Here is a 116,813-nt window from a genome sequence, read left to right as displayed (position 1 = left end):
AATGTTTGATATATCTATCGATATCGGATAAAACTGATTTTGTACATAGATATACTAATTTGCGAGCCCTACAAGATGAACGGTTAAAAATTTAACCAAAAAAAAAAGAAGTCTGGTGAGGCCCGCAACCGGCACCTCTGGCAGAGAGAACTTAACCTCGGTTGTGGTATGTGGGGTTTGGAAAATATCGTTACAATACCAAGAAATTTTGTTTGTATAATAAACATTTGACGCCTTAAACATCAATAAATTGCCCCAAGAACCTAATAAAAATTACTCCCTCCTAAGGAGTGACAATTTCATTATTTTTGACTTCTCAAAAAATTGACTATATGTTTTTAAACTTATGATACTTTTTAAAATATATATAATATGGAATTATTTGATAGAATCTGCAATTATTTCTCTGAGACAAAGTTTTCAGTATAAAAGTTACGAGAAACGCCAAAATGCCATCTACTGAAAATATTACGAATCCTAAACATTACGAATTCTATTGCTAAAAATTACGATTTTTTAGGAAAAAAGTTACGAGATGCACAAAGATGTTATGAATCATAGTGAACATGTTACGAATTAATCCTATTGCTGAAAAGTTACAAGTTTTAAAGCAAAAGTTACGAAACACATCAAGGTATTATGAATATGAATGAACGCCGATTAAAAAAATATGAATGAACCATACATTAAGTCCATTATTTTTAAACTTGAAAATTATAAATAAGTAGGAGTACTTGTTTTTTAAGAAACCTACAGAACATGCACGATGGCATGGAGCGAGTGTTGATTGATGGATGGAGATATGGCTCCACTTCTCTTTACTTCACCACTAGCGTTGTGTCTCGTTCGATACACGGGGCAACAAAAATACATTGGGATGAAATTTATTCATTCTCTCATACATAGAGCCTAATACAAAGTTATTCGTTAAAAGAATTTATTGTGTGTGTGCAAGTATAAATAAAATAATACAATGATCACTTAAAAACAGAAAATAAGAAGAAAAAAAATCATAAAACGTAAATAAATTAGTCATCCATAAAAGTTAAGGAGCAGACCATTCAAACCGAAAATGGTCACTGAAAATGGTCACCGACGGGAGAGACAAAATTCTGGTATTAGGAAGCTTCCAATGCAGCCGTTTATTCTTGTATTAGGAAGCTTCCAATGTATTAATTTGTTTACCTTACTTCAGCCCACCCCATGCGCGCGCTCTCTCTCTCTCTCTCCACCCACCCACTCACCCACCCATGTCCTCTCTCTCTCCACGTTCTCTCTCAGTGATCGCATAATCCCCAGTTTTCTCTCTCAATTTTTAGAAATAAGAATAAATCAAAAATTTTGGAATTTAGGATTAAAGGTGAAGAGGCTTTTGGCTTCAACTACATTTCTATAGTATATTGATAGATTTCCTCTTCCACCCACTTGTGTAGATATTTATCTACTACCATTGTATTTCAACTAGGACTGTAAATTTATTGAACCATTCGTGAACTGTTCGAGGCTTGGCTCAGTAAGAGTTCGTTCGAGTTCGATTCGTCTATTAAATGAACCAAACCTAAACCTCAATGTTAGGCTCGTTTGATATATAAGTTGACCCTAAACCTTATAGTATTCTGCTCGGTTAGACTCGCGAACCTGTAGTTAAATATAATTAATAATTATTGAGAAGTCTATATGCAAATATAAAAAATTTCAAGGTTATATATATTTTAATACTTATTTTCTCCTAAATTCTGTATGACTAATGAGAGAGTTTGGATGTGATTGAGTTTAATGAGTCGAGCCGAACTAAACCCAAGCCTTGACGAACTCAATTCGAGCCTAGATTTGGCTTGGCTCGACTCGGTTCGTTTGAGTTTAACGAGCCGAACCTGAGCTTTGAAAAATGTTAATGAACCAAACTCTAGCCAAGTTGTTCAGGTTCGAATCGAACCCAAGCCGAACTCAAGCCAGACTAGTACCTTAACGACTCCAAGCTGAACTTAACAGGGTTCGGCTCGATTCGTCTTGTTTACAGCCCTAGTTTCAACCACCAGGAGTAAAGGCTTAGTCTGGCATGGAGGATGAACAAGAGTTCCATTTTAGCCCATAAGTGCAATGTAAACACAGAGAGAGGGGGTAGTGAGTCGGGAGAGAACTCCACTCGTAAAGCTTTAGTCTGTTTCTAGTGAGATTGCTCTGATTCCTCCGTGGATGTACGATCTTGGAGAACCACGTAAAACTCATTGTTTATGTGTGTATGGTTTTGATCCTTGGGACACAACAACGAGCAAGGGTGCAAGTATAAGCACAAATGTGAAAGTGTCTTTAAAAATAAACCACAAAAAAATTTAATGCATTTTATTATCTCGTTTCTACTAACAAAAACCACAAAATAACCTAACACATTTTACTAACTGATTTTCACTAAAAAAAAAAAATTAAAAACTTAACATATTTTACTAACTGGTTTCCACTAACAAATTTTTTTTACCAACTCAATAACTTTTTCACTCACATAACCATCAAAAACTTTTTCACTATCGGAAATAACTTGATATTTCTCAATAACTTATTCACTATTGAAAACACCTAACAACTTTTTAAACACAAATAAAAATTTACAAAATTTTCACTATCGAAAAATATTGAAATTTGCGAGAATGAGACCCTCTCTTTCTCTCTCACATTAGTCACAACTTGGCAGGCAAGGTTTTTGATGTATACCAATTCGGTGGCGACAACAAAGTCTCAATACGTGGCCGTTTTGATAACTTCCAGTCTGTAGTCAATAAGGCGGCTCGTTCCAAACTTCCATTTGCTTTCATTTCGGGGGAATTTTTGGATGCTCTAGGGGCATGTCCCAATAGCTTCTTGCAGTCACGCATTTGGGGGATTTCATGAATTGCATTAGGGCATGTTCACTATAGCTATAGATACAGATTTTGCATTCTAGCTTTAGATTCTGTTATAGAATCTAAATTTTAGATCTTGGTAGAATCAGATAAATATGTTTACCGTAACTGTCAAAATATTATGGTCCTAGAGTACTGTCACGTGATACTGCAGGCCACTTTATAACTACACGTTTCTGTGGGATTCATACATTGAGTGGTAGACCCCACTAGAATGTTTCTAGGAGAAGATCGCCATTTTTTTTTCTTCTCTTTATAGTTTTCCCTAACCAAACTCCACTATCTAGGTTTTAATTTATTCAATCCGTTTACAAAAAAAAAAAAAAAAAAAAGAGAGGTCGACCAGCTCTATCCCAAAAGCTGTTAGTTTGCTGCTGGGTGAGGAGTTGAATTGAGAAGCCTTTCAACCTTCTGGGCCTCAATTCTGCCTGGAATTTAAGGTTTCTGGGTTCTGAGGACTTTTAAGACATTTTCTTTTATGTGTTACTTCCCCTGACCCCAAAAAAAAAAAAAAAAGTCCAAGAACAAAAGTCGTGCTGATCCATTAGTATTACTCCATATTTTGGGAGAATTTCCGTGCAATTAAGACTTTTCCATAATTTCATGAGCTGAGAATGTGGACCAAGAATATTATTCACGAGGTTTCCAACTCTCTCTCTCTCTCTCTCTCTCTCTCTCTCTCTCTCTCTCTCTCTTCCTTATTGCGTGAATCGTGATTCAAATCATATGTACTCTGTTCCACATCTTTCGTATGCTACAAACATAAAAAGCGTCTTTAAAAAATAGTGTGAACAATGCGAGAATAAAGATTGAGATCGAAGCTATTTGAGCGATGATATTTAAGAGCACCTACTGAAGTATTGTGTGTGAAACTGTGACCCAAGTGTGGATTCCCTGGTTGAATAGAATTTTAAAAGTTTGAGTCTCGGTCTATATATCTCTATTGGTAAGTGACCTGGACTCTTCCAAGAAAGTGCCTCAACACTTGGCTAACCATGTTTTTTGATTTTAAAAACGATTGGTCACGACATTAATTAAATGTGTGAATAGGTCATATGTGGTCGTGTTGATCAGGTATGCACTACGAGGGTGTAGTGCTCAGTTTGAGCCGCCCATTCTGCATTCAAAACACTTGCCTTACCTTTGGGATACACTTTGAAATCCATTTTTTGATTGGCAAAAGTAACTTTATTAAAGGAAAGGGGGGAAAGGAAATTCCATCCAAAGGTTGAAAATACATCAAAGAAGCAAAGCCCATAACACCTGAAGGCCTAAAAGTCCAAATGATACAATGAAGCTCAGGAATACCTAATGGCTTACATAGCCCATATTTTACAATTAAGCACAAAAAAGAGAACCTAACCAACCAAAGTGGGCTAGGCCCAACCCAAGAAACACAAAACAAACCTTAGTTTAGTTTCAAGCAACTTTGCCGTCCGCCTCAACACCACCGAACAGACAGCGACAACCCAACCTCTGCGGACCAGGTTTCTCCGATCACCACCATTAGCCATCCCAACCGGAGAAACAAAACGGCAAACAACCAGCCCAATCACTGCCACAGGAGCTCACCTAAGCCGTTAGGCAACAACTGATGCACTCAACAGCGACCACCGGTGGCAGCCACGTCAACCAAATCTTTTCAGCCTCTTTCCTTTAAAACATTGACCTGATATTTATAAGCATCGATACCCTTATGGCCATATCTTTTCAGCCTCTTTCCTTTTCTTTTTTCTTTTTGTTTATTGACCTGATCTTCATGGGCCACTTAGGTTTTCCATTAGAGAATGTGATATGCCCCATAGCAAGTCCAAAAACCAGTTCACATCCATAACCAGGGATAAAAACTTCCCACAAGAGTCCACCTGAACAACTCCACAGTTTTGGAGGGCTAAGAGTTTTACATCAGTCTTGGCCGTTTTTGATTTGAGGCTAAGCTAACAAATTCTGATGTTGATGCAAAATGAAATGAAGATGGCTCAAGGTGTAGGTATGCTATTGTCTGAAATTCCACTACTCAACTTCACAGATTTGAAGGGCTAAGAGTGTTACACCAGTTTTGGCTTCCTCTGCTCTGAGGCTAAGCTGTCAACTATTGCTGTGGGGGTCTTTAATGGAGAAAGCTGCTTTGTGTTGGGTATCTCAATTACTCAGTGCTTAGTAGTTTCAGGTGTGTAGCATCCCTCTTTTCAACTCCTAATTCTAGGGAGGGCTAAGAGGTCTAATGGATATTTAGCTAACATTGATAGGTTGGATATGGATATGCAGATCTGCTTATTCTATACTCCAACTGATGCTAAATTTGTTGCTATTGGACTTGATCAGAGTGAAAAAGCGAACCTAGCTGATATCTTGCTGGAATTCTTTTTGTGGTGAAGACTGAGTTTTGGTTTGACTGTTTGAATTGTGTTGAGACTCATTCAAATTCTGAATGTGCTTATTTCTACTCCATCTGATGCTGATATTGGACTTGTTCAAAGTGATGAAGTGAATCCTTGTTGATCTTTGCAGAAGCTACTTCTGTGGTGGAGTCTAAGTTTGTGGTTGGGATGTTGAATCGTGTTGAGCATAATTCAATTTTCATTGAATGTATTTTCTTTCTTCTTTTTTCTTTTCTATAGGCCTATACGATGCCTCAATCTCTGTGATTCATATTTGGTCTCTCCTCGATATACCCCTTGTTGAGTTCCTAATAAAATTTTGTTAACTATATATCCAAAAAAAATAAAGAAGAGTCCACCTGAACAACACATGTGACTACTCTTATTATTTTTTTTAAAAATTACTCAATGTACCCCTTGTTGAGTTCTTAATAAAATTTTGTTGTTTTCAGATTTTTTTTTCTTTTAGATGTGGGAATTCGAAAAGCACATGAGCCCTTTTTCCTAACAAATATAGAAATTTATACACCAAACATGTGATCTGTGTCACGATAGTGGATCTGGGTTTCGGTTATTTTGTAAGAAGTCGGGACACATGCGATGCGTGTAGAAGTCTTGATTTTGCATATCTTTTTCAAATTCAATCAAACAAATAATATATGGGAAGAAACATACCTCAATTTGTAAAGATGAATTCCGTATATTTACTCATTAGCCAAGCACGCCTAAGGGAAAGTACATATAGATTGAGTAAAATTTAGTACCATCACACCGTTCCAAAGGATTGTCCCAACAAAATCATCAAACTGTTAAAAATGCAAATTCACTCCCTATCAGAAAAATATAATTCATACATACAGTTAAAAAAAAAAGGCCCAAAATGCATAGAATCTAATGTGTCTTATTTGTTCCATTTATAATCGAGAAGGTTAAAAAAACGAGACCTCAAAATAGTGCCCCAAACAGCCCAATCAAGCTAGGTATAAAAATCAATTCCAATTTGAGAGAGAGAGAGAGAGAGAGAGAGAGAGAGAGAGAGAGAGAGAGAGAGAGAGAGAGAGAGAGAGAGAGAGAGAGAGAGGCTTCGTTTGTTTCAATATAAAATGTTTTACAATGTAAAATATTTTTTCACAAAATAAGGGAAAATTTATTTTATATCCCTTCGAATCTTTGACTTTGACTAAAAATTCATTTTGGTCCTTTACCTTTTAATTTTGGCATAAAAATACTTCAACTTTCCAATTTTTTTCAATGTCATCATTTAGAAGGAATCCATTTTCTTTGAATCCTACTATAGGGACCAACGGCAGCACCGGGCCGTCTCCGGCCAAAGGACGGCCAATCCGAGCTGTCCAAAAATACTATAAAAAAAAAATTGAGCGGGCTAGCGTGGGAATCAACAGCATTCAATGTGTCTAGGGTGCTTGATCCAAACACCCTATTTTTCGTATATTTATGTATATATCCCTAAAGGATGACATTGAAAAAAATTGAAAAGTCAAAGAATTTTTAAACCGAAATTGAAAGGTGAAGGATCAAAATGATTTTTTGGTCAAAGTCGAAGGGATATAAAAGAAATTTTCTCAAAAAAAAATTTCAAACTTTTATTTTTCGGTGTTTGGTAGGCACTTGAAAATATTTTCAGAAATCAACAAAATAGTGTAGAGGGGGGGGGGGGGGGCGCTTAAACAGTGGAGAGATCTGAGAATATTGAAATTGAACGTGGGTCATGACTGACGATCGAGAAAACTGAGTAGTGAGAATTGCAGTAGAAGGTATCGGATTCATTTTGGAAAATAACTTACGGAAGATTCAAGAGTAAGTCATTTTCATCCAATTGATGAAAAATGTTTTACATGTAAAATGTTTTCCTAATTTTTTACACAACCAAACACTGAAAAATAGGTAAAATATTTTATTGAAAAACATTTTACACCTAAACAAACACAAACGGAGCCTAAAAATCATTTCTGTAAAATGGTTTTTCGTCCACATATAATGCAAAGTTAACAATGTAGGAATCATTTGAAAATATGGGAAACTTTCTCCCCAAGGAATTCGTTCCATCAATTGATTCTTCTTAAGTTTCTTCATCAGTTGTTTGAGGTAATATTTTCCCCTGCAAAAGCTTGCTCATTCAACTGCCCAGCAAAAGGCTGTTTTGAGATTAACAGAGCCCTCAAAAAAAATTTGATCTGAAAAAAGAAAAAGAAAAAGAATTTAGCTTTCCAAATCCATGCAACGCACTGTCAAAGTTGGTTTTCGATCAATCAATGGCCATCGGAACGGTGAGGAATTTGAACCATTTAAACATCTTTGCAGGTGGCCAGCTCATGTGTTCTTCAAACTTTGATGAACTATATGTAGCAGCTCGAGCACTGAACTTTTTTTGGGCATGGTGTTTATTATGCAACCTGCAAGAGTCAATTCACCCACTAGGAAATTGAAGCAACACGAGTTCTATTTCTGAAAATATACACAGGGGAATAGGAGTAATTATATTTATTCAAAATATTTCACAAAAGCGGATCCAAAAAAAAAAAATTATTTCACAAAAATGTCCCAGCAAAAGCAAAATATTATTGGAAAATATGAACTATTACGGGGGCTATTCTAGTCATGAGAAAAAAGGAGGTGAATAAACATTTATCGTGCTACTGTTTGGGTTAAGGATAACTAGATGACTACTAATTGGGACTCGAACAATTAGGTAGTGTGTATCGTAAGCAATATGCCACTAACAATGTTCCAACAATCTGGTCAGTATAAGCTTCGAATTCATCTTTCTGGAAAATTCAAGCCATGCCAAAGTCCGCTATCTTGGGCTTCATCTCGTTGTCTAACAAAGTGTTGCTTGCTTTTAAATCCCTATGCATTATTGTCAATCTTGAGTACTCATGGAGGTACAAGAGCCCTTGAGTGACCCCTTCAATGATTTGAACTCTTTTTCCCCAATCTAAAAGTGATCCCCTCATTGGATCTATGCAAAAGAGATTTGGATAGTTAAAACTCAGGTGACGCCTCATGTTAAAACCGCACTCAATTATGGTTCATGATTATTCTGGAGGCATTAAAGATTACTAACCATAGATAAAATGATCCAGGCTTTTGTTTGGCATGTATTCATAGATCAACATTTGTTCTTTTTCTTCGGTGCAAAATTCCAGAACTCTTACAAGATTTACATGCTGCAATTTAGCAGTAAGCATGACCTCATTCTTGAACTCTTCAAATCCTTGTGTAGAAGTCGTTGAGATTCTCTTTACTGCTATTTCTTGTCCATTACGTAATATACCTTGCAGGCAAAACGGGCACTGCTTATTTAGTTTTGTTTTCTCGATTTATTCGAAGATGAATAATTTTACCTTGTAAGTAGATCCGTATCCTCCCTCTCCGAGCTTATTTTCAAATGAAAAATCATTGGTACCTTCTACAAGGTCAGTGAGACTAAATACTAGCAAATTAGGAGCATTTGCATTTTCAGGAGAAGCCATAGTAGTTCTGAATAAAGATTGCGATTCTTTTTCATCATCCATCCGTCCTGTAACCAATAAAAAGAACATGTGGTAAATCGAAGAAAGACGTTAAAAGGGCGAAGGGAAATGGTTTAGAAACAAAATTTTCACAATTGGAAGGAACTTACCTTTGTTTCTGTGTGCTCTCTTACGCAGATACCACGTCGCAGAAACTAGTACAGGGGTAACTTTGGCTGCAGTGTGAAGCAAGATTACTAGCAACAGGAGTCTCTTGTTTCTTGGATCATTCTCATCTTCTTGAGCTATGAAATTGTACATTAGAGAGAAATGTGAGGAGACAATATAGCAGTAGACAAGAGAAACAGAACACTCCTTTCCTTTCCAATGTGGAAAAAAAAAAATTCATATATTGCCCAAATTAGTTTCAACAATACTTTAGAAGGCATTAGGGAATAGTTCTATTTTATTTTTTTTCGTTCTCTATTTTGATAACTCTGGGTGTCCGATAGTGGCAGATTGTAGAGACCCGCAAATTTCTTTTATATAATTTTAAAGTTTATAAAGGGATAAATGATGGTTTAAAGTGGAAATTATGGTTGGGAGTTAATGTGCAAGGATTTGGGAGATCTGGGTGTTAGTGTAATATGAGGTGTGTAACGCAAACATGCAGATAGATTGAAGTAAATAATGCAATACAAAAAATTGGTGCACAATAACCACCCACAAACCATACCAAGGAATCAAGGTCCAGGAGAATGCAAAAAATACAATAAAAAATTGGCCTAGGGTCCACTATAGCATGTTTCTAACCCACTAGGTCCACTGGTCAAGTTTCTAACCCACTAGGTCCACTAATATGTATTTGATAAGGTATAAGGTCCACTACATTTAAAAAGGAAAATAGTGCCTGACAAAATTACCCTTTTTATTCAAATCCCATACTTTTAGCCCATTATCCCCCATTATCCGTTCTAAGTTTGAAATCCCAACAGTTACGTTGGAATAGAGCGACAGAAGATTCTCCTTTTCTGATACACTGTATATAAAGTTATTGTACATATATAATGTCATATATTTCTTCATCAGTTCACATTTAACGTGAGATACTTACATTTTACGTTATATACTCATTCATCAACTCGCATTTAACGTTATATAACACGTTTACATCTGAATGTACATATATTAACATAAAATGGTATATGTTCTATATTTTTTTTGGAGTTTCGCTGCACATAAACTCCCATATAACATTATATTTTTACTTTATTGAATTGGTCCGCGCAGTGGCCTCAATGACTTGCTTCGAGTAACAATATATGTTCTTTTTTTGTTGGGAGGTACACAAATCAGCAGCTTTCATATAATATTATATGTTCTATTTTTTTGGAGTTTATAGCATAGAAACTCACATATAACGTTATATGTTTTACTTTATTGAATTGATCCGCGTAGCGGCTTCATTGACTAACTTCTGATAACCGTATATAAATAATCTTATATATGTTTACAATGCAAAAACAAACAAAGAACTTTATATGTGTATTACTTTACCATATAAATAAATACACAAAAAAAAACGTAATAAGTGTGACAAAAAATAAACATATAGCCTTATAACGTTATACATGAGATTCTGTCCTTTCTAACTATAAAAAAAATGGGAAAAAGAAGAAGAGGAGATCTTGTAACTTCTTCCCTTTATCGCCGTCGCCTTCTTCACGGTCGATTTCACAGGTAACTTAATACTCTTCACCCCTTAAACAACTGCACAAATAATAAGTCAGTAAGGCCGCTGCGCGGACCAATTCAATAAAGTAGAACATATAATGATCAGAGTTTGATATAATCATATCTACTCGCAATCAAAACCCTAACTTAACCTAGCCAAACCATTCATATAATCATATATACAAGGAGAATCATACCTAGTGTATCAATTGCGACATAGGATCACACACAGTTTACATTCACATACTACAACAAAATTGGAATATAACCAAGATTTATATAACCATATATACAAGCAATCAAATCCTTAACTTATTTCAACCCTACCCTAACGAATCAAAGATTGATATAAGCATATATACTCACAATCAACACCCTATCTTAACTTAACCAATACCTAACTGATCAGAGTATGATATAACCATGTCTACTCGCAATCAAAACCCTAACTTAATTTATTCAAACCATTTATATAACCATATATACGATGAGAAACATAAACTGCTCAGAGCAGGGTCTCGGAGTTTGATATAACCATATCTACTCGCAATCAAAACCCTAAATTAACATATATGTTTATAACAGAGTCCAGTTCATTATAGATAATGTTATATGAGCAGGTTTGTTAAGCCGCTGCGCGGACCTGAATATATAACCATATAATCATATTAAAGCAGTCCACATGTAACCATATGATGACATGATATAGGGTACAAAATTGGATATATAACCATATGTGTCTCATATACAAAGAACATATCATATTTTTTATAATATGGTTATATGTATAAATAAAACTAACATATATTTATACGTGAAAATTAATAAACTACTAAATTTACGTTATTGAATTGGTCCGTGCAGCGGCTTATAGACCTGAATATATAATCATATATAAACTTATAAAACAAGCACATATAATGTTATATATTATTAACTGTTCAATTGTGCTTTACTAATGAGTTCCTATATATACCTTGAACTGGACTCAGTTACCAACATTGATATAACCATATATAACCCTATATATTTGTTGAACATAACATCATATATAATGTCTCATGAGATAGTAGATCGCATATAACGTTATATAAATCAGAAACTATTTATACATATATGCAAAAGCGACAGAACATCATATATAATGTCTCACGAGACAGTATATCGTATATAACGTTATATAAATCAGAAACTATATATACATATATGCAAAAGCAACAGAACATCATATAAAATGTCTTACGAGAAAGTAGATCATATATAATGTTATATAAATCAGAAACTATATATACATATATGCAAAAGCGACGAAGGGCGACGATCGTTGACGAAGGACGACGGCAAGGAGGAGTGCGATGTCAGCGACGAAGGGCGACGATCGACGACGGATATTTGCAACGATCGTACCTTGGGCTAGGTCGACGATCGACGACGAAGGAAGTCTGGGACGTGGGTTGATCTCTGTTTTTCGTCCGTTGATCTCGTTGTTGGAGTGACGACGGCAATCGAGTGCTTGACGACGGTGACGGAGACGACGCCGGTATTTGAGTGCTTGAGGACGGCGACGACGATCGAGTGGTTGAAGACGAACCGATTGGCTAGGGTTGGGAACTGGGCCTTTCTTCTGAAAAGAGATGAAACAGATGAAAATGGAGGTGGGGATGGGGGTGGGTTTTTATAAGTTTTTGAATGGGGCGAAATTTCAGGAATCGGGAGAAATTTTAGGAAATTTCAAATTGATGTTTTTGAAATGGTTGAAAAAATGGGCAAAAAGTTTAAAAAACAGGGGTATATTAGACCTAACAGGGTTATTATATCTTTACTAATAGGTTAGTGGACTTAGGAGGTTTTAGAATTTAGATGTGGACTTAGTGGATTTGAAAATTGCTATAGTGGACTTATGAAAAATTCTCTCAAAATACAAATACCTAAAATTTGTCTACACACTTTATTTGTCAACCAATATGCCTCTTGGTACCATCTTTACCCATTTTTTCTATGCTTTTACAAGTGAAAAAACTACATACGAATCAAAAGGGAAAAAAAAATATAAAGACTACGGATTTTTCATATCCTTTTTTACAAATTCATATAGGAAGAGTGAAGCACATACAATTTGAGATAATTAGATTTCTTTCGTTTCCCCACAGCAAAAATATGAACTTATTTATCTTTGTCCGAGGGGCAAAGAAGTGAACACTCAATTAATCTTATCTGTGGAATGTCAAACTACTATAATGAACTAACTGATCTACAGTTTTATTTAAAATACGGTCCGACTGGATTTTTGAAGAGGAAAAAAACCCTTGCAAGTTTCACAGGAAATATATCGAAGCAAAAAAAAAAAAATCCTAAAATGTTAAAAACAAGAAAAACCCTAAATTGTTTAGTTAGATTCGAACCTGAACAACCCCAAATTCGAGAGAGAGATAGAGAGTGAGCTAGATTCTGGTTTGAAACAAAAAAAAATCAAAAAAGCCTAATCTATGGAGATAATCTGAGAGATCGACAGAGAAAGAGAAAGAGCGAAAGATAGAGAGTGAGAGAGATACCTCGGAGTGTTCGTCGTCGTCGTCGTGCATCGGGTGGAGCGGGAGCTCTGGTTCTTCGTTGGTTCGTTCGTCGCCTCCTCTCTCTCTCTCTCTCTCTCTCTCTCTCTCTCTCTCTCTCTTTACGCGTACAAATGAAAAAGGAACAGGAGCGCGTGGGAGTAGTTTTGGGCTGGATTATTTCCCAGCCATTGGATTAAATCCAACGGCTTATAAATTGGGCGTGAACTGGAGCTGTGGTCTGGGAGTTCAGATCGGAACTGGACTGTATATATATATGTATGTGTGTGTGTGTGTGTGTGTGTGTGTGTGGGGTAGGGGATTTATTTTCCCCTCTCCATCTCTCGGTCTCTCACTCACTCTCTCTCTCTCTCTCAACTCTCTCTCTCGGCTCTCTCTATCTCTCCCACCCCCTCACCCAAAAACTCACCTCCAAACTCAAAATCCACAACAATCAACCTTAATTAACTCCATCCTCTACTTGCATATTGGGGCTCGTATCGCGTTGGATGGAGCTTGGTTCGGTGTATTTAGCTCGGTTTGGATTCTGAAAGCTAAGGTTTGCTCAATCTCTTCAATTTCGGCTTGGATATTCGATGTAGGAAATTCTACCCCTCTTTATATGTTATTTGAGTGTTTCTTTGCCTTTCTCGAGCCTGTGTTGGTTGTTGTTGGGGTTGGATTGAAATCTGAAAATTTCTGTAGAAATCGCCTGAAAAACACCCTTCCTACTTGTAGGACAAGTTTTCATAACCAGCTCAAACGTACTGCAGTACCTAAAGGTATTCATTCACCTAGCGATAGGAACTTTCTTCTACCGGTAGGCCAAGTGCAAAATCGTTTTTTGCAAAATGTTGGCCTATCTGTTTCCAGTTTCTATCGGTAGGAACTTTCACCTACCGGTAGATAAAGTGTAGATTTTCTCTCTTCTACCGGTAGGACTCATTCACCTACCGGTAGGCACAGTGTCTATGAGCTACTTTTCCTACGTCTTCTAAATCATCATTTTGGAGCTTTTCATCGACTCTAGTGGGTTTGTTTTTGCATCCTTTTAAGTGTTTGGAGGATATTACTTGTTTCGTACTTAGGATGATATCCGACGGATTTGTATGGGCTCGTTGAGTAAAGAAATGAGGAATATAAGTTATTGCATGTTGGAACACGAATGATACACATGAACATGTCTAGTAATCCGATGAGTAGTATTGCAATTCGTCTTTTCTCGACTCGTAGAATCGTTTTGATTCCTTTAGCATACGATTTACGAACTCCAAGTATAGAAACAAGAAGACCGAGCATCGCAGAGTCTAGTTGAGGGTTGACATGTGGTATGTAAAGGTACATGGGTGTACTTAGAGGTACAGTAAGAATGTGTGTATTGCTTATATGTTATGCAGTAGATTGTTGGTTTCAATTGTAGTATCGTGTGATTAAATAAATGGCTTTGGACTCGATTGAATGGTTTGATGTTTGTGAAATGGGAACGTGCAATAAATGCGGATAATAAATAGACACAAAGAGAACTTTCAGGGCTTTTAAATGAGTAAATGTCTGGCAGGAGCTAAATTCTCATATCATATGCTTTCAGGGTCCTTAAATGAGTAAATGCCTGGCAGGAACTAAATGCTAATATCATATACTTTTAAGGCTCTTAAATGGGTAAATGCCTAGTAGGAGCTAAATGCTCATATCGTATGTTTTCAGGGCTCGTTATCGAGTAAGGGTCTGGCAAGAGTTTCGGCTCAGACTCTTAACAACATGTAATTGGTTTATGAAGTAAAAGAAATGATTTTGGTTTTGATTAAAGGATTATGATGGAAATCCTCCGATATTCTTGAGCAAATCAACGGTTTCTGATTTTTGGGCACAAATTAATGGACTCTGGTATTCAGCCCGAATCAACGGAGCTGGGCCTACAATGGTCTTGAGTTTTCTCTAAATTGTCTGATATCAAAAAGAAAAGCTTCATGATAAAGGGTTCGATGACGAACGAAGGAGAAATGAGAAAGAATGTGATACGGCATGAGAAGGTGGATTGGCGATAGTCAGATACTTGATCATGATAGTTATGCTTATCTCTGTTGTCATTGGGTTTCTATCGTTTGTTCTTTTGTATTGTTCATTTCCATATATAGTTTGCGTAGACTTTTCTACTGGACTAGTGTAGCTCGAACCTTACATCATTTTCAGGTGCTTACCCAGAATAGTAGCTTGCATGCTTGGAGTGTTTGGAGTGTGGATACACCTTTTTGAAAGTAAACCAAAGGAGTTACTTATTTTATCCTAGTAAATTTCTTTTGAAAGATATATTTGTAAATCGAGTTATAATTCTTTAATTATGAGATATTTTTAAACTTTTAACTCTCTAGAGACTTGACACTTCTGTTAATTTGGAGCCGTAGAGCAACGATGTAATATTTTAAAATCTAATGGACTTGGAAGCATAATTATGGGAATAAAAGTACGGTAATCTTGGTTTCGTACGGAATATTGTGGGGGTTTTATTTACGAAAATCTTTTATATTTATGTTGAAAATTAAGGGCGCGACACAGATACACACCCGGAGATGAACACCCATCTCTAGGGTGTGGTTATGAATAAGAAGTAGCATAATAGTACTTCGTCAATTTAGCATCAAATTGCAAACAAAATTTAGCTCTGTGTCACATTAAACTTTAAGTGTTTAATTTGTTAGCAGTGACATGCTTCTACTGTTTTGTTTTGCTTTGCTTTCTGCAATTTCTTTATCGTAATGCAAGGTGTCCTGGGCCAACTTGCGCACAACTCGGACTAATTCTTACGTACAACCCCTCCCACGGTCGTTTCATACACTTACACATGAGGTGAGGTAATCCCAACAGCTGCTAGCAATGGGGAATGGAGATGCTGTATGAGTTTGGCATTGTAATTCTTGTTGGCTAGGGGTGGTGGCTAGCTCCTCGTGGGTGCTCCCTAGGCTTATTTACGGATTCTACTGTCACTAATAAACATTCATATGGCAAGTTAATCACAGAGATGGTTGATGCCATATCTGTTAGTAAATTTTTCCTTCATTGCAGCATGATAAACCAAACAAAACAAAAATTGAGCCTTAAGTCCCAATCAACGGACTCAGATCCGGTACATTTTCCCCGGACCATCCAGAGCCGAAATGGATGCGTGCGATTCACCTTTGAAAAAACTGATTCACAGAGCTTCGTGTATAAGTTTTTCTCAATATTTAGACTTCCGGTCTTCATAGTCAATAACGACTCCTTCAAAACTTCCATTTGCTTTCATTTGAAGTCAAAGTCCTCTAAAAACTACCCAAATTCAGATTTGAGATTTTCAGAATTTCATTTTTTTAGCTTTTCAGAATTTGTAAAATCTAAAAATCTGTTATCTAGAATTTTTGATAAACGCTCAAGGTTGATTCTAACAATTTAAAATCTCAAAATCTACAAAAATAATTTCTCACATACATGCACTAGTTGACGTAGGTGTGGTTTGGAAAATTTAGGGAGAATACCAAGAATTTTTGTTAGTCTTTTACTCATTTGACCCGTTAATTTTTCATAAATTGCCCCCAAGAACCTAATTAAATGTTACCTCCCCGTCCCATGCCGAATGACAGTTTCATCATTTTAGACCTCTCAAAAGTCAAAATACTGTAAATTAGTAAATATTATAAATTTTCGAGAGATATGAATGCCAAAATCATTGAGAAAGCATGCTAAAGGGGTAAGCTGGTCCGGACACTGAAAGCAAAGTAAAGAGTTTAATCATTCATACCCATACGAACACAGGTATAATGGGTCGGAACCTGCTTTGATCTCTGAAGAACTTGTTAATGAAGGAAGAAAGAGGACGCCACGATGTAAATGATGGTGAACAACATTTTAAGATGGCTAGAGCCTGGAGTTCCTGTTCATGAACCTTTGAACTATATGTAGCTGCCATCCTGAGGACTTAAACATGCGCGCCATTCATCTCTGTAAAAACCTTCTTAAAACAGATTTAGACTTGGTCATAATTTCGTGAAATCTATTCAATTCTCTTGAGTAGTCTATTACTCATTTAAACAGATTTAGACTTGGTCATAATTTCGTGGGCCGAGAAAGATGGATGGAGATCATAAGGCTCCACTCCTCTTGACTTCAGCGTTTCCTCTCCCACCTACTTGTGTTTCAACCACCAGGCAGGAGTAATAAAGGCTTGGGCAGATATTCCTCAATGCAATATTATATAAGAAGTCAATGTCCTCTAAAATATTTATCAGATTGACTTATTTATGGAGGGTCGTGATTCCCTTATCCACAGAGTTGCGCGATCTTGGTCGTCCGTTTCGGTTTTGAATGGTTTGGATTAAAATAAAACTCTTCCCTAGAAAAGTTTTATTTAAATTCACAGTCCAAAGCCGAAACGGCCTCTTCCTTGGAAAAGTTTCATTTAAATCTGGGCAATTCAAAGCCGAAACGGATGCATGCGATTCACCTCTGTAAAAAACATTTCACGGAGCTCCGTGAAAAAGTTTTTCTCAATATCGATGTCTATTCAATTAGTCTATTACTCATTTAAACAGATTTAGACTGGTTCATAATTTCGTGGGCCGAGAAAGATGGATGGAGATCATATGGCTCCGCTCCTCTCGACTTCAGCGTTTCCTCTCCCACCTACTTGTGCGGATATTCTTCAACTAGCAATTGTGTTTCAACCACCCTTGCAGGAGTAATAAAGGCTTCAACAATCTACTCACATAATTATTCAAATACAACATCTTATATAACCTTCACACATACATGTGGGGCCACACATAATAGTGTGTATGGAGCCCACATGTATGTGAGTAGTTGTGTTTGATGTTGTGTGAGTAACATCTTTGTAAAGGGTTGGGCTAGCATGGAACGTGAACAAGAGTTCCGTTTTAGCTTCTATAAGCGGTGTATTCTAGAATCTAGTTGTAGGGCTAAGCAATGTAAACAGGGAGAGTGATGTTGGGAGGCATGTTAAAAAAGAACGCCGCGCAAAAAAGACAATCATAAAATAAGTTTGACTGAGAGATACTTTATCTACGGACAAACGATAACTTCTCAAATTTTCATTAATTAAATAATAAACAACTTCTTAGCCCTAAGGCTTACATCCTTATTTGTAATGATAATCTTAAAATACTAAAAAAGAAATAAAATAAAAGAAAGCTAAAAATCTAAGTCTTGGAGAATAAAAAAAAGAAAAAAGAATCAACCGAGATGAGAAAACCTAATATTCTAGGCAATTTACACTAAACGGAACGAATTTGCAAAAATTACGAACATACAAAATAAGAAATTCATATATTTGTAGAATAACTAAAATATCGGCCTGCACGAGGGTAGTGAGTTGGGAGAGAACTCCGCTTGTTAAATTTTGGTCTGTTTCCAGTGAGATTGCTTTGATTTCTCTGTGGATGTATCCGATTTTGGAGAACCACGTAAAACTTTGGATTTTTGTGTGTTTGGTTTTGATCCTTGGGGCACACCCCCTATACGTGCCCGTGTTGACAACTTCCGGTCTTCGTAGTCAATAACGACTCTTTCAAAACTTCCATTTGCTTTCATTTGAAATCAAAGTCCTCTAAAAGCTACCCATATTTAGATTTGGGAATTTCAGAATTTCATTATTTTTAGCTTTTAAGAATTTGTAAAATCTAAAAATCTGTTATCTAAAATTTTTGATAAATGCTCAAAGTTGATTCTAACAATTTAAAATCTCAAAATTTGCAAAAATAATTTCTCGCATACATGCACTAGTCGTGGTAGGTGCATGTGGTTTGGAAAATTTAGGTAGAATATCAAGAATTTTTGTTAGTCTGTTACTCATTTGACCCGTTAATTTTTCATAAATTGCCCCCATGAATCTAATTAAATGTTACCTCCCCGTCCCATGCCGAATGACAGTGTCATCATTTTAGAACTCTCAAAAAGTTAACTACTCCCTTCATTCCTTTTTAAGTGTCCTGCTTCGTAATTTCAACTTATTAAAAAGACATCATCATTACACCTTTCACATCAATTTTTACCTCTACTTTCTCTCCTTACCCTCTATGAAAACATTATCATTACATTTTTACTCACTAACTTTTCAAAATGAAATCTACTTTTAGGGGCAAAATGGAAAATTCACTAATTTTTATAAACTAACTTTACAAAATAGACAATTATTAAGGGACATCCCAAAATGGAATACTAGACTCTAAAAAAAGGATGGAGGGAGTACGACTTTGTTAACTTACAGGGAAACCTTTTACATATGATATTGTTCTTAATTTGATAGAACACAATTACTTCTCTCAAATGAACTTTTCAAAATTATAAAATACTGTAAATTAGTAAATATTATACATTTTCGAGAGATATGAATGCCAAAATCATCGAGAAAGCAACTAAAGGGGTAAGCTGGTTCGGACACTAAAAACAAAGTAAAGAAGTTAATCATTCATACCCGTACGAACACAGGTATTATGGGTCGGCTTCTAGAGATTGCGAAATTAGAATACACTTCTTTCGGAGAAAAAACACCCACTCTACTATCTAGGTTTTAGTTTATTCTCAATCTAGCTGTTTCCCAAAAAAAAAAAATGGTCAACCAGCTCGGTCCAAAAGCTATAAGGTCAAAAAAGCATGTTAAAATTTATTATCTTTGCCTTTTCTTTTGAAAACTAAATTGCCCGTCTACTATTTTGTTTAACCAATTGGCCAATAAAAATGAAAAAGGACGACTTGACTCTTAAAATGCTGATAGAATGACATACTCGTCATGAACCCCAGTTATGATGAGTTTGGTTCAAATTCCTAATTGCTTGCCCGGTTTTGAATGAATACAACCATTGTGATTACTATACCTGGTCAAAGAATAATGACAAAAATTTCCATACCTGGTCAAAGAATAATGACAAAAATTTCCAGAGTAACAACATTGCAGATAGCTAGCTCGAGCACTGAATTTTTCTCTTATTTTCTGAAGGCATGGCCGGTGTTTATTAAAAGGAGCAATGCTTATGCCAGAGCAAAAAAAAAAAATGCTTATGCCAGAGCAAAATCTTATTCACCCACTAGGAAATTGAAGCAACACGAGTTCTATTTCGGACAAAATACACAGGGGAATAGGAGTAACCATATACGGAGTATATTTATACAAATTTCACAAAAATGTCCCACCAAAAGTAAAATCTTAACGGAAAAAATGAACTGTTACTGGGGCTATTCTAGTCATGAGAAAAAGGAGGAGAATAAACATTCATCGTGCTACTATTTCGGAAAAGGATACATCACCAACTGACCAAATTTCTTGAACTTGAACTTGAACTTCATCTTCATCTTCATCTCTTCTCGTAGAAAAAGCAGGTCTTTTGGGGGTGTTCATGACGGCAGTTTCATTTTTTAGCGTCGACGAGAGCTCCAACATGGAGGGTCTATCAGCTGGATTTTCTTGGACACATAGCAAAGCTATTTGCATGCATCTCACTAATTTACAGGATGAATTTGTATCATCGAGCGATGGATCCATGAACTCCATGCCCTTCCCACACTTCCACAAATCATATGCCTGAAGTATTTTGATGCAGTGCATCTTTAGTGTTCACCGAAAGGAAATCAATTAACAATATTTATGTCACAATTTTCATAATTACTTACATAGTCTAGGAGGTTTAAGTCCTCATGAACGCCATGAGAACAATTATTCCGCTTTCCGCTAATGATTTGTAAAAGAAGAACTCCAAAGCTATAAACGTCTGATTTAGTGGAGTATATGCCACGTTTTACATATTCAGGAGGTACATAACCACTGCAATATAGCATAAGTGAACAAAAAGAGATAATTAGATGTGTACTATTTGAGACTAGAATACATTAGGTAGTGTGTATTGTAAGAACTATGCCACTTACTATGTTCCAACAATCCGGTCAGTGTTACCTTCGAATTCATCTTTCTGAAAAATTCTAGCCATACCAAAGTCTGCGATCTTGGGCTTCATCTCGTTGTCTAATAAAATGTTGCTCGCTTTCAAATCCCTATGAATTATTGTCAATCTTGAGTACTCTTGGAGGTACAAGAGCCCCTGAGTAACCCCTTCAATGATTTGAACTCGTTTTCCCCAATCTAAAAGTGATCCCCTCATTGGATCTACATGAAAAAGATTTGGATAGTTAAAACTTAGGTGACACCTCATGTTAAAACCACACTCAATTATGATCCACGATTATGTTAGAGGCATTAAGGATTGCTAACCATAGACAAAATGATCCAGGCTTTTGTTCGGCATGTATTCGTAGATCAACATTTGTTCTTCTTTTTCAGTGCAAAATCCTAGAACTCTTACAAGATTTACATGCTGCAGTTTAGCAGTAAGCATGACCTCATTCTTGAACTCTTCAAATCCTTGTGTAGAAGTCCTTGAGAGTCTTTTTACTGCTATTTCTTGTCCATTACGTAATATACCCTGCAGGCAAAATAGACACCGCTTATTTAGTTTTGTTTTCTCGATTTATTTGAAGAAGAATAATTTTACCTTGTAAACAGGTCCGTATCCACCCTCTCCGAGCTTATTTTCAAATGAAAAATTATTGGTAGCTTCTACAAGGTCAGTGAGACTAAATACTAGCAAATTAGGAGCATTTGCATTTCCAGGAGATGCCACAGTAGTTCTAAATAAAGATTGCGATTCTTTTTCACCGTCCATCCATCCTGTAACCAATAAAAAGAACATGTGGAAAATCGAAGAAAGATGCTTAAAGGGTGAAATGATTTAGGAACAAAATTTTCACAACTAGAAGGAACTTACCTTTGTTTCTGTGTGCTCTCTTACGCAGACACCACGTCGCAAAAACTAGTACAAGGGTAACTGTGGCCGCAGTTGGAAGCAAGATTACTAGCAATAGGTGTCCCTTATTTCTTGGATCATTCTCATCTTCTTGTGCTATGAAATTGTACATTAGAGAGAAATGTGAGGAGACAATATAGCAGTAGACAAGAGAAACAGAACACTCCTATCCCTTCCAATGTGGGAAAAAAAAAATCATATATTGCCCAAATTAGTTTCAACAATACTTGAAAGGCGTTAGGGAATACTTCTAGTTTTTTTCTTTTTTTTCGTTCTGTGTTTTGATAACTCAGGGTGTTCGACAATGGTAGATGCACACCCGGAGATGAACACCTATCTCTAGGGTGTAGTTATGAATAAGAAGTAGAATAATAGTACTTTGTCAATTCATCATCAAATTGCGAACAAAATTCAGCTCTGCGTCGCGTTAGACTTTAAGTGTTTAATTTGTTAGCAGTGACCTGCTTCTACTGTTTTGTTTTGCTTTGCTTTCTACCATTTCTTTATTGTAATGCAGGGTGTCCCGGATCAGCTTGCGCACAACTCGAACTAATTCCTATGTACAACCTCTCCCACAGTTATTTCACACACTTATGCATGAGGTGAGGTGATCCCTACAGCTGCTAGCAAGGTGGAATGGAGATGTTGTATGAGTTTGGCATTGTAATTCTTGTTGGCTAGGGTTGGTGGCTAGCTCCTCGTGGGTGCTTCCTAGGCTTATTTACCAAATCAACCGTCACTAATAAACATTCATATGGCAAGTTAATCACAGAGATGGTTGATGCAATATCTGTAAGTAACACTACAAGAAAAATTCAATTGGGTGACGAATGAAAATCGTCACAAATTGCATGTTTTTCGTCACAAATAATATAGGTGACGAAAAAAAATTTGTCGACTAAAGGTTGTCGAGGATTCCTATCTGGTGACGAAATCTATTTTTCGTCACACATAGTGCCTTTTGATGACGAAATATTTCGTCACCAAAAAGTGAATAATTAGTGACGAAATTTTTTTCCTCACTTATTGTGCTTTTTGATGACGAAAAAATTCGTCACCGATGGATTACATTGGTGACGAAATTTTTTGTCACTAATATAAGAAATCGGTAACGAAATTTTTCGTTGCGAAAGATGTTTTCATATGAGAAAAGAAATCCATCTTTCTTGCTCCTGCTGGGTTTCAAACCCGAGTCCCTTGAGTTTTTCGCGCAAGCTCCAACCAACTGCACTACACACACTTTTCAGTAAATATTTGAAATATCTAATATATAACACATATGTTTAACATGAAAATATATTTCGAATGTAATTTTGGACCTTTAAACATTAAAATTAGCAATTTTGATAAACATGAAAGTTGTAGGCAATTGAGTTATTGTTCAAGCCCAATTTGAATTATCTCAATCGGAGATTTTAGTAAAGAGTTATATCCAAATTATATTTAGTGACAAAGCGCAATTCATAAATTTCGTCACGAAAGGTACCCATTTGACAACGAAATATATTTTTTGTCGCTGAAAGCGTTAAAATGGTGACGAAATTATTTTTCGTCACCAAAGTTAAGCATTTGGTGACGAAAAAAATATTTCGTTACTAAATTGCTCACGTTTGGCGACGAAATATATTTTTTGTCACCAAATGATTATCTTTGGCAACGAAAAAATAATTTTGTCACATTTTTTAAGCTTTCGGCGACAAAAAATGTATTTTATCGCCAAATGGGTACCTTTAGTGACGAAAATTTTTTTTTCGTCGCTAAACAGGCATAATTGGTGACGAAATTATTTCGTCACGAAAGCTATCAAAATAGTGACGAATTTATTTTTTCGTCGCCAAATATACTAATTTAGTGACAAAATTAAATTTCGTCGCCACTTTTTCGTCACTAATTTTCATTTTTCTTGTAGTGTAAATTCTTCCTTTAGTGCAATACGATAAACCAAACAAAACAATAAGCGAGCTTTAAGTTTCAATCAATTGGGTTCGGCTACGTGATATTGATTTAAAGTTTTACCTGCCGCCTTAGAAAGCACCCAATTGTCATCATTGGCGACCTGCCACACTTTGTAACCCAAAAGCCGTTTCTCCCTCGCGTACCGAACCTTAGTTCTGATAGCCTCCACATCATCATAACCGATCCAAACTGAATCATTAATGCAGTAATTTGTGACATAAGTGGAGTTATACACTACTTTTTCTCCATCACATCGCATAGTTGACTTGATGAACTTGTAGGACATCGAACCATCAAGCGTAACGGCAGGACCTGTTGCAGGCGATCCGATCTCATTGGCCGAGGGGTCCAGAAGTGTCCACGCGTACCCTTGGTATGCTAAACCCAAAACCATCTTTTCAGCAGGTAATCCTTTGCTTATCCATTCCTTAATTTTATAATCCGTACTTACATTGCTTGATGGGTCATACAAAGCAGAATGAGCGCCTGTGAAGTTTTCCATGGTGGGTAAGTGATAGAAGAATGATACGATGAGTACCCAATCGAAGTTCCTTCGAATTGACTCCATCGGATAGCTTGTGCTGTTTTTTGAAGGCCAATAATAACCGGCCAGTGTCAAAATGAGTGGTGATCGGGTGGAATTCTTCGATTCCCTATTTATCGCAGTTCTCCATTCGTCAAAGAGAATTCCCATAGCTTCCATCTTGGTGGTACTTGTGTCCGGTTGGACGCAACAAAGATCCAGGCCGCGAAACCCATAAAGCCTGGCTCTCTGTATTGATGATTCAATGAAAGAAGTTCTGTGAGAGGGTTGGGTAGCCATTGAATAGAAGGTTGAGAAATTTGGATGTCCTGTCCAGATGGACAGAAGTGTTACAATTGATGGGTTTTTCTGCCGAACGATGTCTGTGAAGGTGAGCATATATGGTTCATCAGTGGGTGTGATCAAGAGCTCATAAGTTGAATTGTTGATATACGCAAAACCAAATGTCAAGTGAGTGAACAGAGTTGAGTCTATATCGGAAACCGGGAATTGGCTAACGGAATACCAGTAACTTGCTTTGATCCAGGTCTGGGCCTCTGAAGAACTTGTTAATGAAGGAAGAAAGAGGAGGAAAGAAATGATGGTTAACAACATTTTTTAAGATGGCTAGAGCCGGGAGCTCCCGTTCATTAACTTTGGAACTTTATGTAGCTGCCATCCCGAGGACTTAAAAGGACATTCACTTTGTTTGTTTCAACTTTCATCTCATCTTATTTTTTCTCTACATGTTTTTCAATACTTTTCTCTATATCTCTCTCCACTCATTACATCAAAAATAACTTTCAAAATGTTGAACCAAATACGGTGATTTTCTTTTACATCCGACTTTCATGCTATAGAAGTCAAAGTCCTATAAAATATATATCTATATCTACGGTCCAGATCAGGTCAGGGCGTCCAGATTTTTGCTAAAATTCAGACCACGACTTAGCTATTGGATCATATTTTCAATGGTCCAGATCTGCGAAAGGTTTAAATCATTTATGACCGGTCATAAACTTTACGATGGCGATGGAGAGAGACTGTTGGCTGATGGATGGAGATATGCATGGCTCCAGTTCTCCTCTTGACTTTGTGTTTGTGTGTGTTTGGTTTTGATCCTTGGGGCACACCCCATAAGTCTCAATACGTGCCTGTGTTGACAACTTCCGGTCTTCGTAGTCAATAACGACTCCTTCAAAACTTCCATTTGCTTTCATGTGTAGTCAAAGTCCTCAAAAATTAAGCCACCCAAAATCAGATTTGAGGTTTTTAAAATTTCATTTTTTTTAGCATTTCAGAATTTGTAAAATCTAAAAATCTATTATCTAGAATTTTTGATAAATGCTCAAAGTTGATTCTAACAATTTAAAATCTCAAAATCTACAAAAACAATTTCTCACATACATGCACTAGTCATGGTAGGTGTGGTTTGGAAAATTTGACCCGTTAATTTTTCATAAATTGCCCCGAAGAACCTAATTAAATGTTACCTCCCCGTCCCATGCCGAATGCAGTTTCATTATTTTAGACCTCTCAAAAAGTTAACTATGATTTTGTTAACTTACATGAAAACCTTTTATATATGATATTGATCTTATTTGATAGAACGCAATTACTTCTCTCAAACGAACTTTTCAAAATTATATGGTACATTAAAGGGTGCGATCAAGAGCTCATAAGTTGAAGTGTTGATATATGCAAAAGCAAATGTCAAGTGAGTGAACAGAGTCGAGTCTATATCGCGAGTCTATATCGGGAACCGGGAATTGGCCACCGAAATACCAGTAACCTGCTTTGATCCTGGTCTGGGCCTCTGAAGAACTTGTTAATGAAGGAAGAAAGAGCTGGAAGGAAATGATGGTTAACAACAATTTTTAAAGATGGCTAGAGCCTGGAGCTCCCGTTCATTAACCTTGGAACTTTATGTAACTGCCATCTTGAGGACTCAAAAGACATTTTCTTTTACATGCGACTTTCATGTTATAGAAGTCAAAGTCCTATAAAGTGTGTGTGTGTGTATATATATATATATATATCAATATTTACGGTCCGAATCAAGTCAGGGCGTCCAGATTTTTGCTAAAATTCAGACTAGCCATGACTCAGTTATTGGATCGTGTTTTCAATAATCCAGATCTGTGGAAGGTTTAAACCATTTATGACTGGTCATAAACTTTTCACAAATTCGGACTATTGAAAACACAATCTAACAACTAAGAGCAAAAGTCTGGACCTAACACTAGATCAGGACGTCCTGACTTGATCCTCAGTGTGTGTGTGTGTGTGTGTGTGTGTGTGTATATATATATAGTCATTTTCAAATAAGGTGGTCCTTATTTTAGTTAAAATAAGGACCTCTCCATTTCTCCCATTTTCCATTTGAATTTTGATGATTCAAGCTGCTCAATGTGTTCAAAACGTGATTTTAAGGATATCCGCCAAGAATCGGCAAAAAAAAAAAAGACCGGAAAGGTTTTCATCCGAGCAGTTTTAATTTGAACCGTTTGATAAAAAATAAACAAAAACTGCTCGGATGAAGCCCTTCCCGATCTTTTTTTTTGCTGATTTTTCGCGTGTACCCTTAAAATCACGCTCTGAACACATTGAGCGGCTCGGATTATCGAAATTCGATCGGGAAAGGGAGGTCCTTATTTTATTAAGTTAAGGTGGTCCTTAGGAGAAGGGGACTATATATATATATATATATATATATATATATATGTATATATATATGGGGCGGTTCCGGGGACACTTAAAAAAACCATTAAAAAAACACTTCACAATTTTCGATCGAATTTTGATGATCCGAGCCGCTCAATGTGATCAGAACTTGATTTTAAGAGTGTCCGCGAGAAATCAGCAAAAAAAAAAGACCGGAAAGGGCTTCATCCGAACAGTTTTTTATTGAACTTTATTAAACGGTCCAATAAAAAACTGTTCAAATCAAGTCCTTCCCGGTTAGTTTTTTTGCCAGTTTCTCGCGGGCACCTTTAAAATCACGTTCTGAACACATTGAGCGGCTCGGATCATCAAAGTTTGATCGGAAACTATGAGATTAAGATTTGGAGTGTTTTTTTAAGTGTCTCTGGAACCGCCACGATATACACATATATATATATATATATATGTATGTATATATATATTCAGTTCTCTTGACTTAGTCTATTACTGATTTAACAGATTTAGACATTTTTTCAATAATTTTGTGGCCTGAGAATTGCCTAGGATATGTCTATATCTATATATATATGCACGATGGTGATGGAGCGAGACTGTTGGCTGATGGATGGAGATATGCATGGCTCCAGTACTCCTCTTTACTTCAGCAATATTTCCTCTCCCACCTACTTGTGTAGACATTTATTGTGTGGGCCCAAAATCAGAATCCATCCGACTCTTTGATTTTGGAACTGTTGATTGGGCGCGAACCTTTAAGGCGTTGAAAAGTCAATAAGTATGAGGATACGAAGTACTACAAAATACATGGCACAAGATAAGTTAATAGAAGACATGTCATTAAAAGAAAAGTGGCATATTTGTAAATACTTTGAGAGATATGAATGACGAAATCATCGAGAAAGCAACTAAATAGATAAGCTGGTCCGGGCACTAACAGCAAAGTTAAAAAGTTTTAATCATTCATACCCGTATCTAGGGAAAAGATTTTTGGGACAAATGTATACGGGACAGGACACGCACTCATCCACTGGCGGGGGTCCAAATTGATCGCCCACTTGCGGGGAACCCAATTATGGTGAGTTTGATTCAAATTCCTAATTGCTTGCCCGGTTTTGGATGCATACAATCATTCTGATTACTACACTTGGTCAAAGAATAATGTCAAAATTTTCCAAAGTAACAACATTGCTGATGGCTAGCTCATGTGTCGTTCTTGAAACTTTGATGAACTATATGTAGCAGCTCGAGCACTGAATTTCTCTTTTATTTTCTTTGGGCATGGTGTTTATTATGCAACCTGCTTGTGACGAAGTGCAACTTTGAAAGGAGCAATGCTTATTCCAGAGCCGATTCACCCACTAGGAAACTGAAGCAAGACAAGTTGTATTTCTGGCAATATACACAGAGGGATAGGAATAGTCATATTTTCAAAATTTCAGAAAGATATGACAGCAAAAGCAAAAGTTGTATTTCTGGCAATATACACAGAGGGATAGGAATAGTCATATTTTCAAAATTTCAGAAAGATATGACAGCAAAAGCAAAATCCTAGCAAAAAAATTAACTGTTTCGGGGCTTACTGTAGTCATGACAAAAAAAAGGAGAATTAACCTTCATCGGGCTACCATTTGGGTAATGGATACATCACCAACTGACCAAATTTCTTGTCGAGATGTAGACTGTTGAACTTCATCTTCATCTTGATCTTCTTGTAGAAAAGCAAGTCTTTTGGGAGTGTTCAGGGCGGCAGTTTCATTTTTTAGCATCGACGAGAGTTCCAACATAAAGAGTCTATCAGCTGGATTCTCTTGGACACATAGCAAAGCTATTTGCATGCATCTCACTAATTTACAGGATGAATTTGTATCGTCGAGCGATGGATTCATAAACTTCATGCCTTTCCCACACTTCCACAAATCATATGAAAAAAGTCGTGCTGATCCACTAGTACTATTACTCCATATTTTGGGAGAATTTCCGTGCAATCCTATATGATGCAGGGAAGCGATTAAGAAGGATGATGATCGATACGACAAGGACAATCACAAACACAATATTTAGAGAACACTACAAGAAAAATGAAAATTGGTGACGAAAAAGTGGCGACGAAATTTAATTTTGTCACTAAATGAGTATATTTGGCGACGAAAAAATAAATTCGTCACCGTTTTGACAACTTCCGTGACGAAATAATTTTGTCACCAATTATACCTGTTTAGCAACGAAAAAAATATTTTCGTCACCAAAAGTACCAATTTGGAGACGAAATACATTTTTCGTCACCAAAAGCTTAAAAAAAGGTGACGAAATTATTTTTTGTCGCCAAAGATAATCATTTGGTGACAAAAAAAAATATTTCGTCGCTAAATGAAACCAATTTAGTAACGAAATATTTTTTTTATCACCAAATGCTTAACTTTGGTGACGAAAAATAATTTCGTCACCATTTTAACGCTTTCAGCGACGAAAAATATATTTCGTCATCAAATGGGTACCTTTCGTGACGAAATTTATGAATTGCGCTTTGTCACTAAATGTATTTCGAACATAACTCTTTACTAAAAACTCCAATTGAGATAATTCAAATTGGGTTTGAACAATAACTCAATTGCCTACAACTTTCATGTTTATCAAAATTACTAATTTTAATGTTTAAAGGTTCAAAATTACATTTGAAATATATTTTTATGTTAAACATATATGTTAAACATATATGTTATATATTAGATATTTCAAATATTTACTGAAAAGTGTGTGTGGTGCAGTTGGTTAGAATTTGTGCAAAAAACTCAAGAGACTCTGGTTCGAAACCCAGCAAGAGTAAGAAAGAAGGATTTTTTTCCCATATGAAAATGTCTTTTGCAACGAAAACTCGGGTTCGAAACCCAGCAAGAGTAAGAAAGAAGGATTTTTTTCCCATATGAAAATGTCTTTTGCAACGAAAATTTTCGTCACCGATGAGACTCATCAGTGACGAATTTTTTCGTTGCCAAAAGGAATAAATTATGACAAAAAATTTCGTCGTCAAAAAACAAAATAAGTGAGGAAAAAACTTTCATCACAAATTATTCACTTTTTGATGACGAAATATTTTGTCATCAAAAGATACTATAGGTGACGAAAAATAGATTTCGTCACCAGGTAGGAGTCCTCGACAACCTTTAGTCGACAAATTTTTTTTCGTCACCTATATTATTTGTGACAAAAAACAAGCAATTTGTGACGATATTCATTCGTCACCCAATGCAATTTTTCTTGTAGTGGAAACTCTCTCTCTGACTCTTTTATTTATCAAATTAATCCAACGTTTCGCCAAAAGGCATAAAACCGAATATAAAGGTAGCAAACCTAACCCTAGGAAAACATACGGAACAATACCGAAATTATTAATGACCAACAAAATAGAAGGAAAAACAAGACTTCAGAAAAAAGAATGGGTTGAAACGAAGATGCCTATGGAAAGTTATAGAAGCGTAAAGAAAAGCCCAAAATGGAACGAAGGCCCACTGAGAGGCCTAAATGGCCTCGGAAGGCTAAAATCCTCACGGCACAGGGCCAGAGGCGCTGTGTTCTAACCGTTGGGCCGTTTCGGATTGAACCCAGGTGGGCCCGTTGCCTAAAGCCACGGTCAGTTATTTACGAAAATGTCGCTTAGTAGAAATCATGTTTAAGATGATATTCCTCCTCCTTGGCTACTGCATCATCCCCGCCGTCTAAAAAGAAATTCGCCCTCGAATTGGGATCCTCATCGGACGAGCTGTCACCCTTAAACGGTATCAAGTGCTTCACGTTAAACACGTCAGCAGTACGAATATGACTCGGAAGCTTCAAACGGTAGGCATTGGGGTTGATCTTCTCAGTGATTTCAACGGGACCAATTTTGCGAGCGGCAAGCTTGTTATATTCATGCGCAGAATATCGGTCCTTTGTGAGGACGGCATACACGAAATCGCCAACGTCAAACTCGACAAACCTTCGCCCTTTGTCAGCCGCGTGCTTATACCTGGCAGTAGAGTCACGCAAGTGCTGTGCAGTTTCCTTGTGAATGCTTTGCAACTGCTGAACAAAATCTTCAGCTTTACCATGAATCCTCTTCAAGTCCGGGACTGGAGCTAAATCAATGGGTGAACGAGGGTTGAATCCATAGACTACCTGGAAAGGGGAAAAACCAGTGCTACGGTTAACAGTGTGGTTGAATGCAAACTCGGCTTGGCTCAACTTCTGGTCCCAACGCCTGAGATATTCACCCACCAAACTACGAAAAAGGTTGCCCAGAGATTGATTCACCACCTCAGTTTGCCCATCGGTCTGAGGGTGATATGCCGTGCTGAAGTCAAGCTTAGTGTTGGCCAACCTCCACAAGCAGTGCCAGAAGTGACTCAAGAATCGGGTATCCCGGTCAGAAACAATAGAATTCGGTAGCCCATGCAAGCGATACACTCCAGAAAAATAAAGCTCAGCAACCTAGACTGCGTCCGTAGTCTTTTTACAGGGAATAAAGTGGGACATTTTGGAAAAACGGTCTACCACCACATAGATAGAATCGTTACCCCGTTGAGTACGAGGTAAGCCCAGCACAAAATCCATACTCACATCAGCCCATGGCTGCGATGGAATAGGCAATGGCATGTATAATCCAGCGTTGGTTGCTGTTCCTTTAGACACCTGACAAACATGGCAACCCTCCACAAATCGATAAACATCCCTTCGTAACGTAGGCCAAAAATAAGCCTCCGACACCAAAGCAAAAGTTTTATCCCGACCTACATGGCCCTCGTTGCACAATTCCGTAATAATTTTTAACCGAAGGCTAAAATCCGGAACGCATAACCGATTGCCCTTGAAAAGGTAACCATCTTGCAAATGAAAATCTGACTCGGCGCCACTTGCAACAACTGTTAACACCTCAGAAAAATAAGAATCTTCAGCTAATAATTCACGGAACGCATCAAAACCCATTACCTTGGCACGCATCATTGTGAGGAAGGTGGAGCGGCGACTGAGGGCGTCGGCCACACGATTGAACACAACAGACTTGTGTTTAATAACAAAAGAGAACTGCTGAATGTAACCTGCCCACTTTGCATGCCGATCAGACAATTTATCTTGTGACTGAAGATGCTTCAGCGCTTCGTGGTCAGAATACAGGATAAAGTCACTATGAATAAGATAGTGGTACCAATGTTTAAGTGCTTGCACCAGGGCATATTATTCCACGTCATAAGTACTGTACTTCATCTTTGCCCCATTCAACTTCTCACTAAAAAATGCCACTGGCTTCGACTGTTGACTGAGAACAGCTCCAATTCCTACCTTGGACGCATCACAATGCAACTCGAAGGGCTGAGAGAAATCTGGTAAAATCAAGACAGGTGTGGTTGTTAATTTCCGTTTGACCAACTGAAATGCCTCGGTTGCAACATCTGTCCACATAAATCGGACACCCTTCATACAATCTGTAATTGGCGCCATAATAGTGCTGAAATGAGGAATAAAATGTCGATAGAAAGCGGCCAACCCATGGAAACTACGGACGTCAAAGAGGGTCTTGGGTTGAGGCCAGCTTCGGATAGCCTCAATTTTTGATTCATCTACTGAAATCCCATCTTTGGATACGACATACCCCAAAAATAATACTGAATCTGTCAAAAACACACACTTCTTGACCGCCCCGAATAACTTCTCTCTCCGGAGGACAGTGAGAACGTCCCGTAAATGCTGCAGATGTAACTCAGGCGAGGCACTGTATATCAAGATATCATCGAAATATACCACAACAAACTTACCGATAAAAGGACGCAACGCTTGATTCATCATTCGCATAAAGGTGCTCGGTGCATTTGATAACCCAAACGGCATGACCAGCCACCCATACAGGCCCTCTCGTGTTTTGAAGGCTGTTTTCCATTCGTCACCAGGCCGAATACGAAGCTGGTGATAACCACTTTTCAAGTCCAATTTTGTAAAAACCTTGGCTCCCACCAATTGGTCCAACAAATCATCAAAACGCGGAATTGGAAAGCGATACTTTACTGTTATTTTGTTGATTGCCCTGCTATCAACACACATTCGCCACGTACCATCCTTCTTGGGAACTAATAGTGCTGGGACTGCACATGGACTAAGGCTTTCTTTAATAAAGCCTTTGGATAGCAGCTCTTCCACTTGCCTCCGCAACTCTTCATGTTCCTTCGGGCTCATCCGATAGTGGGGCCGGTTTGGCAAGCTTGAACTCGGGACTAAGTCAATCTGATGTTGGATATCTCGCAGGGGTGGAAGCCCTTCCGGCAACTCCATTGGAAACACATCCCGAAATTCTGACAGTAGGGGCTGGACAATAGCGGGAATGTTCTGATCAAGTACTACCGGCGAGCTTGCTTTACTCACAAGTACAAATATCACTTTTGTTGCCAAAATCTCCTCCTCAAGCTGCACCCTTGTCAGCAGATTTGTAATCTCCCCAACTGGTGATTTGGTGACAATCTCCTTTGAAGGCAGCAACACCATCTTTGTACCCCCAGACATGAGAGAATATATATTAGCGCCCCCATCATGCATAACCCTGCGATCAAATTGCCAAGGCCTCCCCAACAAGAGATGGCAAACATCCATTGCCGCCATATCGCACCAAACCTGATCCTTATATGTAGAACCCACAGAAAATGAAACTAGACATCTTTTAGAAACTTTGACTTCATTACCTCTTTTTCACCACGCCAGCTTATAAGGGTTAGGATGGGGCTCTGTCTTCAACCCAAGTTTCTGAACTGCTTCCTCTAACACCACATTTTCACAACTCCCCGAATCAATCACGAATCGGCACACCTTTTCTCCAATTGTACAGGTAGACTTGAATACATTGCTTCGCAGCCACAAATTCCCATCAGCTTCACGAGGGGCATAGCATGCCCGCCGAACCACTAGTAGCGGACCTACGTCCCCCATAATTTCTTCCACGTTCTCATCGAATAATTCAGCATCAAACACTGGATCATGCTCATACATACTAGCTGGATTTTCTCTACCCTCTTCATATTCCAGCAATAAGGCCTTGCCTTCGCGGTCACCTTTGTGACATTCAACAGCACGGTGGCCCAACTCGCCACACTTAAAACATCTGAACCCGGAGCCACCTGTAGCACGATTGGCTGGGGGTGCAACCTGTGGTGGAAGAGCAGCTGGCTTGACGGGGGTACGGGTTATGTTCCTACCAGCAGCACTCCAAGTCGCCACAGGCCTATGGCTAGCCTGTTTTTCCAACTGTATTGCCCGTTGATGGGCGTCCGATACAGAATACAAATCTAGCATATTCAAAGCATATTGGAAAGACTGACGCAAACCCCCAACATACCTTGATATTAATTGTTCATCTGTCTCGGCTATATCGTTTCGAGCCACCAACTGATAGAACTCCGTGGTGTAGTCATCCACAGAGCGAGTATTTTGTCGGAGATTCTGAAGGCGTTGATACATCGTACGACTGTAGTTGTGTGGGAGGAAAGCCACCCGCAACTTCTTTTTCATCTTTTCCCATGAGGTAATCTTCTCTTTTCCCTACCTCGATCGGGTCAGTTTTAATTGCTGCCACCAAGCCGCAGCCCTACCCCGAAATCTTGTGGCAACCAATTGAACCTGCCTGTTCTCTGGAACCTCTTTGAAATCCATGGTTTCCTCAATAGCTGCAACCCAATCCAAGAAATCCTCCGGCGTTAAACCCCCATGGAACTCAGGAAGTTCAACTTTCAGACCGGCTTCCCAGCGGCGAGAATCATGACGTTCAGCCACAACCTCCCGGCCCCTTGGGCGGTAGTGGCCAGTTCGACCACCATCGGCAAAAGGGTTAACTTCAAACTCATCATCTGAAATCCTGTCCTCCTCCTGAGGCTGGTGGTTCACATGACGATGGTGAGGGGGATTACCAACGGCCATGGCAGCGATCTGTTCAGTCAGCACCCCCAGTGCCTCCTCCACTCGCTGTTCAAGGCGTTGAAATCTCTCCTCTATTCGTGCTTCTCGCGCAACTTCATCACGTTCATAAACGTCATCTACATGAGCCATATGACCGCCACGCAATCCTCGACCTCCAGCACGTCTTCCGGCCATAGTCAGGATTGAACGTTGGCTCTGATACCAACTGATGCAGGGAAGCAATTAAGAAGGATGATGATCGATACGACAAGGACAATCACAAACACAATATTTAGAGAAACTCTCTCTCTGACTCTTTTCTTTATCAAATTAATCCAACGTTTCGCCAAAAGGCATAAAACCGAATATAAAGGTAGCAAACCTAACCCTAGGAAAACATACAGAACAATACCGAAATTATTAATGACCCACAAAATAGAAGGAAAAACAAGACTTCAGAAAAAAAAATGGGCTGAAATGAAGATGCCTATGGAAAGTTATAGAAGCGTAAAGAAAAGCCCAAAACGGAACGAAGGCCCACTGAGAGGCCTAAATGGCCTCGGAAGGCTAAAATCCTCACGGCACAGGGCCAAAGGCGCTGTGTTCTGACCGTTGGGCCGTTTCGGATTGAACCCAGGTGGGCCCGTTGCCTAAAGCCACGGTCAGTTATTTACGAAAATGCCACTTAGTAGAAATCATGTTTAAGATGATATTCCTCCTCCTTGGCTACTGCATCACTATAGTACAGAGTCGTAAACCAAAAACTTTTGCTCTTTTCAACATCTTTCATACGTGATCACTGATCAGTCGTCCAAAAGCAAAAAAAAAAAAAGTTCAGTCGTCCATGGCACTTTCTACAATTGTGGACCTAAGAGACATGCACAATGGCGATGGCGCGAGGGGGGTGCGAGAATAAAGATTGAGATCGAAGCTATTGAGCGGTGATATTTAAGAGCACCTACTGAAGTATTGTGTGAAACTGTGACCTAAGTGTGGAAGTTAAGCTATTCAAGAGCACCTGAATAGTTTGTGCTTTGTACTATTGAGATTCATTTGAGCTGAGATGGAAGCTATTGAGCGATGATACTGAAGTGCTCTTGACGATTGGGAATAATCTCAATCTCAGACCTTAACTTCCAGGCCGAACCCTTGGAAATCTTGAATTCTCTTGTCAGAACATCAATTGCGCTATGGTTGGGTTTTTGCATCTTGATGATAATGGACTAATGGAGTTCCGCATAATGCAAAGTTGACAGGGTAGGAATTAGGGGTGGCAAATTGAACCCAGACCCATTAACAAACCCAGACCCATCAACTAGAAAATAGACCCAACCCAACCCATTTATTAGTTGGGTAAGAATGGGTTCAAACCCAACTAACCCATTATTAATTGGGTCATAATTGGGCATTAATTGGGTCAACTTAAATGACCCAATGGGCAATGAAAGTAACCCACCAAATTCCATCTCTTAATTGGTCCCAAATTCCATCTCTCTCTCTCCCTCCCCCTTCCCCTCCCTCCCCCCCGCTCTCTCTCTCTCCCCCCTGCCCCCCCCTCCCCTCTCTCTCTCTTTCCCCCCGCCCCTCTCTCTCTCTCTCTCTCTCTCTCTCTCTCTCTCTCTCCCCCCCCCCACCCCCCCCCCCCCCTCTCTCTCTCTCTTTCCCCCCCCCCCCCCCCCACAGGAGCAGGGCCTTCTCCCTCTTTTATTCAATTGTTTTGTGCTACATCACACGGGTCCAAATATATTTTGAATGGTCCGAATTAAAAATCAATTGTGACCGGTAACAATTATTTTGACCAGTCAAAATTGAAAACACATCTCATCCATTAATTGCGCGAATGGACCCGTGAAATTGTGCTCCGCCGTGAATAAATTTCTCTCATGGTAGTCCCGCAAAGGGTTTGGATTAAAAAATTGACTTATTTTTTTGCCCTTATTCAATTTTTTTTTGCATTTTTTTTGTTTTGTGTTATATTTTTGTGACTTATTAATTTGTTTTGATGAGAGGAATCAGAAAAGTAAAAAAATTTGATCGAAACTTATAACTTTTTGAATAAAGACAAAAAAAAAATCAATAAGACAAAAAAAATTACTTATTCTCGTCTTTTTGAAAAAATTTATGAGTTTCGATCATAATTTTTTTTTACTTTTCTAATTTTTCGATCATAATTTTTAGTTTATATATAATTGGGTTAATGGGCGGGTTGGGTTTGCTTTAAAATAAATGGGTCGGGTTGGGTATGGGTAATTAGACTCATAGTTAACGGGTCTAAATGGGTCAATGACCCATTAAAGACCCAACCCACTAACAACTTACCCAATTTGACCCAAACCCGCCCGTTTGCCACCCCTAGTAGGAATCATCTGAAAATATGTCAAACTTTATCTCCGAGGAATTCGTTCCATCAATTGATTCTGCTTAAGATTATTCACTAGCTAGTTGTTTGAGGGAATATTTCCCCTGCGAGCACGTTCCAAGAGAGGTCCAACCATTAGAGCTCATTCAAGTACTTAACGTAAGTGCCCAGCAAAAGGCTGTTTTGAGATTAACTGAGCCCTTAAAAAAAAAAAAATTGAATTTAGCCTTCCAAATCCAACTGTTAAAGTTGGTTTTCGATTAATCAATGGCCATGAATACGGTGAGGAATTTCAACCATTTTAATCGCTGACCCTTTCCTTTGATTAATTACCTGGTCAAAGAATCATGACAAAAATTTCCAGAGTAAGCATCATTGCAGATGGCTAGCTCATGTGTTCTTAAAACTTTGACGAACTATATGCAACCTGCTTGTGAGGAAATGAAACTTAAAAGGAGCAATGTTTATGCCAGAGCCAATTCACCCCCTAGGAAACTGAAGCAACACGAGTTATATTTCTAACAATATACACAGGGGAATAGGAATAATTATATATATTTATTCAAATTTCACAAAAATGTCCCAGCAAAAGCAAAATCTTTAACGAAAAAAGAAACTGTTACGGAGGCTACTCTAGACATGAGTAAAAGGAGGAGAATAAACCTTCATCGTGCTACTATTTGGGAAAAGGATACATCACCAACTGACCAAATTTCTTGTTGAGATATTGTAGACTCTTGAACTTCATCTTGTTAGAAAAGCTCAGCCCATAAAATCTCCTTACAACCCAGGTGTCAAGGAGAGGGAAGCTAGGGCCTTATAACCAGCATAGAGAGGGCTTGTCTAGGCGATGTGGGACACAATCCAACACACCCCCTGGTCCACATAGCGTGACAACTAGATAGCAATCAACAGTTCACCAACGAAAGGCTCAATCCTGGCTTTGATACCATGTTAGAAAATGTAACGACCCGGATTTTTGACCCAATTTTTTTTAATACAAATTTATATTTTTAAATTTCTAATTCAATAATTAATTAGATTGAATAATTAAAATATATTATTATGTGTGCAATTGATATTATTTGCATTATTGTATAAGATATGTATTTAAACTTTAGATATACAAGAAATCAGTGATTCATATTCATCTCTTATCTTTCCTATCTAAACCCTAAGTAGAACTCTATTCAAACTAACTCTCCACTTCTCTATCTCTCATCCTATACATAAAAGCGTCCAGATACATTCTCACCCTGTACATACATGCGTCCACATACATTAGAATTGAAACCCCCCCCCCCCCAAATGTGGCACTTGTCCCCTATCTTTTTATCGTTATCAGTATCACTCTCCTTCCTCATTCCACCACTTTTACACTTATCCTCTCACATTCTTACTATCTTATTCTCTCTCATTATACATACCCACATAATCCGAAAATTGAACACCAGTAGATTATTTCACTCCCAATTCTATTGTTGAGTCTAGAACAGAGAGAGAGAGAGAGAGAGAGAGAGAGAGAGAGAGAGAGAGTTGTGACCGTAGGTGTGTGCATGCCGTGAGTTTCGTGGGCATACCACTGCTGCGGGCCCTATCAGAGTGCCGCCGGACGCTGCCTCGAGATTTCAAAACCACCACAGCGATCTACGGACACCGTATAACACTTATCCGAACTTAGAATCGCGTTTGAGGTAGTTTTCCGGAAACCCAAAACCTTTATCTGCATTTTAATGGAGTTACTTAGATTTAAAGTTTATTGAAGATGATGATCTGCTGTTAAATTGTTAATTTATTTTTAGTCCTGTTTATATTAAAATTTAATCTGATTGTGCTGGAATGATTAGTGTTATACCCTGTGAAAATTTATGATCGTTTAACAAATGTTTGATTGTGAAATTATTATTGATGATACATTGTTAATTTGTATTTGAGTGGACGTTTACGTGTTTAATAAATTATTGGGGTAGATAAATATTTATGAAATATTAACAAGAATATTTTATTAGTAAAAATTTATTTAGATTGTAAACAAGAAATATTTTAGATTATATATTAGTTAATCTTTAACTTTAATAAATATTAACTAGAATAGCCTCGCATAATTTTATTGTTATAAAAATCTCATATTAATATTTAATATAGTTAGTAAATACTAAATTTAGCAATAAGTATTTTCCAATAAAAATTTGTTTGTAAAATCTATGAATAATACGATAGTTAAAGAAAAATGTATAAATAGTAGAAATGTTTTATAAAATTTCTAAATGAGAGAAACAGACTTAATTTTAAGTGTAGTAATTAATTGTTTGACTGAATATTATTTTGTTACTCGCATGATTAATTCTATGACAGGATTAATTTTATCGCATGGTTATGTGTTGTTAGTACTTTTAGTTGAAATATTGAACCGTGCGATATTTTGTTGTGGCTGTAGATTGGACAAATAGGTTCCCTGGGTGGTTACGAGTAGTGACTCATGTAGACGATGTTAAGTAAATGGAAATTGATAAAGTGTTGGAAGTGTGATTGTGTGGATTGTGATTTGAGCCATGGTGATGGCAAGGGTAACCTATGGGGCCCTGTGTTGAAATGGGTTACCTGAGGGGCCCGGTGTTGTGACGCTAACGTATGATACGTCATGGGAAGTTTCTCTTCGAGGAAGAGAATGGGTCCCATGAGACGGTTATAGTTAGTGAGACGTTAATGTATGATACATCATGGAAAGTTTCTCTTGGAGAAAGAGAATGGGTCCCATGAGACGGTTATAGTTAGCGTGGGGTAGTGGATGTCCGACCCTAATGTACGATACGTCATGGGATGACTCGATCCTCCTGTTATGGTCTTAAGTGAGAACATACTCGGTACATAACTTAGATGCGCTCACCTAGGACCCTGGTGCAGGATAAGCAAGAGGAAGGGTGGACCCATGAGACGATTGTAGTTAGTGGATGTGGGAGGAAAGGATCTCGTGGAGATGATCCTTAGATTTCATGTAAGATGATGGATAGTAAAGAAAAAGACGATGTGTTATTATTTTGTACCTTCGGTGTATTATGAATTATTATATTGTTGATCTGCATATTGTGGTATTGGGTTTTAGGATTTCTACTTAGTGAATTATCACTCAGGATACGTTTGTATCCTGGCAAATCGTTTGCTTCGGCGTTCAATTTGCCAGAGTGTGCAGGATTCCACAGTGGAGCAGTTGATACAGGTGGGACCCCTGAAACGGAGTCTGGGCCAACATTGCTTGGAATTTCGTGTCAAAACTAGAGTCGCTCTGGAGTTGCTTTTGTTACATAGATTTTTGTATTATTTTGAAATTGTAATTTTTGTATAAGGGTAAATAGGGGCCTAATAGTTTGTAAAATTCAGTGTATTTTAGGGTTAATGCTTCCAAAATCCCTTGAGAAATCGGGGCGTTACAGAAAAGCTCAGCCTATAAAGTCTCCTTAAAACCTAGGTGTTAAGGAGAGGGAAGCTAGGGCCTTATAACCAGCATAGAGAGGGCTTGTCTAGGCAATGCGGGACACAATCCAACAATCTTCGTCTTTTCTTGTAAAAAGGCAGGTCTTTTGGGAGTGTTCATGGCCGCAGTTTCGTTTTTTAGTATCGACGAGAGTTCCAACATGGAGGGTCTATCGGCTGGATTTTCTTGGACACAGAGCAAAGCTATTTGCATACATCTCATCAATTTGCATGATGAATATGTATCGTCGAGCAATGGATCCATGAACTCCATGCCTTTGCCACACTTCCACAAATCATATGCCTGAAGCAATTCCACGAATTAAGTCCATCTAATTTAGAGTTCACTGGAAGGAAATCAATTCGCAATATCGATGTCACAGTTTTTAGAATTACTTACATGCTGTAGGAGGTTTAAGTCTTCATGAAGGCCATGTAAACAATTATTCCGCTTTCCGCTAATGTTTTGTAAAAGAAGAACTTCGAAGCAATAAACATCTGATTTGGCAGAGTATACGCCACGTTTTACATATTCGGGAGGTACATAACCACTGCAATATTGCTTAAGTAAAAAAAGAGAGAGAGAAAACTAGATGAGGACTATTTGAGCCTAGAACACATTAGGTAGTGTGTATTGTAAGAAATATGCCACTTACTATGTTCCAACAATCCGGTCAGTGTTACCTTCAAATTCATCTTTCTGGAAAATTCTAGCCATGCCAAAGTCTGCAATCTTGGCCTTCATCGCGTTGTCTAACAAAATGTTGCTCGCTTTCAAATTCCTATGAATTATTGTCAATCTTGAGTACTCTTGGAGGTACAAGAGCCCCTGAGTAACCCCTTCAATGATTTGAACTCGTTTTTCCCAATCTAAAAGTGATCCGCTGATTGGATCTACGCGAAAGAGATTTGGATAGTTAAAAGTTAGGCAACACCTCATGTTAAAACAACCCTCTATTCTAGTTCACGATTACTTTAGAAGCATTAAAGATTGCTAACCATAGAGATAATGATCCAGGCTTTTGTTCGGCATGTATTCGTAGGTCAACGTCTGTTCTTCTTTTTCGGTGCAAAATCCAAGAACTCTTACAAGATTTATATGGTGTAGTTTAGTAGTCAGCATGACCTCATTCTTGAATTCCTCAAATCCTTGTGTAGAAGTCCTTGAGATTCTCTTTACTACTATTTCTTGTCCATTACATAATATACCCTACAGGCAAAACAAACACCGCGTATTTAGTTTTGTTTTCTCGATTTTATGCGAAGATGAATCATTTTACCTTGTAAATAGGTCCGTATCCACCCTCTCCGAGCTTATTTTCAAATGAAAAACTGTTGGTAGCTTCTACAAGGTCAGTGAGACTAAATACTAGCAAATTAGGAGCATTTGCATTTCTAGGAGATGCCATAGTAGTTCTGAATAAAGATTGGGATTCTTTTTCGTTGTCCATCCATCCTGTAACCAATAAAAAAGAACATGTGGAAAATCGAAAAAAGAAGTTAAGAGGGTGAAGGGAAATGAGTAACAAATTTTTCACAACTAGGAGGAACTTACCTTTGTTTCTACATGCTCCCTTACGCAGATACCACGTCGCAGAAACTAATACAAGAAAACTGTGACTGCGGTTGGAAGCAAGATTACTAGCAACAGTTGTCTCTTGTTTCTAGGATCTTTCTCATCTTCTTGTGCTATGAAATTGTACATTACAGAGGAATGTGGGAGGAGACAATATAGCAGTAGACAAGATCGAGAAACGGAACACTCCTATGCCTACCAATGTAAAAAAAGAAAAAAGAAAAAAAAAGAATCATCATATATTGCCCAAATTAGTTTCAACAGTACTTAAAAGGCGATAAGCGGAGAATCCTCGTGACGACGATTGTGTTCCCAAGTTCTATATTTTTTTTTTTCGTTTTGTTTTTTAATAACTCAAGGTGTCCAGCAATGACAGATGCACACCCGGAGATGGACACCAATCTCTAGGGGTGTAGTTATGAATAAAAAGTAGCATAATACTTGGTCAATTCAACGAAATTTCAAATATTCAACTTCGCTTCACGTTAGACTATAGGTGTTTTGTTAGCATGGTGACCTGCTTCTACTATTTTATTTTGTTTGTTTTCTGCATTTTCTTTGTTGTAATACATGGTGTCCCGGGCCAACTTGCACTCAGATTAATCCTTACGTACAACCCTCCCACAGTTGTTTCACACACTTACGCATGAGGTGAGCAGTGCCGGCTCATATATTTTGGAGGCCCGAAGCAAATTTTGTATATCTCACCCTTTACATATTCATGATTTTTAAAAAAAATGATAAAAGTACAAAAAATAAACTAAAAGAATATAATTATGACAATATAAATGTAAAAAAGATATGCTTGTAATTATGGAGATGCATGGGAGTCGAACCACACACTCACAATAGCATGACAGTATTATGTAACCACTAAACCAAGTATCTAGTTTGTGTTTTTATTTAAAAATATTCTAATATTAATATATAAATTACATTGCAATGGGGCCTCAATTTTGGACCAAAATTCGGAGGCCAGAAGCGGTTGCTTCCCTTGCCTATCCTATAAGCCGGCCCTGGAGGTGAGATGACCCCAACAGCTGCTAGCAAGGGGAATGGATCGAGGTGCTATGTGAGTGTGGCGTTGTAATTCTTGTTGGCTAGTGAGTGCTTCCTAGGCTTATTTACGGATTATAAGCAGGATTTTCTTAATCTAATTCTTGCCTCTATTACCCAACCCCCCCACACACCAAATTTTTTTTAAAAAAAGGACTGGCTCTTGGGCGGATTCAATCGTCACTGATAAACATTCATATGGCAAGTTCACAGAGATGGTTGATTCGATATCTGTATGTAAATTCTTCCTTTATTGCTTAAAAATTGAGCCTTGAACCCAATCAATTAGGGTCGGCTTTGTTGCTTTTAAGTTTTACCTGCCTTAGAAAGCACCCAATTGTCACAGTTTTCAGAATTACTTATATATTCTAGGAGGTTTAAGTCTTCATGAAGGCCATGTAAATAATTATTCTGCTTTCCGCTAATGTTTTGTAAAAGAAGAACTCCGACGCTATAAACATCTGATTTGGTGGAGTATACGCCATGTTTTACATATTCGGGAGGTACATAACCACTGCAATATTGCGTAAGTAAAAAAAAGAGAGAGAGAGAAAACTAGATGAGAACTATTTGAGACTAGAACACATTAGGTAGTGCGTATTGTAAGAAATATGCCACTTACTATGTTCCAACAATCCGGTTAGTGTTACCTTCAAATTCATCTTTCTGGAAAATTCTAGCCATGCCAAAGTCTGCAATCTTGGTCTTCATCTCGTTGTCTAACAAAATGTTGCTCGCTTTCACACTACAAGAAATTTGGGATTTGCCAGCGTTTTTTCTACCAGTGCTTGCAAAAAGTGCTACAATAAGAGGTCTACACCAACGCTATTTCTAGCCGCTGCTAGAATGAGGCTTTCCCAGCGCCTAAAGCAAAACCGCTGAAATAGGTCGACCAATTCCTAGCGCCCAACCAAAAGCGCTGGAATAGACCCCCCATTTACTAGCGCCCTTTTAAAGGCATTGGCATAGACACCCCCTTTGCCAGCAGCCTAAAAAAAGCGCTGGAATAGACCCTATAAATAAACAAAACTGTCTAATACTAATATTACTACACTGGATCGAAAAATAAAAATAAAAATAATATTACTACATGTTATACATTTTTAATACTCTTCGATACAATTATTTAGCAGATCTCAATAAAACAAAACTATTTTAATAGTCGAAGCTGTTGATCATCGTTTTGCTTATTGATTAAATCATTATCATAAAATTTTGGTTCAATCGGGTTTAGAAAGCTCCTTGATTGGGACGCAATTTATTTTTTGGATGATAGTTATCGTTCGATTAAATGTGTAAAGATACCCGATCAACTTAATTCTTGGTACGGATGATAAATTCAAACATATGCAAAAGATAGATGGTTCAGATTGAAGTATAAAGACTTTAGCGGGGGTGGATCTTGCAATCTAATACTTTAATGCCTTGGGATGCATCAAATGTTGTCAAATTAGGTGGTCGCCGATATCCAATGATCTTCGTTTTTGTGACAATGATGAAATCAGTGAGATGTGAAATCCTAACGGATCAGATCGACCACAATAAAAATTGAGTTGGTAATTGCCTTTAAATTCTATACGTTTAATATAATTGTTAACAAATTAAATCTTGTGTTACACTTGAACGTACGATAGTCATTCAACCGCAACACAATCACAACGATCCAGACCGTTGCTTTTGTTTTCCTTGTTGATTATAGCATTCTTGTAAAAAAATTGTCTTGATCGGATTTAAAACCTTCTTCATCGAGACACAATTTCGTTAAGAAAATGAGTTTGTATGGCCGATCAAGTGTGTAACGATACTCGATTAACTTCGTTTTTTATACGAATGATGTACTCCATAATATGTAAAATATGGACAGTTTCGATTGATAAAAAAAGACTCAGGTGAGGGTGGGTATTGCAATCCAATACTTTAATGCCTTGGCATGTATTAAATATTGTTCGATCAGGTGGTCACCGATATCCGATGATCTTCGATTTTGGTAATAATGAAAGAATCAGTAGGACGTGAAATTCTAACGATTCAAATTGATCACTATTAAAATATAGTTGGCTTATTAAGTTTGGAATTTGTTCGTATTGCTCCATACGAGGGCGTTTAATTATTTTGGCCCTAATTCACCAAAATACAATCTGTTGGCGCGCGGTGAAGGAAATCCCCAAATTGAAATCCCTAAAAATCGTTCGCGCCTCTCTCAAAAGGGCGCTGAAGAGAAATCCCCAAATTAATCCCGCTTCTCTCTCGTTCTTGCTCTCTCCTGCCTGCAGCTCCTTCCTCCGTCTCTCTCAACGGCCTCCATCCCCACCACTCCGTGCGTCACAGTCCGTCAAGCCCTCCCTCGTCCGTTCCCAACGGTTAGTCATATCTCTCTCTCTCTCTCACACACACACACACACAAGCATGCACGCACCCACCGGCCGATTGGAACTGAAAGTTTCAGAACAGGAACAGGCGACTGGTATACCACCATAATGAAACTGCCTTTTATTTATTTTTATTTGGATAGGATTTATGTTAGCTTCGTTGTGAGGCTCGCCTAGTTTGTTACGTCGCAAACCACGCTGTGTTCGGCCAGCGCTCTTGGAACCGAGCACCCCTATTTTAGTTTTCTAGTTTATTCCTTGATTTAATTTTTTCCCTATTGACATCATAGTATAGTTCAATCAACATTAATAGGTACAACGTAGTGCTTCAGGTGGGTTTTCGGCTGTGCATGTACGAATCTTATTTTATCTTTGTTCCAAATGACCACGTTTTTTGTTCTATAGATAGAGATTTCTTGTGTTGGCATGTGTACGTATATATAGCCAGAGATTTGTTGGGTTTTTTGATTATTGGGCTGCTATTTGATTGTTGAAATCATTCTAAAAATAATTCAAAGCGAAGTCGGCTGATTCGGCAAAATGCACATGAGTAGGTCACAGATCAACAGTATGTGTGACACATAGTTCAATAACCTATGTGACAGAGCATGGATATATATTGCACCATAAACATCAGATAGATATGTTCAGGAACTGTATCAACATAAGTTCGGTGAATTTCCAACTTAATATACAGCAGAAATTTTCTCCGAGGTGTTCGTTGACACGCGACATTGACTAGAACTCTAACCATTTTTCACTGAACTAAGCCTCAAGTCTTACTCTAAAAGATGGCTGCCTTGATCTGACTAGTGCTTCGGTTCTTGCAATTATTGGAGATGAGTAGGGACGGGAATTTTATGTACTCAACATTTTTGCTAGAAATTTTTCGTAATCGTTATTTTCAATTTAATGGCCCAATTGTGGCAGAAGAAAAAAAAAGCAACTGCCTTCAGACATGAGCATGTTACATATGAAGTTGGTTCATTTCTCATGTGTCAAAACATGTGCTTAAGCAAAAAAATGGAAACCTAGAAGGTAACTCAATAAAGTACAACTCACAGTGAACGTTAAACAAGCAGAGGTGCTTGCTACAAACAAGCCCTTTCTTGTAAGCTGTAATGGTCCTAACTTCATGATCACATATGAATAACCTTCTAAAGATGCCGGAATATTCGGCAATCCAATCAGTGCAGGTGGTGGGCTTCTTAGCTGGATGAGGGGTGGTGCGCCATCTAAGCCCAGCCCCAACATTATGAACAAATTCCCAGAAAGCAGTGACACTCTTCCCAATTGATCCTACAAGTTTAAATGAAAGAACAAGCCAGTCTCCCTCTCTGATGGCAATGACTTAAACTATTATTTTGCATTATGATGGCATTGCATTTATTTCATATTGATCAGTGACATAATTCCCTCAAATAGATTCATGTCATATTTCATATTTTCTACTGATATTGCATATTTGAATTTGTTTGTTTGTTTTGGTAGAGCAAGCAAGGAGAAGCTGGCATGCTTGGTACACAGAGAACAATTTGCCTCTTCCCAATCAGTTGCATTACCTTTCACATCCTACTCCTTCACGTGGCGCTTCGCAAGTTGCTAAACCACAGACCACTTCACAGGATGCCCAACCACAAACAAATTCACGAGTTCAACGACCACATGTATTTCTACAGCATACCCAATCCAATGCGCCATCACAGAACTCCTCACAAGCTATGCAAGGAATCTCTCGCGCTCCATCACAGAACTCCTCACAATCTCAAAATGTAGAGGACAACTTTAAGTTAGACCATGATTTAGATGAACCATTCGCAGAGCGTGAAGTTGGTATTCAAGGTATGATGTAAATGATTTAACTCAATTCTAGTATCTCTCTCTCATGTTGGATTTTTTTTTTTTGACTTAAAACCTGTGGTTGGAACCCCTTAAGATAATAGAATTATTAAGGAGCTAGATGACAACACTTAGGATACCATCTTCACTTCTCAAACTGGACATGCCACTCAAACTGGACACGCCACTAAAACAGGCCACCAAAACAGTTGGGCAAATTGATCTTTGCTTCTAGAACTCCAGCACTCTATAGTCCACATGATAGTTCACAAAACAGTTGGACAAACATTCAAACATTCTACCAAATCAAAGCCAAGAGACACTCCCCAAGGATAGGAAAAATAGCAGCAAAACAACCCGCTCCAGGACATCCCACGGATAGGCAAGCCAACAAACATCCGAAGCACAACTTAGAGAGGCAAACAAACCCTTGCTGGACTGCGCTTGAACAATTATTATTACAAAGATGAGCTACTTGCTTGATCAACTATAGCAGCAGTCTAACTAAACAGCAGCAGTATACGCTGTAGTATCCAAACATGCTTCAGTCTAACAGAAGCCAGAAACAGAAGTAGCAGAGAATTAACATGCTAAAGCCATAAACAGTAGTCAAATGAACTCAGAAACACACTGCATTCTAACTGAATATGCAACAGTAAAACAGCAGCAGAAAATAGTAGCTGCAACATGCATGACAGGCACAAAAAGCCAACAACATAATAGGCAACTCCTGGCTATTATTGGCAATAAGTTACAGTAAAACAGATGCAATAATGCCCTGAGAACAAGGACACCTCACATGATCAAGTAAATAAGTTCAAGTACAAGTTCAAGTATGTTGTCGTTAGCACTATGTCCTCACTTACAACTCCCTCGGAAAGCTCACAGCTCCCACTCTTCTTTTCACTCATGTGCTAGGACAAGGCTCCACCAACTCCCTCCCTAGTTCTTACAATATGCCCCCACTACATATTACCTCCTCTCTCAAAGAAATGATGAGGCACCAGCACACACCTCACAGGGAAGCACACTATATAAAGTGAGATTCCTACTATAGTTTTCATTTTCTTCATTGAATCTGGTGTCCTATGTGCTGCATTTGCTTCTTTTTTCAATTTTGGCCATCCAGATGTAAAATATGGGCTAGTTTAATCAATGATTGCCTATATCTACTGTTTAGTCTTTCATGTCATTCTTATGCTTCTTATGTCATTGCTTTTCTTTACTCTGCTGAATATTGAACTTTCTTTTTATTATGCTTCTTATGCCATCACTTAATGAAATTTGTAATTTGTTACACTTAAGATAGTGTATAGTTGTATTGTTTAGATGCTTATGCATATTTTCCATTGCATATCTTAGGTTCGAGATAGTTGCAGTGGCTCCCTAGATAAGATTTCTCCACAAGCACATCAAGGATCATCGCACGCAAGTCATGACATCGAATATTCTGATTGAGGTGCATTCCGATTGAGGTACTGCTTGACGATTTCCTAGACCTAAAATAATGGGTTGCCCCAAGCGTAGGGCGGAAACCGACGTAGCACAATATCCGGTAAGTCCGGAGTCGAATCCACAGAGACGGTGATGTGTGCTGACTAAAAATTCGGGTTGTTATAATTTAAATGGGCTCTTAGGTAGCCACCCTTTGTCGTTTTGATTGAGAGATTAACTAAAACCTAAAAATTGAATGTGCTTTTTTAGAAAATTAAAAGGAGGTAAAATCGTAGGGTTCATAGCACTTGTAACTAATCCGGATTAACCTGCTCTGTTTGGAGTTCTTAAAAACGTTTCATTTTAGATTGAAAAAGATACCCTGCAAGATGCGAGACCCTATAGTCGCCGTATACCCATGCGCAGCGAAGAATGAGTTTTGGACCCCCATTCCCCCGTTCATATGGGCTCCGACGATGCCCGGGTTCGTCCGCGGGAAGTATTTTCCAATCAAAAATCGTTTAATTTAATAGTTTAATAAAAGGAGCAGTGCCCGAATTAGCTATAGTGTGCTAATCACCTCACGACCCTACCTAAACGACTACTCACTAATCATTATGCAAGAAATAGAAGAAACCCTAATTTGATTCATACTTCTAATACTAGAGAAAGAAAATAAACACAGGATCTAAGTCAAACAAGAATCAATGAACAACTTTAATTAAAAGCAGAAATTAAAACGAGTTACCGAAGTGTAAGTAATTGAACAAGACATCAAAAACTTAAAAGGAAGAAAGAATACTAAACAATATTGCCGCAGTCCTGTTCTTCGTTTCGTCTGTTTCGTCCGTGGCATGTGTCTGTGCTTTTCTTTTTTTTTCTCCCAAAAGCTGCCGATCAACAGTAGGGTAAATAAGGTTGGTTTTATAGGATTGAATGGATTAATCACATAGTGGTCCCTTGAATTTTGTCTAATATTAAATTGACCATCAAAATTCTAATGCATTTTGCACTTCAATCCAAAACTTTTGTTAACTTCCATCTCTACCCAAAAATCATGAAAATCGAGCTCGAGCAACCTGTAAACATAAAAACGCAAAATAAATTAACAAATATAAAAGACTAGTAAGTATAGATTGGAGGGCCAAAATATGTATATTTTGGCACTTATCAGGTACATTCTTACATTGTATAGGAATTGAAATCATAGCGCCCTTGTAAGACTATAGTTGTATCTTTTGCAAGAAATGACAGTTGCAATTGCTGGAAATGTTGTTTAGAGGCATAAATCACCCTTGTAGATGCTGAAATTGAACTATAATGGCTCGAAACTGATCTGATTTGCCTAGAATATATATGGTTGTAAGAATTGAGATTTGAGTTCATATTGTTGGAAACTGAAAATTAGTTGCTAGTGTGTCCAATACGTATTTGGGCTTATCCCCGCCGTGTCCCCGTTGTGTCCCAGTGTCCAATACATGGATACGGCGCCTTTTTGGTTGCTGCTCTCTTCATTGCTGTTGCTATTGATTGTTTTATGGTTATGCTCCAACTGTCCAGTTTGTAGTTGCCTGATATGGCTGCCTGCTATTCCCATGTCCACTGTATAAGATGTTTTGCTGTTGCTGCTGCTGTTTTGATTATACGGCATGTCTACAGTTTTGATTCTGACTGCCAATCAGTTGTTTTACTGCATATGGAGTTCAAATCAAGTGGTGCATTTCTGTTGTTACATTTATTCATATCAAAGTGGTGTATCTCGTTGCTGATTGCTACTGCTGCTGTTACACTGCTCCTGTTCAGTAGTTAGCTACTGCTACAGTTTTCTACATTTATTGTGTTTTGTGCATCATGTGGGTGAAGCTATAGGAAGCCCAAAAACTGCTACCTGTTATGAAGCTCATTCCTTGATTGTTGTGTCCAGTGCAACTGTCCAGTTTATTGGCTTGTTCCGTTTTGAAGCTTTTATTAGTTGTGATTATCCAACTTTTTTACTTGAATGAATTGTCATGGGAGTTACAAGATAAACTTGGTTCTTATTCTTCGTCATTTGCATTGCAGGTAATAAGACGTTCTAGCAAAAACCATGATTTCAACTTGTCATTTTGAAAGCTCTCTCGGGAAGATCTTGTTAAGGATGGCATCGTCAACTTTTGATTAATTATCTATTCCATGTAGTTTTTGCAATGTAGTTGGATTGGAATATTTTGGCATGTTTGATCTACTTTTGAATGTTGACAATGTTATGGACCTACTTTTGACATTTTATATATGGAGTATTAGTTTCTCCAATGAAAAACGAATTATTTTGGTTTTTGAGTTATTTGGAAAAAGTTAGTGAACCAATATGTGATGGGCCGGGAAAGTGGCTAGTATAATTTATTATAGTTAGGATGTAGCTGAAAATTGGAGTAGTAATTCTTTATTTATGGAAAAAAAAAATTGAACCTACAATAACGCTTTTAGGCGCTGGTAAAAGTGTGGAGGTGGTTAGGTGCATTCAGGTCTACACCAGCGCTTGCAACCGTTGGAGAACATAGTGTTTGTAAAAATTATGTTATACTAGCGCTTAAAACCGCTGGGAAAGAAAGCGTTGGTAAAAATAAATTTATACCAGCGCTCACAAAAAGCGCTGGCATAGAACTATAGTAGCGCCTCTACCCCAGCGCATTGCCCAAGCGTTGGTATAGGTCGTGTTGGGCTATACCAGTACTTTGCAGACCATTCCACAATGCTTTTGGCTGCTGGCATAGCCCGACTTTCTTGTAGTGTCAAATCGCTTTCAAATGTTGCTCGGTCCAAAAGCTACAAGGTCAAAAAAGCATGTTATAATGCTTATTATCTTTGCCTTTTCTTTTGAAAATGAATTTATCCATCTACTATACTTTTCGATATTAAATTATTTATACGGTTGGTGTAAATATTGGTTTCCTTCAAATTAAATACGTATCACCACGTCGTAATATTCTAATAATTGGAACTACTGTTTTGACGACGTGGCCCAAATATAATCTATCTATCTATACCTCTTTCTAAAAGAGTCAACTGTTTGTCAACTTTTCACTTTCCCAAGTTACCCCTCCTAGCTTTTCTCCGAGGCCTGCTTCCCCCCCCCCCCCCCCCCCGACACCCCCCCCTCCCCGGCCCCACACCTTATTTCCCCTATTACCCCTCCCCCCTCCCTTCTCCTGCCCCCCCCTCCGATCATTTTCTTTCTTTTTTTTTTCTTTTTTTCTCTTTATTTTCTTTTGTTTCTTTTCGGCTAATTTTTTTTTTCGTTTTTTTTCTTTTTATTTCTTTTTATTTCCTTCCACTTTGAATCTTTTTTATTTTTTTATTTTTTAATTATTTTCTTTATTTGTTTCTTTTCCCATTCCTTCTTATTTTTTTTGGTTAACTCAAATTCTATTTTCAATTAAAATTGACTTTATACTCAATAAATTTATATTATTTTAAGAGAAATGATATAGGTACCGACCATGGAGGAGAGAAAACGTACCGACGGCCGCCGGCGGGCCGTCTCCGGCCACCGGACGGCCGATCCGAGCCGTCCAAAAATTCTAAAAAAAAAAACCGATGGGGCCTACGCGAGGATCAACGGCATCCGAGGTGTGTAGGGTACTTGATCCGAGCACTTTTTTTGTGTGTATATACACGTATATACATATATACAAGAAAAAAGGGTGCTCGGATCAAGTACCTTACACACCTCGGATGCCATTAATTCTCGCGTAGGCCCCATCGGTTTTTTTTTTTAGAATTTTTGGACGGCTCGGATCGGCCGTCCGGTGGCCGGAGACGGCCCGCCGGCGGCCGTCGGTACGTTTTCTCTCCTCCATGGTCGGTACCTATATCATTTCTCTTATTTTAATTAGTTAATTAATTAGTCTTAACAATGAATAATAAAAATAACTTATAATGAACAATAATAAATTGAAATAAAATTTCATTTTATTATAATTGAGTACATATTGTCAAACTATTAAAATACATAAAAACACAATAGGTAACCATGCTACTAATCAAACTATTATTTTTTATGTTTAAAAATTTTTTTCTTTCTTTCTTACACAATAGGTTCAAGTCTAATTCTAGGTTTTGTAAAGTAATTGAGAGAAAAAAAAAGTGTTTCAATTGATCATGTTTATCCGATTGTTTTTTCCCCCTTTTTTTTCTTTATAGATTAAAAAATATAGTTACAAAAATAAATGTTCAAATTTTCAATCTGTTTGAACCGGTGCAAAGTTGTTACTTTTCTGATTATTTCATCCTAAATGGTTATAATAAATTTTTGGCTCTAAAGCCTTTTAATGGACACCCTAAACGAGTTTTAAAACTAAATAATGAGTCTTAAGGTGTTTGTTGAAAGGCCTTGGAGCCAAAAATTTATTACGACCATTTATGATGAAATGATCAGAAAAATAACATGTTTGCACTGGTTCAAACGAATTGAAAATTGAAACACTTATTTTCGTAACTATATTTTTTAATTTATGAAGGACAAAAAAAGAAAAATAAAACAGTCGGATAAACATGATCAATTGAAACACTTTTTTTTTCTTTCAATTACTTTATAAAGCCTAGAATTAGACTTGAACCTATTATTAAAGAGAAAAAAAATTCAAACTAGAAAAAAAGAAAAGGAAATAAAAATAAATAAAAAAAAACAAACCGGAAAGAAAAGGAAAAAAAGAAAAAGAAAAGAATCAAACTGTATAAAGAAAAAAAGAAAGAAAAGGGAGAGAGAGAGAGAGAGAGAGAGAGAGAGGGGTAGTCTGGGAAAATGGTGGTGGGGCCGGGGGGAGGGGGGGGGCGTGTCGGGGTGGGGGGGGGGGGGGGGGGGGGGGGGAATAGCAATTTTCCTTTTCTCCTCCCAAAACAAACGCACCCCTCCAAACTCTTCTTCCTCGGGAACAGACGGGACTCCTCCCTCCCCGTTCTCCCAAACAACGCACCCCAACTCTGAACGGCCCACCCAACTATACCATCACAAACTCCCCACCGCTCCAAACCCACCCCGACCCCAGCCCGCCCACACCTCCACCCCGATCTCCAACCACCAAAATTCCACCGTACTTCCCTAGACCGCTAGAGTTTCGGCCACCGGAAAGCATTAACCAGCGCCTGAGATTAGGCCGGCGGAAAGAAATACCCAGTAAGTGCAACTTAAATTGTCTACCCCCTACCTCCATCTACATACACATGCATCTGCATTTAACTGTGCTTCCTAACGAATCATTGCATAACGCACACCAACTGTTCGACAGAATTACACAACTTCAACTGGTGTTGGATTAAAAAACTTGTTGCCCTCTTTAGTACGAAAACAAAGGGTGTTGTTGTATTTACATGTGTGAATTCAGCTTTAGGTACGAGATCAGTTCCACACAATCGTGCGCCCAAGTTGCTTTCTACGTACTTATCAACAAAAAAAGAAAAAAAAAATTGCTTCCTATGGGAACTGTGACCATTCTCCTATTTGCGTCCGTGTTTCGGTGTTTGGTATGTCTATATGGTCACAAATGGATGCATAGCCAAAGTTTCGATCTGGCAATTTAAACCCCCACTACACCTACCACCTGAGATCCGGCCGCCGGAAAGAAATAATTTTCTGGTATGACCATGGCTGTGAGAATGGTTTGGGGTAGTTTTCCCGTGTGAATTTAATCTTCCGAACTCTGAATAATTTACTGCAGACTCTGTTTTGTGGTTTGTTATGTTTTGACCGGTCCTTTGATATGTTAGGATAACAAAAGGGTTTATTATAGTTGTATTCCCGTGCTTCCTAATGGATGTCAGCATAATGCACACCAAATGTACAATACAATTATGCAACTTCAGTTGGTGTTGGATTTTAAAACTTCCTTCCCCTTTAGGAACCAAATATATATATATATATATATATATATATATATATATATATATATATATATATATATATATATATATATGCGTGCTTGAACTATAGGATTTGAGGGCCTTTTAAAAACCGAGTAGATTTCTATGGCCACAGAGAATCACTGTTTCATGGTCCCGCATTAAAGGACTTTTTGGAAAGTTCAAGTTTGGAAAGTGCAATAAGTTTCCTCAGCATTCAGCATTGGCAAACATATTTACATTAATTATGCATGCAGATTTCCCCCCCTTACTTTCCAATCTTAAAAGATGTCCAAACATAAAAGCACTTTATTATTTGCGTGTGTATAAAATATAGGATTTGTTGGCCTTTTATAGGCCGAGTTCCTTTAGTAGTGTGCGTTTGAAATATAGGACAAATGAAACCCATTATTCTTGTATTGCCTCCAATAACATTTTCCCGAAGTCTTATTTCATCCTATCATTGTGCTGTGAATTTGTTCAGGCCCCTTTTCAAACAGTCCGCCGGAAAACATTTCCATAAGCATTGAATACTTTTATGCCAAATGGGCATAAATTGGTACTTAAAGAAAATAGTCAAATTATGTTAATGAGAAATATAGATCCGTCTAATGGCCTATGGAATGGAACGAGAAGTTTGTAGAGCTTTTGACAAAGATCTCATATATGCTGAAATTACAGTGGGCCAATTTGCTAGGAAACCTGTTTGGCTTCCAAGAATCCCACGCCTTCCAGCCTTCAAGTTCAGGCGCATACAGTTTCCAAATTGCCTCTGTTTTGCCATGACAATTCATAAGGCAAACAATCCCCTACGTTGGTCTCTATTTATCTCAAAATATTTTCTCACATGGGCAACTATATGTAGCATTGTCTCATGGGACTTCTATGGCAACTTCAAAAGTCTTGCTCAAAACAGGAGTTAATGAAAGTAAGAAACGTTTATATACCAAAAATGTAGTTTTGAAGGTGGTGTTAACTCGGTCAAGCAAGAAAGAGGTCGTTCCTCCTTCTGCATCTTATCCATTTAAGGGTTTTCATCTTGACTAGCATCTTTATTTCATTTGTGTTTCTATATTTGTACAAAATAGGTGATTCATGCAGAAACAATTCTTTATGCCATCAGAACAAGCTTCAAGTTATGCATTTCCTATAGTTCTCCTTTTTCTGTCTTCTTCTATTGTTGGTTTATGTTTTATAGCCTTCTTATGCTTCCTATATCAATTTGTTACCTTTCGGGTTGTTGCCACTTGCCACTGAAATGTTAAGCCATTAAAGGATACGAAACATAGGGCCAATCAAGAGAAGACACACACTATTCTTGGTGTGTTTCATTTCGGTATGTGTTTTTTACCTCAACAGTTATGTTGTAGTTTCTTTGTTTACAAACAATGTTGCATTCCTATTATGGAACTGTATTTGTACGTCTTGGTCTTTCAAATTGCAAAAACTGGTCTGTTTATTTATTTTGAACTGCTGAAACAGGTATCTAAATTGCAGGAGCTGCAAAAAATTGTATTTCTAAATGTAGAAATAGGAATTTTTACTGTTGAAACTGGTTTCCAAGTCGCTTAAAATGCCGTCAAACGCCTGAAATTGGATTATGTGCTACTGAAATTGGGTTCAATAATGTAGAAACTGGGTACTTTGCATCTACTTATATATGCATCTCAGACTCTCAGTCCTCACTGATATGCGTTCTTCTTAAAAAACATGCCATTAACTGGGTACTTTGCATCTACTTATATATGCGTCTTGGTCCTCACGGATATGGGTTCTCCTTAAAAAACATGCCATTGATGCCAATGATATCTATATTGATATTTTCACGTGCTCTCCTTGGAAAATAAATTTGTTGACCTTCTAAAGCGAGGCAAATCAAATGGGAATGACTATTTATGTGATGGGGTAAGCAAGCCCGGCCCATGACCACCAATATAGATAGCCACATAGCTGTATGTTGCTGTGGTTATTTTATTACCTGATCTTGTGATGGCGTGTTGGCTCTAAATTAGTAATCAATTCAGAGCCAACCCAAAATCTTAATTTTAGATTCTGTCGGGAAAAAAAATCAGCACAAAGCTTACCACTTCTGGCAATGTCATGAACAGGTCTCTCTCTCTCTCTGGAATGGTAAACTGTCCAAAATCCAAGCTATGATGACCTTATGGATTTTTCCCTCCCTCCTATAATGTTTCATTTAAGAAGTTTTCTTTTTTCCTCCTTAAATTGTGTAAAATATATTATCTTTCCCTCTCCCTACCGTGTCCGTATCTTGATTTAATGGACAGAATTGCCAGGTTCCATGTCCATATCTTCTTTTGCATGAGCACCTGTGTTCTTGTCTGTGGTTCAGGATGGGTTCTTCATGTTGTCAATTCCATCCAGTAGAGATCCAACTCATTGTTCCTTTACGAACTTTAGGAGTTCGTTCAGTCAAAAGATTAGGTATATCCAACAATTTCTCCTATACTTTTTTCAGGCAAAAGATTTGAGCTTGGATATGTTTCTTGAAAATGATAAATACATTTTATGTGACATTTGAGTTTGTTATAAATACAGGTGATTACCGTGATTGAGGAATCTACAAAGATTGGTATGCTTGTCAAAGTCAGAAAGGAGACAGAAAAAGAAGTACATTTGAGTTTGTTATAAATACAGGTGATTACTGTGATTGAGGAATTGCAAAGATTGGTATGCTTGTCAAAGTAAAAAAGGAGACAAAGAAAAGAAGTACTCCCTCCGTCCCTTATTTATAGTCCGGTATTCCATTTTGAACTTTCTCTTAATAAGTGTCTATTTTGTAAAGTTAGTGGTAAAAGTTGGTGAATTGTCTATTTTGTCCCTAAAAGTATATTCCCTTTTAAAAAGTAAGTGAGTAAAAGTGTAATGATGATGGGTAAGTAGGGAAAGTGGAGGAAAAAGTTGATATGAAAGGTATAATGATGATGTCTTTTTAATAAGTTGGAATTACGAAGCAGGACACTTAAAAAGGGACGAAGGGAGTACAAAGTTTAGGTACACGAGCAATGAAGGTACCTTTCATCTGAATCAGATGGGAGCCGGATCACTCCTTAGACTCATTCAAAAGTAAAAATTTTTGAAGCTATTAACAAATTTTGCAGCTATTATTCCGATGCACCAAACAAATTTTTTTTTTCAGCTGCTTGACAAACTAATAACAATTGGAGTTGTCTCCCGTACTCTTTTTGGCTGTCACAAGTCTTCTATTTTCTTCTTTCAAGTAATTGATGGGTCAAGCAAGATATATAGCAGTGTGTACGTTCTCTTTGGATCCCTTGTCTCTATCTTACATTACATATATGCGTCTCTAAACTAGTGTCCATTAAAGCGACCACTGGAAGAGCGAGAAAATCTATGCATCTCCAAACTTGTGTCCATTAAAGCGACCACCGGAAGAGTGAGAAAATCTCAAACGACATGCAATCTCAGAGTAATGAAGGAAATAGCATGGTGGCTCATATACAAGGATCGACAAAGGGCATAAAAATACTCATGGAATACCTTTATGGGTCAACAGAGGTAAAATACATTCATGTGCTAATTAAATCACAATTTCTTAAGTCATAAAATGTAATAAAATGAGCGTATGTAGTCTATTTCTTTCTTTGTGTAGGTAGCCACTTCAGAACCACAAAAAATTAGAAATGTTACGTATCATGAAGATTTACTCAAGAAAAAAGGCTCTTACAATGGTCGATTGATATCTTTATTTTAATTTTTTGGCACTTCTAAATTCATGTATTTTGTATTCCAATGGATATCTATTTTCCTCCATTATTTTGATTGAAACACTTGAATGCCTTATTTGTTAGTGAACACTTGATCAGATTACAATACCATTGTTCCGCAGTTCTAAGTTACACTAAAATATTGTGCATGCAAATTGTTCCTATTATTATTTTTTTTCTCGGCAAACGAAACTTTTATATAAGCTCGAAAGGGTACATCGAGGGGATTACAAACGGAAAGAGAGCATAACTAGCCCATCCAACAAAAAGTTGAACGGACTCAACACCTCAACATGAGCTACAACTTGAGCTTACGAATACCATCAAGAAACAACTTAAACTCCTCTACCGAATAAATCTTGATTGCGAACTTGGACTTCATCCACCTTGCAACCCTCGATTTTATCAATTCCCCCACCACCTCAACACTCGTGGTAGCATTGTTAAACACAGTCATTTCGGGCTAGCCACAAGACCACAAAGTGGCAAAAAAAGACGCTTCCCAGACATTCTTCTCTAGATTCCGAAATCTGGAGTCAAACCACCATAGAGCCAGATCAGACAACGAGTTCGGACAAACCCATGTAACATGCCACCAATCCAAAATTAGGGACCAGATATTCCAAGAGAATTGACAATGCAAGAACAAATGATTCGGGTTTCGAGATGTAGGGAGCACAAAGGGCAAGATAACGACTGGCCCTCTTGAAGAATATTCCTGGCGGAGAGCACTAATCTCGTTGGAACCCTATCCTGAATTGCTATCCACGAAAAAATTTCCACCTTAGGAGGGCAGAGATTTTTCCATAGAGAGCCCAAAACTTGGTTCCTGGACTGACCCATCTGTTCCCATTGGACGTACACTGATTTTGATGAAAAACGCTTATCCGCTGTCCACTTCCACTGGAGCACGTCCCTTCTGCCTTGATCGAGTGCCACCGAATCCAATCTTCGGTGCAATTGTTCCTATTATTGAAATTATCCAACTATTATACGTCCAAAATGAAAAAATAAAGACCCAATCAAAGGGTATGTTACTTGTATTTCCGAAATATATATATAGCCTCCCCAAGACACAACAATGGCACTCATTGAATTTTACAATGACATTCACCAAAAATGATATTCTTAAAAATGATTGCCTTAGAAGACCAATGAACTAACACTGAAAAATAATGGAAAAATTACCACGTACAATGCACGTGAGATTCCACTAGTTAATTTAAAGAAGACAAAAACAAATATTTATACCGCCGGTGTATATAATTTTTTTTTTTAACCAATTGACCAATAAAAAAGGAAAAGGACGACTTGACTCTTAAAATGCTGATGGAATACAATCTTTGTCATGAACCTAAGGCCCAAGGGACTTTGGGTTGGTGTTGTACAGTGAGGTGTACAGCACCGTGCTGGGCACCTTTGAACCGTCAAGCCCAAGATAGTAGGTTTGAGAAAACAACTAATTGAAGGGGCTTGCCCCAAAGATTTTGCAAGTTCAAAATCCACGAAGGCCAAATATTTCAAACTTTGAGGGTCATTAAAGGTTTGTCCGAGTCCCAAAATTAATCGAGATAGGTGCAAGCTGCCCAAATAAATATCCGGTTAGCAACATATGTGTATTAATATATACACACACATATATACACAAGTAGTAAGATATTGTACAAGATATAGCTTGTCTCACAATTAATGATTGTGTTATGCATTCAAAACTAGGATTTGAGTGGACGACGACTTCATCCATCGTCAATTATTTCGAGTTGAAGTAATTGTTACATCAGTTTTCTTAAATTAAGGATATCATCGAATATGCCATCTGTTATAAAGGAATTCAACTGATAACATGGTTAATCCAATGGGTTACCATATTTTTTTTTATGATAACTCAAGTGTCTGGGTTACCTTACGCACACCTCGACTCATCTTTGCTTTCATTTAAAGTCAAAGTCCTCTAAAAGCTACCCAAATTCAGATTTGAGATTTTCAGAATTTCATTTTTTTAGCTTTTCAGAATTTGTAAAATCTAAAAATCGGTTATCTAGAATTTTTGATAAACGCTCAAAGTTGATTCTAACATTTTAAAATCTCAAAATCTGCAAAAATAATTTCTCGCATACATGCACTAGTCATGGTAGGTGTGGTTTGGAAAATTTAGGTAGAATACCAATAATATTTGTTAGTTTTTTACTCATTTGACCCGTTAATTTTTCATAAATTGCCCCCAAGAACCTAATTAAATGCTACCTCCCCGTCCCACGCCGAATGACAGTTTCGTCATTTTAGACCTCTCAAAAACTCAACTATAATTTTGTTAACTTACATGGAAACCTTTTACATATGGTATTGATTTTAATTTGATAGAACACAATTACTTCTCTCAAATGAACTGTAAATGTATTTGGCGTTCTCCGGGTTTGTCAAACCATTTTTGCTTCTTGTAATTGGGTTTCGGTGGTAGTTTTTATTTTTATTGAGTCTAGAATCTCCACCCGGTGTTTGAAGCCGTGTTGATCAAGCTTATGCAATGCTCAAAGTGTTTGGGACCCGAATTGGAAAGGTATGCATGCATACACTTTAGTTTGCATTTAGACTAAACATTCTTCATACAACTGAGCACAAATTATTTTATCCAGGTTCCAAATAGATTTTAATGCCTTACGTTCAATTAATTTATCACATTTTATGTTTAATTGGGCATTAGCATTTTGGCCTTAATTTTTGTTTACTCTCCAGCATTAGCTGGTTGCTTTGCTGGCACATTGTTAGAGCTAGAGCGTGCTAGCACAGCGCTAGCGCTTGGTATACCGAGGATGCTGTGAACCTTGCTGGCGCTTGCAAGCGCTTGGCCCTTAAGTCGACTAGATAGCCATGCTAGCGCGTGGTAGCGCTTATGTGTCGTCCTCTTATTGGCCTGTGTACTTGCCTCTATAAATACTCATTTTTCACTTAACTAGGGCAAAGAAAATACTCACGCACGAATTTTTGCACAGCCATTTTAGAGAGAGAGAGAGACAACTCTTCTCTCTATTCATTTGGGCACAAATTTGCTTATGATGATTTAGATCTTGTATCTTGGTCATCTTTAATCAATCTAGAGAAATGCTTCATTTCTCATGTATTCTCTCTAGATTGTTTTAGTTTGCAAAAAACAAAAATCTTCATTTTCCTAAGATTCACTCATACATGCCAATGATACTACTTGGCTGGATGATTCTGGAGCCGTGGTGAGCGGAGATCGAGGCGGTGGACTCGTGGTGGACTCGGGGAGTTACACCAAAGTGGTGGAGTTAGGATAAGCTTTTGGGGTAAAGTTGTTATTCCTCCCTTAGCACTTTGTAAACCTTTTGATCTATAGCAAATTTGGTAGTCAGGCCGTGTTTTATGGTTAGGGTGTGTTGACCCTAAGTAGTTTCCACGTATATCCTTGCGTTTGTGTTCTTTAGATTTATTGCTATTGGCTTTAATTGTTAAATTGTTAGAATAGCATGGAACTTGGTTAATGGATTAAAATTGGAGGTTGCGTGAATTTTTAATTGGTTGTCCTATCCCCCCCCCCCCCCCCCCCCCCCCCCCCCTAGAACTCTTTTTCTAGTGCTTAATATAATTTCACGGACTTTTCAAAATTATAAAATACTGTAAATTAGTAAATATTATAAATTTTCGAGAGATATGAATGCCAAAATCATCAAAAAAGTAACTAAAGGGGTAGGCTGGTCCGGACACTAAAAGCAAAGAAAAGAAGTTAATCAGTCATACCCGTACAAACACAGGTATTATGGGTCAGCTTCTAGGGATTCAGTTTCTGTCCAGTTTTTTTATGGTCCAGTCTGGTCCAGTTTTGGGCCGTTACAACAATGATCGGAATCATTCATTTTGTAGAGCTCGTCGAGTCCGTTATCCATGCCAAAAATTAGTTTGATCGAACATCGATAGATACATGGACGAAACAGATTTGTACAAGAAAAAAGCGATGACAAAAATTAAGTTGAAATCAATAATTGTCCATTTTTTTCGTGTCCAAATCTATTTCGTTCATGTACCTATTGATGTTCAATCGAGCTAATTTTTTGTATGAATGACATATTCGACGAGCTCTACAAAATGAACGATTCTGATCATTGTTGTGGGTCCGGGATGGGCCCACAACGGCCCAAAACTGAACCGGATTGGACCGTAACAAAACTGACAGGAACTGAACCCAGCTTCTAGCTAGAGATTACGAAATTAGAATAACTTCTTTCGGAGAAAAAACATCCACTCTACTATCTAGGTTTTATCTAGGTTTTAGTTTATTCTCAATCTTGCCTTTTCTTTTGAAAACGAAATTGCCCGTCTCCTACTTTTTTTTACCAATTTGCCAATAAAAATGAAAAAGGACGACTTGATTCTTAAAATGCTGATGAAATGCCATTTTTGTCATGAACCCCAAGGCTCAAGGAGGAAGCAGATTTGAAAAAGCAATTAAAGGGGCTTACTTCCAAGATTTTGCACGTTGAAAATCCACAAACGCCCAATATTTTAAATTTTTGAATTATTAGCAGTTTATGATCTGATCCCTAAAGTTAATTGAGATGCACGTAAGCTGAAGAATCCACTGTTATCAACAACCAATCAATGGGAGAGTGCACTTTATCAATCATTGCAACCCCAACTATAAGAGAGAGAGGACTTTGCACTCCAACAAGCAATTTTAAAAAAAAAATTCAATTGAAACACACAAACAACGGAAAAATACTCTTAGATTGGAAAAATACTTCCCGTGGACGAATCCGGGCATTGTCGGAGCCCATGTGAACAGGAGAATAGGGGTCCAAAACTCATTCTCTGTTGCGCATGGGTATACGGCGACCATAGTGTTTCGCATCTTACGTGGTATCTTTTTCAATATAAAATTAAACGTTTTTAATAACACTGAATGGAGCAGATTAACCCGGACTGGTTGCGAAGGCTATGAACCCCACAACCGTACCTCTTTTTTAATTATTTGAAAAGAATAAATATTTTCCTAGCTTTTGGTTGATCTCAATCAATCGATAAGGGGTGGCTACCTAAGAGCCCGTTTAATTAATAATAATCCGAGTTTTTAGTCAGCACACATCATCGTCTTTGTGGATTTGACTCTGAACTTACCGGATATTATGCTGCGTCGATCTCCGCCCTACGCTTGGGGCAACCCATTATTTTAGGACTAGGAAATCGTCAAGCATTTTTGGCGCCGTTGCCGGGGACGGTATTGTGTGTTAAGAATTTGGGTAATTTTTTTTTATTTGTTTTTTTAGTTCTTTTTTTTAATTGTTGAAAAGCAAAAAAAAAAAAGGCCCATTTTGCAAGGTGGTATGGAGGTTATGCAAGACAATTTGATTGTCCAGTGTCACTTCCTATAGTTTATGGTTTAGGTTCAGAAAATCCTTTTTCGTATGTTCATAACCTTGAGGAAGCTTTTGGTAACAATGAAGTGGCTCTTTTACATGTATTCTCAGCATCTTTGTGTGACAGTGCTAATGATTGGTTTAATTTTTTGAGTCCAAGATTGACATGGAATGAAATTGTAATACAGTTTTTCAAAACTTTTGATCCTTCATATGAGACTCATATGCTTTTACAAGAACTATCAGATTTTTATCAACAAGATGATGAGTCTTTGTCACAGTGTTGGGAGCGATTTAAAAATTGTGTATTCTCTTTGTCGAGTTTTAATTGTGAGCTTGGCAGTCTTCTGGCTACTTTTTGCCGTGGTTTAAATCCTAAGACATGCGAGGTGGATTTTTGGTCCACTAATAAATTCCTGGATAAAAACGCTGAAGAGGCATGGGATAACCTAGATGAATTAACCCAAAAGTTTCAATTTTGTGAGTTGACTGAAAGCTCTGAGGAGACCAATTCTGATGGAAGGAAGAAAGAGGAAATAGAGCCGCCTTATTTTGATCAATTAGATGATTCTCTTTCTTGCAATCAAGTTAAAAATTTTCAAGTGATTAATTCTTGTGTATTGGAAGATGAAATAACAGAGTCACTTATAACTAACGAAATAGTTGGTTCACCTAAAGTGCAATAGTCTTCTCGAGAGCATTCTAGTACACTTGAAATGGATTTTTATGAAGCGGCTCATGAGGAGTCGTTGCCAATAATTGTGCAAAGTCCACTTGTTCTTGATGATCAAATATCCCCAACCATAGATATTGATGTCATCACTCCTATTGAGCATCCACCATTGCAAGAGATTATCACGTTTGAACAAATTGACTTTCTTGATGTTGATAATTTTAATATGGTTTACCATCCATTTTTTCTGACACTCATCAACAACTTGAAAAGGTAATTTGGTTTGGAATATGCAATTGGTGGAATTTAAATTTCAAACGCGGCTAAGGCAATTAAGATATTCTAAGTATTTAGTTTTGTGGCATGGTCGCGTACAATTTTTAACGGAATGCTTGAAGTGGGTTGAGATGTTGATTTTGATTGCTTTTCGTAGTGTGATGAATGGTTGGATTTCACGTGATGGGAGTGAATGTCATTAATTTTTTGTATAGTTTTTTTTTTCTCTTTCTTAGATTAGCTACTTTTATTTAATTTTTTTGTGAGGACTAACATTGCAGGATGCTTCGTTCCAGTTGGGGGGTCTTCTTCCCACTATGTTATTTTTTGCGTAGTTCTCTGTTCCGAGGTGATACCTTTCCCTTATTTTTCTTTTATGTCCTATATTTTTATTCTTTTGTATTCAATGAGGACATCGAACGGTTCAAGTTGGGGTGAGGGATTACTTTGATAAGTTTTTCACTTTCACACTTAGAATCTTAAAAATCCAAAAAAAAATTGAAAAATTTTGAAAATTAAAAAAAAACTTGTTGGATCCTTTCTACTTGAGACTTGAAGAATGCAATGTTTACTTATTGGTTGCTTGTGCTGAGAATATGTGGGCATTCCTTGAATATTTATGTTGCATGGTAGTTCTTTTTGTTGGCTTGGCGATAGAAATTTATCCTGGCATTCAATCTTAGCATCTTTGCACTGTAATTAAGTTCTTGGACCTTGACTGCTCGTGAGTTGTGACATAAGTGCTTTCAATGGTTAGATTAGTGAAGACTTATGCTCATGTGAGCTTTACTGCCTTACCTTTCTTTGGAGTGGTGTCACATAAATTCTTCATTAGTCGTAACAAAAAAAAAGGCTTAATCATTATTGATCTCATTATTTTTTGTTGTCAAGTGTTGAGACTTAATGCATGCCTATTATTTCTTCTTTTGGGAATGGAAAGTTACATGGTTGTATTGCCCCTAGGAGATGATAGTAGGCCATTTTTGTGCTTTGAGCCGGTTCGTTTCTTTTTCTTAAACACTTTATCCCTTGCAAGCCACATTGTGCCTTTTGCATGAGCCTTTTTCTTGTTAAGCTTCACCAACCATATTGTGTCTTGAGAATGGCAAGTTAATCATGTGAAGGTTAATTTTTGAAGCGAATGGAGAAAGTGTATTTGAGAGAGATGTGCTTGAAATGTTGTGTGTTCTTCCCCATAGCTAAAAAGGAAAAAATTGAGAAGATTACAAAGAAAGAAAAATAATGGAACTTGAATGAAAAAAGGGAATTGAAGAAAGAAACGTGTGAACATACTTTAAAGGGAAATTGTGTGAACGGTGAAAAATAAGAGAGATGTGGCGGAGTTGAAAAGAATGATAAGAGGGTGCACATTGTTACACTTGCCCTTTGTTGTTATAGCCGATTCTCAGACACTTGCTTATGATTTATCCTAACCTTTGAAGCACTTTTCCTTACCCAATGATATAACCGAATAAAAGTCCTATTTGATCTTAGGGGCAATGGGTTTTGGATCGATGGATAGATAGTCTTTAATGCTTGACATTCCTTTCATGAGATCATGTGTCTACCTTAAAAAGCTTTGTCTTCGTGTCTAAAGTGTGCAGGGTACTTTTATTCTTTATTACATAACTTCCGCACATAAACATTGAGAGTTTATTAAATGCATCATGTTTCGAGCGTTTTCTTTTATTGAGTGCATGACACAGTGAGAATTGAAGTCGAGACTCAGTCCGAAGAGAGTACTTGGTTGTGGTTCACTTGTTGTCAAGGTCCTTACTCACATACGCTAAGCTTGGATGCCATGATTTATTTCTATGTTTTGATAGCCTTTAGAACTATTTTTGTATATGCTATATTCTTGGCATTGACGTATCAAAGAGTTGCATTGCAATTTCTTTTTGGGTTCCAAGTAAGGGAACCGCGGTGTTTTGTGGGTAATCACTGCTGAAAACCCTCACGAGACTTCACTCGTTCTACCGGGGCCGCCCGGGGGTTTAAAAGAAATATCCATTTTAATTAGTTGCATTTGTTTTGGTTTGCTAGGGACTAGCAAAGTGTACGTTGAGGGGGTATAATAAGTGCCAAAATATACATATTTTGGCCCTCCAGACTATATTTGTTAGTCATTTATTTTTGTTAATTGATATTTATTTTGCGAAAAATCTATGAGTACCGACCATTGGGGGAGAGAAAACGTACCGACGGCCGCCGGCGGGCCGTCTCCGGCCACCGGACGGCCGATCCGAGCCGTTCAAAAATTCTAAAAAATAAAACCGAGGGGGTCAACGCGGGAATCAAGGGCATCCGAGGTGTTTAGGGTGCTTGATCAAAGCACCCTTTTTTCGTGTATATATGTGTGTGTACATATATACACGAAAAAAGGGTGCTTTGATCAAGCACCCTAAACACCTCGGATGCCCTTGATTCCCGCGTTGACCCCCTCGGTTTTATTTTTTAGAATTTTTGAACGGCTCGGATCGACCGTCCGGTGGCCGGAGACGGCCCGCCGGCGGCCGTCGGTACGTTTTCCCTCCCCGTGGTCGGTACATATAGCAACACTCTTTATTTTGTTCTTTTGTTGTTTATAGGTTGTTCGAGCCTATTGTCCGAGACTTTGGATAAAAAGAAGATTTTAAAGAAGTTTGGAGTTAAAATGCGAAATGATCCAAAATTGAGTGGTTCATTTATTATTTCCTAAAGTTCAAGGGCCTTTGTGTAATTAATCTCTACAATCCCTATATACCCCTACTGATGACGTGAGATACCTGGGGTGGAAAAGAAAAGAAAGGATGGGGGCTGCCGAAACAAAGATGGGGGGCTGCGAGTTCTCTCTTCTTTTCAAACTTTGTTCAATTATTCGTATTTTGGTAATTAGTTTTAATTTTTGTTCTTAATTAAAGTTGTTCGTTGATTTTCAGTTAATTGTTATCTCTCGTTTATTTTCTTTCATGCTTACATCTAGGGTTTTCTTTGTTTATTGCTTAATAATAAGTGAGTAGTTATTTAGGTGGGGTCGCGGGGTGATAAGCACACCGTGATTAGCTCGGGCACTATTCCTATTTTTCAAACAACGGAAAAATAATCTTAGATTGGAAAAATACTTCCCGTGGACGAACCCGGGCATTGTCGGAGCCCATGTGAACGGGGGAATGGGGGTCCAAAACTCATTCTCTACTGCGCATGGGTATACAGCGACCATAGGGTTTCGCATCTTACGGGGTATCTTTTTCAATATAAAATTAAATATTTTTAAGAACACTGAATGGAGCAAATTAACCCAAACTGGTTGCGAAGGCTATGAACTCCACAACCGTACCTCCTTTTTAATTATTTGAAAAGAATAAATATTTTCTTAGCTTTTAGTTGATCTCAATCAATCGATAAGGGGTGGCAACCTAAGAGCCCGTTTAATTAATAATAACCCAAGTTTTTAGTCAGCACACATCACCGTCTTTGTGGATTCGACTCCGGACTTACCGGGTGTTATGCTGCGTCGGTCTCCGCCATACACTTGGGACAACTCATTATTTTAGGACTAGAAAATCGTCAAGCATGAAGGAAGAAAGAGGAGGAAGGAAACGATGGTGAACAACATTTTTTAGATGGCTAGAGCTTGGAGAGCTGTTCATGAACCTTGAACTATATGTGGCTGCATCCTGAGGTCTTAAAAGACATTCTTTTACATGCGACTTCGTCTGTCTCAAAAAAAAAAAAAAAAGATTATGCTATATACACGCCTCTCAACCACTTCCTGGACACTATTTTCTCACAAGCACTGAATGTCAAAGGCTGCCATCTCCGCAAAGTGAATTTACTTCACGCTATAGAAGTCAAAGTCCTATAAAATATCTCTGTCAATTTAATTTCCTAGAGTAGTCTTTTAAAAATAGCAAGTACTTGTTTCTAATTTTTAAATTTAAAAATAATGTATTTAGGAAAATAATTTTTTGATTTTTTTACATCGTTCAAAAGATCTCATCGATATCTACCAAACAAGATTTATACGGCTCAAAAAATTAAGTCTATTATTTTTAAATTTAAAAATTACAAATAAATTGGAGTACTTATTTTTTCAGAACAAAAAGAAACCTACATAACATGCACGATGGCGATGGAGCGAGTGTTGACTGATGGATGGAGATATGGCTCCACTCCTCTTTACTCTAGCATTTCCTCTCCCACCCACTCGTGTAGACATTTATCCACTACCATTGTATTTCAACTAGGACGGTAAATTAATTGAGCCATTCATGAACAGTTCGAGACTCGACTCATTAAGAGTTTGTTCGAATTCGATTTGTCTATTAAATGAACCGAATCTGAAACTCAATATATGTTAAGCTCGTTTGATATATAAGCCGAGCCTGAACCTTATAGTAATCTTCTCGGTTAGGATCGCGAACTTGTAGTTAAATATAATTTATAATTATTTAGAAGTCTATATGCAAATATAAAAAAATTCAAGGTTATATATATTTTAATACTTATTTTTCTCTTAAATTCTATATGACCAATGAGAAAGTTTGGATGTGGTTGAGTTTAATGAGTCGAGCCGAACCAAACCCAAGCCTTGACGAACTCAATTCGAGCCTAGATTTGGCTCGGCTCGCTTCGTTTGAGTTTAATGAGCCAAACCTGAGCTTTGAAAAATGTTTATGAGCCAAACTCTAGCCAAGTTATTAAGGTTCGAATCGAACCCGAGCTGAACTCGAGTAAAACTAGTACCTTAACGAATCCAAACCGAACTTAACAGGGTTTGGCTCGATTCGGCTTGTTTACGGCCCTAGTTTCAACCACCAGGAGTAAAGGCTTGGTCTGGCATGGAGGATGAACAAGAGTTCCATTTTAGCCCATAAGTGCAAATTAACCTCTGGCGGTGTATTCCGTAGGTTTAAGCAATGTAGACAGAGAGAGAGAGAGAGAGGGGGTAGTGAGTTGGGAGAGAACTCCACTCGTAAAGCTTTAGTCTGTTTCTAGTGAGATTGCTTCGATTCCTCCGTGGATGTACGATCTTGGAGAACCACGTTAAACCAAAGTTCTGAATACCGTTTCAGACAGGGTATCGGTTTTCTTACTGGTATGGTACGTACCGGAACCGGTTAGGTACCGGGTACCGTTTCGGATTTACCGCAACTATAATATATATAATAATTATACATAATTATAATTCAATTTTTTTTTTCATACCATGCAATTCATCATAAAATACGTGTATTAAGACAACAAAACCCACATAATTAACTTAAATTCATTATTTTCCTTACAAATCCAAAAAAGAAAAGAAAAGAAAAACACTCTAGCATTGAATTTTACGTTGATGTGCAGCTGCACACCTCCTACTCCTGCTATACAGCCTGTAGTATTCGAAAATCCTATTGGTACCGATGGTACCCGTAGGGAAAATGCACCGACGGCCACCGGACGGCCGATCCGAGCCGTCCAAAAATTTTAAAAAATAAAACCGAGTGGGCCTAAGCGGGAATCAATGGCATCCGAGGTGTGTAGGGTACTTGATCCGAGCACCTCTTTTTCGCCTATATATGTATATTGGTGTATATATACGAAAAAGGAGTGCTCGGATCAAGTACCCTACACATCTCGGATGCCATTGATTCTCGAGTGGGCCCACTCGATTTTGTTTTTTAAAATTTTTGGACGGCTCGGATCGGCCGTCCGGTGGCCATCGGTATATTTTCCCTACGGTACCGTCGGTACCAATAGCAGTACTCGTTAGTATTACTTTACCCACTCCATCACTGCGCCACAAAACCAAAAACTTTGGCAAGAAACGACTGAAGGGTGAAGAGGCGTGAAGAAGACGGAGAAGTTCATCGGAATGTCTCTAAAAGACTAGATCTGAACAGGAATCGATTCCAAAAATACTTTTCCTCTTCCCTCTGTTCTCCATAACTTCAGGTCTTCTTCCCCTTCTTTCTGTTTTTCTTTTATTTCTCCTATTTTCTCTTTGGCATGTAACGCCGGGACTCGCCGGAATCGGATGAAATTACAAACGGCCCAGCTTTGCAAAATACCGGCCGAAATTCCCGGTAACGACATCTCGGCCGAGATTTGCCGAATTTTTCGGTACAGACCGATAATCGCCGGTATTGGCACCGGAACGGTATCAGATGGTCAACTTACCGGAATCTCACAAATCCGGGACGTACCGGCCGGTACGGTACGGGATCCACAACATTGCGTTAAACTCATTGTTTGTGTGTATGGTTTTGATTCTTGGGACACGACAGGGGTGCAAGTATAAGCACAAATGTGAAAGTGTTTTTAAAAATAAACCACAAAAAAACTTAATGCATTTTATCATCTCGTTTCCACCAACAAAACCACAAAAAAAATCTAACACATTTTACTAACTGGTTTTTATTAACAAAAAAACACTAAAAACTTAACATATTTTACTAATTGATTTCCACTAACAATTTTTTTTTTACCAACTCAATAACTATTTCACTCGCATAACCATCAAAAACTTTTTCACTACCAGAAATAATTTGACATTTCTCCATAACTTATTCACTACCAGAACACCTAACAACTTTTTAATTACAAATAAATATTTATAAAATTTTCACTACTGGAAAATATTGAAATTTGCGAGGATGAGGATTGAAATGGACACTATTGATTGTGATGATATTTAAGAAGGAAGCGAAAAAGCATACCCAAGAAAATTTCAAACGATTGAAATTTGTGAGGATGAGACTCTCTCTCTCTCTCTCTCTCTCTCTCTCTCTCTCTCTCTCTCTCTCTCTCTCTCTCACGCACACACATAAGTCACAACTGGCAGGCCAAGGTTTTTGATGTATTACCAATTCGGTGGCGACAATAAAGTCTCAATACGTGGTCGTTTTGATAACTTCCAGTCTGTAGTCAATAACACGGTTCGTTCCAAACTTCCATTTGCTTTCATTTCAGGGGAATTTTTGGCTGCTCTTGGGGCATGTCTGTTTATACCCATTTTTGGTACCGCGCATCGACCTAGCCGTGAATGGCCATTTAATTAATTTTGTAATTAGATTGGCCGAAATTATGTAACTGTTGGTTGTTGGGTTTATTGGGCCATGGATTTACTATTAATGTTTGGGCCCAATAACCAAACACAGCCCATGAAGGGTGGAGCCCATGAAGAAGGTGCCGATTTGGTTTAGGGAGCAAGGCCACGATTGCAGGGAATTGGTTATTTTCTGGAGGCAGTTGGTTCCTTCCAAATTTGAAGGCCAATTGACTAAATGTCAAGCTAGCACAAAAAGAAGAAGTGATGAGTTATTGCCACATCACCCCATGATCTTTCAATAGCCAGAAACTGCCCATGATCTTGCATGCACAAAAGAAGGAACAATCATGGGACATTTGGCAGCAAATGGAGCAAGAGGAAAATTCGGATTCAAACCTGAATCAGCTTCTTGCTTTGCCTATAAATACTAGTTTCGAAGGAGAAAAACGAGTCCAACACCAATCAATGCCTAGCGCTTAAAAACACTTTCCTACTTTCAGCAAAGTAGACTATCGAGTATTTCGTACTCAAACCCATTTGAACTCACTTCTTCAAGTAGTTTGAATTTTACTTTTTTTGTACCACTTTATTATCCCGGAGTAATAAAGTTTACGTTTTACGTTTTACGCATTTCCTATACGACTAGGAAATTCTAAGTCCACAACTGTGTGGCAAATCACAAACCTTCTTGTGATCATTAACCTTTAGGTCGCACACAATCGCTTACAAGTTAGAAGTCAAGATTCACGGCAATCTTTATCTAAAGTTAGGCGCTACAAGTCTTGGCACGTCCGCACTCAACCAATTGCTTAAATCCGCAAACCTCGCCTTCAAATATAAGGTTGAGAAAACCCCAATTGTAGGGCTAGATCATCGGTAGCATAATAAACCGGTAAGACCGGGATCGTACCACAGGGAATCAGAGATAGCTTAATCGGATTGTAGGTATTGTAACGTGGATTTTGGCGTTAAAGACGGCCAACTTGGTTTTGCTTTAAACGATGGAAGTGATAAATAAAAGACTATGAATGAACTTTATAAACTGAAAGCAGCAAGTTGAGGGATCGTCTATCCCTTAACAAAAGCCGTTATCGGTTCTCAATTATAACTCAAGCGAGAGTTACGACTGCGTGCTCACGCCTGAAAGATTTAACTTTAAAGATTACGTTTATTAAAAGATGTGATTAAACAGAATTAAATCAACATATTTTTGCTAATGTATCTAACACGTAGGAGGCCACGAGCCCTCGGTACGTCGCTTGCCAAGATTGCTTGACTAAACGACCTACTAAGAAGTTAATACCCCTCGCTTAGATCAAAATGGCTAAGTTACCATAATTCCAAAAACCATGCTTTTAAGCCTGAGGGTTTGAGAACCAACTAACCACCTAAGTCTTTGGGAAAGATTATCCCGAAACTTAGCCAAACAACTATTCACTCATAACTAAAGCACAAAAGAAAACATAAAAACAAGACATGATTTTTTATCCGATAGAATCGAAAACAAACTTGATATTAGTGAAGATCCAAACCGTACAATCAACTTTAATAAACAAGAAATTAACAAACAACAAATACCTTAAGAAGTTCTTGAAGGAAATAGCTCAAAAAGCTTGAGAGCTTTAATGGAGGAAAGCCAAAAATGTAAAAGACTTGAAGGTGTAATAGAATAGAGTTAAGAAGGAGAGAGAGTGTGGCTATTTATACAAGGTAACCCCTCCTCCTCAGTAAAATATCTGAAAATATCCTAAAAGTAGAAACCATCACTACTACAATAATAGATATACGCCACACTAAGGAGATTCACAATGATCACAATTTTCAGTGAAAGCGTGATAAAAAGTGATTCTTAAATTTTTTTATCTCAGTTTAAGCTCAAAGCTGAGATAAAAAGCGTGTTTTAGCGCAAAATAAAAGACCTCACTCTTACGGCGAGATAAAAGAAAAACAACCACACCCTTGCGGCGTGATGAAAGATTTTAGGGCAAAAAAAAATGAGATAAAAGATCTCGCTCTTGTGGCGAGATAAAAGAGAAAAGATCTCACCAATGTGACGTGATAAAAAAGAGAAAAGATCTCACCCTTGTGGCATGATAAAAGATTTTAGGGTGAAAAAAAAAGAGATAAAAGATCTCGCTTTTGTAGTGAAATAAAAGATAAAAGACCTCACTCTTATACCGTTATAAAAAACATTAGTGCGGAAAAAAGTGAGATAAATGATCTCACTCTTGCGGCGAGATAAAAAGTCTACCCATTTTGGTGCGCAGTCTAAATTTTCACGTGGATGGGCTGGTACTCATTTAGACAGACTTTGAAAAGTTATGTGAGAAAAACGATGTCGTTTAAGAACTTTGAAATTTTTTTTTTTCTTTTTTACAAAAGGTAAGAAGATAAGCCCTAATTACACTTTATCCCAAAATTTTTTTATGTTTCATCTTCATCTTCATGCCCAAAAAGATCGAGAGAGAGAGAGAAGGCAAATCCCACAACTGGGTTCCACCGGTGCCTAGTTGTTTCTTCGACGACGGACGGACTATTCCACTAGTGTCCGATTTTCACATAAGCGAGCTGTGATTTTTATGGTTTATTATAGTAGTGTAGTTATTTCGAATGTCTTCCAAATATTTGTTTGACACATTAGGTAAAAAAATAATTATATTATTATGGCTAAACCTTATCTGAAAATGATTAAAATGAAATTCAATATAAACACAAAATTCATGTGAAATGGTTAGTTTATAAATAATAAAAAATCTAAAATTTGTCTATAATATTATAATCAGCTGGTTGTGATAATTTTCATAAAAGTATAAAGCTCACACTATAACAAAAAACACTATTGTCTACTAAATTTACTAGCTAAAATTAAATTTTTTGCCCCAAGAAAATCCTTTGGTGACCAATAACTAATTTTGATTGGCAAAAAATTTATTGTCATATTTTTAAAATTTTTTAAACAATGTTTATATATGTATTTTTATATATTTTAATATCATGTTAGTTGCATTTCAAAAGATTCAGCAAATTTTAAGGGGGGGAAAAAAGTTTTCTCACTTTAGAAAGTAAGTATAAATATTTTTGTTTTCCTAATATAACAGAAGTTCTTGACTAGCTTAGTGGTAAGGGCTTGGAAAATCAATTAAGGGTGCGTGGGTTCGAAACTTGGCAATGACAATAAAAGATGGTCTAGTAGATACAAAGAAAAGATCACGCGCAATGGTTTTCCATCTCAGTTTATGGTGTGATCCTTTTGAACTTTCAATCACGGTTATAGACCGTGATCTAAACTAATATACAATCACACCTAAAAAAGAGAAACAAGCACCCCCAAAAGAAACAATCACAGCTTATAACCGTGATAAAAGAGAAACGATCACGCCTTTTGGCCGTGATTGTTTCCCTTTCAATCACGGTTTATAACCGTGATTTATATGAGTGACTTACAATCACACCCATATCCATCACGGTAGCAAGAGCGTGATGAAAAACTTACAATCACAGCCAATAGCTGTGATCTTTATGGTTTATTGTAGTAGTGCATGCTATAAGTAGAAAGTCCAAAAAGCAGAAAATATCTGCAAAAAAAGCACCCGTATCGATATGGTTATTTTCCTGTATCGATACAACATCCCTACGGATAAATTCCATTTGTTCTGTTTCAATTTTGTATCGATACTTCCATTATGATGGTATCGATACCGCCTGCTTTTCACCAACATCCCATGCTATGGCCTTGGCTGGTCACCCGATGACCCGACGGCTCTCTAAATGCCTTCAAAACATCGCCAGCCTTGTCCCACGCTACCTCCAGCACTTGGGAAAATTCATGGGCACAAGTTGGCATAAAAAAGGCATCAAAACATGCCGATTTACCTGCAACGCTTGAGAAAACACTTTATGGTGCAAACTTAAATACGAACTACTAAAAACACTAAATAACCAACAAAACCAGAACTTAGTGCACCAAATATATACAATATTGGGTGCTTATCACCAACCAACGCCTGCAATCGCATCCACGCCTTGCTCGGCATATGCGTGACAAAAACGAGAGTTTTCAATGTCCCAATAGCTTCTCGCAGTCTAGCATTTGGGGGATTTCATGCATTGCATTAGGGCATGTTTACTATAGCTATAGATACAGATTTTGCATTCTAGTTTTAGATTCTGCTATAGAATCTAAATTTTAGATCTTGGTAGAATCAGATAAACATGTTTACTGTAACGGTGAAAATGTAATAGTCCTAGAGTATTGTCACGTGATATTGCGGACCATTTTACAACCACAATAATGTTTCTAGGAGAAGATCACCAATTTTTTTTTTCCTCTTTATAGTTTTCGATCCCTAACCAAACTCCACTATCTAGGTTTTAATTTATTCAATCTGTTTACAAAAAAAAAAAAAAAGTTCGACCAGTCCGATCCAAAAGGCTGTTAGTTTGCTGCTGGGTAAGGAGTTGAATTGAGAAGCCTTTCAACCTTCTGGGCCTCAATTCTGCCTGGAATTTAAGGTTTCTGGGTTCTTCATGCTGCTGAAATTCTATTACTAATTGGACCAGTTTGGGGCTTACTTTCCAAATCTGACCCAATTCAACTTCTCAATGGATGTATCAATTTTTTTTTGTTTCTAGTTTGGCCTCATACTTAGCCTCTTTCTCTGTGGCTAATATTTTGTCTTTCACTCGATGTACCATAGAATCTGTTTAAAAGAGCTTGTCAACCAAGTTAGTGGAGTGGATGAAATCGTCTTAAGATATTGTAAAAGAGCTTGTCTCATGCATAATGATTGTATAATGCATTCAAACAAGACAAGTTGAAGCAAGACAAGTTGTATTTCCGGCGATATATATGCACGGAGAGATGGGAGTAATCATATTTACATCAAACTTCAGAAAGATACGACAGCAAAAGCAAAATCCTAACGAAAAAATGAACGGTTACGGGGCTTACTCTAGTCATGAACCAAAAAGAAAATTAACCTTCATCGGGCTACCATTTGGGTAAAGGATACATCACCAACTGACCAAATTTCTTGTTGAGATGTAGACGCTTGAACTTCATCTTCATTTCTTTTTATAGAAAAAGCAGGTATTTTGGGGTTGTTCATGGCGACAGTTTCATTTTTCAGCGCCGACGAGAGTTCCAACATGGATGGTCTATCGGCCGGATTTTCTTGGACACATAGCAAAGCTATTTGCATGCATCTCACTAATTTACAGGATGAATTTGTATCGTCGAGTGATGGATCCATGAACTCCATGCCTTTCCCACTCTTCCACAAATCATATGCCTGAAGTATTTCGATGCAGTGCATCTTCAGTAGAGTTCACCGGAACGAAATCAATTCGCAATATTCATGTCAAAATTTTCAGAATTACTTACATAGTCCAGGAGGTTTAAGTCTTCATGAAGGCCATGTGAACAATTATTCCGCTTTCCACTAATGATTTGTAAAAGAAGAACTCCGAAGCTATAAACGTCTGATTTAGTGGAATATATGCCACGTTTTACATATTCAGGAGGTACATAACCACTGCAATATAGCATAAGTGAACAAAAAGAGATAATTAGATTAGTACTATTTGAGACTAGAATACATTAGGTAGTGTGTATTGTAAGAAATATGCCACTTACTATGTTCCAACAATCCGGTCAGTGTTACATTCGAATTCATCTTTCTGGAAAATTCTAGCGATGCCAAAGTCCGCAATCTTGGGCTTCATCTCGTTGTCTAACAAAATGTTGCTCGCTTTCAAATCCCTATGAATTATTGTCAATCTTGAGTACTCTTGGAGGTACAAGAGCCCCTGAGTAACCCCTTCAATGATTTGAACTCGTTTTCCCCAATCTAAAAGTGATCCCCTCATTGGATCTACGTGAAAGAGATTTGGATAGTTAAATTTAGGTGACACCTCATGTTAAAATCACACTCAATTATGATTCACAATTAGGTTAGAGGCATTAAGGATTGCTAACCATAGACAAAATGATCTAGGCTTTTGTTCGGCATGTATTCGTAGATCAACATTTGTTCTTCTTTTTCGGTGCAAAATCCCATAACTCTTACAAGATTTACATGCTGCAGTTTGGCAGTAAGCATCACCTCATTCTTGAACTCTTCAAATCCTTGTGTAGAAGTCCTTGAGAGTCTCTTTACTGCTATTTCTTGTCCATTACATAATATACCCTATAGGCAAAACAGATACCACTTATTTAGTTTTGTTTTCTTGATTTATTCAAAGAAGAATAATTTTACCTTGTAAACAGGTCCGTATCCACCCTCTCCGAGCTTATTTTCAATTGAAAAATTATTGGTTGCTTCTACAAGGTCAGTGAGACTAAATACTAGCAAATTAGGAGCATTTGCATTTTCAGGAGATGCTATAGTAGTTCTGAATAAAGATTGCGATTCTTTTTCGTTGTCCATCCATCCTGTAACCAATAAAAAGGACATGTGGAAAATTGAAGAAAGCCGTTAGAAGGGTTAAGGGAAATATTTAGGAACAAAATTTTCACAACTGGAAGGAACTTACCTTTGTTTCTGCGTGCTCTCTTACGCAGATACCACGTCGCAGAAACTAGTACCAGGGTAACTGTGGCTGAGGTTGAAAGCAAGATTACTAGCAACAGGTGTCTCTTGTTTCTAGGATCATTCTCATCTTCTTGTGCTTTGAAATTGCACATTAGAGAGAAATGTGAGGAGACAATATAGCAGTAGACAAGAGAAACAGAACATTCCTATCCCTTCCAATGTGAAAAAAAAAAAAGACGTTAGGGAATAGTTCTAGTTTTTTGATAACTCAGGCTGTCAGGCAACGGCAGTTGCACATCCGGAGATGAACACCGACCTCTAGAGTGTAGTTATGAATAAGAATTAGAATAATAGTACTTTGTCAATTCAGCGTCAAAATGTGAACAAAATTCAGCTCTGCGTCACATTAGACTTTAGGTGTTTAATTTGTTAGCAGTGACCTGCTTCTACTGTTTTGTTTTGCTTTCTGCCTTTTTCTTTATTGTAATGCAGGGTGTCCAGGGAAAACTTGCGCACAACTCAGACTAATTCTTACATACAACCCCTTCTACAGTTGTTTCACACACTTACGCATGAGGTGAGGTGATCCCAACAGCTGAGGGCGGAACTATACATTAGAAGCCCTAGGCTGTATCCCAGGTGACGGGAGGTGGAGTGAAAAAAAAAATTATTTGTAAAAATTTAGCCTAATAAATTTTAGCACACCTCATTTATAGGTAAACTTGTTAAAGATATAGACTCAGATGAGAGAATAAATAATTTATATTCTCTAAAACAACGCAGGACACAATTTCAATAGGATACAACTTCAATAGTTTACGTTTTTTTGTACTTTTCTTTTGTTTGTTGTTGAACATTTACATATTACGTTTATATATTAGTTTATTAAATTTTTTGTTAGCCGAGGGCGTTTTGAATTCCTGGTTCCGCACTTACCAACAGCTACTAGCAAAGGGGAATGGAGGTGCTGTGTGAGTTTGGCATTGTAATTCTTAATGGCCAGGGTGGTGGCTACTGGCTAGCTCCTCGTGGGAGCTTCGCAAGCTTACTTACGGATTCAACCATCACTAATAAACATTCATATGGCAAGTTAATCACAGAGATGGTTGATGCCATAACTGTAAGTAAATTCTTCCTTTATTGCAGTATGATAAACCAAACAAAATAAAAACCGAGCCTTAAGCCCCAATCAATTAGGGTCGGCTACATGATATTGCTTTAAAGTTTTACCTGCCGCCTTAGAAAGCTTCCAATTGTCATCATTGCCGACATGCCATACTTTGTAACCCAGAAGCCCTTTATCCCTCGCATACGAAACCTTAGTTCTGATGGCCTCCACATCATCATAACCAATCCAAACTGAACCATTAATGCAGTAATTCGTGACATAAGTGGAGTTATACACTAACTTTTCTCCATCACATCGCATAGTTGACTTGATGAACTTGTAGAACATCGAACCATCATGCGTAACGGCGGGACTTCGTCCCGGTGATCCGATCTCATTGACCATCGGGTCCACCAGCATCCACGCGTACCCATGGTATGCTAACCCCAAAACCATCTTGTCAGCAGGTAATCCTCTACTTATCCATTCCTTAATTCCATAATCAGTACTTATATTGCTTGAGGGGTCATACAAAGCAGAATGAGCACCTGTGATGTTTTCCGTGGTGGGTAAGTGATAGTAGTACGATACAATGTGTACCCAATCGAAGTTCCTTCGAATCGACTCCATCGGATAGGTTGTGGTGTTTTTTGAAGGCAAATAATGACCGGCCAGTGTCAAAATGAGCGGTGATCGGTTGGAATTCTTCGATTCCCTATTTATCGCAGTTCTCCATTCGTCAAAGAGAATTCCAATAGCTTCCATCTTGGTGGTGCTTGTGTCCGGTTTGACGCAACAAAGTTCCAGGCCGTGAAACCCATAAAGCCTGGCTCTCTGTATTGATGATTCAATGAAAGAAGTTCTGTGAGAGGGTTGGGTAGCCATTGAATAGAAGGTTGAGAAGGGTTGGGTATCTCCAACAAAGATGGACAGAAGTGTTACAATTGATGGGTTTTTCTGCCGAACGATGTCGGTGAAGGTGAGCATAGATGGTTCATCAGAGGGTTCGATCCAGAGCTCATAAGTTGAATTGTTGAGATACGCAAAAGCAAATGTCAAGTGAGTGAATAGAGTTGAGTCTACATCGGGAACTGGGAATTGGCCAAAGGAAAACCAGGAACCTGCTTTGATCCAGGTCTCTGAAGAACTTGTTAATGAAGGAAGAAAGAGGAGGAGGGAAATGATGGTGAACAACATTTTAAGATGGCTAGAGCCTGGAGTTCCCGTTCATGAACCTTTGAACTATATGTAGCTGCCATGCTGAGGACTTGAATGATATTTTCTTTTACATGCGACTTCGTTTCACCAAAAAAAAAAAAAAAAAGCCTTCACGTTATAGAAGTCAAAGTCCTCTAAAATATGTATGAGATTGACTTATTCATGGAGGGGCCGTGATTCCTTTATCCATAGAGTCGTGCAATCTTGACCGTCCGTTTCGATTTTGGACGGTCCGGATTTAAATGAAACTCTTTCCCGAGAAAATTTTATTTAAATCCGGACCGTCCAAAGCCAAAACGGACTCTTCCTCAAATAAGTTTAATTTAAATCTGGACCATCCAAAATCGAAACAGATGCGCACGATTCACCTCTATAAAAACTTTTTCTTGGAGCTCTGTAAATAAGTTTTTTTTAAATATCGATGTCTATTCTATTCTCTAGTGTAGTCTATTTCTTATTTAAACAAATTTAGACTTGTTCAATTTCGTGGGCCGAGAAAGATGGATGGGAGATCATATGGCTCCACTCCTCTTGACTTCAGCGTTTCCTCTCCCACCTACTCGTGTTTCAACCATCGGGCAGGAGTAATAAAGGCTTGGGCAGATATTCCTCAATGCAAAGAAGTCAAAATGCTCTAAAATATTTATGAGATTGACTTGTTCTCAGGGCAGGAGTAATAAAAGGCTTGGGCAGATATTCCTCAATGCAAAGAAGTCAAAATCCTCTAAAATATTTATGAGATTGACTTATTCTCCGGCAGGAGTAATAAAGGCTTGGGCAGATATTCCTCAATGCAATATTATATAAGAAGTCAAAGTCCTCTAAAATATTTATGAGATTGACTCAATGCAATATTATATAAGAAGTCAAAGTCCTCTAAAATATTTATGAGATTGACTTATTTATGGAAGGGTCGTGATTTCCTTATCCACAGAGTCATGCGATCTTAATCGTCCGTTTCGGTTTTGAATGGTCCGGATTAAAATAAAACTCTTCCCTGGAAAAGTTTTGTTTAAATTTAGACAGTCCAAAGCCGAAACGGCCTCTTCCTCAGAAAAGTTTCATTTAAATCTGGGTCATCTAAAGCCGAAATGGATGTGCGCGATTCACCTCTGTAAAAACTTTTTCACGGAGCTTCGTGAAAAAGTTTTTCTCAATTTTAATCTTTGAAGTTATTAGAGATTTGTCCCAAAGTTAATCGAGATGCGCGCAAGCTGGAGCATCACTGCTATCAACAACCAATGGGAGCAGGGATGGAGCCAGGGAGGGGCTAGTAGGGACGGTCGCCCCTGCAAAAAGAAAAAGAAACACTACTATTACATGTAAAAAAAAAAATTCCTATGAAAGTATATAGGCTCGCCCCTGCATGGTGAAATTCCTGGCTCCGTCCCTAAATGGGAGAGTGTACTTTATCAATCATTGCGACCCCAACTATAAGAGAGAGAGGACTTTGGAGTCCAACAATCAAATTTTAAATTTTTTTTTTTTCAATTGAAATACCCACCCCCCCCCAACTATATAAGAGAGAGGGGACTTCGGAGAGTATACGTATATGTTGTTGATATACTATTACATTTTGTAAACATAAAAAAATATTTGAATCGAAAGATCGCTTACTTGATTAAAATAATTTTAAACCAACAATTTATTATTATTTTGGAAAATATTTTTCATATGTCAATAAAAAACCGAAAAATAAAAGTTAAAACGTTTATTATTTGAAAAAATATTTTACATCGAAACAAACGGAGCCATGCATGGTGAAAGAGCTTGTCTCACAATGATTGTATAATGCATGTAAAACTCGGATTTGAGTACGACGACTTCATTAATTATCGTTAATTATTTCGTGTTGAAATACATATACATTTGTTATACTATCAGTTTTTGTAAATTTAGGATATCATCCAGTATGGCATCTGTTATCAAGGAATATTTCAACTGATAATATGGTTGTAATTAAAAGGACCTTAATCGGATGGTTTACCATATACACTTTTCTTTTCTTTTTTTATAACTTAGGTGACTAGGTCAGTTTACACGCGCCGCGACTCATCTTGGGTGTCCAAACCCACCCAAGATGATGATGAGTTTTGTTCAAATTCCTAATTGCATGCCCGGTTTTGAATGAATACAACCATTGTGATTACTATACCTGGTCAAAGAATAAGGCAAAAGTACATAAACACTCCCTCAACTATCAATTTTTCTCATCAAGATCCCCTCACATTTAATAGCGCCTATACAGACCCCCTCAAGTAATCTCTGTTACCCAAGTGACACCCTTCCGTCTCTAAACCGTTTGTGATAAACCCCCTCATCCATAAATCGGACAAAAATACCCTTATTGCATTACATACATACACCCCCTCTCTCTTTCTTCCCTCTACAAATAACCTCTAATCAAAATCTAAAATCAGCAAATAGATTTGAAACTTTGGTTCATATATATATATATATCCGGTTCCACCCACACAATTTAAAAAAAAAAAAAAAAAACACTTTATCTCTACCATTAAAATCAATGGTTAGATTAAAACTTAAAAGAATTGTATTCTCCTCCCCCCTCAATCATAGGTAATCTCTCCCTCTCTATCTAAGCTATTCTCTCTCTATACCCTAACCGACTAATCACTGATTCCGGTGATCGTTTTTTCTCTCTCCTCCAATACATGCACACTCTTTCTCTAAAGAAAAGTTCAAAAAATATAGATGAGAAAAGCAACTTAGCAGCTGCCGCCGACTACCGCCACCGTTCTCCTTGACTTCTCTTCCATCTCTCTCCTTTCCCTTGTCTTCTTCCCTTCTTATTTCTTATCAGCAAAAGAACCACTGCGGCACCTGCCGTCATCGCGCCACGGTTTTCACGCTATTTTTTATTGTTATATACAGAAGGTTCTCTTTAAAATAATTGATGTAAGGAAAAAAGAAATTATATAAAACAAAAAAAAAGACTAGAATGACTGATAGAACGAGGGTATAATATAAATGTTAGGGGGTCTCCGTGGAACAAAGTAATAGTTAAGGGGGTATTTATGTACTTTTACCTTATAAAAAGGGTATCTTAGTCATTTCCTTCATTCTGTTAACGGAGTTAGCATTTTTTTTGTTTTCAGTAGTTGAGGGGGTCTGTATTGGCGTTTTTAAACATGAGGGGTCTCCATGAGAAAAAGTGATAGTTGAGGGGGTGCTTGTGTACTTTTGCATGACAAAAATTTCCGGAGTAACAAAATTGCAGATGGCTAGCACATGCGTTCTTGAAACTTGGATGAACTATATGTAGCAGCTCGAGCACGGAATTTTTCTCTTATTTTCTTTAGGCATGGTGTTTATTATGCAACCTGCCTGATCGAGGAGCAATGCTTATTCCAGAGCCGATTCATCGACTAGGAAACTGAAGCAAGACAAGTTGTATTTCTGGCAATATACACAGAGGGATAGGAATAATCATATTTACCAAATTTCAGAAAGATATGACACCAGAAGCAAAATCCTAGCGAAAAAATGAACTGTTTCGGGGCTTACTCTAGTCAAGACAAAAAAGGAGAATTAACTTTCATCGGGCTACCATTTGGGTAATGGATACATCACCAACTAACCAAATTTCTTGTTGAGATGTAGACTCTTGAGCTTCATCTTCATCTTGCTCTTCTCGTAGAAAAAGCAGGTCTTTTGGGGGTGATTATGGTAGTAGTTTCATTTTTCAGCATTGACGAGAGTTCCAACATGGAGAGTCTATTAGCTGGATTCTCTTGGATACATAGCAAAGCTATTTGCATGCGTCTCACTAATTTACAGGATGAATTTGTATCATCGAGCAACGGATTCATGAACTCCATGCCTTTCCCACACTTCCACAAATCATATGCCTTAAGTATTTTGATGCAGTGCATCTTTAGAGTTCACAAGAAGGAAATCAATTCGCAATATTCATGTCACAATTTTCAGAATTACTTACATAGTCTAAGAGGTTTAAGTCTTCATGAAGGCCATGTGAACAATTATTCCGCTTTCCGATAATGATTTGTAGAAGAAGAACTCCGAACCTATAAACATATGATTTGGTGGAGTATATGCCACATTTTACATATTTGGGAGGTACGTAACCACTGCAATATTACATAAGTGAATAATAACAGATAACTGGATGAGTAATATTTGAGACTAGAACACATTAGTAGTGTATATTGTAAGAAAGAAGGCACTTACTACATTCCAACGGCCAGTGTTAGCTTCAAATTCATCTTTCTGAAAAATTCTAGCCATGCCAAAATCAGCAATCTTCGGCTTCATCTCGTTGTCTAACAAAATGTTGCTCGCTTTCAAATTAATCCCTGTGAATTATTGTCAATCTTGAGTACTCTTGAAGGTACAAGAGCCCTTGAGTAACCCCTTCAATGATTTGAACTCATTTTTCCCAATCTAAAACTAATCCCCTAATTGGATCTACGCGAAAGAGATTTGGATAATTAAAACGTAGGCGACACCTCATGTTAAAACCATGCTCAATTATAGTTCACAATTACTGTTTTAGAAGCATTACGGATGGCTAACGATATACATAATGATCCAGGCTTCTTTTTTTTGCTGGGCAAACGAAACAATTTTATAAATCTCGAAAGGGGTACATCGAGGGGAAAAGAGGGAAGAGCGAACTTGCTCAGCCACGAAAAAGGAAACACAAAGAATAAAACACACCATCCAGCCGGGGGTTGGATGTGTTACACCTCAAACCCAAAATTAGAGCTTCAGCTTACGAATACCATGAAGAAAACATTTAAAATACTCCACCGAGTACACCTTGATATCGAACTTAGCTTTCATCCACATTGCCATCTTAGTCTTAATCTGGTCCCCTACTTCACTAGCTGATCTTGAGGTATTGTTGAAAATGAGGTCATTCCTTGTAAGCCACAATGACCATAAGGTCGCAAAGAAAGTCACCTCCCAAATGTGCCTTTCCAAATTTCTAAACCTTGAGCCAAACCACCAATTAGCTAAGTCTGCCAAAGAGGGTGGACAAACCCAAAACATCTGCCACCACACCATTATAAATGACCAAGTATTCCAGGAAAATTGACAGTGCAAAATAGGTGTTTAGGGGTTTCCTCGAAGGAAGCACAAAATGGGCACTTTGACAATGGACCCATCTGAATCATATTCTTGCTCACGAGCACCAACCTGGACGCCACCCTTCCTTGTAAAGCCAGGCACGAGAAAATTTCAACCTTAGACGGACTAAGGTTCTTCCATACAGACCCCAATACTTCATCTCGGGCCTGCACTTGCTGCTCCCATTGGTCATAAACTGATTTCACCAAGAAATTCTTGTCTGTAGACCAATTCCATTGCAATACATCCTTTTTGGAAGAGTCCAAAGTTACACTATGTAATCTTTGTTGTAGCCCCATCTTTTGGAGCATTTTCCATTCATACAGACTTCTACCAAAAAGTAGGTTCCAACTTTCTTCACCTGCCCCTTCCTTAATAGCTCTAATAACAAAGTCCTTCTGATTAGAAATTCGGAACAGCCTTGGGTAAACATCCTTGAGAGCCTTATCCCCCAGCCAAATATGGTTCCAGAATAACGTATCTCGGCCCGACCCCATAAGAATTCTGAAGCCCTCTTGAATTATAGTTCCGATACATGAAGCCGAATTCCCTATGGAACAAATATCTCTCCATATATTGGTAACCTGTCCAGAATTAGGGAGATGAGGAAGCCAACAACTTTGAATCAGATTATACTTCTTTCTAATGACCTTGACCCAAAGGGCATCTTTATCCTTACTAAATCTCCACCACCATTTAGCAAGAAGTGCTAGGTTTTGGATCTTCAGATTTTTCACTCCCAAACCTCCATTCTCTTTCTTCTTGGCAACCTTACTCCATCGCACTAGATGTAACTTCTTCTTATCAACAGAGTCACCCCAGAAAAATTGTTTCTGCATCTTCTCTATGGCCTTGGCAACAGCTATTGGTAGTTTAAAAAGGGACATAAAATAAACGGGCAGATGTCCAAAGTTAGAATTCAAAAGAGTAAGTCTACCTCCCGTTGAGTTGAATCTACTTCTCCATATGCTCAGCTTTTTACCCATTCTATCCAAAACTGGTTCCCATGTTTTAATTCTATTTGGATTTGCACCCAAAGGCAACCCCAAGTATTTGATTGGCAAGGTCTCTACTTTGCACCCCATCACCTGAGCAAGAGCAGTAACATCTTGCTGGCCGACCTTAACTCCACACAAAGAGCTCTTGGGGAAATTTATTTTTAGGCCAGACATAAGCTGAAAACATCTTAGAATCCTTTTTATATTAGCCATCTCCACTCTATCATTATTGCAAAATAGTATCGCATCATCCGCAATTGTAAATGAGACAGAACAACTCCATTAGCCCCAACCTTTGTACCCTTGATAACGTTTAAAACCCGAGCTCTTTCCAACAAGATATTCAGAGCTTCCACCACAATGTTGAAAAGGAAGGGTGATAAGGGATCTCCTTGCCATAGGCCTTTCTGAGTGTGAAATTCCTGAGTAGTAGAACCATTAATAAGGATAGACATAGTTACAGATGAGATACATTCTTTAATCCACCCACACCATTAATAAGGATAGACATAGTTACAGATGATCCAGGCTTTTGTTCGGCATGTATTCGTAGATCAACATTTGTTCTTCTTTTTCGATGCAAAATCCCAGAACTCTTATAAGATTTACGTGCTACAGTTTGGCAGTAAGCATGACCTCATTCTTGAACTCCTCAAATCCTTGCGTAGAAGTCCTTGAAAGTCTCTTTACTGCTATTTCTTGTCCATAATGTAATACACCCTACAGGCAAAGCTGACACCACTAACCAGTTATTTCACCGGATTATGTGCTTAGTTTTGTTTTCATTTATCATTATGCAATTTATCAAGATTTTACAGATGGATTGATAAAACCATATCACAAACTCATTCTACGACGAAGAAATTTGCACCAAGTACTTACTAAGTACCGAAAAATCAGACCCACGTATTCTTAGCTGATATGTGTTGAAAAGCACCAATCCAATCCCTTTAGTTTACGCTTTGTGCATTCCTTAGCTTGTTTATTTGATGTGTTTCTTGTTAGTTTTGATGTTAGTAGGCCTTGGGACTCAATAAACGCGAAATTATGTTAATTGGAGGATGTTAGAGATGATGGGGAGCAAAGAGGAGAAGCCGATGTGTGAGAAGAGGCAAAATAGAGCGAAAATCATGTTTGCAGCATCTCTGGTCCGGACTACCCAAAGTCTGGTCCGGATCAGCACTCAACAAAGCAAAACCAAGCTTGCAGCAATGATGGTCCGGTTCTGGTCCGGACAAGCATGCCCGCGCAACGCAGACAACTCTCAGCAACGATGGTCCGGTTTTGGTCTGATCTGGTCCGGACCAGCGTGCCGTCACACGCAAACAGCTCACAATAGCCTTGGTCCGGAGCAGTGGGACCGAACTTCTCCATTTTCAGCGTTTTTTTTAATGTAATTTTTAGGGGAAAAACTATAAATAGGTCTTCCTAAACTTATATTAGGGTTCCAAACTTTTGTTTAGAGGCAAAGGAAGAGAGAAACACGATTGTTCATCATTGTTCTCCATGTTTTCATCAATTCCTAGCATGTTATTCTTTTCCATGGCCAGCTAAACTCCTTATCTACGGGGAGGATGAAGCCTCACACCAAGTAATCTAGCTTGTTCTTTTGCATAGATTAGGGTTTTTATTCGAATCGAATTATGCGTTCAGAACTCCTTTCATGATATCAACGGAATGGTTTTCGATCAATTCTTTCGATCGGTTGAGTATTTATATCCATGGTTTTCTAATACAGTTCACATAATGGTTTTCATTGTCCACAATCCAGGTGACTGAGATGGGTTATGCTTCGGAGATGGATCGTGCCATTAGGCGGTTAGATTGCACTAGTGAGACAGTCTGTGGCATGGGATAGACCATACCGGTTGGCGAATTGTAGAAATCTACTTGACCACTACCGATAGGGATTGCAAGCCCTAGCGATAGTGATTTGCGAATCGAGTATTAACCCGGTCTATGCGATACAAGGTTATGCGGTTGGGGTGGATTCTAAACCCTAGATCCTTCTCCCATCATTTTTAAACTCTTTTAATTAATTGCTCTTTAGTTTAATTAGTTTCTTGAAACAACCAAACCAATCAATCAAACTCTTTCTTTCCGAATTAGAATAGAAATTAATCGAATCTATCCTAACTCAGTCATTCAGTCCCCGTTGGAATGATACTCGGTCTTGATCACTATTCTACGGAGTAGTAGTTAATTCTTAGTTTTTATAAATATATTTTTGACACGTACAACGCAGTCATTAGCCACCAAATCTGAAGCCAATTCATGACCAACTTCAGTGGATTTTCTCCAGATTTTTTCTTGAATATGCAATCTCGTATTTCAGATCCAACTATCAATACTCAAAACACAGACAAAGCTTTCCCCATCAAACCTTTTCACTCTATGAATCACCCAAACCGTCGTAATTCCACCTTTCTTTCCCTAGTGCAGACATAAAAATCTAATGCAATGATTCAATAACTTAACCTTCATAAGTCCATAATGTTTTCCCCAATTTCACAGCTCAATCTAACTCTTTTACTTCTTAATCAATACAATTTGAATTTAAAAACTTAAATTTTCCCCATTTTCTTCATGTACAGCACAATTAACCATATAGCAAACCCCATCTGCAAAAATTCAAACAGGGGCCAAAAATCAAATCTTTTCACCAGAAGAATCACCCAAACTGGCCAAATCCTATGAACTCCATCTCTCCTTTTATTTCCCTGACGTAAAATCTAATGTAGTGATTCAATAACTCAATCTTCATAAATCCACGGTGTTTTCCCCAATTTCAGAGCTCAATCTCACACTCCTACTTCTTGATCAATGCAATTCAACCAAAACAACCAATTTTCCCCATTTTGATCATGTAAATCACAATTCACCATTTAGCACACTCTTTTACTTCTTGATCAATGCAGTTTGAGTAAAAAATACTCAATTTTCCCCATTTTCATCACGTTAACAGCACAATTCACTATTTAGCAAAACAAATATTCAAACAGGGAGAAAAAAAAAATCAACAGTACCCAGATGCACGCACCTACAAAAATATCTAGAGAGAGGGAGAGAGAGAGCGAGCGTACATGCTGGCGATTCTTTTGCGAATGGCCATCTCCTTGGAGAAGGGATGGACGACAACCATTGGGCTTTTCGCGTGCTCGATTTTCGGACTGTTTTTACAGAATTCAATGGCGTGTGTCCGATGCTCCCTCGTTATGAATTTATTCTCTTCGATAAAACGGGTTCGATATAGTGTGGCCAAATCTATCTTCACAGAAACAATTTCACCCAAATCATCTCCGATTATGCAGCGGTCAGTGCTCGATTAATATGATCTTCAACTTTATATATCTTCTCGACGACCTTTAGAACATGAACGCTTTCGATCAGAGAGATAAATCGGGATGAGATCACAATTTGACAAATTCGCGTTGGAGTTTCCCTGCGATGTCGTTTCAAAGGAACTCGCACGTTCATACGTGAGGTTCTAAAAAAAGGGCCCAGCTAAATACAACTGCAAATTTACTAGATGTAGCTAATTTATAAGGAGGAATCCAAAAATTTCCTCTTATGAATTGGCTACATGTAGCAAATTCGCAGTTGTATTTATCAGCACCCCTAAAAAATTCAGTGTGTCCAAGCTCATTATCTTAAAAACAAATTCACTCCGATTGTCTGCGATCACATATCAGTAACTATTTGATTCACATAATCTTAAACCTATTATTTTTTCTTTACAAGAGATCTTCAACATGAACTGTTTAGATCACATAGATGAACAGGACTGAGCACACAATTTGTCAAATACACGTTTGAAGGGACTTCTCATGTTAAAGATGAGAAGTGTGATTAAATACAGCCGGCGTCATTCCCGGGAAGCTCGCGTGTTGAAGTTTCGAGGAATTGCAAATCCAACTGTCAAAGTTGGTTTTCGATAAATCAATGGCCATTGAAACGGTGAGGAATTTCAACCATTTCAATCGCTGATCCTTTCCTTTGATTACTATATATGGTCAAAGAATCATGACAAAAATTTCCAAAGCAAACATCACTGCAGATGGCTAGCTCATGTGTCCCAGCAAAAGCAAATCATAACGAAAAAAGGAACCGTTACGAGGGCTACTCTAGACATGAGTAAAAGGAGGAGAATAAACCTTCATCGTGCTACTATTTGGGAAAAGGATACATCACCAACTGACCAAATTTCTTGTTGAGATATTGTAGACTCTTGAACTTCATTTTCATCTCTTCTTGTAGAAAAAGCAGGTCTTTTGGGAGTGTTCATGGCCGCAATTTCGTTTTTCAGCATCGACGAGAGTTTCAACATAGAGGGTCTATTGGCTGGATTTTCTTGGACACAGAGCAAAGCTATTTCCATGCATCTCATCAATTTGCATGATGAATATGTATCGTCGAGCGATGGATCCACGAACTCCATGCCTTTGCCACACTTCCACAAATCATATGCCTTAAGTATTTGAAGGTAGTCCATCTTTAGAGTTCACTGGAAGAAAATCAATTCGCAATATCCATGTCACAGTTTTCAGAATCACTTACATATTCTAGGAGATTTAAGTCTTCATGAAGGCCATGTAAATAACTATTCTGCTTTCTGCTAATGATTTCTAAAAGAAGAACTCCGAAGCTATAAACATCTGATTTGGTGGAGTATATGCACCGTTTTACATATTCGGGAGGTAGATAACCACTGCAATATTGCGTAAGTAAAAAAGAAGAAGAGAAAACTAGATGGGTAACATTTGGACTAGAGCACATTAGGTAGTGTGTATTGTAAGAAACAAGGCACTTACTACGTTCCAATAATCAGGCTAGTGTTAGCTTCGAATTCATCTTTCTGGAAAATTCTAGTCATGCCAAAATCCGTGATCTTGGGCTTCATCTCGTTATCTAACAAAATGTTGCTCACTTTCAAAATCCCTGCGAATTATTGTCAATCTTGAGTACTCTTGGAGGTACAAGAGCCCCTGAGTAACCCCTTCAATGATTTGAATTCGTTTTTCCCAATCTAAAAGTGATCCCTTGATTGGATCTACGCGAAATAGATTTGGATAGTTAAAACATAGGTGACACCTCATGTTAAAACCACACTCAATTATTGGTCACCGTTATTTTAGAAGCATTAAAGATTGCTAACCATAGAGGTAATGATCCAGGCTTTTGTTCGGCATGTATTCGTAGATCAACATCGGTTCTTCTTTTTCGGTGCAAAATTCAAGAACTCTTACAAGATTTACATGCTGCAGTTTAGCAGTAAGCATCACCTCGTTCTTGAACTCTTCAAATCCTTGTGTAGAAGTCTTTGAAAGTCTCTTTACCGCTATTTCTTGTCCACTGTGTAATACACCCTGCAGGTGAAATAGACACCGCGTATTTAGTTTTGTTTCTCACTTTATGTGAAGACGAATAGTTTTACCTTGTAAACAAGTCTGTATCCATCCTCTCCGAGCTTATTTTCAGATGAAAAATTATTGGTAGGTTCTATAAGGTCAGTGAGTCTAAATACTAGCAAATTAGGAGCATTTGCGTTTCCAGCAGATGCCATAGTAGTTTTGAAGAAAGATTGAGATTCTATTCCTTCGCCCATCCGTCCTGTAACCAATGAAAAAAATATGTGGAACGTTAAAAGGGTGAAGGGAAATGATTTATGCACAAAGTTTTCTCGGTTGGAAGAACTTACCTTTGTTTCTGCGTGCTCTTTTACGCAGATACCACGTCGCATAAACTAGTACAAGGGTAACTGTAGCCATGGTTGGAAGCAAGATTAACAAGAAGTGTCTCTTGTTCCCGGGATTTTTCTCATCTTCTTGTGCTATGAAATTGTGCATTAGAGAGAAGGACAAAGCTATGGTACACATGGTATACCGTATGTCTAAATTATGACAATTTTTTATTTTCATTATGACGATTTTTGATTTTCTAATGCATATTTTTTATGCTAGTTACGACATCTACTTTAAAATTTACTTGTTGAACAGGTTATTAGCAGGTTACCCATAGTTAAAAAATATTGTTATTATGTAACCATAATTATTCGTACCATAAACCATAATACTTGTACCCCAACCAAATATATGTGTACAATATCGTAAATTAAATAATGCTACCCACAAATGTTATGACAACACCATAAATTGGCATTATCTTACCACAATGAGTCGTACCAAAAATTATTTGACATGTATGATATTCCGCAACAAAATCAAAATATGTCGTACCAAAATCAACAATTGTTATACCCAAACAAAATACTTGTGTAAAATACCACAAATTCAGTAAAATAACTAAATTTGTTATGACAACACCTAACATTGTCATTTTCTTACCACAACGTGTCGCATCAAAAGAAAACATATTTAAATACTACAAATTATATAACAAACCATAATTGTTATGGCAATACCATAATTTGGCATTTTCATGCCCACAACTGTCATAACAAAGGAAATTGATTAAAATATTCCGTAACAAGACCAAAATACGACAAATTCAGTAATATAACCAAATTTGTTATGACAACACCATAAATTGACGTTTTCATACCTACAACGTGTCATATAAAAAAAATTCAATTGGAATGTTTAGTTAACGATAGTTATAAACTTATAATTAGCAAAATACCAAATCACAAATTCAGTAATATAACCAAATTTATAATGACAACACTATAAATTGGCGTTTTCATACCCACAGCGTGTCGTATAAAAAGATTCAATCGAAATGTTCAATTAATGATAGTTATAATTAGCAAAATACCATACCACAAATTCAGTAATATAATCAAATTTGTTATAACAATACCATAAATTAACGTTTTCATACCCACAACGTGTCGTATAAAAAAAAATTCAATCGGAATGTTCAATTAACGATAGTTATAATCAACAAAATGCCAAACCATAAATTCAGTAATATAACCAAATTTGTTATGACAATACCATAAATTAACGTTTTCATACTCACAACGTGTCATATAAAAAAATTCAATCAGAATATTCAGTTAACGATAGTTATAATCGGGAAAATACCATACTATAACTAAACGTCGTTAGCGAGTATATTTTTAGAATGATCGATCATAATTGTTAGAATATCAAGTCATACGATATTCAACATTATCACCAAAATTAGATATCTGACAACTGCAAAATTGAAAAAATTTAATGTATCTAGATATAAAAATGAAGTTGATCGTTTATCATTAGACTCTTAATTAGACAAAAAATTCTTTTACTATTGAATTCGGGTGCCGATGAAAGGGCTTTCTAAAACCTATCGAGCCAAAAAATTACGTGAATTATTTAATCAACAAATATAATGAAATCAATAGTTTTGATCGTCATTATTGTGTCGCGGTTGCAAGTCAACCGTACATTCAGTTGCAACAAAGAAATTGGTTTTATATCAAGTATATTGAATGCACAACTCTAAATGTACTTTTGGTACGACACATTGTGGTAAAAAAATGCCAATTTTTTGTATTGTAATAATAATTATGGTTATGTTATATAATTTACAGTATTATACAAAAGAGGGAGAGGGAGAGAGAGTCAAGGAAGAGAGAATAACCTATTACCTGCTAAGCCGTTTTTTCATTTTACTAATTGATTTAACAAATGAGTGGTCCAGATTATTCACTTTTAAATCCAAGAATTTAAAATCATGGTGTGTATGGTACACCCCCTAATATACTCGAAAATACAGAATATTCTTGAAGATACAGAAGCCCTTGAGTCACGCCTTCGATGATATGAAACCGTTTCTCCCAATCCAACAGTGCCTATCTATCTGGATCTAAATCATAATAAAGTCACTTCTCAGTAAGTCAGGTAAAGGTACTAAAGTAGCCCACCTGCCGTTTCAAAATTCTTCAAGTTGGCTCATATTCTTTGTGATACTGCAATTCTTCTGTTTCTGTCGTGGCTGTAGTTTTGATTATTTGTGATTTATTTGGAAATCTGGCATTGTAGTTTAGAGTGTTTGTTCTTTCATTTTAAACAAAAATTCTAGGTTGTTAACTGATTTTGGCCCTCCAAAATCAGTTAACAAAAATCAGTTAACAAAAATTCTAAGTGCTAAAATATACATATTTTGGCCCTCCAATCTACATTTATTAGTCCTTTATTTTTGTTAACTGATTTTTATTATATGCTTTTTATGTTTATAGGTTGCTCGAGCCCGTTGTCCGAGATTTTGAATAAAAAGAGGATTTTAAAGAAGTTTGGGTTCAATGCAAAATAATTCAAAATTGAATGGTTCATATGTTATTTCATAAAGCCCAAAAGGCCTTTGTGTGATTTAATTTCTCAATCCCTATATAAACAATTAACCTACCGGTGAAAGGACGGATCCCGGGGAAAAAAAGGAAAGAAAGGCTGCTGCTGCCGTGGAACAGTTTCGAACGCAGAAACGAAGAAAGGGATGCCGACTGCCATCAATATTGTTTAGTTTCTAAGTTTTGTTTAATTACTCGCATGCCGGTAACTCTTTTTAATTTCTGTTTTTAATAAAAGTTATTCGCTCGTATTTGATTAGTTTATATTTCTTGTTTGTTTTTCATCTCGCAGTATTAGAAACATGTTTCAATTTAGGGTTTTTTTTGTTTATTGCTTAATGATGAGTGAGTAGTCGTATGGGTAGGGTCGCGGGGTGATTAGCACACCGTGGCCAGTTTGGGCACTGCTCCTATTTTCAAATAATGAAAACGATAATTTTAGATTGGTAAAATACTTTCCGTAGACGAATCCGGGCATTGTCGGAGTCCATGTGAACGGGAGAATGGGGGTCCAAAACTCATTCTCCGCTGCGCATGGGTAAACGGCGACCATTAGGATTTGCATCTTTCGGGGTGTCTTTTCCTCACTAAAATCGAATGTTTTAAGAATACTGAATGGAGCAGGTTAATCCAGACTGGTTGCGAGTGCTATGAATCTTACGACCGTACCTTCCTTTTAATTTTCTGAAAAGTACAATCAATTTCTAGGTTTTAGTTAATCTCTCAATCAAAACGACAAAAGGTGGCTACCTAAGAGCCCATTTAAATTATAACAACCCGAATTTTTAGTCAGCACACATCACCGTCTCTGTGGATTCGACTCCGGACTTACCGGATATTGTGCTACGTCGGTCTCCGCCCTACGCTTGGGGCAACCCATTAATTTACGAATAAGGAATCGGTCAAGCATATTACTCACAGAATAGTATATTCACGCAAAAAGTTATCAGATATCAATAGGTATATTAAAAATCAAATTTTGGTTCGTAAAATGAACGGTGATGGATTGTTTCTTTAAAATTTATGAACATCCATTATGTATTAATGTTTGATATATCTATCGATATCGGATAAAGCTGATTTTGTACATAGATGTACTAATTTGCGAGCACTACAAAATGAACGGTTAAGAATTTAACAAAAAAAAAAAAATGGTCTGGTGAGGCCCACAACCGGCACCTCGGGTAGAGAGAACTTAACCTCGGTTGTGGTATGTGGGGTTTGGAAAATATCGTTACAATACCAAGAAATTTTGTTAGTATAATAAACATTTGACGCCTTAAACATCAATAAATTGCCCCAAGAACCTAATAAAAATTTCTCCCTCCTAATGAGTGACAGTTTCATTATTTTTATCCTCTCAAAAAATTGACTATATGTTTTTAAGCTTATGATACTTTTTAAATATAATATGGAATTATTTGATAGAATCCAATTATTTTTTTGAGACAAAGCTTTCAGTATAAAAGTTATGAGAAACGCCAAAATGCCATCTACCGAAAATATTATGAATCCTAAACATTACGAATTCTATTGCAGAAAATTACGATTTTTTAGTAAAAAAGTTACGAGATGCATAAAGATGTTATGAATCATAGTGAACATGTTACGAATCCTATTGCTAAAAGGTTACAAGTTTTAAAGCAAAAGTTACGAAACACATCAAGGTATTATGAATATGAATGAACGCCGATTCAAAAAAATATGAATGAACCATAATTAATAGGTGCATAATGATATACTCCCTCCGTCCCAAATTGGATGTCAATTTTTGATATCTGTGCCAATTTCAATTACTTATATCTTCAATATGGATCTCAAAATATATGCAATATGGATCTTGTTTGATAGTTCTTGATTAGTTCTATTACACAAAGTTTTCAAACTCATGAAAAATATTATAGATTGAAAGATATAAGCGATGAAAAATGACACGAGTTTCAAAAATTGTCATCCATTTTGGGACGGAGGGAGTACAATTTTAAAGGGTGTGCATTATAGACTTTTTCGTGCCATAGTTAGCTTCCACGCACATCGACTAATCTCAAGGGCCATCAACTAAGGAGGCCGAGTAAAGACATAAAACCTAAAAAGGAGCAAACTCCTAGAGCCCAGACCTTAACTACGAGGCCGAACCCTTGGAAGTAATGAATTCTCTTGTAAGAACATCAATCGCGGTGGATGGAGAACCGTAGGGTTTTTGCATCTAGATGATAATGGAGGTCCACATAATGCAAAGTTAACAATGTAGGAATCATTTGAAAAGATGTGAAACTTTCTCCCCAAGGTATTCGTTCCATCAATTGATTATGCTTAAGATTATTCATCAGTTGCTTGAGGGAATATTCCCCCTGCAAGCTTGTTCCAAGAGAGGTCAACCATTAGAGCTCATTCAAGTACTTCAGTAAGTGCCCAGCAAAAGGCTATTATGAGATTAACTGAGCCCTCAAATTTTTTTTTCGTGATCTGAAAAAAGAAAAAGAAATTGAATTTAGCCTTCCAAATCCAACTGTCAAAGTTGGTTTTCGATTAATGAATGGCCATGAATACGGTGAGGACTTTCGACCATTTTAATCGCAGATCCTTAGATTACTGTACCAGTCAAAGAATCATTGCAAGTGGCTAGCTCATGTGTTCTTGAAACTTTGATGAACTATATGTAGCAGCTCGAGCACTGAGTTTTTCTCTTATTTTCTGTAGGCATGGTGTTTATTAATTATGCAACCTGCTTTTGGGAAAATGCAACTTGAAAGGAAATTGAAGCAACACGAGTTCTATTTCAGACGATATGTACAGGGGAACATGAGTAATCATATTTATTCAAATTTCACAAAGATGTCCCAGCAAAAGCAAAATCTTAACGGAACAAATATACTGATACGGGGGCTACTCTAGTCATGCGGAAAAAGGAGGTGAATAAACCTTCATCGTGCTACTGTTTGGGTAAAGGATACATCACCAACTGACCAAATTTCTTGTTGAGATATTGTACACTCTTGAACTTCATCTTCATCTCTTCTTGAAGAAAAAGCAAGTCTTTTGGGAGTGTTCATCGCGGCAGTTTCATTTTTCAGCATCGACGAGAGTTCCAACATGGAAGGTCTATCAGCTGGATTTTCTTGGACACATAGCAAAGCTACTTGCATGCATCTCATCAATTTGCATGATGAATAGGTATCGTTGAGCGATGGATCCATGAACTTAAAGCCTTTCCCACACTTCCACAAATCATATGCCTGAAGTATTTTAAGGTAGTCCATCTTTAGAGTTCACTGGAAGGAAATAAATTCGCAATATCCATGTCATAGTTTTCAGAATTACTTACATATTCTAGGAAGTTTAAGTCTTCATGAAGGCCATGTAAACAATTATTCCGCTTTCCGCTAATGATTTGTAAAAGAAGAACTCCGAAGCTATAAACATCTGATTTAGTGGAGTATGTGCCACGTCTTACATATTCGGGAGGTACATAACCACTGCAATATTGCATAAGTGAACAAAAAGATATAACTAGACGAGTACTATTTGAGACTAGAGCACATTAGGTAGTGTGTATTGTAACAAATATGCAACTTACAATGTTCCAACAATCCGGTCAGTGTTAGCTTCGAATTCATCTCTCTGAAAAATTCTAGCCATGCCAAAGTCTGCGATCTTGGGCTTCATCTCGTTGTCTAACAAAATATTGCTCGCTTTCAAATCCCTATGAATTATTGTCAATCTTGAGTACTCTTGTAGGTACAAGAGCCCCTGAGTAACCCCTTCAATGATTTGAACTCGTTTTTTCCAATCTAAAAGTGATCCCCTCATTGGATCTACACGAAAGAGATTTGGATAGTTAAAACATAGGTGACACCTCATGTTAAAACCATACTCAATTATGGTTCACGATTATTTTAGAGGCATTAAAGATTGCTAACCATAGACAAAATGATCCAGGCTTTTGTTCGGCATGTATTCGTAGATCAATATTTTTTCTTCTTTTTCGGTGCAAAATCCTAAAACTCTTACAAGATTTACGTGCTGCAGTTTAGCAGTAAGCATGACTTCATTCTTGAACTCTTCAAATCCTTGTGTAGAAGTGCTTGAGAGTCTCTTTACTGCTATTTCTTGTCCATTACGTAAAATACCCTAAAGGCAAAACAACCAGTTATTTAGTTTTGTTTTCTCGATTTATTCGAAGACGAATAAATTTAGGGCAAATTTTCGTAGTCGTCCCTCTAGTTTTACGGTTGTCTCAATTTCGTCCCTCTAGTTTTAATTGTCTCAATTTCGTCCCTCTAGTTTGTTTTACGTTCCAAATTGATAAAATTGTTAACACCGTTAATGAAGCTAACGGAAAAAATATGATTACAAAAATTAAGTGCTCCAATTTTCAATCCGGTTGAACTGGCCGGTGTGAAGATCTTATTTTTTTGATCATTTTATCCTAGATCGTCGTAATGAATTTTTGGCTCTAAGGCCTTTTAACGAGCACCTAAAGACTCTTTATTTAGTTTCAGGGCTCTCTTAGGGTGCTTATTGAAAGGCCTTAGAGCCAAAAATCTATTATGACTATTTAAGATAAAATGATCAGAAAATAAGATCTTCGTACCGGTTCAACCGGATTGAAAATTGGAGCACTTAATTTTTTAATCATATTTTTTCCATTAATGAAACTAACGGTGTTAACAATTTTACCAATTTGGAACGTTAAACAAACTACAGGGATGACAAACTACAGGGATGAAATTGAGAAAATTGAAACTAAATGGACGAAATTAAGACAACCATAAAACTAAAGGGACGACTACGGAAATTTTCCCATAATTTTACCTTGTAAACAGGTCCGTATCCACCCTCTCCGAGCTTATTTTCAAATGAAAAATTGTTGGTGGCTTCTACAAGGTCAGTGAGACTAAATACTAGCAAATTAGGAGCATTTGCCTTTCCTGGAGATGCCATAGTTGTTCTGAATAAAGATTGCGATTCTTTTTTGGCTTCCATCCTTCCTGTAACCAATAAAAAGAACATGTGGAAATTCGAAGAAAGATGTTAAAAGGGCGAAGGGAAATGATTTAGGAACAAAATTTTCACAACTGGAAGGAATTTACCTTTGTTTATGTGTGCTCTCTTGCGCAGATACCACGTCGCAGAAACTAGTACAATGGTAAATGTGGCTGCGGTTGGAAGCAAGATTACTAGCAACAGATGTCTCTTGTTTCTAGGATCTTTCTCATCTTTTTTTTTGAACATATCTTTCTCATCTTCTTGTGCTATGAAATTGTACATTAGAGAGAAATGTGACCAGACACTATAGCAGTAGACAAGAGAAACAGAACACCCCTATCCCTTCCAATGTAAAAAAAAAAAAATGATCATATATTGCCCAAATTAGTTTCAACAATACTTAAAAGGCTTTAGGGGAGAATCCTCGTGGCAACAATTGTGTTCCCTAGTTCTAGTTTTTTTGTTTCGTTTAGTTTTTTGATAACTCAAGGTGTCTGGTAGTGGCAGATGCACACCCGGAGATGAACACCAATCTCTAGGGACCGGGTGTAGTTTTGAATAAGAAGCTGCGCGCATAATACTCAAGTCAATTCAACAAAATTTCAAATTGTGAACAACATTCAGCTCTGGGTCACGTTAGACTGTAGGTGTTTTGTTAGCAGTGACCTGCTTCTACTGTTTTGTTTTGTTTTCTGCCTTTTCTTTATTGTAATGCAAGGTGTACCGGGCTAGCTTGCGCACAACTCGGACTAATTCCTACCCCAACAACTGCTAGCAAGGGGAATGGAGGTGCTGTGTGAGTTTGGCATGGTAATTCTTGTTGGCTAGGGGTGGTGACTAGCACCTAGTGGGTTCTTCCTAGGCTTATTTACGGATTGTAAGCAGGATTTTCTTAATGTAATTCCTGCCTCGATTACCAAAAAATAAATGGATTGGCTCTTGGGCGGATTCAACGGTCACTGATAAACATTCATATGGCAAGTTGATCATAGAGATGGTTGATTCCATATCTTTAAGTAAATTCATCCTTTATTGCAGTATGATAAACCAAACAAAACAAAATCGAACTTTGAGCCCCAATCATTTAGGATCGGCTACATGATGTTGTTTTAAAGTTTTACCTGCCTTGGAAAGCACCCAATTGTCATCATTGGAGACATGCCATACTTTGTAACCCAGAAGCCCTTTCTCCCTTGCGTAGGAAACCTTAGTTCTGATGGCCTCCACATCATCATAACCGATCCAAACCGAACCATTAATGCAGTAATTTGTGACATAAGTGGAGTTATACCCTACTTTTTCTCCATCACATCCCATATATGACTTGATGAACTTGTAGAAAATCAACCCTTCTTATGTAACGGCGGGACCTGTTGCAGGTGATCCAATCTCATTGGCCGAGGGGTCCAAAAGTGTCCAGGCGTACCCATGGTATGGTAACCCAAAAACTATCTTTTTAGCTGGTAATCCTCTACTTATCCATTCCTTAATTCCATAATCCGTACTTATATTGCTTGAGAGGTCATACAAAGCAGAATGAGCGCCTGTGAAGTTTTCCATGGTAGGCAAGTGATAGAAATACGATACGATGAGTACCCAATCGAAGTTCCTTCGAATCGACTCCATAGGATAACTTGCGGTGTTTTTTGAAGGCAAATAATGACCGGCCAGTGTTAAAAGGAGCGGTGATCGGGTGGAATTCTTCGATTCCCTATCTATCGCAGTTCTCCAATCGTCAAAGAGAATTCCCATGTTTTCCATCTTGGTGGTGTTTGTGTCCGGTTTGACGCAACAAAGATCCAGGCCGTGAAACCCATAAAGCCTAGCTCTCTGTAATGATGATTCAATGAAAGAAGTTCTGTGAGAGGGTTGGGTAGCCATTGAAAAGAAGGTTAAGAAGTCTGAATCTCCTGCCCAAATGGACAGAAGTGTTGTGATTGATGGGTTTTTTAGCCGAACGATGTTGGTGAAGGTGGACATATAAGGTTCATCATAGGGTGCGATCCAGAGCTCATAAGTTGAATTGTTGATATATGCAAAAGCAAATGTCAAGTAAGTGAACAGAGTTGAGTCTATATCGGGAACTGGGGATTGGCCACCGGAAAACCAGTAACCTGCTTTGATCCAGGTCTGGGCCTCTGAAGAACTTGTTAGTGAAGGAAGAAAGAGGAGGAAGGAAACGATGGTGAACAACATTTTTTAGATGGCTAGAGCCCTGGAGAGCTGTTCATGAACCTTGAACTATATGTAGCTGCATCTGGAGGACTTAAAAGACATTCTTTTACATGTGACTTCGTCTTACTCAAAAAATACAAAAAAGATCATGCTATATACACGCCTCTCGACCACTCTCTAGAGTCCTAGACACTATTTTCTCACAAGCACTGAATGTCAAAGGCTGCCATCTCCACAAAGTGAATTTACTTTCACGTTATAGAAGTCAAAGTCTTATAAAATATCTCTGTCTATTTAATTAGCTAGAGTAGCCTTTTAAAAATATTAAGTACTTGTTTGTAATTTTTAAACTTAAAAATAATGTATTTAAAAAAATAATTTTTTGATTTTTTTTTGCATCGTTTAAAAGATCTCATCGGCATCTACCAAACAAGATTAGATTGCTCAAAAAATTAAGTCCATTATTCTTAAACTTGAAAATTACAAATGAGTAGGAGTAATTATTTTTTAAGAAATCTTAGAGTCCGTTTGAATAGTGTGAAAGTGAAGAAAATGTAGGAAAGAGAAAAAAATGACATTTTTTTAGTGTTTGATTAGCATAAAAATACAAAAAAAATATAAGAAAGTGAATTTTCTTGTACAACACATTAAATCATTATTACATAGCTTCCACTTTCTTGCTAAAAAAAAAAAAAATCCTGTGAAAGTTGTCACATTTTGACAGTTTCCATTATGTTCATAACTAGTTTTCTTTTCTATAGTGTCTATGATATATGTATAAGGGTAAGCTAGTAAATATATCTTTTTCTTGCAATTTTCTTACAAAACTGATAGGCGCATAAATGTTCACATTAGCGCCCTTTAATTTATATTTGTTAAGTCTATTTATATTGTTAATCGGCGTTTAATTAATACTTAATTTTTGTGTTGAAGGTATTTGGAGGATTTGATAAAATAATATACAAAATGAAAATATTAAATGGTGTTTAATAGTTTGGCCACTGAAATTTAATTGGTGCAAAATTAGTCCGAAATTAAAGAGTACGAGATTTGATGAGGCAATAAACAAAGACCAGTCAAAGGGTCACAATCACAAGCACATGTTGCCAGCATATGACTTCAGCGATGGATTTCCAACTAATTTAATTAGGTTATGACTTAATTGGGCTTGGACTAAAACGGACGCGGGGGCTCTGCTGCCCAGGGGTGGGCAGCAGCCCCTGCCCACACTCACACACACTCACACACGGCACCGTTTCGTTAAAGAAAAAAAAAAAATTCTTCCGCTTGCAATCCTAAGGAGCAGAAACGTGATTATGAGAGCCTTAGAGTTAAAATTTAATTATGTCTCTTTAGAATAATATGATCAGAATAATAAGATCTTCACGTCAATTCAAACGGATTGAAAATTGGAGCATTTAATTTTTTAATCATATTTTTTAATATATAAACGGTCTAAAAAATTAAGTGTGCCACTTTTTAATTCGTTTGAACAAGTACGAATATCTTATTATTCTAATCACATTATTTTAAAGAGATATAATTAACTTTTGTCTATAGAACTCTCATAATCACGTTTCTGATCTACAGGATCCTAAATAAAGAGCAGATACTTAATTACGAGAGTCCTAGAGACAAAAATTAATTATATCTCTTTAAAATAATATGATTAGAATAATAAGATATTCGTACTTGTTCAAACGAATTAAAAAGTGGCACACTTAATTTTTTAGACCGTTTATATATTAAAAAATATGATTAAAAAATTAAGTGCTCCAATTTTCAATCCGTTTGAATTGACGTGAAGATCTTATTATTCTGATCGTATTATTCTAAAGAGACATAATTAAATTTTAACTCTAAGGCTCTCATAATCACGTTTCTGCTCCTTAGGATTGCAAGCGGAATAGTTTTTTTTTTTTTCTTTAACGAAACGGTGCCGTGTGTGAGTGTGTGTGAGTGTGGGCAGGGGCTGCTGCCCACCCCTGAGCAGCAGAGCCCCCGCGTCCGACTAAAACGTGAAAGAAGAAATTGAATTGACAGTTTCTTTACTAGGTGGGCTCATGAGGTATGGGCACTAAAAGGGGACTTTGGCCAAACACGAAGAAGTGGACAGCCGATCACTGTTCAACGCAGAAGATGAAGAACGGGGCTGTCATGATCAGGACGATTCTTTTGTTTTGAATATTGTTAGTTTTCTTTCGAGTATTTTTCCCTTCCAGTTATATAAAATTTTGTTCAATTATTCGCATTCCGATAATTTGTATTGATTTTTGTTCTTTATTAAAGTTGTTCGTTGGTTCTTGTTTAACTTAAATCTTTTGTTTATTTTCTATCCCGAGTAATAGAAGATGTTGCAAATTAGGGTTTCTTTCAATTTTTGCTTGATAATGAGTGAGTAGTTGTATAGATAAGGTCGTGAGGTGATTAACACATTGTGGTCAGGTCGGACACATTCTCGTCCTATTTTTCAAACAATAAAGAAAAGACAATTTTGGGTTAACAAAAAACATTCGTTAGACGAACCCAGACATTGTCGGAGCCATGTGAACGGAGGAATGGAGGTCTAAAACTCATTCTCAAGTGTGCATGGGTAAACGGCGACCACAAATGTTCACATCTTTCGGGGTAGCTTTTTCTCTCTAAAATCAAATGTTTTTAAGAACACAGAACAAAGCAGATAAGTCCGGAATTGGTTGTGAGTTCTATGAACCCTACGACCATACCTCATTTTATAATTATCTAACAAGTACAATCAATTTATAGGTTTTAATTAATCTCAATCAATCAACAAATGATGGCTACCTAAGTGCTAGTTTAAATGGTATTAACCCGAGTTTTTGAGTTAGCAAACATTACCATCTCTGTGGATTCGATTCCAGTCTTACCGGATATTGTACTATGTCGGTCTCCGCCCTACGCTTGGGGCAACCCATTAATTTAGGACTAGAAAATTGTCAAGTATTTTTGGCGCCGTTGCCGGGGACGGTAACGTGTGTTAGAATTCGGGTATTTATTTTTATTTATTTTCTTTTTAATTTTTTTTTGAGTCATCATAACTAGAGGTAGGCAATCCTCTATCGTAGGAAAACAATTACTTCTAGCCTGCTTTTTTTTCTTTTTATTGTTGAAAAGAAAAAAAATGGCCCATTTTGCAAGATGCTATGAAAGTTATGCAAAACAATTTAATTGTTCAGTGTCACTTTCTATATTTTATTGTTTGACCTAAGAAAATCCTTTTTCGCATATTGCTAACCTTGATAAAGCTTTTGCTAATGCTAACGATGAAGTGGCTATTTTACATGTATTTCCAGCATCTTTGCGTGGTAGTGCTCAAGATTGGTTTAATTTTTTGAATCCAAGATCGACATGAAGTGAGATTGTAATACAATTTTTTTAAAAACTTTCACGCACTCATATGCTTTTACAAAAACTATCACATTTCTATCAACAAAATGATGAGTCAGTGTTGTGAGCGAATTAAAAATTCCGTATTTTCTTAGTCAGTTTTAATTGTGAACTTGTCTTCTGGCTACCTTTTGTCATGGTTTAAATCCTAAGACATGCCAAGTGGATTTTAGGTCCATTGACGAATTCCTGAATAAAAATGCTGAAGAGGCTTGGGATTACCTAGATGAATTAGCCCAAAAGATCCAATTTTGTGAGTTGACTGAAAGTTCTGAGGATACCAATTCTGATTCGAGGGAAAAAAAGGAAATAGAACCACTTGTCATCAGTGAAGGCTATATGCCTTTTGAGGAGTCATTGCCCAAAGTTACACTGAATAATCAAATACTTTCGGCTCTAGTTGGTGTTACCCCTCATACTGAGTCTTCACTTTCACAAGAGTTTTTAAATGTGGAACTAATTGATTTTCTTGGTGTTGATGAATTTAATTTAGTTTATCATCCCTATCTTGTGAATTTTGTCAACAATTTGAAAATTGATGTAGTTTGGGTTGTACACTTGCTGGAACTTAAATGTCTAAAACGAATTCGGCAAATGCGCTACTCGAAGTATCTTAACTTGTGGCATGACCAAGTTCAATTCTTGATAAAAGGTGTAAAATAGAGTGCTATGTTCATTGTCTTAACTCTCGTTGGCATGATAAATGTTCGATACCCGCGTCTGGCTGCTTGTACATAAACTTTTTTTTTGATGGTCTGGTATAGCCACCCGTTTCTTGCTTGCGAAATGGGGAGAAAAATAGTACCCGTATCTTTCGCTTGAAGAAAGTGGATGGTTTTTTGTCTTTCATTTTATTTCTTACCTTGTTTATTTCTTTTAGTTTTTTTTTTTTTGCTGTCTTGGAGGCTAACATTTTGCAGGTTGTTCGATCTAAGTTGGTGGGTCTCCCTCTATCTATAGTTTACTCTGCTTAGCCCCTTCTTTTCGAGGTAATATCTCTCATCTCTTTTACGTTTTTGTCTTGTCTTTATTTTTCATGCTTTCAATACGGACGTTGAATAGTTTAAGTTGGGGGGAGGGATCACTTTATTCTCTATTTTGTTAGATTCAAAAAAAAAAAAGAGGAAAAAATTTTGAAAAAAAAAATGGTGGAATACTTTTTTTTTTTGCATGAGACTTCAAGGCTATTGAGATTGGTTCTGGGTTGATTGAGTTTGAGATGTGATAGTCATTGTTTTGATATTGTAGTGGTATAGTAGTTCTTTTTGCTAGCTTGTTGCGAAGAATTGGTCATGACATTTATTTCTAACACCTTTGCACTTCACACTTAATTGGGCTTTGGGTGCTTGTGAGTTATGACTTGAACGTTTTCAATGGCTTAATTAGTGGAGACTTATATCCATGTGAGTTTAGAGCCTACCTTTTCTTGGAGTGGTGTCAAATGAATTCTTGTTTGTCACGAAAGATCAAATTTGTTGTTGATCTCATTATTTTTTTTTGTCAAGTGCATATTGAGAATGTTTTAAATTGTCTACTTATCTCTTGGGTTTGGAAAGTGTATGGTTGTATTGCCCCTTGGAAAGGATTGTAGGTCATCTTTGCTATTTTGAGTCGGTTCGTTTCTTCCTTTCATACATTTATCCATTGTAAGCCTATTTGAGCCTCTTACATAATAACCATTCTCTTGTTGAGTTTCACCATCTATATTGTGTCTTGAGAAGGGTTAGGTAATGATTTGAATGTGAATTTTTGAGGAAAAAATAGGGGGAATGAATGGAGTGGAGAATTATGCTTGATTGATGGGTGATCGTTTCTATTAAAGGAAAAAAAAGTCAAAAACAAAAAAAGAAAAAAGAAGAGGAAAAAAAAACAAAAAGAGAAGATACCAAATTATTAAGGAAAGGAAAAATACTAATTCTAAATATGGGAAAGAAATGTAGGAAAGAGAGATGTGGCGAAGTTGAAAAGAGAAAAAGAAAAAAAAAGGCATGCATTATTATATCTACCCTAGGTGAATTGTTGTGAACCATTCTCGGACACTTGAATATTTTACCTAGTCCTTAAATATTTTCCCTTACCTGACGTTATAACCGGAATTGAAGTTCTATTTGATCCTTGGGGCAATGAGCTGTGAATTGGTGGATGAAGAGAGTTTTCAATACTTGGCATTTCGTTCATGAGATCGTGTGTCCACTATATAAAGCTTTCTTTTCGTGTCAACTTGTGTAGGATACTTTAATTTCATTTACATAATTTCCCCCCGTACAAATTGAGAGTAATATGCACCTTGTTTAGAGTGATTTCATTTGTTGAGTGCATGACACGGTAAGATTTGCAAGTTAAAACTTGGTCCGGAGAGAACGTTTAGTTATTTTACACTTGTGACTGAAGCCCATATTCACACAAGCTGAGTATAGGTGCCGTGACTCATTTTTATGACTAGAGATTATCTAGAACTGCTTATACCTGTTATCTCATTGTGATGACTTTATATTCTTTACTTGAGATATCATTGAGCTATCTTATAGGTTTTCGGGTTTCATGTGAAAAGAATTCACGGTGTTTTGTAGGTGATCACTGTTGAAAACTTTCATGAGACTTTACTCATCCTACTGGGGCTGCCTGGAGGTTTAAAAAATTTATCAATTTTAATTAGTTTTCCTTAGTTGCATTTTGTTTTCTTTGCTCGGGACCAACAAAGTGTAAGTTCGGAGTGTGTGATAGGTGCGCAAATATTCACATTAGCGCCACCTAATTTATCTTTGTTAAGTCTATTTATATTATTTATCATAGTTTATTGCTTAATTTTTGTGTTGTAGGTATTTAGAGAATTTGATAAAAGAATATGCAAAATGAAAATATTAAACGGTGTTTGTTACTTCCGCCGCTGAAATTTAATTGGTGCAACGCTAGTCCGGAATTGAAGAGCACGAGATTTAATGAGGTGATAAGCAAAGACAAGTCATATGGGCACAAGCACATGTTGCCTACATATGACTTCAGTGATTGATTTGCAACTAATTTTTGGTTATGACTTAACTGGGCTTGGTCTAAAACGTGAAAGAAGAAATTGAACTGGCAGTTTCTTTACTTGGTGGGCCCATGAGGTACAGGCACTATTATAAAAGCAGGAAAAAGGGTTTCGGGGGAATAGAATACAGAAAGTCTAGATACATCGCATAAAAATATGGTGACCGTCCACTGTGCGCTTATTGTGAGCTCTAAGAATATACAGAAAAATATTCATAAATTTTAAAATAATATTTCATGGGACTTGTGAAAAATCAGCTCCAATAGATATCGATAGGTATGTTTTTCGAAATTCGTAAGGACGAAACTGCTACAAATTCAAAAAACATATTTACCGATATTCGTTGGAGCTGATTTTTTATAGGGTCCATGAAATATTATTTTAAAATATATATATTTTTATTTTTATTTTTTTAAGGTCTGGAGTGGATCCCAATAGACATGTGATGAACGGTCACCGCAAAATACATGCGGTGGCCGTGGTGCTGCTCGATAGAATATTTTGACGAAAGAACAGTTGAAATAAAAGGGGCTGCGACCATACACGAAGAACTGGACAGCCGATCACGGTTCGACACAGAAGACGAAGAACGGGGCTGTAATGATCAGGACGATTCTTTTGTTTCGAATATTGTTAGTTTTCTTCCGAGTTTTTTTCTCTTCCAGTTATTTAAAATTTTGTTCAATTACTCGCATTTCAATAACTCGCATTGATTTTCGTTTTTTATCAAAGTTGTTTGTTGGTTCTTATTTAATTTAGATATTTTGCTTATTTTCTATCCCAAGTAATAGAAGTATGTTTTAAATTAAGCTTTCTTTTAATTTTTGCTTGATAATGAGTGAGTAGTTGTATAGGTAGGGTCGCGAGGTGATTAGTACATCATGGCCAGGTCAGACATGTTTTGTTCCAGTTTTTAAAACACTAAACAAAAGACAATTTTAGGTTAACAAAGAACATTCGTTAGACAAACCCGGGCATTGTCGGAGCTCATGTGAACGAGGGAATGGGGTTCAAAACTCATTTTTCACTGTGCATGGGTAAACGACGACCACAAAAGTTCGCATCTTTTGGGGTAGCTTTTTCTCTCTACAATAAAATGTTTTTAAGAACACCGAACATAGCAGATAAGTCCGAAACTAGTTGCAAGTGCTATGAACCCTACGATTGTACCTCCTTTTAATTATTTGAAAAGTACAATCAATTTATAGGTTTTAATTAATCTCAATCAATCGACAAGGGGTGGCTACCCAAGAGCTAGTTTAAATAGTATTAACCCGAGTTTTTGATTCAGCACACATCACCGTCTCTGTGGATTCGACTTCAGTCTTACCGGATATTATGCTACATCGATCTCCGCCCTACGCTTGAGGCAACCTATTAATTTAGGATTAGAAATGAATTTTCTTTTCACTTTCTTTTCTTTTACTTTACTTTCTCTCATTTTCTATTTTCAGTATAAATTTCTTTCTAATCAAATGCACCATTACAGAACATGCACGATGGCGATGGAGCCAGTGTTGACTGATGGATGGAGATATGGCTCCACTCCTTTTTACTTCAGCATTTCCTCTACCACCCACTTGTGTAGACATTTATCTACTACCATTGTATTTCAACTAGGACCATAAATTAATTGGGCCATTCGAGAATTATTCGAGGCTCGGCTCAGTAAGCGTTTGTTTGAGTTCGATTTGCCTATTAAATGAACCAAACCTGAACCTCAACGTTAGGCTCATTTGATATATAAGCCGAGTCTGAACCTTACAGTATTCTGTTCGGTTAGTCTCGTGAACCTGTAGTTAAAATATAATTAATAATTCTATAGGAGTCTATATGCAAATATAAAAAATTTCAGGGTTATATATATTTTAGTATTTATTTTTTTCCTAAATTCTATATGACCAATGAGAGAGTTTGGATGTGGTTGAGTTTAATGAGCCGAGCCGAGCCAAACCCAAGCCTTGACGAACTTAATTCGAGCCTAGATTTGGCTTGGCTCAGTTCGTTTGAGCTTAACGAGCCTAACCCGAGCTTTGAAAAATTTTAACGAGCCAAACTCTGGCCAAGTTGTTCAGGTTCAAATCGAATTCGAGCCAAACTTGAGCCAGACTAATACCTTAACAAACCCGAGCCGAACTTAATAGGGTTCAACCCAATTCAGCTCGTTTACGACCCTAATTTCAACCACCAGGAGTAAAGGGTCTAGCATGGAGGATGAATAAGAGTTCCATTTTAGCCCATAAGTGCAAACCTCTGGCGGTGTATTCTGTAGGGTTAAGCAATGTAATTAAACAGAGAGAGAGAGAGAGGGGGGGGCGAAGTGAATCGGGAGAGAACTCCACTCCTAAAGCTTTAAAGTCTGTTTCTAGTGAGATTGCTCCAATTCCTTCGTGGATGTACGATCTTGGAGAACTACGTAAAACTCATTGTTTGTGTGTGTCTGGTTTTGATCCTTGAGACACAACAACGAGGCAGGGGTGCGAGCATAAGCACAAACGTGAAAGTGTCTTTAGAAATAAATCACAAAAAAACTTAACGCATTTTATTATCTCGTTTCCACTAACAAAAACAACAAAAAAACCTAACACATTTTACTAGCTGATTTTCACTATCAAAAAACATTAAAAACTTAACATATTTTACTAACTGATTTTCACTAACAAATTTATTTTTACCAACTCAATAATTTTTTCATTCACATAATCATCAAAAAAAATTTCACTACCGGAAATAACTTGATATTTCTCAATAACTTATTCACTACCGAAAACACCTAACAACTTTTAACCACAAATAAAAATTTACAAAATTTTCACTACCCGAAAATATTGAAATTTGTGAAAATGAGGATTGAAATTGACACTATTGATTGTGATGATATTTAAGAAGGAAGCGAAAAAGCATACCCAAGAAAATTTCAAAAGATTGACTCTCTCTCTCTCTCATAAGTCAAACTTGGCAGGCAAGGTTTTTGATGTATAACCAATTCGGTCGCAACAATAAAGTCCGTTTGGATAACTTCCAGTCTGTAGTCAATAAAGCGGCTCGTTCCAAACTTCCATTTGCTTTCATTTCAGGGAAATTTTTGGCTGCTCTTGGGGCACCTGGAATGTTTGGCTGCTCTTGGGGGCATGTCCCAATAGCTTCTCGCAGTCACGCATTTGGGGGACTTCATGCATTGCATTAGAGCATGTTTACTATAGCTATGGATACAGATTTTGCATTCTAGCTTTAGATTCTGCTATAGAATCTAAATTTTAAATCTTGGTAGAATCAGATAAACATGTTTTCTGTAACTGTGAAAATATAATAGTCCTGGAGTATCGTCATGTAATACTGCGGATCACTTTACGACCACACGTTTCTGTGGGGTTCATACATTGAATGGTAAACCCCACAAGAATGTTTCTAGGAGAAGATCGCCATTTTTTTCCCCTCTTTATAGTTTTCCTTTCCCTAACCAAATTTATTCAATCTGTTCACAAAAAAAAAAAGGTCGACCAGCTTGATCCAAAAGGCTGTTAGTTTGCTGCTGGGTGAGGAGTTGAATTGAGAAGCCTTTCAACCTTCTGGGCCTCAATTCTGCCTGGAATTTCAGGTTTACGGGTTCTTGATGCTGCTGAAATTCTGTTACTAATTGGACCTGTTTGGGGCTTACTTTCCAAATCTGAACCAATTCAATTTCTCATTGGATGTATCACTTTTTTTCTTTTGTTTCTCGTTTGGCCTCATACTTTGCGTCTTTCTTTGTGGCTAATATTTTGTCTTTCCCTCGATGTACCATTTGTCGAGTTTTAATAAAATCTTGTTGCATATTAAAGAAAAAGAAGAAGCTAGCCAAAAGTTCAAAAATGCATGTTATACAATATTATCTTTGCCTTTTCTTTTGAAACGAAATTGCCCGTCTACATTTTTTTTTTATTACCAATTGGCCAATAAAAAAGAAAAAGTACAAATTGACTCTTAAAATGCTGATGGAATACAATATTTGTCATGAACCCCAAGGTGTAAGTAGGTTTGAGAAAACAACTAAAGGGGCCGCCTCAAAGGATCATGCAATCTGTATAGTTTTTTACAGTGTGTTCTTTGATAATGTTTTCTTGTTTAGAGCTGTTAAGTATGACTACTTGTATTGTTGTTTCATGTCAGGGGATTCTATCCCTTGAACTTTGTTTTTTGGTTTGAGCCTAATAAAATTTTGTGCACTTGTCAAAAAAAAAAAAACTAAAGGGGCTTGCTTTCAAGATTTCGCAAGATCAACATCCACTAAGACCAAACATTCCAAATTTTGGGGTTATTAGAGGTTTGTTCGAGCTCCGAAATTAATCGAGATGCGCGCAAACTGTCTCAAACATCTGGTTATCCATATATGTGTATACACACATATATTCATGTATCATTAGTATCTGTTTAAAGAATTTGGCCTGTCCAAACTCCTCCGCGTCAGCCAAGGTAGTGGAGTGGATGAAATTGTCTTACGATATTGTAAAGAGCTTGTCTCATGCACAATGATTGTATAATGCATTCAAACAAGACAAGTTGTATTTCTGGCAATATATATGCACAGAGAGATAGGAATAATCATATTTACATCAAACTTCAGAAAGATATGACAGCAAAAGCAAAATCCTAACGAAAAAATGAACTGTTGCGGGGCTTGCTCTAGTCATGAAAAAAAGGAGAATCAACCTTCATCGGGCTACCGTTTGGGTAAGGGATACATCACCAACTGACCAAATTTCTGGTTGAGATGTAGACTCTTAAACTTCATATCTTCATCTCTTCTTGTAGAAAAAGCAGGTCTTTTGGGGATGTTAATGGCAGCAGCTTCATTTTAAAGCATCGACGAGCATTCCAACATGGAGGGTCTATGAGCTGGGTTTTCTTGGTCACATAGCAAAGCTATTTACATGCATCTCACTAATTTACAGGATGAATTTGTATCGTCGAGCGATGGATCCATGAACTCCATGCCTTTCCCACACTTCCACAAATCATACGCCTGAAGTATTTGAAGGTAGTCCATATTTAGAGTTCAAAGGAAGGAAATCAACTCGAGTATCCATGACACAATTTTCAGAGGTACTTACATATTCTAGGAGATTTATGTTTTCAAGAAAGCCATGTAGACAATTACTCCGTTTTCCAATAATGATTTGTAAAAGAAGAACTCCGAAGCTATAAACATCTAATTTGGTGGAGTATATGCCACGTTATACATATTCGGAAGGTACATAACCACTGCAATATTGCATAAGTGAACAAAAAGAGATAACTAGATGAGTACTATTTGAGACAAGAACACATTAGGTAGTGTGTATTGTAACAAATATGTCACTTACAATGTTCCAACAACCCGGTCAGTGTTACCTTCGAATTCATCTTTCTGGAAAATTCTAGCGAAGCAAAAGTCCGCGATCTTGGGCTTCATCTCGTTGTCTAACAAAATGTTGCTCGCTTTCAAATTCCTATGAATTATTGTCAATACTCTTGGAGGTACAAGAGCCCCTAAGTAACCCCTTCAATGATTTGAACTCGTTTTTCCCAATCTAAAAGTGATCCCCTCATTGGATCTACGCAAAAGAGATTTGGATAGTTAAAACTGACATGACACCTCATGTTAAAACCACACTCGATTATATATGGTTCATGATTATATTAGAAGCATTATAGATTGCTAACCATAGACATAATGATCCAGGCTTTTGTTTGGCATGTATTCGTAGATCAACATTTATTCTTCTTTTTTGGTGCAAAAACTCAAAACTCTTACAAGATTTACATGCTGCAATTTAGCAGTAAGCATGATCTCATTCTTGAACTCTTCAAATCCTTGCATAGAAGTCCTTGAAAGTCTCTTTACTGCTATTTCTTGTCCATAATGTAATATACCTTGCAGGCAAAGCAGACGCCACTAACCGGTTATTTCACCAGATTATGTGCTTAGTTTTTTTTTTCCTCATTTATGCAAAGCCAAATAATATTACCTTGTAAACAGGCCCATATCCACCCTCTCCAAGCTTATTTTCGAATGAAAAATTACTGGTAGCTTCTACAAGGTCAGTGAGACTAAACACTAGCAAATTAGGATCATTTGCATTTCTAGCAGATGCCAATAAAGATTGCAATTTTTTTCCTTTGCCCATCCATCCTGTAACCAAGGAAAAAAAATGTGGAAGGTAGAAGAAAGACGTTAAAAGAGTGAAGGAAAATTATTTATGCACGCAGTTTTCACTACTGGAAGAACTTACCTTTGTTTCTGTATGCTCTTTTACGCAGATACAACGTCGCAGAAACTAGTACGAGGGTAACTGTGGCTACAGTTGGAAGCAAGATTACTAGAGTAACAAGAAGTGTCTCTTGTTCTTGGGATCTTTCTCTTCTCCTTGTGCTATGAAATTGTGCATTAGAGAGAAATGTGAGAAGACAATCTAGCAGTAGACAAGAGAAATAGAACACTCTTATCCATTCCAATGGGAAAACACAATGATCATATATTGCCCAAATTAGTTTCAACAAAACTTAGAGGCTTTCGGGGATAATCCTCTTGACGACAATTGTGTTCCCTAGTTCTTCTAGTTTTTTGTGTGGATAAATCAGGGTGTTTGGCAGTGGCAGATGTTGGAAAAAATTCAACAATCACATAATATTCTAGAGAACGATTTCATTAACAATGATACAATTACAAGATTGAATCAAATTACAAAATACAAAAATAGTAGACAGAGTATAGAAACGAGATACAAACAGATTTCGGATTCAAGAACCGAGTTCTGTGTGATACCACAATCTCCTTAAGAAATATTCGCCGCCTACCGTGGGTGTTGTAGGTTGCGTCAGCGACTTCCTCCCAGGGTTGGCTCGACTAAATCGCAAGCCGTCGGAACACCATCGTCGACTGCCTTGACGAACTAACTACCGTCTGTCTCTCTCTCTCTCAAAGAACAATATGCCGGAAGGGATAGTAGCACACTTGAATTTCTGATGCATTCTCCAAACTGTGAGCCTCCTTTATATAGAGTGATGGTCACAAGAAAAACTCCAGGAGATGTAATGCTGCCATTAATAGGAGAATGAATTATGCCATTTGAATGAGAGGTTACAAGATTGAATGACCATCATGGTAAGGGGTTATGAGGAGTTACGAAATCCACAAATCAATAAGTCTATTGATTGTGGTGCGTCCAGATACAACGAACCTGGGACATGCACGGTTGGCTCGGAAGACCCTCCGATAGCCCCGATTTCATTCATCTGAAATTCCGTAAATTTCCCACAGCGCATCATCTCTGGGTGTGAAGTTATGAATAAGAAGTTACTCAATACTTTGTCAATTCAACGCAATTCCAAATTATGAACAAAATTCAGTTCTTTGCCACGGTAGATTGTGCATCTTTAAAAAATATGAAAATTAAAGAGAATAAGTTCCAATCAATTGGAGTCGGCTACATGATGTTGCCTTAAAGTTTTACCTGCCTTAGAAAGCACCCAATTGTCATCATTGGAGACTTGCCATACTTTGTCACCCAGAAGCCCATTCTCCCTCGCGTAGGAAATCTTAGTTCTGATAGCCTCCATGCCATTGGGGTCGGCTACATGAGGTGATCCCAATAGCTGCTAGCAAGGGGGACTGGAGATGCTATGTGAGTTTGGCATTGTAATTCTTACGGATTCAACCGTCAATAATAAACATTCATATGGCAAGTTAATCACAGAGGTGGTTGATGCCATTTCTGCTATTAAATTCTTCCTTCATTGCAGTATGATAAACCAAAAAAAAACAAAAATCGAGCCTTAAGCCCCAATAAACGGACTCAGATCCTGTACATTTTTCCCGGACCATCCAAAGCCGAAACGGATGCGCGCGATTCACCTCTGTAAAAACTTTTTCACGGAGCTCCGTGAATAAAATTTTCTCAATATTGATGTCTATTCAATTCTCTAG

The 116,813-nt window shown here is 37.4% G+C and overlaps 6 protein-coding genes, 2 long non-coding RNA genes and 1 pseudogene across 10 annotated transcripts; 3 read left to right on the top strand and 6 right to left on the bottom strand.

Moving 5' to 3' along the window:
* Positions 1-8,073: 8,073 nt before the first annotated feature.
* On the bottom strand, positions 8,074-9,717 carry LOC131326627 (putative cysteine-rich receptor-like protein kinase 12). Its single transcript, XM_058359481.1, has 5 exons — positions 9,675-9,717; positions 8,922-9,056; positions 8,706-8,819; positions 8,364-8,573; positions 8,074-8,258 (listed from the first exon to the last, which is right to left on the bottom strand). Exons 1-5 carry the CDS (start codon positions 9,715-9,717, stop codon positions 8,074-8,076), a joined length of 687 nt encoding a protein of 228 aa, XP_058215464.1.
* A 10,349-nt stretch (positions 9,718-20,066) lies between these two features.
* LOC131298553 (G-type lectin S-receptor-like serine/threonine-protein kinase RKS1) lies at positions 20,067-25,051 on the bottom strand. Its single transcript, XM_058324037.1, has 7 exons — positions 23,891-25,051; positions 21,836-21,970; positions 21,563-21,738; positions 21,283-21,493; positions 20,940-21,177; positions 20,688-20,838; positions 20,067-20,598 (listed from the first exon to the last, which is right to left on the bottom strand). Exons 1-7 carry the CDS (start codon positions 24,966-24,968, stop codon positions 20,290-20,292), a joined length of 2,298 nt encoding a protein of 765 aa, XP_058180020.1. The 5' UTR covers positions 24,969-25,051; the 3' UTR covers positions 20,067-20,289.
* A 15,735-nt stretch (positions 25,052-40,786) lies between these two features.
* On the bottom strand, positions 40,787-42,036 carry LOC131326613 (cysteine-rich receptor-like protein kinase 34). Its single transcript, XM_058359459.1, has 4 exons — positions 41,773-42,036; positions 41,430-41,667; positions 41,174-41,324; positions 40,787-41,077 (listed from the first exon to the last, which is right to left on the bottom strand). The coding sequence occupies exons 1-4, from the start codon at positions 41,894-41,896 to the stop codon at positions 40,787-40,789; spliced, it is 804 nt and encodes a 267-aa protein (XP_058215442.1). The 5' UTR covers positions 41,897-42,036.
* A 3,480-nt stretch (positions 42,037-45,516) lies between these two features.
* On the top strand, positions 45,517-51,363 carry LOC131298811 (uncharacterized). Of its 2 annotated transcripts, none has more exons than XR_009190535.1 (4): positions 45,517-45,765; positions 46,966-47,616; positions 48,976-49,088; positions 51,109-51,363. It is a non-coding gene; the product is annotated as an uncharacterized LOC131298811 (long non-coding RNA). The 2 variants fall into 2 exon arrangements; XR_009190534.1 differs by having other exon boundaries at positions 45,526-45,765; positions 47,266-47,616.
* Positions 51,364-51,778: 415 nt separating this feature from the next.
* Positions 51,779-55,860, top strand: LOC131326607 (uncharacterized). Its single transcript, XM_058359445.1, has 3 exons — positions 51,779-51,859; positions 53,902-54,202; positions 55,606-55,860. The coding sequence occupies exons 1-3, from the start codon at positions 51,779-51,781 to the stop codon at positions 55,845-55,847; spliced, it is 624 nt and encodes a 207-aa protein (XP_058215428.1). The 3' UTR covers positions 55,848-55,860.
* Positions 55,861-57,920: 2,060 nt separating this feature from the next.
* LOC131298840 (uncharacterized) lies at positions 57,921-58,296 on the top strand. The gene is made up of 2 exons (XR_009190547.1): positions 57,921-57,956; positions 58,085-58,296. It is a non-coding gene; the product is annotated as an uncharacterized LOC131298840 (long non-coding RNA).
* Positions 58,297-76,883: 18,587 nt separating this feature from the next.
* Positions 76,884-80,989, bottom strand: LOC131298577 (cysteine-rich receptor-like protein kinase 7). Its single transcript, XM_058324061.1, has 7 exons — positions 79,767-80,989; positions 78,538-78,672; positions 78,261-78,436; positions 77,981-78,191; positions 77,639-77,876; positions 77,387-77,537; positions 76,884-77,294 (listed from the first exon to the last, which is right to left on the bottom strand). The coding sequence occupies exons 1-7, from the start codon at positions 80,839-80,841 to the stop codon at positions 76,986-76,988; spliced, it is 2,295 nt and encodes a 764-aa protein (XP_058180044.1). The 5' UTR covers positions 80,842-80,989; the 3' UTR covers positions 76,884-76,985.
* Positions 80,990-84,258: 3,269 nt separating this feature from the next.
* On the bottom strand, positions 84,259-90,445 carry LOC131298765 (receptor-like serine/threonine-protein kinase SD1-6). Of its 2 annotated transcripts, none has more exons than XM_058324245.1 (4): positions 90,056-90,445; positions 85,072-85,308; positions 84,821-84,971; positions 84,259-84,731 (listed from the first exon to the last, which is right to left on the bottom strand). In XM_058324245.1, exons 2-4 carry the CDS (start codon positions 85,104-85,106, stop codon positions 84,501-84,503), a joined length of 417 nt encoding a protein of 138 aa, XP_058180228.1. In that variant the 5' UTR covers positions 85,107-85,308; positions 90,056-90,445; the 3' UTR covers positions 84,259-84,500. The 2 variants fall into 2 exon arrangements, with proteins under 2 accessions (XP_058180228.1, XP_058180220.1); XM_058324237.1 differs by having other exon boundaries at positions 85,072-85,196.
* Positions 90,446-91,052: 607 nt separating this feature from the next.
* On the bottom strand, positions 91,053-102,563 carry LOC131298502 (cysteine-rich receptor-like protein kinase 7; annotated as a pseudogene).
* Positions 102,564-116,813: the final 14,250 nt, after the last annotated feature.

Source organism: Rhododendron vialii, chromosome 1a (genome assembly GCF_030253575.1).
Source record: "Rhododendron vialii isolate Sample 1 chromosome 1a, ASM3025357v1".
Classification (NCBI taxonomy): domain Eukaryota; kingdom Viridiplantae; phylum Streptophyta; class Magnoliopsida; order Ericales; family Ericaceae; genus Rhododendron; species Rhododendron vialii.
The sequence above is the reverse complement of the archived record's forward strand: the minus strand, read 5'-3'. Positions and strand labels throughout refer to the sequence as shown.

Excerpts from the sequence above, each read along its gene's own strand:
- LOC131326627 (XM_058359481.1), bottom strand. The coding sequence starts at position 9,717 with ATGGGGGATAATGGGCTAAAAGTATGGGATTTGAATAAAAAGG. Across the intron at positions 8,820-8,921 it reads GAGAGCACACAGAAACAAAG|GACGGATGGATGATGAAAAA; the intron begins GTAAGTTCCTTC and ends TATTGGTTACAG. Across the intron at positions 8,259-8,363 it reads CCTGGATCATTTTATCTATG|ATCCAATGAGGGGATCACTT; the intron begins GTTAGTAATCTT and ends TCTTTTGCATAG.
- LOC131298553 (XM_058324037.1), bottom strand. The coding sequence starts at position 24,968 with ATGTTGTTAACCATCATTTCTTTCCTCCTCTTTCTTCCTTCATTAACA. Across the intron at positions 21,494-21,562 it reads GATACGGACCTGTTTACAAG|GGTATATTACGTAATGGACA; the intron begins GTAAAATTATTC and ends TTTTGCCTGCAG. Across the intron at positions 21,178-21,282 it reads CCTGGATCATTTTGTCTATG|ATCCAATGAGGGGATCACTT; the intron begins GTTAGCAATCCT and ends TTTTTCATGTAG.
- LOC131326613 (XM_058359459.1), bottom strand. The coding sequence starts at position 41,896 with ATGCTGACTACTAAACTACACCATATAAATCTTGTAAGAGTTCTTGGA. Across the intron at positions 41,325-41,429 it reads GACCGGATTGTTGGAACATA|TGGTTATGTACCTCCCGAAT; the intron begins GTAAGTGGCATA and ends GCAATATTGCAG. Across the intron at positions 41,078-41,173 it reads ACTTAAACCTCCTACAGCAT|GCATATGATTTGTGGAAGTG; the intron begins GTAAGTAATTCT and ends GAATTGCTTCAG.
- LOC131326607 (XM_058359445.1), top strand. The coding sequence starts at position 51,779 with ATGCTTTTGGCTGCTGGCATAGCCCGACTTTCTTGTAGTGTCAAATCG. Across the intron at positions 51,860-53,901 it reads CTCGGTCCAAAAGCTACAAG|CAATTTTCCTTTTCTCCTCC; the intron begins GTCAAAAAAGCA and ends GGGGGGGAATAG. Across the intron at positions 54,203-55,605 it reads CCGGCGGAAAGAAATACCCA|TGGGCCAATTTGCTAGGAAA; the intron begins GTAAGTGCAACT and ends CTGAAATTACAG.
- LOC131298577 (XM_058324061.1), bottom strand. The coding sequence starts at position 80,841 with ATGTTGTTCACCATCATTTCCCTCCTCCTCTTTCTTCCTTCATTAACA. Across the intron at positions 78,192-78,260 it reads GATACGGACCTGTTTACAAG|GGTATATTATGTAATGGACA; the intron begins GTAAAATTATTC and ends TTTTGCCTATAG. Across the intron at positions 77,295-77,386 it reads ACTTAAACCTCCTGGACTAT|GCATATGATTTGTGGAAGAG; the intron begins GTAAGTAATTCT and ends GAAATACTTCAG.
- LOC131298765 (XM_058324245.1), bottom strand. The coding sequence starts at position 85,106 with ATGAATTTGAAGCTAACACTGGCCGTTGGAATGTA. Across the intron at positions 84,972-85,071 it reads ACACTGGCCGTTGGAATGTA|TGGTTACGTACCTCCCAAAT; the intron begins GTAAGTGCCTTC and ends GTAATATTGCAG. Across the intron at positions 84,732-84,820 it reads ACTTAAACCTCTTAGACTAT|GCATATGATTTGTGGAAGTG; the intron begins GTAAGTAATTCT and ends AAAATACTTAAG.